Raw genomic sequence first — 143,543 nt, forward strand, 5'->3', positions numbered from 1 at the left:
TGATAATCACATGGGCAAGCACAGGAAGTGTGCTGACAAAGCTGAGGAAGACACACCCTCTGCTCCCCAACAATGAGCAGCAAGGACTTCCTTTATAGATATAATCAATCAAAGATACAGTTCCCACACTCTGCATGTGTCTTCTTTTAGTGCGTTCACCATCTTAGTATGTCTTCCAGAAGTAGAAATGCTAACTGATTCTGTAAACACAATGAGAAATAAAGGTGTAAGGTAACAAATAAAAAAATAAAAAAAAGTGCAACTTTCTGCTAGAATCACAAAAATGTGCGGTATTAGACAGAAAAACAAGCTCCATGACATTCCATGCTCTTCCTTTCCCAGCTCCAGTAGGATCGGCATGCTTGATCAATACACAGCTGTGTTTTGATGGTCCCAATGTTGGAATGGATCTATTTGAAGGCTGATGGTAAAACCTGGAGATCCACTGGTTTAAACCTGACAGTGTTTGCTGCAGGATTCAGTGATGCCTTACTGTATGCAGCCATGACTGGCATCCTGCCACAGGAAACTGTAGCAAACCTCAATGGAAAAAAAAAAAAAAAAACTAAACTAAAACATGTTATTTTAAAATACCTTTGCTGTTTCATACTTGCTGATGCAGCCTATTCTGTATTTCACTTTCTTTTTCACTCATGTTGAAACACATTTTACCATCAGTCAGGAAAAGAAAAGATGTTTTGTTCCCTCCACCAGTCCTGATCAGCACAAGAAATCTTTTCACTGATTAAAGAAGGACTATTCCGAAGACATATAGTAACTCTAGATAGATCAATGAACCCCCATGCCCGCCTTAGAAAGGCTGACTGGTCACATCTTAAGGACGAGTGTGTTTGTAGACTGGTCGTCAGAGGCCTTTTTATATTGAACTGAGACAGCTAAGTCGAGTGAGGAGGCTTTTAAAGGCGGAAGTTTTGCTGAATTATTTCTGAGAATGCATAATACATGATCCTGGGAGATCATGGGGGAAAGTAGAGGGAGCAGGGAGCGAATGAGGAAAAGAAAGGGTTATGAAATCTCTCCAACCTTCTCTTCCAAGAAAACACTGCCTTGGTATACCAGCGAGCATTATAGTCTCACATCTTCCTTTCAGTCCTTCTTTCTGCAAGACTGAAGGACTGACTTTAGTCATTTAAAAACGAGCTGGGCTCCAACGTTCCTCGTATATCTCTACAGCAGGTTATTCCCATCCGCAGACCTGAAATCAAGCTCACAGATGTGTTTTGACTCCAGATTAAGTCACTTATCTCAACCAAGGTCTGTGAAAATATCCATTTAGGAAAAAAAAAAACCATCCTTGAAGAAAATGCTTTACTTCTACAGACTGTTTCACACTCTGCCAAAACACGGTGAGGCTGTGTTTTGTGCAATCAATCTCCTGTGCGTGTGTGTCTCACCCTTTTCCCTTGGTAGCATTTCCTCATCGTTTGCAGTGTTTATAGCAACTCAAATATGAAGTAAGGTCTGCTTTTTGTAAAGACGATGCTTTAGTTCTAATCAAGTCAGCTATATTTAATAATTATGAACAGAGCTCATGCTCTGATGCACATGACTCCTCTTGGACTGACTGATTATGATTTGATTTGCCTTCTCAGATTATGAACGGCATTGCATTCACTCAGCTTACTGGTCACGTTGTGTTTTATAACGCAAGTTAGCTTGACATTAAATGCTACACCCTACATTGCTGTGCTCTTTGTTGGACTGACCTCAGAAATGTCAGCAGGGGCTGTCGCTGTTTTCTGAATGCAAACAAACAGGACGAATTGCATCAGCATCCCCTGTTCTGTCTACATGCTAACTTTCTACAAATCAATAACTCAGATGAGGGAATGGTGCGGGGATTGGAAGAATGAAGGACTATACTTCAAAATTACAGATGAGTGTAAATTCTTGTGTTAGCATTTCTTTTGAGGTGAAAACAAAACAGTATATGAAACATGATTCATTCTTATATGTTGATGCTTTTGAAGTAAATTGGTACCTACTGTTATAGTTGTTCTATATATCATAGTGCCACTGAACACAGCATCTTCAAGGCATGTTGTGTGCAGAGCTTTTACCATCATAAAGGATCCTTCTCACCCATAAGAGGGTGACTTTCTAACATCCGGCAGGAGGTTTTGCAGTGTCAGGATCCACGCTGCATGATTGTGCAACAGCTTCTTGCCTAAAGCTGTTAGAGGACTGAATTTCCTGCTATCCGACACCTTACTTTAGAACAACTCGCTTCCCAAACCCCCCACCACAAAGAGTAGTCAATGACTTTTCCACCACAGGCAGGCAATAGCAACCACAAAGATCACAGGATGGACATCCAAAATAAAAAAAAAAGTCACTATATCCAAACTGGACAAAGTTCCAGGCCACGATATTACTGTATGTTGAAAGGTTTTAACAACATATGATAAGTCTTGTCTCTGCATTTCCCCCAAAACCAGCGCAATCACCTGGGGGAAATGTGGACAACTCTCTTTGATATACAGCACTTAAAGCAGGAGTTGGTCCTGATCATCCAGTTGCTGCTGCTGCACTGACCTTGAAGTGTCACTCTGCACCGCTTCAGGAAGGTTTTGGCACAGTACTCTGTTCTCTATCACTGTCCCCCTGATGATTATGACCTAACTTTCTTTTCCAACTGGACTCCATCATATATTTTTTTCTACTACAAGTGAAAAGAATCAAAGTTATAAGAAAAATGAAGAGAAGTTTCTTTCTGAGAGGGTTGGTCTTTGTAGCAAACAAGACCAACAAACATCGACAACTTAAAGAAACTTAAGAAATTCGACATAAAGAGTTACAAAATGATTAGATAAAGAGGAAAATGTGACTAAACTGGGTTTACCTTTTGTCATCCTTGTTATTATTTTTTAATAAACTGGCTTTCCTGAGCCCCCTCTTGTGGAAAGCATGCAACTTGTCATAAGGCAGAGTTTGTGTCGATGTTACACACTTTTAGGTATGTTACGTAAACAACAATGCTGATCAGACTAAGTATTTGGCAGGTGTCCTGAACATTTATGGCTCTACTCTGAACCCCCTACATGTCTACTTACGCAGTCTTTATAAAAAGGATTGCGCGCGCACCCCAAAGAATCAGCGATTGCGCGCGCAGGAGCCTGCTGGATTTAATTGTGGTCTCCTCGCAAACGCGCCTGTGTGTGTGTGTGTGTGTGTGTGTGTGTGTGTGTGCGTATTGCGACTGCGCTTTCGCCGTCTTGACTCTGTCCCGCGGATGCATGTGAGAGGGGAAGCTGTGCTCTTTGCAAGCACTGCAAAACTGTTGAGGTGCGCGAGGCGATGCGCGCGGCGGAGTGTGCAGACGCAGGCGAGTGGAGTGAGGCAGATTTGTGAAGACAAGGGGGACGAAAGTGCACGCTGACCACGCAGAGAGGACACCAGAGAGATTTGCTTTTAAGTCTGTGTTCCCAGTCTTTGTGAACACACACACACACACACGCCCCCTGAAATCCTCCAACACAGGAGGGTCGCGTGCGTTACTGTCTGCTTCTTATTTAACCAGAACTGTTGAGTGAGATCAGCTCCGCTTCCAACGATGGACCAGCTGAAGCAGTAATCCGCTGAAGAAGACGAGCTGCCCCGGACGCCAGCGAATCCTGCGCGCTTTAAGAAAATGGGTTGTTTTCACGTGAAGGGGGAGCTGGCTTTGCTCTAACACCGGCGGATCATGGCAGGGGTACACTCTTCAGATGCCTTGTCAGGACATGTTTTGGAGTCTTCCCTCAGCGCACCAGCAGGGCAGGGTGCGACCAACGTCGCGGGGATCACCGGCGATGCGGCAGCTCTGCCTCCCACCGCCACGCGGACGTACTTGGAGGTGTCGGCCGCTCAAGGCTACGGGGCTGAGGGAGTTTTTACCAATGGTCGGCACAGGGAACACGGCAGTCCACGGATCGGGAGTGGCAGCCGTGATAATTCCGCGGAGAGAAGTCAGGGAGCTGGAAACGCTCCATGCGGTATCATGAAGGTTGGTGTGATTTGGAGCCCTTATTCACATTGTCAGAGATTTTCAAGGTGACACGAGGGAATTTATTTAAGTGTTTGTGCAGCAGCGAAGCAAATAGCTGTCTTTCAAGTGGAGCTTATGTTCCAGGGCGATCTGGGGATGTCCTGAGTTGTGCAGAGTTCCTGGATACACCCACAAAGAAAATAAAAAGAGAGAATTCCACTGCTTGTTGAAGTTTGGCACAAATAAAAGGTTTCCCCCCCACAATGTAGTAGCATCTGAAAGGCGTGAAAATGTGGCCTATTGAGAGCATCTGTACTTTCAGGTTCCTCTCCTAAAGATACCAAACTCAGATGGGACTCAGTTGGTCCTGAAGCCAACATCAGAGGTGAAACTTGCAGACACTGTAGAGTGTAGTTGTGTTTATTTATGCTTTATGAGGGTTAACAGTTGTGGTTGATATTTTATTTTTATAATGAGGTAATTGGTTTAAAAGTTTTCATCAGCTGAGTTTCTGTGCCAGTTTTTTTTTCTAATAAAAGATTGTTGATAGACTCAAATGAAAATCTGAATCCCTTTCCAAATATATACTTGGTTTTCAAGCTTGGAATTAACTTTTTCCCCTCATTTTAGGTCTGTCCATAATAGATAGTGTGATTAAAATATTTTTAATGGCAACCCAGCCCTAATTAGTGCTTTCATTACTGGAGGTTAATTAACTGGTCTTCCACAAACCAGTATAGGCAAGACAGAGAGTTTTCTCATGATACACATCCATACATATGTGTGTGTGTGTGTGTGTGTGTGTGTGTGTGTGTGTGTGTGTGTGTGTGTGTGTGTTAACCCATATTACCCTTTTAATACAGCAGAATGTCTTGGTTTTGCAACTCGGTGTGCAATCTGTTAAAACAGCAGAATTTCTCGTGGGGTCCTTGATGGAGATAGAAGTGTGTAGGTGGGACATGATGGAGAGTTGCATTCTGTTATGTCAGATCTAGTTTGCATAGCAACTGTTTAAGAGAAAAAATATGAAGCTATCAGACACCTCAGGGAATTCTCTGATTTTTTTTCTGTTCCCTGTAAATGTGGATTAAAATTAGGCATTCTCCCACAAGCATAGAAATCAGCTGCCAAATGCATAGTTAAACCTCACTGAACCAGTACAAGACTGGTTTCATGCTGTCAAACCTGTAGCATCCAAATAAACTGTATGTTTTTCTGCTGGTTTTTAAGTTCCTTGTGTCAGAGTAAAGATTTTTCTAAAAAAAACAGTTATGAACATGTAAAAGCTGAAAAATGTTTAGTATTTTACATATAATGTATGACAGGCTGTCTGTCTTACTAAAATAATCCTTGTGATGCAATTTTACCTTTTAATTTAATTCTGAAAACTATCAATTAGTGTTCTGACATTGAAGTTATGTTTATAAAGCCATATTTTAGCATACACAACATGTCAGATGACATTTTACAATTTCATGGAAAATATTGTGTAATTATTTTAAGTGATGGCAACCCATCTGACAAAAAAAGGTGGAACAAGGGCAAGAAAAAATTGGAAAACTAACTTTCACAAATATAAAAAAAAACCCAAAAACTGGAGGAACATTTTACAACTAACTAGGTAAACAGATCAGTGTGTGAGAATTAGTCTTAACTAGTTGTTAAATTTAATGCAAACAACCGAGTGGGGCTCTCTGGTCCCTCACTGTTTAAGCTTGTTAGTACCAGAACCAAAGCTGCAGAGAGTCATGAATCTGAAAATGTCAACATCTTGCACAAGTTGGAGTGTCCCGTCAGGTGATGAGTTACAGAATGATACATAACTCCTATTGATGCTGATTGAAGCATGTCCTCCAAGTATTTGGTACTAATAGCTAATTCATCATGTGACTAGAGCAAGGCCATCAACCCCCACCTCCCTTGACAGATCACCTGAAATAAATTATTATAACAGGAAAAGCTCTGAGAAAATATGGTATGACTTCTGCGAAGAGTAACAGCAACTAAAAACTGTTGCAAAGCAGCTTTTTCACTGTAGGCTAGCTAACAAATTAGCATCTCTGCCTTTTTATGTAGCAAGTAACAGTAAATTATCTGACTCAAATGGGAAGATAAAGTAGTAGCTGGAATAACTGTAGTGTATCTAATGCAACACCCCAATAAACTCCACTGTTGTTAGGTTGTTTTCTCCCTGTTATCATTACTTTCTCTTTTATCAGCTTTTTTTCCCCTTCCCTCTCGTAGCGGAAAGGAGTATTTCAGTGGTAAAGGGCAAGTTGAATGATCCACGGTCATCTTTGCTTTTCTCTCCTTCTCCTCCAACAGCACACGGGGATTCAGGCTGAAATGCGTAAAGCTAACATGTTTGTCCCCTTTTGGCTACCGTATTTAAAGATGGCAATGCAACATGGCAGCCATCTGTTGGATCCGCCATCCTTTTATTTTGAACATTTTACATGTTTTTTGGGGGAAATTTAGTTGTTTAACTTGAATAACATACAATTATAATGATCTTCAGATTCAAACATAGAGAACTAATTTCGATGGTGACGGTGTTGGTAGAAAAAAAAGACAAAAAAACAAAACAAAATAGAAAATAGTGTTTTTAGGTGGATTTTTTTAATTTCACTTCTTTTCTTTCTCCACACAATTTTACGGACATGAACTTGGCTGATTGGGTGAGTTGGCCTTGATCGACTCTGTAAACACAACAGTTTCTCTATTATTCTTCAGATGCACTTCAGATGGCAGTCACAGCTACTTCAGGGGACATAAAACTATCACCGTACTTCCAGTTTGTTGTCATATTAATTGACATTACATGTCCAAATACTTCATAAGTCCATCTGTTGCTCTTTTTTAACTTGTTTTGTCCAGCATCATAGCAAACAGGATGATGGTCTGGCTGCTGTGTTGTGCAGAACAGATCTGCTTTGGCAAGAGGAGCTTTATGGCTATACGGTTCGACCCCTCTTGATAACAAAGCATTATTCTTGATTTTTCAAATTGTTTATTGAGAAATTTACATTTTAGTGCTGGACTTGACAAGATGGGCGAGGGCAAAAATAAAAGGAGAGAACAAACAGAAGAAAAAAAGAGGGAAGAGGAGAACAAGGAGACAAAGATATGTCAGCTGGAAAGCAACAGCATCAGCTGTTCAATCTAAACAAGAAAGACCAGACAACCAGCTGCTGCACCATTCTCTTCTTCTTGTGCCAGTTTAACTTTTGCATGGCTCCATTTTGTTATTAAAACATGCATTTGCTTAGTGTTGATCTCATGCCTGCTTGGCAAAATGCCTTTGAGCCTTTAACTGATAGATATTGAAAGCAGGACTGTAAAACACTTAAAAAGATGCTCTACATGTTAGTCTGGACAGGGTGCACAATGTTCAAGTGGTGCATGGTGGGAAAATGGGTCAGTCACTTTGTTGAAATGTTTCGTGTACAGCTTCAGCACACCCACTCACTCTTGAACGGCACATTGCGTGTGTGCTTGAGCGGAGGTTCGAAAGGTGAAGGGGGCTGTGGGTCCATGGGAATAGCGAGGCAAATGAGCAATTACAGCACCGCGTTACCTCATTAACTTGGCCCTCAACATGCAAATCTTGGAAGGGAAGAGTTTGCGTGTTTGTCTCTTAAGCCGGCACCCAGCTTTGTTCTCTTGTAATTTCCTCAGCAGGGTGACAGTGTCATGGTGGAGAGACTTCAAAGTAGCTTCAAGGGGAGTTTGTGATGTTATGTAATGCTGGACTGTGGACAGCTGCAAGTCCGGCTCCTTCCTGGCTGCAGGGGGAGAGGGAAGAGACAACTAACACAACTAGTGAAGGAGCAGTCAGGATTATTTCAAGATAATTATCATATAAGCATTTTCTGCATATTGCCCATTATTTTTTATTCACTGCCTTTTTCATCTGCTCTGTTAAAGTGTGTTAAAGGTCGAAAGATAAGATTCCTTCATAAGCAACACTAATGTCGACACTGAATTCCTGATTCATACATCTTTGCGCACTGACACACACTATCAATGTGTAGATCCTCCTCCCAGTTATACACTGTCTTTACCCTGATAACCAGTGCAGTAAGTCTATGGTTTCTATGTGATTAAATGTTATAGAAAGTGAATAAACTCACATGGAGGTATAGAGTTTTGTGTAACATTCCTCTGACACTTGGGTTTATACACTGCACACAGTGTTACGTTTTTATTAGATTGCTTCTGCCTCTTGCCATCATGTCCCTAATGTGAGATTTTTCTGATCCTCTCAAGGAGCAAGGACATCTCCGTACAAGTCTGAACTAATGTCACTGATTACGTGCAGTATCATCGAATCATCTGAGATGATAATGAGAATGCGAATAAAAGCCCGTCTCTTTGTTTATCTCTCTGGTTTTACGTAGAATAAGAACCAGAAATTGAATTTAAGGTAATGTAATATGGCTAGAGATAACGAGAGTTAGGGTAAGATGCGTGTCTGTTTTACGGGATTTCAAAGAGCATAAGTAATTCCCATGTCTCCTGCAGCTGCAAGCCGAGCTGAACGCTTGGATATTTTTGGAAAACAGAGAACTGCACTGCGTGGAATAAGAGACAGCAGAAGATGTGAAGTGGTGATTACAGATGTCTGGAGCTGCTGAATCATCGCTCCCTCACTTGGCTGGTTTTCACAAAACAGCCATCTGGAAAATACAAACATCTCAAGTATATATTTGAATGTACAGTTTAGTATCAATAAGCAGGGAAAAGAAAGAAAGAAGAAAAAAAAAAAGTTTTGTAAAGGCCCCTCACCCAAAAACACTAAGCTGAAGACACATAAGTTGTGTTTGTGGAGCAAAGTTGATTAACATCTCGCTGGAGTGAATTTAATCAAAGAAAAGCTGTGATTTATGCGATTCCTTCTGATTTAAAGGCTTTACTGTACATTAGACACGGAGGAAATGCTTGTCTCTCCGACAGGCTTTCTGTCTTGAAGTCGTCTTTCTTCAAAGATCAGAGCAGAGGAAGGAGTTTAAGTGTTGTGATGTTTTTGAGGTTGGCTTTGAAGTACTTTCTAGAAACAGCAGCAGTGAACAGACGTTCCTTTTTTTGGGGCGATGCATAGATTTTCTTTACCTACAACATCTATTATGTGACAGACTGTTTTCATAGCTTGAAAAACAAGGATGTGGTTTATTTGAGTGCTCCTTTTTTAAGCAGCTCTGTCTCTGTGGTCATCTTTATAGAGAGGGGGAGCTTCCTTGAGTCGCCTTCTAATCCTTCTCCTTAATTCCTTAAGAACAATCACTTGATCTAGAGCTTCAATTACCCATGTGTCAGATTGCACAAACAGTTGATTTGATTCAACACCACGCGGGTGTGTTTGGTATGTCTTATCTTTATTGTCTTTGAGGGACATGCACAGAGGATATGACACTACAGCACATGCAGGCGGCCTTCAATTTGCTTCATTTATCCTCATGGTGGAGAAAAATCTGAGACACTCTGGATAGGACATTGGTCTGATCAGAGGATGTATTAGTTTTGCAGACTGAGCCAGGCCTTTCAGAAGAACTGTTGTACAGATGAGTAATATTCAGATTTGTCAGGCGGGATGTCTGCCAGGTTCATATGTGCCAGAGGAGCACTGGTGTGATGGATGAGAGGGATTATAGGTCTGCTATAGCTGCTTCACCTCGCTTTACTTCTACCTGTTTCTACTACCTGCTTCCTCTTTTTTTTTTTTTTTTTTTTTTTTTTTGCTTTCACTATGCAGTGAAGCCAAAAAAAAATGATGAAACAGTTTGCAATTATGCAGTAGCCACAATAAAAAGTTGCACGCATTGGTTTTTATATTGCTGTGTGAAAACAATGTGAGTTTTGGTTCAGTTTCCCAGCAGTTCTGGCTGTGACAGTGCAAATGATTTTCCCCGCTTACGGGGAAGGAAAACCAGAGGAGACTGTTTCTTTGAGTTTCTCTCATTACACATCTTAATTAAACAGAGGAGAAGATGATGGTAGCAGGTAATACCAGCACCAGTGTCCTTAACGACGTCGCTTTATTTACCCAGACAGTCAATCTGTTGGCTTTGCGCTGCTCAAGGGGGAGAGCTCTGTCTTTACATTCACACAGTTTTATTCATCTCCTCCTCATTCTGCTCAGGGCAAAGTGTGGACTTATCTGTGTGCCTTAGATCAGGACAGGGAGAGAAACTTTAGGAGAAGGAACAGTGTGAAAGATGAATTATAAAAAAAAAACAACAGAGGTCTTCGTAAGCATGCAGAAATGTGCCTCTGTACATACATGTGGTAAATGTGACGGTGTTGACTGTTGAATGGTGAATTCAACATGCACTTCTTGAAAAATGCGACTTAATTATGACTTAAAACCGTTTCCAGATGCTTCCAGAGAGAAAACAGTGATCTGACAGAAAACTAGTAATAAAAGGAGATACAGTGAAGCAGATATTTGCAGGAGGAAGGAAGTGATGCAACTTCTGACCATCTGTGTGGCTCTGTGCTAAATCATGTCAGAGCTGGTGTTAGCACATCATACACACTATTAGCTGTTAAAAAGAGCAGCGTATATACCTAGTCTGAGCTGCCTTTATCAGACGTGTAGGTTGTCTTCAAAGAGCTGCTTTCAGACTTAATTTTCAGGACAAAAATTGTCCTGCAGTGAAAGAATAATAATAAAAAAAAAAGAATTGATTTTGATATTGAGCCACTATAAGGCCTACTTAAAGTGAAGTGCATCGTGCTGGTCTCATTATGATCAAATTTCACTGCAAGATGAACGTAGCTGTCATAGAGAAGCGTAATACCTCATTCAGGCCCACACAGTTAGACTGGTAAAACAGCCACCGCCGCAGTTATCTGTATGGATCTCCATTCTGGCTTCTGGTTGATTGGGTTGTTGGGCGCGCAGTTAGGATGTCAGTAATCTACATCTTTCAAACATTACTTAGCGATGTTTAGCAACGTTGTTTTGAAAGAAACTAAACAAATACATGATTGCCTGGAGGAGCTTCACATTTTCAGCTGTAGCTGCCATGTTTACGCCAGCGGGTGCAGGCCAGACTCTTACTGACATCACTGATAAAATGATTTCTATGTGTCTTTGTAGAGCTGTGCACGGTGCATGTCTGATGTCTGTAAATGCTGTGTGTTTGAACTCCTATGGATATTTTTTTCTTTTAATGCTGCATGCTGTCTTAAATTTTCATCTCCTTAATCAGTATCGGTAGCAACATCCCAATTTTGTCTGCTTGTTGCTTTTGCTTTTGTTTCTTTTCATTAAATTCTGCAACTCTCCTCACTTGAAGACCCACACAAAACCACCATGTTCAGCCTTTTTTTTTTTACGGCTTTTACAATGGCAGGCTTTGTTGTCTATTCATTATTGCTAAAAGATGAATAGCACACTGTGCTTTAAGTTGTTTAAGTTGTTTTCAATCGCTCTTTGTAGTTGGTATAATTAGGTTACAGCATCTTTTTTAAGTAAACAGCTTTCAGTCATGGAAGAGGATAAGGTGTGAAATCTTTATACTTATTTTGCAGAGAAAAAAAAAAATCCTGAATCTAGGCATTATTTGGACTTCAGGTGTCTTTTTATATACAGCAGATCCGTTTTTTTTTTTTTAAATTTTATATCACATGATGAACATTGATGCAAAACTTGTTCAGTAAAACGTTTATATAATACAGCATATTGCTTACTAAGCAGTCATGTAATCAAGTTTCTGGCGGCACACCTCAGAACTACTTATGCACATAGCACTCAGTTGACAAAGTTAAGAAACAGACACCCTACGCTGTCAGTTTTTAATAACATCTTGTAGCTTTTGAGATTTATGGAGGGTGACTGAAGCAGCTCAGCAGCTACGTAACAACTGGGATTATGTCAGTCAGTAGGTTTGTTGTCTTCTGGACGGTTTTGTACTTCTTCCTGCTGTGGTGATGATGACTGTTGGTACACAGGCTTTGCCAAAGTTTTTTTTTTTTTACTCAGGCACAGATGACAAAAAATGAAAGATTCTGTGGCTTTCAGCACAGGAGCTAAATGTGTATATAATTATAAAAACATGTAATACAGGCTGTTTTTTTTTTTTTTTTCTCAAATATTGATCAGTTTAATCATATTGGTTTTGTGTTAAAGTGTCAGAATTTGAAGAAAAATTCATGTTTTTTTTTAAAAAAGGAAAATTATTTTTGATTTCATTCATGCATTTGATATTTTCATTGTTTTCCAAAACTGTCTAATGATTTACCAGTAGTTGCCCTGCAAGCCCACACACTAAAAAAGTCATAACATGGACCCTTATTGATGAGGGATTCTTAAAACTGCAACACCCACACAAGCAGAGATGAAATGTAACCAAATTTACCTCCTCCAGAAAAAGCATTGCCTTCCATATTTCTAGCAATTACGGTAGATCCTTGATCCTTCTCTGGTGTAACAGTGGCCATCTGTCTGGCTTGGTTTGAAGATGCTGAACTGCCTGTGTCTTGTGGCGTGTGTCCTCTCTGATGTTGCCTGTGACCTGGTGTGTATCTTTGTGCAGGTTACAGTTACAGTGCAAGCACAGACATGTGACTCAAGCATTCCACTGAATGCAAATGCACGTGCTCACACACACACACCCACACACACACTGCACTAGCATTTCCTATGCAGTGTTTTTTTTTAAATTACAGAATACATTTGTAAAGAAACAGTTTCTTCTTTCGTATTTCATTAAACTGCCTTTATTTTTAGTTTTTTTTGTGTTTGAAACTGTTTGATTTCTCTGTGTCTGACTGTTCTGTCAATATCACACACTGCATCTGTATTAGGTTGCCATGTGTGTGCAGTAATAGTTGCTGAAAGGGCTTGAGGAATGCAGGAATGGTGATCTCTTGCTATTCCAGCTTTCTGTCTGCACTGCAGCTCTGCTCTGCAGGCCTCAGCCGCTGAAAGCCCTGCGTGTCAGTTAGTATATTTATGTTTTCTCTGAAGTTACACTGAGCATGTGTGAAGGAGGAACAGACTGAGGTAAAAGATTTTCTATTCTTTGCATTGCATGAGTAGAAATATTGAGTCACTGATCCAGACTTTATAGCTTGAAATGCGATACACAGCAGTGTAAATGAGACAGGCAGAGAGGAAAAGGAGAGAATAATAAGACTGAAGACAACAGTGATGGAGTTTATGATGTTACGCTTGGTGAAAAGGAAGTCCAGTTGTCTGATATTAGAACTAAATTCTTGAAGATTTAAGTGAATATCTTATAAAGTTTTGATTTATTATTGAAATAAATTTTTTTTTAAAAAATGACTATTTATTTTTACATTTTGCCAAGTAAATGATCAAACATTAAAGATCACATCAAGTATCATATCCTGTGTAATATACACAGCATGCCATGAACATGAATTTAAAATAAATGTATTTTGCATTAGAGTGTATGCTGGCTAAATGCTCAGATAAATTATATGCTACCACCACCAGCTCATGATAATTTCTCGTCATATATTTCTGCCACAGCTCCAGCAGAACTGCACAGCAAGGAGCAAATACCTTTTTCCCCTCACAGCTTGAGGAAATGTTGATTAATGAAAGGATCAATAAAAGTCACAGAACAGTGACGAATGCCTGTCATAAAATGTCTGGCCTCCCTGTTGTTTCCCCACTTAACCTCTTTCATGTCATATTTTATCCTTGTTTCAGTGAACTTCAATAATCTTTTAATGTCATGCTGGAACAATTGCAAGCCTTTCGAACAGCCAGTCGGTGCATATTGCTCCTGTGCATGACAAAAATAAACTTTGAGGATCATAAAATGTTGTTTCAGGAAACACGATGACAGCTCCATGTTTCCATTTTCTTGCATGTCATTGCAGCTGTGAGCAACTGCAGTTTGAAAATGATCCCGGGTGGTCTGCTCAAGAACATTACTGAACAGAAAAGATGATGCAGAAGATGCTATGATAAAAAAAACAAACAAAAAAAAACAAACAAACAAAAAAAAAAAAAACTGACAGAAAATGCAACCATGTGCAATGAATACATTGTTGATCTCTGAAATGACAATGTTACTTGGTGGCCAACTTTAAAGTCTTTATATGGCATTATCTCCTAAATGTATCAAAGGCAAGAGCGTTTAATAGTTCACAGCTGCAAACATATATACAATGTGTGTTCATTTAGAAGTAAGAGAAATCATTTAAAACTGTAGTATTGCTATGTGCTGTTAATGGGTTAAACATGCTTAATAGCCATTTACTCAGTTCCCAGTGCCAAGATATCGTATCGATGTTGCAACCTTATTTTATGCTATTACATAATGTTGAATTCCTATTAGCCTGGCCAAACCAGGTCAGGCATAGAAAGTGGGTACAAACTCCCAGTACAGAACAATCCAGTTATCAACAGCCTGTGGAAGTTGTGGGAGAGAAGTGCAGTTCCCAGAAAACTTTTTAAAATGAAAACTGGGCGACAAATGAAAGAGCCCTTTCAACAGTCTGAGAAGACGTTTTAGCCGTGTGGTTGGTTGTGTGTCTGTGCGTGCGTGATGGTGAAGGAGGAGCCAATGTAGAGAAACAAGTGAGGGTAACTTTGAGTGCATGATTGATCGTGTATAAAGGTCAGGCACTCATGCAGCAGGAGAGTCAGGTTGAGTAATCAGGAAGAATTAAGGTCAAAGTGTTGGGCTTATGGCGGATGGCTTGCGGGTGCAGAGACATGTGGTTTGCTCACAGCGTGGGATGAAAAATAAACACAAGAATCAATTAAAGGAATTCAGAACTCACCATTGATCACAGCTATGGATATAATCATTTGTGTGAAACACTTATTACTGCTGTGGTTGGAGGGATTTTTAGGAAAAACAGAACAAAATAAGTTTCAGTACTGGAAATGTTGAGATAAAAATAATAAATTCCAAGACTAGGTTTAAAAAAAAAAAAAAAAAGTGTGTTTTTTCACACATTTAAATATCAAGTATTTTATTCTAAGATCTTGCAAAATGATGGAGAAGAGTTTTCTGATTATTTACTTTACTATAAATAGTTCAGCAATAATAAAATAATTATATAGTTATGTAATGAATTGCATGTAAAAATTCTGCATTCAGATTCATACACATGTTTGATCCATGTAAAGCACGGTGTTTTAGGAGTGGATTTGATCACAGACAGATATCTTCTTACCAAGAAAAACACTACTGACTGTTAAAATTTCAACCCCCTCATTTGAATAATTAGAAAAAGGGTAATAAAAACCTTATTTCTTGTCCCAAAGGGGCCCTTAGACACCAAGTCAACAATCAGCTGTCAGCTCCCGGCCTTCTTGCCAATTACATATTTTGCATTAGTGTAAATGTGACAGAGATTACTCCTGTTGGCTGTTCAGCGTGTAAGACTTCTCAAAAACACAAGTTAAAATAAATCTGGCTTCGCTGGAACAATATTGGATACTAGCAACTGAGATAATATTGACCCGACTTTATGCAAACACAGATTTGTTTATGGTTTTTATTTTCCTTCGGCAAAGTTATGTCTTTGTTGTGCGTTCAAGTGCTGTCCTTCTCTTGGATGCTGAAGGCATGAAGTGACAGCATAGGGGTCCCTTTGTTGTCAGTAATTCTTGATCAGTAAGGGAGCCATAAAAAACCCCAAAGCTTGGATGTACCTCATACTAAATGCTGCTTGCTGGGATTTTCTTGCATGTGCATGGCACTGTGTTGGACCAGCATCGAGAATAGCATACTGATCCATGTGAAAACTGCTCTGTTAAATGCTGCTGCACACTAATGGAGAGGAAAGGATGGGAGAGGAGTAGAGTGCAGAAAGGAGCAGGAGTGGAATAGATGAAGAGGAGAATAGGAGGGAGGAGAAAGAGAGGACTCCAAAAGGCACTCTGTGTTCTACAGCTATAGGCCATTAGCACCTTTAGCTGGCAGTAATCCTGACAAGCAAGGACAGAAATCTTCTCCCTACAGTCAAGAGGCAGGAGGGTGCAAAGAGAGGCATGAATGATGGGAGAGAGTAAAGATGTGAATCCACACTTTTTAAATCACATCCTGCTGTGTTGTCCTAAGGTAAACTGAGTTTAGCGATATGACAGTCACTGTTTGGATGTTTTAATGTTTCTTCTGACTGTGTTGGTGGTTCCCATGTAGGGAAATTCATGCACAACACTACACATATGCCCCCAAAATGTGTGTCTGGATTCTATTTCATTCTAAAAGCTGAAACAAACAATTTGTTTAAGCAGTTTCTTTGCATTGCTTTTATTTTATTTTTTTGAAAGGTCCATCCTTCAGTGACTTAAAACAACAGGAACAGGAGCATAATTTTGTCCTGTGTTGAAAAGTTGCTCTTTTAGCAAGTCAACATAGTAATATAGGATCTCAGTACGACTCCCTGTGAGTCGTTTGGGTGAAAAGAACCACAAGATAAAACTAAAGAAAAGCACAGAATTAAACTTTTCTCACATCTACACAATGCAACAGCTGAATGAACTACAAATGAAGAGTCACAGGTATGCTTGAGGCTCGCCTTTGATGTAAATCATTTCAACATTTGACATCTACTGTAACAGTATAAAGCTACTGGGAGAACTGGAGTCAGGTCACTGCATGCTACACTGCTAATAGTATTATGTCTGCACCATCTCTCTGCTTTGATATATTTGTCCTGCACTGCATCTGCAGCACACTTAAATGGTCTCCTGTCCCTTTTCTTTAAAAATAGGTACCACAACTCTAGTCTGCCATGCTAGATGGACTGTCCCTGACCTCCATGCAGCGTTTCGAAAGTCGTGTCAGTGTTGCAATAGTGCAGATGTGTGTCAGCCTAACTGTGTGGAAGCTCATACCATCCCAGGGCCCTGCCTTGGAAGAGTTTTTCCAACAACCTCAATGACTTCACCTCTAGTGATGTGTTAATACTCCCTCAGTCCCAGGACTCTTGATTTCTCAAAGGATGGCACATCAGTGAGATTAGAAACATCCTTGAAGTACTTCTTACACTACCTGACAATAACTGGCAGCAACCCACCAAATACATTTAGTCGTGATGTCTGAATGATGTAAACTCTCAGCTAGACATGAGGAGTGGGTCAATGCCAGACTCTCCTAGTACATTGTGACAGTATATTTAGATAAACCAGGCCACTTTGCCATCCTGTGCCGCTGTCTCATGAGACTCCACTCCATAATGTGGGTGGTCAGGTAACAGTCCAAATAGTCCTACAACTAAATTTTCCCTTTGCGGGATCACAGAGTCAAGACAAGGGCAGTCCAGCCATGTCCAAATCCCACATAATGTTTAAATCCCTCTCAATTTTTGGACTTTTTTATATTTATTCGTTTTGGGCTGCTGCTGGTCTGTGGCCCTGAGGCTGGACACCTGCTAGAGTGTCAAAGTATGGAAATCATACACACTACAGCTTGAATTCTGTCACGTTAAAGCATAAAAACTGTCATAGGCACAGAAATCCAACACGAAAAACCTGCAGATCAGAAGACATGTTAGCACAGATATCACACAGGAGAAGATCCTCCCTCAGAGGACATCAAGAAAGCTTGAGATGCTGAAGTTTATTCTCGACATATGAATGCACTCTGCAGTTAAAGCTAACACACCTTCTGGTTTAAGGAAAAGAAGTGTATATTATAAGAATATGCACGATATACGCGACTATATTTAAATCAGACTTTGATCCCAAATGAATTATTTTATTATCGTGACTCTCAGGTGGAGAAGAGTCAAGTCCCGCATCTGGAATTTGCTCAAAAGGTCCATGATGAGTTATATAGATATAGGAAGTATATTATGTCAGAAAAGTCATTTTCATCAGCCCGGTGTAGGGCTGAGATGAACCTCTGCCTTCGGGAGCTTCTCCTGATAATTAGTAGTCTCATTGTCAATCAGCTGTCAATCAACTAATAAATGGCCAAACTGTTTCAGTTCTTTAGTTCCCTTTTCCTTTGCTTTGTTTTTTGACTTTAAGAACTTGATAAGAAGGAAAACTATTTTGTGACTAATTTTTGTGCCTAGTTCACTTCCTCTTGCCTTCCTGACTCAGGTTTCACATTTTTATTCAGCGCACATGCTTTGCCCTGTTTACCCAACATGTTGAGTGAATCGCCACAGCCAATTAGTAAGCAAAGCAGGAAAAAGTCCCTTGTCTAAACTGACTGTGATAAACCTAAAATACACATGCAAGCATAATGACTAAAGTGTTATTGGTATCATAGTCTTGGATATTTAAGAGTTTAACTAGTTTGCAACTGGATTTGCATGTGAGAATACTTTGTGTCTGTATGTAATATTCCTTTAAAAGCTTTTAGTATGGAGTTTACATTTCATCTTTATCTTCTAATATGTTTATTCCATTACAGTTTCATTGCCAAGTGAAGTTTTGATTCAGCGAAACTGCATGTCGTAAATAATATTAACATAACATACGCACGTCAGTCATCCTCCTCACCTCAGATAATTAATATTCACACTGTATTCACAGACACTTCATGCTGAGATTGACTTTTTTCTGACACAAAAAAACTCCTTCACCTCCTTCATACATGCATGTGGAAAAGTGTGGGAAGCAGACAGATATTTTTTTTTTGCCCGTCTTTTTTTTTTGTATCTCTTGTGGTTGCGAGGGTATGATCTGTGTGTGTGTGTCTATAAGCTATTGTTTACATTGCAGATTCATGCTGCTGACGACAATGCTAACCCCCTTCGTGCAGCCTTGCTCCTACCTGCCACTTACACAACAGACTCCAGAGCCCCACAGAACCCTTAATGTGTTTGTGTGAACAGCCACAAAACACTTGCACCAGCCTGCACAACAGCACAGTGAAGCTGCCGCGATTACGAACAGAGTAGAAATAAAAGGATGAGAAATGGAGACCTGGTCAGAATGCAATAAAAGCAAGACATTAAAAAACAAGAGGAGCTGTTGGGAGGTATTTTAATGGTCCAGTATGAGGTAAAAAAGGGTAAATTGATGAAGAAAAAAAATACAGGCTGAGGTGTTGTCATGGAGAGTGAGCTAGCACCAGCCGGGAGAGGTCAAGTAGAAATGTGCACAATGTGTGGGTTGTTTACAGTAAAGATCGGTGTACTGGATGGTAGAGGAAGACAAATTGAAAGTAGAAGAAGAAGAACTGGGAATGGGATGGAAGCCAAGATGACCAGTTTAATCGTGAGACTGGTCCGGTACCATTTAGATAAGCAGATAAGAGGCTAGTTTGTCAAACGGTGATGCAGGAGGCGCTGGGATGGAGCACAGGTAAAGGCCAAACAGCATATCCCTGGGAGACTTCAGGCTGCATGCACAAGCAAACATCCAGTCATTCGTACACGTGGACTGTTTGCCAATGCCATTAAATGCTTTCCTGTCTGCACAGTCGTTTGTCCTTGTTGGAGGATGAACTACTCCTCCCTCTTCAGCTGCTTGGCCCCTCCCTCACATATCCCAACATATGAGAGGAAGGACGATTTCATTACCCGGGCGCCAATGCTGCATAGGTGATGTAGAACACTGGCTGCCAGCGGTCACGTCTAGCCCGGCCCCTCAACAGTCTCCTTCTCCACTTAAAGTATTGATTTCAGACTGACAGGAGTTGTGATTTCATACGTAAGAGCTGGTGCATTTGTTTGCTCTTACTTGTGTGATACCTCCATTTGTTAGGCCTGTCATGTATGTAAGGCTTTTTACAAGCTCGTGTCAAGTCAATTGCCACATCCTTTATTGATGGAACTGTTGACTGCAAATAAATTGAAATTGAGGCATACACTGTGGAAGTGTATTATTGACTCAGTTAGTGTTATAAAGTATATCTCTGTGGTCCTCAAAATGTAGATCGGCACACACAACCATAGGACACAACCTAGAAGTATCATACACATAATACTCAATAATCCTTAATTCTTTCTGTTTTTAACAAAAAGGTTGTGTCCGCCACAATCCGGCTCGTTCAAATCTTCCCTGATGCTCATTAGGTCACGTCAGCTGATATGTTTACATGATGCATTTTATTCTGACTTGATGTTTGATCGTACCAGGAGCGCTCCATGTAAACAGTGCTATAGTAGCAGTTTCAGATTTTCTCCTTTGAGGTATTAAACAGCAATATTTTTTTAAAGCGACGTAGAAAAAAGGACCATTTTAGTTGTTTTCGTGTCTTGCCCAGTGATATTTTGACTTGCAAACTGGTGAAGTTGTAGACCGAATGTGTCCCTCTGCTTGAAGGATGACCGCTATGTCTCCCGAGTTCCCAAATTTGAAGAAAGAAGAAGACTGAGATGCAAAATTTTGAAACATAACAGTGGCAGATATGCACAAAGGTCATTTTATTATTTAGCATCCGGAGCATTACAATGAGGTAACATTTAGCCAAACAACAATGATCTATTTCCATAATGATCTGATTACAAAGAGCAGCAGCACTGCTGATGTAGGAATTAGAACCAGTCAGACATTTTCTTGATTCTTGGTGGAGGAAATATATAATTTCATAGCTCCTGCCAAACCTCCATTGGGTGTTAATGATTTTGTCAGTTCCCACCCAAAATTTGATTTATTCCTTGAGGGGAGCCGGGCAGTGCACATGACTGATTTAACCAGTGATTTACCATTGTAGCTATCCATCTCATTTCATTCTGCTGATTAATGTGCATCTTTATGAGGCAGGCTGCAGTTTTTCTTCTATTAAAACAACCCAATATTAATGTCCTTGAGCCTCATCGAACCTCAATTTTTTTGTTTTAGTTGGCGTCTCTAACATGGCCTTGGATACAGAAAAAACATGCAGCTCGTGAAGGAAAGTACAATGTTTTTGATTTAGTTTTTTTTTTCTTTTGAAAAGCACAAACTGCTTGTCAGCCCTGCTTTACATGGACTCATCATGCAAGCTCTTTGTTTTAATTTTGACTGTTTTAGGCATCACGGCTTTGTCTGGCCGAGGAGCATGACAGAAAGTGAAAGAGGATGTATATCTGAGAACTGTTTTTCTCTTCACGTTAGAAAGCAGAAGCTGAAAGCTGAGCAATCAGCTCAGAAAAGTGGTGAGCTGGCTGTTTGTGTTTGTGCGTGAGAGAAACGTACAGGGACAAAGCAAGACATGTAACGCCTCACAAGGTTCTCTCTGTACTTCATGCTTTGTTTTGGAGAAATGAAGGATGTTTGGATGTTTGGATGGGGGGAGGGTGCTTCTAACAGACAACTGGATTTAAACTAAAAGGACAAACAATGTCCCAAATGGATGAAAAATGTGAATCTCGTGCTAAACGGACTGACGGCTGATGAATTTTGACCAACTGATGTGATATTTTGCAGGCTTTGCTCGGTCATACTTTATACTTTGTGTGCTTGCATAATGCTGACTCAGCACTCCAAGAGCCCTAAACCAAAGCTTGGAGACTGTAACTGCACCCACAGTGTCTCATTGCTGCTACAGTGTTAAACCAAACACACAAACTTAAATGTATCAGCTGAAATGAAAGACAGCAAACAATAACATTCGGTGTATCTGTTAAATTTATTCCATCTTTTTTGTAACCGCTTTCAAAAATCTATAACCGCTGTAAGGTTTCTGCCTTCTGACGTTATCAGACGTAGCTACTCTGCTGGAAAATACAAAAGAGAACACCCACACACAACCTCACCTCCCTCCTTTCACTCTCATGTCAACATATACATGGATTTCTATTATTTATTATATCTACACCTTTTGGATATATTTAAAAGACCACTTTGCTCTGTTCATTGTTTTCTCATGCACTGGCTGTATACTTTGAGACTGATGTCCTTCACATCACCTCTGCATAGCTCAGGAACTGGATGTACCATACGCTCAGAGTGCTGCGCAGCTCTGTTACACAAGCTGCAAGCCATTTGTAAAGTAAGCCAAAAGCCACTTTTTAATGGGTTCTGCTCATCATTCAAAACTATTTTTCCTTGTAAACTCAAAAAAGTAAATCTAAGGGCGTTAGCTTGTTCTCAGAACAATGACGTTTTTAAAATTTAATATACCAGTACAATTTTTATGCTCTTTCAGTGCTGTGAATGCGAGAATACATGACCCATTTACGGCTTATGTTACTCATTTTAATGTTCCTAACCCTGCCTGGTAATGTTTTCATCTCAGTGAGGCTTCACTCTGCTCAAATAAAGGTTAAATATCTAATGTTTGGAGTATACACAGATTGATGTATCATGTGCCTTTACAGTAAGAGTCTTCTTATTAGCGGTCTGTATGTTTCCTTATCCCCAGACTCCTTGGCCTTTTATGTCAGATCAAAGTGTTCCTTCCTCTGCTGGCCCTTGAATCTGTTGACCTTCTTCGAGTCTAAATGAACAAATAAAAGACATTGCAGAGTTGCTTGGCAACCAGGTCCCTGGATTAACCTCCTTGTACATTTTTGTCTACATTTCAAATTATTTAATTACAGGGGGAATTTGGATTAACACATACACTTGCCACTGTATATTCTATAAGGAGTATAAATATATCAAAGCTTGTCATTAAGCTGCTTTACATTTAGTTGCCAAGTAAGGATTTCATCTGGTTGGTCACCTGGACATGCAGATTTTCCTCCTTGGCAGGACAGGAATCACAAGTAGCCAGCAGATTTGGTTGTTAGAAATGTTTTTTTTGTTCATCTAATCCATGAACACCTTTAAGAAATATGAATGAATGTATTTAATAACTGTTTAATAACAAAAAGCTTTAAAAAAAAAAAGTTGATAGACAGAAATGTAAAGGAGCTGGAAGCATAATTAGCATGCTAGAACTGGACATATATTGTAAATCTGAGAAAACTGTAACTGCTGTTAATTTGTCACCAAGTTGTTGTATTGCCTACGTCAGGGAGTGTCCAAAGTCAGTCCTCGAGGGCCGTTGTCTTGCAGCAGGTGTATTCTCCTTCAACGCACCTGACTCAGATTAAATGGATCTAACCGCCTATAAAATTCTGCACGGTGACATTCATTTGAGGCAGGTGTGCTGGTGCAGGAATACATCGAAAACCTGCAGGATTGTGGCTCTCGAGGACTGCGGCTGGACACCCCTGGCCTACATAATTTTGCTTCTGAGGAACCTTCTACACGGGGCCTAAATGCAGAAAAACAACAAATAATTTTAGCAAACTGTCCTTTCATCCACACAAACCAGGGATTAACCTCTATGAAACCGATCAGGTCTGAAAGCAGGTACCAACGTGGACAGGTTTGAAACCTCTCAAGACAGTGTAACCGCACAACTGGAGGATGTAACGGCAATGTGACGAATACATGCAAAACAAAACAACAGGAATGGCGCCGGCGACCATCTGTTTTGTGGGGCTTTTTCGCTTTGCTGTCCAGCGTAATACAAAGAAGAAGCTTGACTTCTTCGTCCCCTGTGCTTCGTACTGATTCTTCCCCCTTCTTCTTCTAGCTTTAGCTTCCTGAAACACACAGTGAGCTTTTATCTACGTCCACGCTCCATCTTGTTTTAACTGTGGAGTACTACTTTTTAGTCATCGTTACGCCTTCCACAGCCTTGTAGTATGTCCTTCAGCGCTTTCATGGGGATAGTGAAGCCTCTACTAGTTTTTGTAACTTTTTTTTACTCCCAAACCGGCTTTGGCGCAGTGTGGAAATTGCCTGAATTACAAGCAAATTAAATTTCAGTAAAACATGACAAAGTATCCCAGTAATAGAAGTTACAAACTAAAACAGGTTTTTCACAGTTAAGTAACAGTGAAGATCAAAGACAAGCAGTTGGTCTTAGCATGAGTGGGATTTCAGTGGAGTCACAACAAAAAAGGAATATCTTATCACGCTGCTTGCCAAATATTCAGTACCTTCGAGATCATATCAAACAGAGCTGTTTCATTCATGCATTACAAGATGGCAAATTATGGCAGATTTGACCTCTATGACCATATCTTTCGATAACTGTGTTGGTAAAAAATGCTAAAATGAGCCTTGTGCATTTGGTGGGTCTTGTGTCCTCTTACCATTCATTATTTCCCTCTTATCTCTCACAGGCATGTTTGTGGATCAAATAAACTGTTAGATGCAGGATAGCTCCCCCAGAAGAAAGGTCTAATAAATTTCAATCTCTAATTCTCCAGAAATACGATGTTGATTTTAATCTGGGTTGAAATGAAGTCAAATGCATTTTGATTTACCACACTGTCATGAAAAAGGGCTCATAGGGAAAAAAAATCTGTTTGTGATAGACAAGATGCAGAAAGAGCTGCTTAGGGTGTGAGCACTCAGGCTGCATTTCTGAAATCGATGGACTCCGGTGCGAGGATATAGTGCTCCAGTAGTCAGAACCATCAGCAAACATGGCGAAAAAAGAAGAAATGACGTGTAGCGTCTTTGTTTTCCTTGAAAGTGAGCAAATTACTTGCCTCCTTTCCTTAATCTTGCTTTAACATAATGTTTACTCACTGACTACAATCTTATCTGATAATCCAGCAAGTTGCTTTTTTTTCTATTTCCCTCATGTTTGAACAGATTAGTTGCTGAGTACTTGCATTTTGACATGCACGGGTGTAAGTATGCATATTCACAGTTTCTGCCTTTCAGTTGCTCTAGCAGAAAGAGAGCAAAAAGGTAAGAGGCATGCACCGTGACCATGTGGTAAAACTTTCACTGGTATTATTATCACCTTGCTGCAGTGTTACAACACTGTTAAATCCCCTCCTGCACTCCAAGTCTGTACAGTGAGGTAGTTCAATGCTGGCATTGCTGTTGTCCTTAATGCGTGTAGTAAATCAGCCAGGATACTCACAGATGCAGCATGTTAAATCACAATAAGCTCTTTGTGCAGGAAGCAACAAAGACGCTTCCATGTGCAAGGCCCAGTTATTGAGCAGTTTCTGGTAAACAGCTCAGGTGGTGTGGAAAAGAAAAGCTCAAGACAAATGATGATACCATTTAGCTCTGGCAGCGATGGAGCAGACTGCAGATGAGTTGCTTAGACCTTGAAAAGAAATGCCAAAATGACAGATATAAGGTGGGAAAGTTTAAGAGAGAAGAGTAATTGGATGAATGTGGGAGTACTGTGCTGTATCCCCCTTACAGCTGAGTGTTTACAGGGCTTTCCTCAAATAATGCAGTAAAACAGAGATTTTATTTTTTAATTGGTTTTTATTTTAAGTGAAAGTCTGTCAACCCAAAAACTTTCTGTACTGTAAAAGTATAGATTTTTCATGTTCATATGGGAATGCTACTGACTAACTCCAGTCAACATTTACAGCATCTTTCATCACAGGGGGGAAGAATGCGTTTTCCCGTCATGAAATACTGAAGCTGTTACAGGAGCAGAATTAGTCACTGCAATGAGAAATTGTTCCTTAAAATGAAATGAGCTTTGTGTTTTTCTTCTTTTGTATTCCACTCCGGGGGCTTCAACAGCTATTCTGACCCTAGTTCCTTTTTATGTGTCCTTATGACGCCCACACACTCAAGCCTGGTTTTACAGTAGAACCACTCAGCACTGGGATTTCTGGTTTTTTTTTTTGTTTTTTTTTTTTAATTTAAAGGGCAAACAGTTTTTTCTTGTCATAATTAAGCAAATGCCTCCTAAGTGCTTTGTTGTCCTTAGAGAGATGTGGGTAACACTGACTTTTAAGTATGCTTTTAATATGCAGTCCCCATTTTTGATTAGGTGTTTTTATAGTTTTCATTTTTTCTTTAATTTGATATAGGGTTATATATCCTACATCAATATCCTAAAGACTGAAGACAAGTTTATTTGAAAGATGCTGGTTCAGTGAAGTGGGAAGGGAATGTTGTTGTGTTGTGACAGAAGTTGTCTCCCTAGCAATTTTCAGGAAACAGCAGTGATGCCATAGCTGCAGAGGCCAGGAAGATCCTCCCTTAAACACTGATGTGGTTCTGCTGCTGGAAGCTAACACCCGTTTAACTGCTGGCTCGGAGCTTACCAGATTCCTAATGTTACACATGCAGCTGTAAAAGCGACCACATAAAAGACCTCACACAACTAAGTACAAAGATAACCAAACGTTGCTTCCCTCACTCATCAAAGTCATTATAGATGCTTCCCTCCTTTGTAATTTTTGGGGGTGTGTGCAGTTGGGATAGAGACATCACAGAGCTTTTTCTGACTTGGTGAGAAATGCATTGAGGTGTTGGTCATGATGAAGCGCAGTCCATAGAGGATTTCGGGCGTGAGGCAGTCAGCAGATTAAATTGCATATTCCCTTAAACGGCAGTTTTCATACCAAAGAACTCCTGGGGATCCCTTTATATAAGATAATGTGCAATGTGTTGATTGTTTTGGGTCATCTGAATCCCATATGTACTGAGGATAACAACTTTTTTTTTTTTTTTTTTTTTTTTAAAGAAAACAAACAGACAGCATGGAAAATATGTGGGATGTGCATGACAAATTATTTTTACTGGCTATGAGCGATGATACACAGAACAAAACATGGATGAAGATGACATAAACTTCTGTTTTCTGGCCTTACAATGTCCACAACCTTGAGCAGCAACAGCACATCATTGCTGACAGAATATGGTTTAACAAGTTGGCCCTAAATATTTTGGTGAAAATGGGTCAGTTTGTATCAAGTTCTGGATGTGAGTGACTTTTATTGTCACCTTCTCTACTGCTGCTTGGTTCTCTCAGGGAATCCTGATCCCCCCCTTTTCAAAGTAAAGAAGTGAGGCCATGCCTAAAAATAGGAGCTGTGATTCTCCTTGTTCTTCCCTTTGCATGCCAACTGTTTTTATTTTTCTTTCTGATGCAAGAGACACCCAATTCGTCACCCATGTCTTGCCTCAGCTGTTCCATCACTTGTAGCGGGCCACTGAGCCAGAGCAGAACAGATTTTCCTCACTGCAGTCCTGCCAGTCAGGTTTTTCTGGCAAACACAAAGGTCACCTTCATCCACAGCTACTCTGCTAAGTGGGCACATTGAACCACATGCTCCCATGTCCTCTGTCCTACCTTCACTGTGGATTTGCTCACACTCACTTTCCCCTATATCCCACACCATAAACACAAAAAAACATTAAAACAGCTTTTTCATTCCCAGCCTTTTTAAGTACGCGGAGTAACTCCATTTGATGTATTGAGTAGATTAAACAAAACAAATTAAAGCATTTTATTCAAATTATTCACCATTAGTATCATATTCCTCAATGTATTGGATGGATGCTGTGGTTAGTGGAGGTCTTTTTAAAGGAAAAACAAATGAATAATATTCCACCATGCACTTTCTTTTTCTTTCTGTTTGTATGTGAAATATTTACAGATGCAATATTGCAGGTGCAGTATTGAAAATCAAGGCAATTGTTGCAGGAAAACTGCATATTATGGAAACGCTTAAGCCCCAAGGCAAGGTGATGTAGTGTTCTTAGAAAACAAACCCTTATAAAAAGCCAAAACAAACAGCTGTATGATGTTGGTGCGTTTTCTTACAACAAAATGTAGACCTGCACAGCTCTGTTGGACCCAAACTGAAGTTGTAACTAGCTAAATTACTCATTATTGCAATCAGTTCTGCCACACCACCTCACACACACACTTGTGTTTGTACTGCAAATATTGATAGGAATGAATACCGCTAGTCAAACAGGAGACTAAATCCTGCACTAGAAGTTATTTCCTGGTGAAAACATTTGTTTGCAGAAGGGAGATAACTGGAAGGTGTGCAGGTAATTTTATCAAGCTGTTGCTATTCATACTCTTTAGTTTCTTTAACCTTTAATCAGAGACTTTTGCTTAAAAGGAAAGAAAACCAATGCAAGTGCCCCATTAAAACATAATGTACAAGTATCAGCAAAATATCCAGCCTTGGCATGTAGAAAAAAATCAGTGTTTGCAGTTTCTTCGTGTCTGAGGCTGTGCTTTTTAAATAAATGGTCAGGTCGACATAAGTCAGCATGGCATCTCCTTTTGTAAACACGCCCTGCATAGAAAACATACATACTGAAAGGGACCGACACAACTGGAACCAGAAGGAAAATAACAGAGATTTTTCTAAAACTGGAAAAAAAAATCATTTCCACATTTTCCTCTGACTACTGATAATAACAAAATACATCCGCTGCAGCATGATCACCTTTGCAATGAAGATGTGCATCATTATTGTTACTGTTAAGCATTTGTTGAGCTTAGTGTTCTTATTATTATGGTTTTCACAGCAAACATCTTTCCCAGGCGAGGGCCTGGCGTGTTGTTGGGTATCATATTTTACATCCCACACTCTGGTTCAGGTTTCTGCATGACGAGTGCAGGATAGACGTTTCAAGTACTACAGCAGCTTAAAAAAATATGCACAGTTACCTTTTACTGTATAGAAATAAGATCCCATTCTAAAGGCGATGTCAGTTATTCAAGACATGGTGGAAGTGTAAGTCAACCAGTTAACTGTAATGGTGCGAGATTAAAAACTGGAGAGGGTAAGAGTTCTATAAGAAGGTTCATAATTCTGCAGATCAAAGATAACTCTGCCTCTGGAACGGTCCGCGAATCGTTTGCCAGCCTCTTGACGAGACGGAAGGAGCCAAGCCAAGGATCAGGCTCACGGGGATTATTTATAGATTTGAGTGGGCTTCACGGACGCAGGCGTGGAATGTGTCAGAAAGAAAATGCATCATTGATCAAAGCGTGCTTAGAGATGCAGTCCTATTTTTGTCAAATGCAGAGATGGGGACTTGGGAGAAAACAATAGCTTTCATCAAAGGCTCCATGTGTGCAATGTTATAGTGAGCTCGCCTGCTCCTCTACCCACACAGAGTCCTCTGCGCCTCCACAGGTGACTGGACTGCACTGAACACTTGCCAATTTTAGCCTCCATCTCGTCTTTCTCTACTCCAGCGTCTAAATAGCTTCTCAGCTCTGGATGTTTAAAATACATGGATTGTGGGTGTTTGAATGGTGGTCGTGCTGGAAAATCTAGGCAGGTGCTCGAAAATGACACTTGTGTTTGGCAATGATGCATTTTGTGTGGATCTGTAGGTGTGCATGAGGAGGTGTAGAAGGGAAAACAGACCCTTGTGGGTATCAGCTAAAGACCTCACCTAAGAGGAGATGGTGACTAAAACAAAATCACTATCAAGGATAGGAGATGGTGCTGTTTGTTTCTGCTGCAGTCTGTGAACCTCACAAGTCACATCTTTCCAAGGATGAGGCAGGATGCTTCTCTGCTTGTTTCTCCACCTCCCCAATGTCCCACTTGGGGAGTAGATGAGAGGGAAAACTGGCAAGGTGAGATGTAGGGGAGGAAGAGGAGAGTAGAGAAATGTAGCAGAGGTGTCCTGTGCTGCTGCTGCAGCAACATGGGCTCTCTGGTGGCAGGAGGGGGCACTTCTCTCTCCTCTTGCCGCTACTCGCTGCAATGCAGATGGCCGTCAAGGTTATGCCTGTGTGCCCACACTGACAGAGTAAAATACTGAGGATGCCAGGGCAGCGAATCCAGTTTCTAACATTTAAGCTTAAAGGAACTTGTTGTAAAGTCTCAGTCTTATTTATAACCAATTCTGTGCTCAACTTTAGACTTTAATGTTCAGATACAGCACATAAAGCAATATAAACCTACAGAGTGTTTCAATTCATGTCTGAGAGGGATTTATAAAAGCTAGTTTATGTATTTAGCTTTAGCAGATTTGATTGTTTTAATAGTTAGCAGTTTAAATGAACAATTAATTAAAACTTAAATTAAATCTGGTAAATGAATTGAACTACTGTCCTTGTCCCAGTTAACAAGCTCTGCAAAGGGATCAGTTTTATTGACCAAAATATGTCAGGCTTCACTACAACAGGTGGCGGCATGCCCAGTTTAATGCTGCTGGCCTTGAGCTTTTTCCAGTTGATCTATTATATCACAGACCGAAGCGATGGCAAACTCTTAGCTGGCAGTAAATTTGGACCATGCTGAGTGATAAACTGGACCGTCTACAGATCTGCACATTGTGTGTTCACCATGCACTTCATTTTATTTAAAAGGGAAATTAGCCCTGTCTTTTAAGGTTGTTTTCAGTTCTTACTTGTTTCTTGTTGTTTGTTGTATTAGTTTGCTTTGTTACTTCTGGATTGAAGCACATGCAGAGCCCCGATAGGCCAGTTTCAGTCCAATTCATAGTATACAGCAGCGCTTACTTTACTATATGGGTGTGTTTGCCTGAATGTTATAAATTCATCCTAAAACACTTTTAGTCAGACTAGGATTGTTATGTGCATTTTAAAAGTTGCATGTATAGTGTGCTTACAACAACTTGTGAGCACACTGATGGCTTACTGATTGTGTTCACGGACTTGCAGCAGAATCATAATGTTTCAACACTGATTTTCTTTATGGAAAAGAGTTCATTATACAGTACTGCTTCTGGTGCATTCCAGATCTACTGGTGCTCACCTCAGGTCATCCAGAACAAGCTGAATACGGTAAAGCTGTTTTCCATTTTTATGCACTGAATAAAAAGGACTTGCAGTGAACATGCTGTAAGGAGGCTGCGATCAAACTTGGAAATTCAATACCAAATCTTTCAAGTGTCTAAGATATTCTAACACCACGTTTTTCTTCTTTCACATCTCGTAGTTATTTATGTATTTAATGCAGAGCAGCGTGTAATCTATTGGCCTAATGTTATTTTAGGTGCATGGTAAATGCCATGGACATCCATAGCACGGGACTGGCAGGGTGACATTTTGTTGTTTATCAGCTTTCTGCTCATCCAGTTTTCTCTATCTGGGTGTGATAAACATGTCAGTCTCAGCAAAACAGCAGCACTGAGCACCACATGCACCACAAGGTCAGTTCTTTCAGACGGGGGTCTGTTCAAAGTTTCTTTGGAAGTGGATCATGGAAAGGCCATGTTTGGTATGTAGAAAGAAAAAAAAAAAAAAGACCAAATTTCCCACATCCTCTGTCTGTCTTTGTGCCAATGCCCAAAAGAATTCTTCTGGCTTTCCTCTTTTGCTGCGCCTGAAGCTCAGGCAGACTTTTCATTTTGGGCAGGTTCAAAACAGCTGCATCTGTCAGATAATATTAAGAAAGTGATGGATCATTTCCCACAGGGCGGAAACATTAGGCACACCAACAGCATCACCGTAATTGTTTCCGGTTACCAAACCAATCTCTTTATTGGTGCTATATTACAGGATATAAAAAGATAAAGAAGTAAGAATGGTTCAGGAAATAAGAGATATAAAGAATGAGTGACAGAAAAGAGAGAAAGCAAAAACCGAGACTCGCAAGCCCTTGGCGAAAAAAAGTGTGGGATCAAGGACAAGACTTAGGTATCGTCAGCCTATTGTCAAATATTATCCTTTCAGCACCCATCGTCAGAAGTTGGGAAAAGACACATTTAGGTCTAGCTCTCCCACACGATACACATCCTTGGCACAGCTAAGATCCAGTGCCTGGAGCTGAAAACCATTTTAGGAAACGACAAAACACTATGGTAATGAACGTAATGAAAGGAATGCTTTGTGATGAAATAACCCTGTTTAATTAAACTAATACTGACCTCGGGGAAGTGGAGGTATGAAATGTAGTTATAAGCTATCAGATAGACATCAGTGAGCTTGGTAGCGATGCCTGTGAGGGGACTGACACGCAACTTTCACTCAATGAGCATGAAGCTATTTTAGAATATAAAAAGCTGCAACTTTCTTTGACTTGTGGTTTTATTGAAACTGGAAGGTGACACAACCGCCTCATGTTTGATGTGCAAACTCTAAAAGACCACCAAATCTGCTTACTGTCATACATGGTTAAAGTGGTGAGAGCATCTTTCTCCAAACCGAAATCTGTCTGTTTACATGGATTAAATTAAATTGCTTTAGTTTTTTTTTTTTTTTTTAACCAGGAAGTGACTAATCCAAGCTTAATAACAAAGCTATGATTTCTCTGCTAAAAGGAAGCAAAGCAAATAACTCCACAGAGCTTTTTATCCTTTTGTGCATTCAGTAAAAAAATGATAAGATGGGATCCATCAGTTTGTTCCTCCAGAATTTAATTTCTTTTTCTGCTGTCCTCACATCAACATGCAAAGATAATTGGTGGGAGAAAAGAGAAGGTTCTTTGCAAGACCCTTATGACACAACACTGATGGCATCTTAATAAAAAAAGTTCTCCAAAGTGGCTGAAAGTGCAAAGAGAACATGTGTTTTTAGACACATTATTACACTCTGGGACAGTGGACACATACGTTATATGAGGGCACAGTGTGAACAGAAACACTGCATGATAGAAACACTGAATATGAATGAATTAGATGATGATATGGGGTTGAGAAGAGGTGAAAGGACATATCCATATGCAAGGGTTTTTCTATCGTTGTCCTACACATTAACAAAATATTCCCACGCAATCATTCTCATGCAGAGTAGAAAGAGAGACTGACAATGGACGCCTCGTATAGAGACAGATAAGGCTGGAAGCTCAGCCTGTGGAAATGGTGAGCTGAGTGTGACTTGACCTTGGAAAAGACACACTCTGTGTCTGTCTCTCTCTCTTTTTCTCAAGCTTAGCAACAAGTGTGCTCTCATGTACACATGAACACATTTAAACGTACCTGAACGGCACTATTACATAGATTCTGCTGGAAATAATTGGCCCCATTGGAGAAGCAATGCGATGGAAAGCAGCTGGGGAGAAAGAGTGTTGTGTCTTAAAGAACCCACCGAACAGCCTGATGCTGGTGGGCATGTCTGTGTACATTTAAATGGGTGGCGATATGATCTACAAACAAACCCTTAGACATGCTACTCTGAATGTGTCGAGTGGTTTCATGACTGATGCTGACATAACATCGAAGCAGAAAAATGGCACTTTGTCCCTTTTTCTGCGGTTCCATAGTTCAATAACAATGACCTCCTATCTGTGGGCCAGTAATTAGTCAGGCTGGTTGGTGCTCTTTGGCTTTCCCAGTGTTCTCTGGGGGATTTCCATGTATTATCTGAACATGAAAAGAGGGTTAACAGCAGCAAAAAGGCCTTGCATCCAAGGCACAACTAGCATCATCAACAATGATGGATGCCCTGGAGGAAAATGTAAATCCATTTGTGCGATGGGAAAAGCACAACCATGTATACACACTTTATTCAGGGGTTTTACATTCCTTCTTGAAATCATTTAGTCTATTCATACATTTTGTTCATGTTCTACAAAAATCTCTGAAAGATTTACTGAGACTGCTGCTGTGTGAATTTAACCAATCGCCCACATGAGAGATTACTGTGACAAATGGTGACAGGCCTGACTTCTCTCTGCCTCCTATTCTCATTTCTTCATCTGTCTTTTTTATTCTCTCCATCCTTTCATATTTCCTCTATTCAACTCCAAGGTCCTTTACTGCCATGACAGATAACAATACCCCGTAACTAAGGCAAATATGACTTCCATACTTAGCTTTTGATCCTTGTTTTTCTCTTTTCTGCTTATTGGGACTTACTTTTGTTCAGATATGATTAAGTCAGATTTATTGACATTGAAGTTGTGCAGCATTGCCTAAACATCGAAACAAATTAAGCTAACATTAATCTAAATAAAAGAGCTTTCTATATCTGTTTCAACCAGTTTCTCCTCCAGTCTTACATATGCTGTTGTCTTATAAAGTGACTCTCTTTCATTGTTTTTCTTTTGTCAGGGTTCCTTTATTGACAACTATTTCCACATTGTCTTAAAGTCTGTTAGATGCTGAATGACGTCTGCCCCAAGCTCTATGTAGCAAGGCTCAAATGTCAGTTTCAGTAAAGATCTTGCATGTGGGAAGGAGGCGGTACTGTGGTGCTTTGGAGCGTTGATGGGCAGCTTAGGAGGGGATGCTCTGATCTTATCTTCCTTGAGCTGTGAAATCATTTGAGGCAAAAGCCAGGTCTCAGATTTTTGACAATTTAGTGCTTTTGATTGGAACACACCCCCCCCCCCCCCCCCCCCCAAAAAAAAAAAACCCATAAAAAAATAAAGTGAAAAAAATTAAACGAAATTAAAAAATAAATGATACAAAATCACATAATGATGATCATTCTCTTTTGTTAATTTAATTTAGCAGTGACTCTTCCTATTAGTTGTTGCCTTTCTACATTTTTTTCAAAATAAAAGCAGGAAAACCCTTATGAGGCACATGAACATTTAAAAGCAGAAAGTCCTGCTCTGCTTCCAGGCTGGTTAACACAATATAAAGCAGATCACTGGTTAGACGGAGGGAAAAATTTGATTGTAACATTATTGCTGAGTCCAAAACTGAAATGAATTTTAGATCATTTAACAATTCAAACACAGTCTGTGTGTTAGATATCTCGGTGTTTGGCATGCCAGTGTGTGCATGTGCTGTGACTACTTGTCTGTCAGGGTACACATATTTGTATAGACACTGATCTTTTGATTTCCAAGCACACATAAAGGCAAACAGGCCTCACATACTGTGACTCTTGTCCGGGAGAGCATGCTGTCAAGAGGGCACCACTCTGCTGTGTCTTCACTCCCCATTACACATGCCCCCCTGTTGTCTTATTCACTGATTCTCGTTGCGCACACACGAATGACACAGTAGCTCTGTGGGCGAGAGGAACTGAGCCGTGGCTCACTGCTTTCTGCAGACCTGTTTTAGAGTTGAGATATGATAGGAGCGAGTGGCAGGCAGCCAACACAGCCGTGACGAGGAGGTGGGATGGGTTGGAGATTGGGTGGAATGAGGAGGAAGTGGGCCACGTTTGTGGAAGAGGCAGAAAATCCAGGGTCCCACAGGAGGGCATACGTTCAAAAACAGGCTAACCATCAGAGGACTTTTATTGTTTTTATTTTTATTTGACAGTGCGGCTTACACATCTTTTTAGTCTTAAACAGTTACAGCATAATATTTAATGTTTTGTGCTTAAAATGTAACTGATAGCATAGGACTCATAACAGACTGGAGGATTCAAGGAAAACAAAACTGGTGTGTGTACATTTTAAACACAACTAAAATGAGCATTTTTAAAAAGAATTATTATAGATATGATAAATTGCACCCTTTGAATAGCAGAGCAGAGATTAAAATTGTTTGGTATACTTTATTCTGCATGGAATCCAGGTTACCCCTAAGCTGCTGTTGTTTCTATCCCAAGCCTTAGAGCTTGTTGCATTAATTACCTCCCTGGAGTTTAGGTCCTCATGTCCTTAGCTTATTGTGCCCATGTCAGGTTGCAACAACAATGTTGGGGAGGGGAGAGACAGAAAGGAAAATTATTAATGGTTGCCCTTCAGAGGATTTTGTGGAACTCATCTTGCAGCCCAGCCTGACCCTCCATCAGGATGTACTTGCCCTAGCCTGGAGCTGCAAATGTCACCACAGGAAAGGGGAAGGTGTGGCTGATGACCAAAAATTCCCCCACATCACGGTAGAAGCAACAGCATCAGGCCGCCAAGTCAGGGACACTTTAGCACATAAAAACGAACAGAAATCCTGACACGTCTACCAAGAAATGCCCTGGGTGCTGTGAAATAAATGGAGAGAGTGACAGAAAAGGGAAAGAAAACAGCAAGTAGCAACATGAATTAGAACATCTTTGAAATTAAGCTTTTTGCATTGTTATGCAAAAACTGTGTATGTTTATAAAATTAGGATTGCTAACATTTTTGGCCAAGACTTCAATTTAATATATTTTCATGCATCCCATTTAATCGTGATCATAATCACATTATCGTTAACCATCAGAGAAATAAATCTGTCCCCTCTGTCTCCTATTGTATGATTTTGCATCAAATAAAGAAGTTAATAACCAGTTTGGTTTTAATCATTTACAAAGCGATCGCCATCACAAGCACATTAAGTCGGCTTGGCGTTAATTGAAAGACCAGCGGCATGCTGTGGTGTCTGGCTGTCCAGCTAATTGTAACAGCATTATAATGAGAAACTAGATTACTATCACACCCTTTGACCCACTGCAGTTGCAGCACCTCCCTAAAAAAAATACCTTGAAATATTCAGATGAGGCTCTGTGTTCCTTCACAGAGCCACTTTTTCAGTCTGCTTTCAGCCACGCTTATCCCCACTAAACCCACCACTGTGGATGTCCATCTGGCTGATTTTGCAAACAGCTCCTAAAAAGAGCAAAGCAAGGAAGAGACTAACTGACTTTTTGCTCAATTTTAAAGAGTTTAGCGGTTAACTGTGAAGCTGGTGAGATTAAAGAGCATGACATTTTGGTTGTAATTTGAGCTCCTGATTATGGCCTTCAGATTTATCACTTGTTCCTGCTATGATGACTGGGGTGGTGGGGGATGTTATCTTTCTTTTTTTTTAAATGAGAGCACGACAAACAGAGGAGATAAGGTTAATATCCATGCTGTGGTCCGTTTACATCCAATGAGAAGTGGTTAACAAGATCATTTCACTCTCAGTTAACCTCTGTGAAAGACTTGAAATTGTATTCTCCCCTCAGATGAACCAACAGCACGGTCCTTACCTCTTAATCTTGGCAAGGGAACATAGATTACCATATGCTTGTGGGTCTTGGCACTGGTTGTAGCAACAAATGCATGCCAGTATATCTCCAGGGTAAGAAAATACAGGGTTGAATAGCTCTATTTTAGCAGAGCAAGAGAAACCCTTTTGACCTGGGTGGTCCGAGCATCACTGCACCATTGCACACCATCTGGTATAAGATCACTGAGTAAACTACTCAACACATATTTTTGACCGCATGAAACAATTGTCAGTGTATATGTTTGAGTTGGGTTTTTTTTTTTTCATTTCTTCAGAGAAATTACAGATAATGAAATTATATGGACTGTTCAAATTTCGGGAGGAGAGATAGAGGTCGGAAAACAAGGGCAAAACCAGAGAGTGATGATCGTGTCATGTCCTCAGCCCTGCGTCATGGTGCTCATTAATCGGGATGAGTTGCCAGGCGTCATCTGCCTCTGGTCGTCAGGTGGAAGATAGATAGTCTTGAGGTATTTAACTGTAGTTGCACTGTGGCTACAGCTAGACTTTGGTCATGCGAGATCCATCAGACCTCTACAGCCATTCATGGGGGAAAGGGATAAGGCAAGCCCTGCAGTCTTCTGCCCCTTTTTAGTTATACTTATACTAAAAAAGGTTAATAAGACATAAAACGTTGTTTTAAAAAATTTAGAACTGCTTTATTTCAGCGGTGATACTGCAGTGGCTTTGAGTTGAGTATTACAGAATTGTGTTGATTGCATTATTCGTGATTTTTATGTACTGTTCTCTGTGATATGAATTATTTAACAAGCCCAGTTTCCAAGTCCTAAACCAGGCCATTGGAATTCAGGCTATCTTGCAAACCACAGCCCTGTATGGAAATAGGGCAACACTGTCTGCTTTCCGCCAGCGAGGCCAGTAAATGTAAAAGCTGCTGAAGTTCAGCGGTCTCTATGTGTGTGTGTGTGTGTGTGTGTGTGTGTGTGTGTGTGTGTGTGTGTGTGTAGGTTATTTAGTGCATCTCCTTTATTGCTTTCACAAGGTTATTTTTTACTCTGGTTGCTGTAGAGAGATACAACAAACCTTTTTGTGTCGGTGAAACTGGCTGGCAAAGAATGTATTTATGAGATCTTGCCCACAGGATGAATATTTAATCAGTAAATCACATTTGCAGTAAAAAGGTAACATGAAACCAATTTTATAGCCCTTAACTTTGTTTGTAAAATGAGACCTCTGTGACTTGAGCGAAGCCAGAAATCATATCTTCAGTCATATACCCTCTCATTGCAACAAGCAGACCTCATGCAGTATACAGTACTTTACAATTTGTATGAAAGGGAAACTCCAGAAGTTACCGTGGTTACAGTCTGTGCTGAATGATACTCAAGTGCCATTCACTGGCCTTTTTCGTCAGCTCCCACTGGGTCATACATAAGTTTTAATATACAAATGTAACAAGAGTTTTTAGATTCATTTTCACCGGAAGGTAAATGATCTCCTTCATAGGCTTTAACCACAATGTCACATCTGTACTATCAATTATTGTCTCAGCTTTATCACTTTTTGATCAGTTTTTTTGCTCATTGATTGATATATTTAGATAGATGGATTTTGTTTTCTATTGCTTTCTCTTTTTTTGTTATGAGATTGTATTACTTTGTGATTTAGTGGCTTTGTCTGTTTGGTGTGCAGATTTGAACAAAGTTTAGTTTTTTGCTTTCGCTCTTCCACTTTTTGATCAGTTGTAGCCGATTGAATAAAATTTATAGAAACATGGATATTTGTTTTTCTGACAACTTTCTGTTTTTGTTTTTTTCTTGTACCAAAAGCCTTTGGAAGACCTGGGGCCTTCATTTATAAAGCTGTCGCACGCACAAAACCCGGCGTACGCCAATTATAGTCAACTTTTGGGATTGACAAAAACCCGACTTGGTGGTAAAATGTCCCTCCCGCCACGTCAACTCTGACCCTGGTGTACGCACAAAATCTGGAGAAACTGGAAACGGTGACACCAAAGGCAGAAAATAAAACCAAAGAAATGATGTGAAATTTGAGACATTTGTTCAAATTCAAATATAATCTTTCACACAGAATGTTGTGCATTAACAGCATTTACAAAAATTGAGAAAATGCGTATTTTATATTCTTACTTCACCACATAAAATGTCAACCACTAAAATATGTTCTGAAACAAAGCATTTCTACATGTTATAAAAGCCAGATCACACAGTTAATAAGTTGTACAGAAGCTATCATATTAATAAAGGTCTGAATGAATAATTGCAATTAAAATGATGTGGTTGCTCATCAGTAGGCTGATCAGGGTGTTTCCCCCACCTGCAAATGTACAGAACTTAAAGTGATGGTTGGATATAAAATGCACCCCAATCCGTAAAGAATCATCTTCTCATGTTGGAACCAAACACTTATGCTTTACGCAGTGGCTAGAAGAGGTGGAGAATTCTTATTTATTCACAAGTTTATCTTTTAATGTAATTTCTGTCAGGGTGGTTTTTATTTCTTCCCATCTCCTGCACCACCTGCTTGATGACAATGATTGTGTCCTCTGTGAGGACACGCCTGCTGGGGGACACAAGGTGGAATCCCTGGCCTCCCCCTTTCCAAACACATCTCCAGCGCTCCAACCCAGCTGTGACATACAGGAACAGCAATATTTTAACAATAAATAAACTGGACGTCTCATTTGTGAAACAAAGTAGCATTTGGTTCCAGCGTATCTGTGAACTCGTATTTCTTCCCCGAGCCTCTAAAATGTGGTCATGAGCAGCTGTACCCCATTCCTTCCTGGCAAACATACTCCTCCTGTGAACGAAGATGCACTTTCTCCCTACATTTTTATTGTTTGACCACTTTATTTTTACTTTCGGGATAAGTCTAGTCATCTGACAAGATGTGTTGACAGCATCTGTCACCTGCTGAAGCTCCTCTGCCTTTCTGGTGTTGGTGATGTCCATCCCGTGTCCACCAAATAAAATGTTTGAATATTTTACAACCTTATCTATGAGAATTTCTACCTCCCATACCAGAAAATTCCTCCTTTTTGCTTTTTTTCCCTTCTGAGCCATCATGGAAATGAGATTGATTAATATTTATCAGGGGCGTTCGCCTAACCTTTTATAGCCATCATGTGGGCGTGACAAGATGCTCCCTCATGTGCGCAAAATTTAGTCTTGATCTTAATTTATTAAACGAAACAGGCGGGGAATGTGTGTGCGCTGCTTTATAAATTTATACGTTTTTTTGCGCAGCACTATCTGTTTTCTGTACATACACCCCCTGTAGTCATTGTTGCTATGCACAGTTTTATAAATGAGGCCCCTGGCCTGGGACAACAGATGTTCTCAGAATACATACAATTAAATTAAATTAAAAAATAAATATAGTTAGACCATATCAAATTGATGAAATGCTGGAGAAAACAGAGCAGGAAGAAATTTATGCTTCCCATTGAGTGGCAATCATTAACAAAGAACTTTCATATTTTTATATTCAGGAGATTAGAAGGATTAACAAATGAAAGAGATTAATCTTTGTCTATCACTCGCTTGTAGCAGTTAAAAAATATCATTCAGTTTCCCAGGTATCATTTTGTATTCATTATTGTTTTTTAAATTTAGAAACGTAGCCAAGTAAACTTTTTCTGTCCCAACTTTCCCCCACCCTCATCTGTTTGCAGGATGGTTCCAAACAGAGGCAGGTGAGGAAGAAAACTGTGTCCTTCAGCTCAATGCCAAGTGACCGTAAGATCAACAGCACAGCTGCTTGCATGGCCTTTATGATGGAGGGTTGCGAGATGAAGAAGGTGCGCTCCAATTCACGCATGTACAACCGCTACTTCCTGCTTGATCCGGACATGCACTGGCTCCGTTGGGAGCCATCCAAGAAGGATTCGGAGAAGGCCAAACTGGAAATCAAGAGCATTAAGGAGGTCCGTCTGGGAAAGAAAACTCCTGTCCTGCGCAGCAATGGTCTCTCAGATCAGTTCCCTGATGAATGCGCCTTTTCAATCATCTATGGAGATAACTATGAATCCTTGGATTTGGTGGCTAGTACAGCAGATGTTGTCAGCACATGGGTTATGGGTCTAAGATATTTGGTGTCTTATGGTCGCCACACCGTGGACATGGTGGATCCAAGTCAACCAAGCCTGCGAACATCTTGGATTGGCTCAGTGTTTGAGCTGGCAGATATAGAAAAAGACGGACACATAGACCTCTTCAGAGCCACTCAGATAATCAAAGGGCTCAATCCTGGAATGAAAGAGTCTAGGATAGAGCTGAAGTTCAAGGAACTACAGAAAGCTAAAGACCAATATGGAGAAGCAATTAATATGGATACATTTGTGGAGGCCTATTGTGAGCTCTGCACGAGACCAGAAATTTTCTTCCTGCTGGTTCAGTTCTCTAGTAACAAAGAATATCTGGACAGCAAAGATCTGATGCTGTTCGTAGAGGTGGAGCAAGGTGTGGAGGGAGTATCAGAAGAAATGTGCAGGGATATTGTTCAAAAATATGAGCCATCTGCTGAGGGCAGAGAAAGGGGCTACCTCTCTATTGATGGTTTTACTCACTACCTCCTGTCCTCTGAATGCCACATTTTTGACCCCCAGCACAAACGTGTATGCCAAGACATGACCCAGCCTCTCTCCCACTATTACATCAACTCCTCACATAATGCCTCCCTTCTGGATGACCATATCTGGGGTTCATCGGACATCAGCAGCTACATTCGAGCTCTAAGGATGGGATGTCGCAGCATTGAGGTCATAGTATGGGATGGCCCTGACAATGAACCAGTGGTGTATGTTGGTAGTTCTGTGGCCTCACAACTAGCTTTCTCTAAAGTCATGGATATCATCAACCAGTATGCTTTTGAAAGCTCTGAGTATCCCCTGATCCTCTGCTTGGTAACCCACTGCTGTATCCCCCAGCAAAGGGTCATGGCACAACACATGAAGAAGATTCTTGGAGACAAACTGCATGTTGAATCTCCCAACAAAGAGGACAACTACCTACCTTCTCCTGAGAAACTTAAAGGTAAAATCTTGCTAAAAAGTAAAAAACTGCCACCCAGCTGCACTGATGCTGAGGGGGATGTGACAGATGAGGAAGAGGGTCTGGAAATGTCCCGCAGAGTTGGAGGTGATGAGAAGGACCAGCTGAATGGCTTGGGCTGCAAGAGACTGCGACTGTCCAGGGAGCTGTCTGACCTTGTATCTCTCTGCAAGTCAGTACAGTTCAGGGACTTTGAGATCTCTAAGAGGGACCAAAAATATTGGGAGATATGCTCCTTTAATGAGGTTGATGCAAACCGATTTGCCAATGAGTTCCCAGAAGAATTTGTCTGTTATAACAAGCGCTTCCTCTCAAGAGTATACCCCACGCCAATGAGGATTGATGCCAGCAACATGAACCCCCAGGATTTTTGGAAGTGTGGGTGTCAGATTGTGGCCATGAACTACCAGACACCGGGCCTGATGATGGATCTTAACCTAGGCTGGTTCAGACAGAATGGCAACTGTGGATATGTTTTACGACCAGCTATCATGAGGGAGGAAGTGTCCTATTTTAGTGCCAATGCTCGTGACTCCCTGCCAGGAGTGTCTGCACAGCTTCTTCACATCAAGGTCATCAGTGGGCAGAATCTGCCCAAGCCTCGTGGGTCTGCTGCTAAGGGTGATGTAGTGGAGCCCTATATATATGTAGAGATCCATGGCATACCAGCTGACTGTGCTGAGCAAAGAACCAAGACTGTGTCCCAGAATGGAGACAATCCGATTTTCGATGAGAGTTTTGAGTTCCAGATCAATTTACCAGAACTTGCAGTTTTACGCTTTGTGGTTCTGGATGACGACTACATCGGAGATGAGTTCATTGGCCAGTACACCATTCCATTTGAGTGCCTACAGCCAGGCTACAGACACCTCCCCTTGCAGTCTCTAACAGGGGAGTTTCTACCCAATACCACCCTTTTTGTCCATGTAGCCATCACCAACAGGCGGGGTGGTGGAAAGGCACATAAGAGGGGTATATCTGTGAGGAAAGGTCGGAAGGCTCGGGAGTACACCACCACTAAAACTACGGGGATTAAAGTGGTGGACGAGCTCTTCAGGGCTTCCACGCAGCCCCTCAGGGAAGCTACGGACCTCAGAGAAAATGTGCAGGTTAGTACATTCTGACAATTTATTTAAACTGTGATGTTGGTGACCAGTTCAGGGTGTATCCTGCCTCTCTGCTGGGATAGGCTCCAGCTCCCCATGACCTTGATTTAGACTAAGCTTTGTATTTTGTGTTAGTTTAGTCTGACCTTGGATGATGGGGCATTTACAGCATAATAATGAAAGAAAATATAATAGATATTTCTTTGAGTCCAATAAACATAGTACAATTGGGGGTGGCAACATTCTTTCATTCCGAGTTTGCTGTCATACGGTACCTAATCAAGCAAACCCTTTACATAATGTATTATCGTTTGTCAGAGATGGCACTCTATGAAGAATTACAGAAAGAGAGGACAAGGCAGACCACAAAAAAGAAAAGGGGTGGTGTGAATGCCCCCTAAAAGACTGCATTGCTTATCAGTAGTGATATATTGATTGAATCAGATACAAATGTATTAATTAAGAGAAAAAATGCCATAATCCCTCTTATCCTCATGAGCTTAGAGAACTCAACAGGACAAAAAATGGTCCAAGTCAGACTTAACAGTCAGATAAGTCAGATTTAAAGACACCTCTAAAGCTGTTGCACTAGATTAGACATCAACAACTGAAAGAACAATGTCATGAATCCTGTTTCTACTGGAAACTATTACATTTTCAGAATACTAATGAAATCATCAGATGGGAATTAAAGGACTACATGGTTAAACAGAGCTCATTCATGCAGTTGCCATCATCATATTGTAAAACCTTCACCATTATGTGTGTTTACATTTAGCTGTTATAGCTTATGCTTTTGCTTAAACTGAGGAACTGATTCAGATTAAGTGTGTGGTCCTTTGAGGACATAGCAATATACAATATATGTGTTTGTTTATGTACTCAGAGCATGACTATAAGCAGGCGCTTGTGCCCATTGCAGTGTTCCTGATAATAGACTTCATGATAGATTCTAAATGATTTCAGTGTTTCAACATAGGGTAAATGTTTATTTTAAAAAGATCATATTGTGTGCATCGAGAAACATTGTTTAAATACAGTGTTAAGGCAAAAAAAAAGCTAAATCATAAAAAGGAATTCATCCTTGAGATAACAAAAGCCCTCCTATTAAAAGTTCAGACACGAAAAGGCAATTAGATTACTTTCGTCATCCTAAATCTGATTTGTTTATGACTGAACTAATTTCTTCTTTGTATGTGATGGAGACTTGTCATTAATTGCGCTCTATTAGTATTGTAGAAAAAAAGGCAGTAAAGTAAAATTGCTGTCCAATTATGAGGTTTATGAATAGTGTAATCATTAATGAGGGGCATTTACTGCTCAGACAAGAGGACGGGGTTGCTAGGCACTTAGCAAAGGTCTTAAATATTCCTCTACATGAACTAAGATTTGTAACTATGGCATATATTTGGCTAATGACTAACTGCAACACTCTCTGTGCACACTTCATCTTTTTGGTGATAGGTTTGATTGAAAACTTTTCTCAATCCGCAAGTTTTGACAAAGAAAAAAACAGCAAACTTGTTTTTTTCAGCTTTAGTTTTTCATTAATTGACTTTTTTTTTTCTTGTAAAATCTGACATGTTGAGATAGTTCTAGTAACATGTTTCAGCTTGTAAGGCGCTCTTTTCGTTTGTAGATTTGTGTAAGTAAAAGAATGACAAAAAAGGATTAATTCATGTCAGTTGTTCTTATTGGGCCTTCAACATTTTAGAACCCAAGGATTTAGGTTTGAAAAAAGACTGTGCCAAAAACGGACAACTTGTCGACCTTTCCCAAAATGTTTGTACCGAAACTTTTAATTTTGCACTTGGTCTTGAGTCAGGATTTGAAGGTGACTGTGTCTGTGGTGTCTCGGATGTAAAGTGGAGGAGCAGTATCCCTTCTTGTTTGGTTCTTGTCATGGGTTTTATATTGGTAGATAACTTCATATATCTACCTGCCCAAGAAATTATGGTAATAGGTAGTATACCGATTTTATAATTAATTATAATCTCAATTTTCCTGGTTCAATTTGATCCTTTTCATAGCTTAATATCTTTTTGTATGGCCAGAAGGCTTGACAGTATTAAAAATGCATTGCTGACTTGCATAAAAAGACAATCAAATACAAGCTTTTCTCCAGGGGCTGCACATTAGACTTACTAGTTTATGTATCAAGGCCATAAATACATAAACAAAGTCATCCTGTGTTTCCTCGGCATGCAGTAACCTCACCCTAATGGTACCACAAACAAACGACAGACCAAACTTATTAGCAAAGAAGTAATTAAATGTCCTCTGGCTTGCTGTCAAGCATATAGCAGAAATAGGGATTCTCTACTGAGGAGGATCCTTTAAACTTTCTAAAACCCGGCACAGAGAAATACTTTTATGTTAAGAAGTGAAACCAGTCATTCCGATTGTTGTAGAAACATGATCAAATTAAAGCCTTGGAGAAGGTAGAATCAATATTATTTCTTTTGTAAAAAAAAAACAAAAAAAAACAAACTATTAGAAAACCTGATTATTATTACCAATTAAAGATAATATCACATAAACCAGAGATTATAATAATCTTTACCATTATTATAGGTTTCCCTTTTTTGAATCATTTAAAATGTTTCACTCCAGCAGGTCATAATGTCAACCTAAATGCCAATTGCCATCAGTCAGCATTAAAAATGATGAATAAGACTGGAAATATCAGTCAGCTCTGCATATTTGACACAGACTAATTAAACGTCATTACTTCTGTAAAACTCCAACAAACTAACTAAAGCTAAATTTGGAATTAATCACAGTCCTTCCACGTGTCAGAGATAAGACTCTAATCTCTGCCATAATTCATCTTTCATAACAAATGGATTCAGAGTCTAATCTGTGGGTCCGTATGAAAAATGTCGGCAGGTGATTGAATATGAGTGTGTGGTAACCTGATCAAATAACGCTGGCAGCGCTAACCACCCACAAAGCGTCATTTTCCTCAGGTTTGAAATGTAAATTTGTCGTTTTGAAATGAAGATAAAAGTTCATGAAATAAATTAACGTGGTGAAGTTGAGAGGGATGCTAAAACATAAATGAATGGAGGTGTTTGTAGAATAAGGCACATCCCTTTTAAATGTAAAAATAAAGGGCAGCTGTGAAGGCTTTGTAGAGCCAGCTGCGTGGATCATGGTGTCCTGGATCTGTAGGCCCCTGAAGGGGCAGCAAAATGACCAACACTCGGCAAAGCAACAGATCTAAAAGCTTTATAACTCCTGACTTCCCTGTCTGAATGCCAAGAATAGTCTTGTGTACTTATTGCCACTAAACTAAAACTAGACATGAGGGCATACAGCCATAGCTGTGAAGCTGTGCACACACACCCACACACACATAGGCACACATGCTCTTTAGAAATTGCAGTCATTATTTCACCCCACTAAACTCTTTTAAGACTTCTTTTTTTCCTCCAACTGCAAGCTTCCATGAAATCTGCTCTGAATAATGGAAGAAAGCAATGCGGATTTGACTATTATACAGACTGAATCCATGATCGCTGACAAATCAGATAAGATAGGATGCCATGTTTTATATGCAGCTCGAGACAGTAGATTAATTGTTTCTGCAAGAGCTTGGGCGCCCAGTGATCCTTCGAAAGTTTAGAGTTGGACGAGTGATGCGTTCAAGGAGTTTCTGACTTTTTTGGCAAAACGCTTCGATGACATTGTCAACATATTGATGCTGTGTGCCGAAAGCATGAGAGACACGCACAGACAGAAGCAGAAAAAGCAACCGGGAGCTGGCCAAACAGAAACAAAAGCAGTCTTGTAACCAGACACGAAGCTCTCATTTGGGGAATGTTGGAAGAGGAATAAAGTGGGGGAAGGGAGTAATTAAAAACACAAGCCTCTCATTGAGTTTTGTAACACACTGACTTGGAAACAGAATCAAAAAAACATGTATGCATGTGGTCCCTGACACACATGCAAGGAATTATACAAAGCTTGCTAATAACTTCAGCTTAGACCACACTGAGACATAAAGGCATGCAGGCACACATGGTTCATGCACATGCACAGCTCATCACACATGGGGTTTTTAATCCAGAGCCTCAGAGCTGTCCCGCTTCCTCCATTGTAGCATTGTGTAGTAGTGTATGAGGCTTCGCATACAGATGCCGTGCTCCATGGCCACTCTCTTTGTCTACAGGAAGGTTGAGCTTCGCAGTAACAGCACATCCTCTAAGGTATGAGGATTTTTCTGCAGGCCTGGGGTATAGCCCGGGGAGACAGCTGGTTCTCACACCACATAATGCGGTGTGGACTTATTCCCCCGCACTCTCTCAATTGCTTTTTTCTCCCCACCTTCTACATTGTTTCTCAGTAACTCTCTCGCACTGTACCAGAAATGTGCACCTCTAGTATTTCTCATTATGAGCCTCACTTCATGTCCTCATACATCAGCACACACTTTCTTGGCCCCTTTAACCGTCCCTTCATCACTGTACTGATGCATGCTACTACCGTTAGGATTTGGTTGCATAAATTCCCTTGCTGGCAGAAAAATCAAACACTGCGAGAAGCAGTTGTCTTTTCACAAGAGCTTTTGAGACTTTGAAGCAAGACGTGCAACTGTGGGCTAGAAAGCACGCTGGCAGAGGAACTGTGAGGAGTGAAACACAGGGTGAGTTGTGCTTGGAGCACAGTCTAGGAGGAGGATGGATTTAGGTGAACAAACTGTTGCTGAACATGTCTTGAGGTGTAAATGCTTATGTAAGACTCATGATTTAAAAGATGTTAGCCAGAGAGGGAATACAACGGCACGACTTTTTTAGCTGCCTTTTTAGCTTAAATCTGTCCAGCACTTAAAGTTCAGTGCAAGCGCTTACAAAAATGTAGTTGAAAAGAAGTAGAAAAAAAGCTCTGAAATTGATATTCAGGATGTAAATGAAGGACTTTGTACAAAAGGGGGCGCATGAGGTTCAAATGAATGGAGCCAAATAAGATTTGCTCTTGAAATTTGATTTATTAACAGGGCATGTTGAGACTTCATTTTCTCCATTTAATTAGCAGGGATCTTCACTTTTCAGTGGTCCCTTTGTTGCTTTCTGTTTTTGCTTGAACATTTTAAGGTTTGATATTTGCAGTTAGCGCAAAGTTATTTAGCGGAATTACCATGATAACAGGAGAAACTGAGAAAGAAATGATCTAGCGACTGACTACAGTATATATAGCACCTCCTGGCTCTGGTCAGAAGCCGTTGATGAATGAGCATGCTGGCATTATGTGAAGTGCATGGCTTTACCGTCACCAAGACAAACACTTCACTCCTATCTTATCTTGCTATTGGTCAGATGGGAGTATCACAGCTCCTCCTCATTAAATCTCCTCTCTCAAGGTCATCTATAAGAAGAGGCTGCAAAGTTTTCCATTCCATTACCACCAAAATCTCTTTATCTGCCAAGAACAGTATCTCTGCAGAAATGTGCCTTTTGTTTGACAATTATTTTTCTTTAAATTCACTGTTACAGAAACACGTTTACGTGGCAGCCAACAGCAACTCGGAGCAAAATAGCAAAGAAAGATCAATACGGTGCTTTTTCAGTGGTGCTTACCGGAGCATCTAAATAATGTCTGTGTGTTTTTTGCTCTCCAGAATGCCATGGTTTCCTTCAAGGAGCTTTGTGGACTGACTCCTGCAGCCAACATGAAGCAGTGCATCCTGACTGTGTCTACCTGGCTGATGAACAGTGAGCGATCACTGAGGGTAATGGTGGACCTGAGCGAGACTTACCCCACAATGGAAGCTCAGGGTCCTGTGCCTGAGCTATTACGCAAAGTGCTCAACGCCTATGACATGGTAAATAAACTACCAGCACACTCAGGAATGAATGGGTCCCAGATTTTTCTGGTCAGACAAACCGACATGGTAATACTACAGAATAACATTTCTTATTAGTCTAATTTCCTATGATTACACACTCTTTGGAGCATTTTAGATGTTCTTTATGTTAGACATCCTTTTTTATAGCTTATAATATAACTAGAAATCTACCTCGGTAAAGATCAAACATGCGCAGGAAAAATAAACACCAAATAGACTCTAAACCACAAACCAGATAAACAAGTTACTCTATGCTTTTGCCAGATTGCTTTAGATTTGATTCAAGTGTTCAAACATCTGGATGAGACGAGTACACAGCTTCTAAACACAACCCAAACCACCAAAGTGATCTGTCAAAGTGTCAGGCTGCATCTTTTTATCCTGTACATTCCCATCCTTCTCCATTCTCTCTCATCTCTAAGAGAAGCATTGCTTTTTTCACTATTTGACATTGGCATGGCCCAAGAGGGGTGGGAGGATGGTAATTAGTTATCACCTGCTGTTTTTACTCCCATCCTCATCCCCCTTGTGAGGCCTGGTGGGAGCCACTGAAGTGGGTTGACTAGCAGGTTGCAGCATCCATGCTGTTCAGGTCATCTATATTCAAGTTCCCACCAAAAATGTACTCATGGCCTTCATGATGTCGTAGTCTGAGAAACTCTTCTTCAAAATTGTTCATGCTTGTAAGAAATTGTCTTTGCTAGTTGTTCCAGTTTGATCCCAAAAATGTGATAATTATTTGTTTTGTTACTGTGTGTGTTGTAGGTGAGCAGTTTTTGAGATAAAAACAATAGTGTGAGGAGTTAATAAAAGGTTTTATGTAAAAACAATCTTGCAAAAACTCAAGTCAGTTATTTCTTGGGTCACTTTATTTAACAGAAACAAACACAAAGTGATTGATTTGCAAGGTCATACTCTGACCAGCTGCATTATATTTAGAAAATATAAACAAATCAAGTACTCATTACCAGCAACACACTCAGAAAATTGGGAAAGAGGCAAACCGATGCAGATCAGTTTATAAAAGATGTAGTGCACCCCTGAAAGACTCTGCAGTCCTCAGATGAGGTTGTCTGTATTGATTATAAGGGAGTCTTTCCAAGGATGGAGAGGTTTTCACTCATCATTTTGTGCTATTGACCTGTTAGAAAAAAAAAAAAAAAAAAGTTCCTCATTGCAGTAGTGGAAAGTATCCATGACTTGCAAATGTATGAAGATCCCACAGATCCAGAGGTATATATTGGAGAGACATATACTACCATAATGGAAATGTCTTTTCCCCAGATGTCCACATATATTTCAGCAGCAAAAAGCCAGACCTCCTAATGCAGAACTTAAAACACTATAAGCTCCCTGGGAAAATATGTAGCTCATTATGAGAGGGAATATAGGAAAGCGCCTGAAAAGTATCTGAAATCTTGTATTTATCAAGAATTTATACAGATCCCTCTTAGAAACGGTAATGAACTGGTTAAAGTAGAATTAAAAGACTTACAGTGTAATAAAAATGAATCTAGCTATTTCTTTTTTTTTTTTTTTACTAGCATAATGTGGTTTTGTTTAACCTTTCTGCATGCATTGAAATCACTCGGTATCATTATCTTTGCAGATGTCTTGGCTAAAGAGCTCAAACTCACCAACAAATTAAACCTTTAAGTTATTACATTATATACAAACTTCCCAACTTTTTTTTTTTTTTTTTTACCCTATGGTCCTTTTTGATGCTTCCTGTTTGACGGTTGGGCCATCAAACCGTGTGTGTTTTTGTTCTCGAAGATTGGGCTGCTGCCATACTTTGCTGATGAACAGGAGACCCACTGTGGATGTGTGTATGTGTGTGTGTGTGTGTGTGAGGGAGAGCGAGAGAGGAATGGGGAGAGAAACCTTATGACTTCACGGCCGCATGGCTGCCAACACCAGGCCATTTACTCTAGAATATCAGTGTGAAGTCTGTGTCCTCAGTAACCCATATGTGGGTTGGAGCCAGCAGACGTAATGGCCCTGCTCTAAACAAAACATCAATGGAACTCTGTTTCCAGAGGTCAAGCTAGTGGCGCTCTCAGCTAGCCATATGTGTTTATAAATGCACATAGAAGCTGCATATTTTGCATTTTTAGATTTTATCATCAGTTGTCGCTTCAGCTCATTGTGCACGCAGAATTTAGTTCTTTTGTTTATTCATGGACGGTGAAGCACAGCAGAGTACTGTGTCCTTGTATTTAATGTGGAAAAAACATCACTTACCTTGATTTTTAGTGAGTTCATCTCACTGTGTGCCTTCCTGAAGACCAGAGTATAGTGGCGGATCAACGTAAACTCCCATACATGCTATTTCTATGACTCAAGTGTGTGGTTTACTGAGTAGTGCTTGCTTATTCTAGAGATGTAAGATGATAAAGGTTCTGCATGCTTTTCTGACATTTTTAGCTTTAAGTGATGTCTCAACAAGAAAACTGTTGAAATTAAGTTCACTTCCCAAAACTATGCTCAGATCAGTTCTCATAAGAAGAGGAAAACATAGACATTCACATGCACACACTCATTTACACAGTATGACAGTCCACTTCCTGTCTCCCACAGGAGCGTGAAACTTCATTATCCGCCTCCTCAACGCTTTAGCTCTGGTCCAGCTGCTCCTCATCAGCCCTGTTGGATGATGTTAAAGGATCACACTGAAAATAGTCTAGTCAGATGCTAAATTCGAAATGAAAATGCATCTTTACCAGCTTTGTCACCTCGTTGTACCAGTGAATATGTGATCTTAATACAGATATTCACTGTCAGAATGAATTATGTGATCTGTGCACTTATACATTGTACACATGGTGAAAATAAAGAGCAGCAATCATGATAATTCAATATTTGTACAGTTCATTTCTTAGCTATTGAACAACTTTTTCACTAGAAGGATGAAACCAGACAGAGGCCATGTGATTGAGGACAAAGCTGAAGGACAGATACAAAGAAAAAATAGAAACAAATAGTAGCAACAATGTCCCCATGAAATGTCAAAAGTTACTGTAGAATATAATATAAACAAACTCAAAATGGTTAACAAACAATAACAGATGATATAATAACTCTACAAGAGAGGTATGTAAAGGGAAATGCAAAAATCATGTTGTCCAAAAAGTATTGGATTAATGTTCAATGAATCTCCTGTGTTTATTCATGTGCATATATTGAGAGTAGTATTACATCATAAAAATATTAGACTGCTCAGTGATTCTTCTAATCTAGGTCACCATTGTACGTTGTACTGACATAAAACACAAAGAAAATCTACAAACTAGTTTGTGTGCACACAAATTACCTTGAAATGATCTGCTTCCTCTGATTGGGATCCTACAACAGCTAGTGTAATTGTGAAAGCTTTTACGTGGCAACAATGATGCCTTGATTGGACTTAAGCCTAATTATTACTGTGGCTGTGTTCAGTGCAACTTTGAGCTCAACCCAGATCTTTCTAAATAAACCCCAGCTGATGAAATCAGATCAGTTGATGCCTAACAATCTGGAAAAGAAAGAAAAATGTGGAATTTTACTGTGTTTTTATTTTTGTTTTTAGGTTATTTGTTTGTATATACTGTCCAAGGAAGGTCTGTTTTGTTTAGTTTGGCCTCGACTGAAAGCTTTTAGATGATGACATTAATGTCGGACTGATAATTAACTTAAAGTCCTTTTTGTCTTTCAGATGATCCAAACCAGCAAAACACTGATTGAGTCAGCTGATGTCGTGTACTCTAAGCTCACACAAGCACAACGTTCAGGTATGTGACGCCATAAGATGAATGAGGCCTGTTCTCCCAAAGGTTCTAAAAATATGTTGTGTAATGAAGAAAAGCAGAAGATGGCAGATTTTGTTGCTACTGTGAAGAGACAGACTACAATTCAGAGAGAAGATGTGCATCAGCCATAACTCTTACTGGCTCATTTTCTACATTTAAAACCATAAGGAAGCCATAAACTCTCCTTCTGGATGATCAACGCGTTCTCCTCTCTCGCTTAAAGATCCAAAATGAATCACTTGTACAAATGCGCTTCTGCTGCCTTTCACATATTGCATGTTGTGTTCTTCACCCTGAGAAGATGAGTATGGTTTATCTACACCCACAGCATCTCCATCAACATCAACTGCAGCGGCTGCTGTCAATAGAGCGGGCAATCGTCTGTGACGCACAGAGTAGTTATGGGCAGTGGGCAGGTGAAAACCATCACCAAGCCGTGCAGACAAAGGGCTTCAGGGGATAGAGGACAGAGAGCGTAAACATCCTTTGAGAGGGGGAGGAAAAAATGAAAGGGTTTGACAGGCTGTGGAGGAAGTGGGGAGTGGGGGATAGCAGAAGGAAGAGTAAAGGATGGAATTAAAGCAGCGTTTAATCACTGATTTTTTTCTCATTCTACAAAGAAAAGAAGGTGCTTAACGTGAGAGGTCCAGCATTTCAGGAGAGAGGATAAAATCAACCAAATGATCATTAGTAGAGAAATGACTTCAAATCTAGAAATCCTGTGGCTTGTCCTTTCAAGCCTCTTTTACATTCAGCCCTAATTTTTTCTTCATTTGCCATGCTCCTCTACTATGCAGCAAGTGCCACTGCTGAAGAGCTCCTCAAATTGGAGCTCATGGTTTGCATACTGACATCTTCATTTTGCATGTCATATTCTACTGCTAAAGCAACTAAATTCATATGTGTGCCTCCAGACTTATGCCGATTATACATGTTAACATGGGGAATTATATGCATGTCCTCTGTTGTGTATTTTGTGTTTGGTAACTGGGGGCTCACTCAATGGCACATGCCAGCCCAGTATCCTGCCAAGTAAGTCCCTTTACTCCTTATTCCAGTCCCCTATGCCCAGCTTTACTCCCTGGTATCACACGAAGGCTTCGCTCCCTACAGCACAGCAAGCCAATCTGACATTCATGCTGTGCAGTTAGCCAGGGATGTAGGTTAAAGGATGGGGCTTCAGTCACAGAGATGTCCTGTGTATCCAAGGTTTCCCAGCCCGGAGCAAAGCGTCTTCAAAGGCGATGACTGCAGAGTTAAGCAGAACTTAAATCCCATCAGAGTCACAGCGACACTCACAGCAGTGTCTGTGGTTGGATACCTGAGGCTGATGCTTCACTTGCTGCTGCTGTCAGGTGAAAGACCTGCATGTTAGGCCACGATTTCCCTAAATTCATCACACAACTGAGCTCATCTGAAGCAGGTATATATGTTTTAAAATTTGGAGCCTTTACCAAAGGAGCAGGAAGACAATGCTTGGATTCCAAAGTGAAGACATAGAAGTTCATCGATTTGGAGCTACAGTGGTTTTTACTTAAATAAAAAGAATGATAAACATGACTTGCAGGTTGCAGTAAAAAGCCCTGAGGGGCCTCAGCTGCATGCGAAACATAGCACTTACCCCATTGCCCGCTGTTACTCCCCCCAGCCCCCCAGCACTGAAACACACGTCTCAATTCAAGCCACTGCCATTCTCAAATATGGTCCACTTTACATGACTTCCATCTCTGCCTAACAGTGCTTTCAGGCATTTGTTGTCATTTTGATAGCAATAAGTCAGGCAGAAAAACGGAAGGGAAAAATTGAATGCACAAATGGTTTCCTTTTCCCTGACATAATGTGGCATTACAGCAGGCTGACAGAGAAACAGGAGCCCCACGACTGTTCACCAAAACTCACTTACTCTGCCTGTTATGTGTAAGAATATCTATGTAGTACATCCCGCTGCCTCAAGCCAAAATTGGGAAATAGAACTTTTAAACTTTAAATTAAATTTAACCCTGCTTGCCTGAGGAGGGGGGGGGGGAGTAAAGAAGATGGACTGGCTCAAAATACAGAACACGCTGAGTCTAATAGTCTATGTGTCGTTTCACTGTTTCACTTCAGAACAGCCAAGACGTTGCTTTGCTTCTTGCTTATCCATGATCATTCCATGTAAAACATTAAACCCCAAATTCTGACAGGTCTCACGTTAAAATGACAAATAAATATGAGTTCATTCTGCATCTGTTTTAACAATGTGATGAAAATGTTTCCACATAAGAAAAGCACATGATGTAGAAATTGTAATGCTTGCGTCTGCTTCTGTGAGTCAACATTTTTAGAGGTGCTATAATGATCAACATGCATTTATAAACTAATTACTCACTGGTATTTACATAGACACTTCTCACCCACTTCTCCACTCTGTGTGCTTTTCGTCCCATCCATCTGCTTCCTGTCTTTTCCCGTCCATAAACACATCTATATGGCAATATGATCACATTCTCTGTAGCCTGATGGGAAAAAGTAGATCAGTTTTGTGCTGACACGCTGGAAAGCTGGGAGACTTTCCATGGGAGACATGAAAAAAGAATATAGGTGAAAATGTGATGAACAGAGATGCTGAGAACATGAAGATACCTTAGTTTTAAATTCATACGCAAAGCCATTAGATGACCTGCCTGTAAGTGGAGCTGTAATTCAGCCTTCTCTCTCCAAATGGGTTTTCTCACTCGCTTGTCTTTCGTCTTTTTTTTTTTTTTTTTTTTTTTTTTTTTTTACGTCTGTTTCAGTTGATTATAAGCATTTCTTAGCCTCTGGAGACAAAAAAAAAAAAACCAAAAAACAAAGAACATTGTGTTTCATCTAACCCACATCGGTTTGGTGTCGGGAAATGGACAAGAACTGCATGCACACCTCATGAAAAAGCCTAAATGCAGGTGGAGAATCAGAGAGAAGCAAATGAAGCAAGAGGTGGCGGGTTTGCTCAGAGCTGAGGGTTTTATTAAATTAGTTTATGAGACGGGCAGAGAGGTGCTTGTAGAGGACAGGCTGTCAGCATGTCGGAGGGAACATGGGATGGGCCTGTGAGTTTGTCTGCTTCAACTAAGCTTAATGTAGAGCCTGTGATTGGACGCGACACGTTTGCTCCAGGCATTAAAAAGTGTGCTGTGCTCATCAGCTAAATGCTGCTGCGACAAAGCCATAATCACAATGATGGCTGCGATCTGAGATGAGAGCCTTACCCTGAACTTTTACCTCCTACGTTTTTCATTTTATTAAAAGAGCAGGAAACCAGGAACAATAATCTGAGAACAGTTTGAGGTTTTTATAGTTCTTACTGCCTTACAGGCCTATTTTTTTTTTCCCTGTGCTCACTTATGCACAGTCATTGTTGCAGCTAATCAGTTTAATTTGGGCAGTGAAGCTTATGTGTTGATGAGGATGGAGAGGTGCTAGATGATTCCCCCTGGGCACTATTGGTGGCTCGCCATCACACACACACGGATAATGGAAGACCAGGAAAGCAGCTGGGATACACACTCTGGCGCCTCCAGATGCTACCAATGTGTTTTTGCACACGCTGATGCTTTATGTGTTTGCACAGATATCCATTCCGAGTGCAGAGGACCCATCTCCCTATTCTCATAAGTATAGTCTGATTTACAAGCTTCAGATGGGTTTTCTTATGTAAGGGTTTGCACGAGTTGTTTTCCTAAAAAGTATTTACTCTTTTAGAGCATAATGTGTGTCGGTTTCGTAGAATGTAATCATAAAGTGACTTCTGTGCCATAAAGAGGGATAGGACTGTATCCCCTGGGTCTGCTGGGTCAACATTTCCAGGATATCGTCTGGTTAACTAAATGAATTAACTCTGATAAGTGGTGTCACAACACTTGCTATGAACTCAGCAATTAGTCAGACAAAAATGTCCAACTTTGGATGTGTGCATTCAAGCAAAATAGGTGGAGTTAGCTCCAAAAGACCAACTACAATCAAGGATTCAAGGCCTCACAATGAGAACCACATACATTGTATACACATCTGGAAGCACGTGCATCTGCATTTCACTGCCGTCTTGGATGCGCAAAGTGTTAAATAAACAACTTGAAACTTGAAGAAAAAGAACAAACAAGAGGAATTGTATTATTTGTAGATAGTTGGGAGCAACATAACTGCTGCGGGAGCAGCTGAAATAAAGATGGATGAGGATCTGAATATGAAGTTACAGACATATTTCATAAAGATGAGTCACTGCACACTTGCTAATAAGCCTTAGGCCTTAGCAAAAATCTGGCAGGAAATCTTTTCTTGGTCAGTGGTGATTTTAACAAAGGGAAAAATTAGATACTAACACGTAAAAAAATCAATTAAAATAAGCCTCAGAGAAAGCACTCTGACTAGGAGAAATGTAAAAACAAAAGACACCATGTCACTGTTCACAAATCAGTTTGATTTAATCTGGAAGGAGGTGCTTTTAACTTCTCTCTTGAGCCCCGGGGATTTTAAGGGGGTTTGGGGGGATTTATGCTTGAAAGTGACATTCACAAAAAGAACCCATTATTTCTCTTCAATTATAAACCATCTTGGTATCAAAATAAAGCTAAAAATTAGATTTCCTCAGAGGTGAAACATCTCCGCTGATGCCTCTATGTTAAAGTATCAAAGGTAATGAAACAAACAAATGGGACCCACAGTGTCCCTAACAGCCTCGAGGTGCTTCAATCCCTCTTTCTTGATTTGATTTTTGGCAACTCTATTCTCATGAAAATCCAAAGGATGAAGACCGCCTCTTCCTTTTGTCCTCCATGGCTTTGTACAGTCATTGTTTTCCTCATCAGCAACTGGAGAATCCTATGCCTTGTTTGGAAAAATGACACTCAGCCTGTGCTCAGTCTGTATGAGTTGTGTTAAATGAATGAAACACTGATCTGTTCTGAGTCTCACTCTCACCACCTGTCATTTCTTTGTTTTGACCATTTCTTTTCATCACATCCTGTTTAGAGATTCTGTTTGATTCTGTTATTTACTACCTACTCCCTCTATGCTTGCAGCCCATAGCTGTTTTTTTCTTTGTTTTATTTTATTTTTTCTTTGTGCATCAGTAGCACAAGGCTCCTGCTACAGTACTAATTACAACGGCAAAACCTTCCCTGTGTGTGTTTTTGTCTGCACTTGTGTGGCTACTCAGAAGAGATATGTATTTCCCAAATCCTCCTTTCTAAGCACATCTCTCTCTCTCTCTCTCTCTCTCTCTCTCTCTCTGTCTCTCTTCCAACTTGTGAAGCATAACATAAGACCTTGTCTCTCTAGATTGTGCCATAGGGCCACATTCTGTTTTATTGGCTTAAATTTCGCAGCGTTTAAGTGACAGTAAGGAACAGCAGCTCTGTTACTGTTGGGAGAAGGTAAGACTTAATAATTACCAAATTAAATGCTTGAAGAGATTGTATTTCAACAAACTGCCTCCAGCTAATTTCATCTCTCTCTCTCTATCTGGCTGCCATGTCCTGTGACTGCAAACTTTCTTGGCTCAGCTCTGCACCCGCAGAAGCCCATTAACTACAACAGATTATATGATCAAATCTGTCCTAATCCCTGTTAATGAAACTTCCAGGGTCTGAAACAGTTATTCAGCTGAGCCTCTACATCATCTGTGTTTAGAAAATTAAAGAGGAACAGGGATCCTGGCTTCTTTTTTTTTTTTATCTAAGGGGTAGTCTTATTTGCACGGAGGAGGATGTTGGTTGTATTTCATGTGTTTGCATCTAGCAAGGGTCCCCATTAAAAACAGTCTAAAGGTTTCAATCTGAGGGAGACAATACACTGACAAAGCACAACATCCTTTACATTACAAATTATAAGTGCACCATTAAATATTTCTGGTAAATACATGTCACTGTTACCCTTGGAAAATCTCATTTAGGATGACTGGTTCTTGCTTTTAGGATGACTTATAAAAAGAAAAAGAAGAAGAAGAAAGGTTCCTTCTGGTCTGGGGTAGTCTCCTGCTTTCCAAGAAAATCAATTTGAGCTTCTCCGAAAAGCAGTCAGGTGCATGTTCCGTCCACTGCTTATGGGGAAGTGCTGAATGAATGACTGGAGATGAAGGCCCTTTTGTGAATTGTAGCGTTGAGCGATTCATCAGTCAAAGCGGAGGTGGCATAAGGTCGTCTGTCATTCACAAACCAGTTAAGACTTACAGGTAAAGAGGGAGGTTTATTTTCTTACAGCTTGAGGGGATTTGTACTGCCTGAGTTAAATGAAACCTTACCTAATGATGGTTAACTAGAGATTAGCCTGAACTCGTACCACTTTAGTCTTCTTTTATTTTTATGTGTGAGGTTTTAGTGGAATGTTTGTTTTTGATGACTATCCTGCACAGCGTTGCACTCCCAAGGTTGACTGTGACTCTCGAAGACGACATCTTAGCACTCCAGTTCAACTTTTGCCTGTACTGATATACGTTTATGTGTGTTTAGGGCTGGACTTTCATGAGGACCTGCATCGCATCGGAGCCAAGGAGGGTCTAAAGGGCCGCAAACTTCAGAAGGCCATGGAGAGCTATGCTTGGAACATCACTGTGCTTAAAGTGAGTTGTTTCCACTACATCCATAGTTGCATATTAGCCCATTTTTTTCTCGTAAAGGTCAGATTATAACTGACTGATATGGATTTAGGAGCTTATGGTGAAGACTACAACCAGCTGGACAAGCAATCCTAGACAGTGTTGCGGAGATTTAACAACACAATGTCTTAAAAAGCTTCCTCAGCTAATTGTATTTCTCTCTACTCTAATCCCTAAATCTCCTAAGTAATTAGTGTTGCTTCAAGCCTTGTTTTATTCATTTGCTCATTTTACTATCTTGACAAGACATGATAGGATTGTTCACACTTGTTGGTAGATGCACAACACAATGTGTACACACTAGAGCCCATAGTCATGCCCCTAAGATGATGCTCAGCGAAATGATGCTGAACTTTTTTTTTTTCATGCTAGTCTTTTCCTGCCTCATGACACAAGAGATAAGGCTTCCCAAAGCTCCCAACTTATTGCCTTTACTGAATACTGGTGCATCGCAGCAGGCTTGGCTAAATATGGACAGGAGATACAGGATATTGTTATCTCATCTTAACACCTTGGCACATTCACCGCAGACCAAAGAAGGTCCCAAGGTTTAGCTCTATACTTGAATGTCAGGAGATGAAATTATTAAGGTCTAAGCCACTTTTGTGGTCTTTTTTACCAAAGAGAAAATAGAAAAAGTTGAAAATAAAAATACACTTCATTGTTTTCAGTTTGCCCGCGACCCTTAATCAGTCTAAGCAGTTTTGAGAATAAATGAATAAATGAATGAATGTTTTCAGTCTGTCTAACAGCTAAGCAGTAGCCATCCTTTCTTACTGCTTTTGAAATATTTGTATTTAGTCATCATTTAAATTTTGCTTCTTGTATATTTTGGAAGATTAATAACTGCAAAAGATTTGTTATAAAAAATACAAAACTAATTAGGATGCTTATTGTCAGGCCTTGGTAGAAGCCTGCAGGTGTTCCTTCAGGCTGCTTACAGCCCTGTCGACCTTCAACCCAGAGCTCGGACAGCCTGCATGCTGCCTGGGAGGCAAAACCCATGTTTCATGAGCACATGCAGGGTTATATCTGAAGGTGACTCGGAAGCATTCAGAGGAACATTAGGAAGAACGGGATTGTAAAAATCAACACGTCTACTCTTCTCCTGCAAGAATGACTGATTCTGAACAAAAAAAAAAAATTCTAAAGCACATTATTAAAGCAAATATCTGTCAAAACACACACTTCCCACTTGTCGTGTTCTCATCCTTTTCTTCTTTGATGAGCAACACTGAACAGAAATGCATGTTGGCATGCCCATAACTCCTCCTTTCCTCCTCCTTATCTTCATTTGTAATCTCTGTCTCATCCCGAACAATTGGTGAGAGGGAGGGATTTGCCAAGCCTGGCACTTATTTCACCTGTCAAGCTCTCCAGATTCTCAGCAGGCCGGGAAGCGCTCGCTGGTAGAGGTAGGAAAGGAAAAATGGGGGAGTTGAGAGCAAAGAATAAGAGGAGTCACATTCTCTCTGTTTCTCAGTCTCCCACTCCAAGCGTACTTTGACAGCGACGGTAAGATCAAAGCTGTCATGGTGAATGGCAGTATCTGCACACATTTCTGTCACTCATTGCACCTCTGTCAAAAGAAAATCAAAAATCACGGACATGAAAAGTGGCTTTGAAGCTAGCATTGTGCAGATATATTTGAAAATGAGCAAAACGGCCCCCAAAATGATGCATCTTTATGTCGTCTTAATCCTTCGCCACTTTAATTTGTGTTATTAAATTTAATCTAAAATGTATTATTGCATTATTAATCAATAGTTTCATATTTCTTCCACCTGTTGCAACTTTGACCCGATTTGGATTAATGAAATCTTTTCATCGCATGTCATCTGTTTCACTCTTGAGGCAATGCATAACAGATCAGGGGCAAATTAATTGCTTTATTCTTGCCAATATTCTTGTTGCTTATCACTCTCTGTAGATATGAACAATCTGTCCTCTAGATAATACACAGAAAATTCAGGTTATTTCAAAGGAACTGGCTGCTAAACAAGGACTCTGGGCTCAAATTCAATTTGCATATAGTGGTGGGATTAGGTGAGTTTGGCTTTGCCCCCCTATGGATAGTTTGAGGCCAACTGTAGGAGTGAATGCATCCAACTAGAAGTGCCGTCGTGATTTGGCTGTTGCAGCACAGGACAAGCTTCTTGCTGTCTTATTTAATGCCTGGTGAGTCATGACTTATATAATTTCAGGGTTGTTGTTTTTTTTCCCCTCAAACATATGACTTATTCATGCTTGGTTTGTGCGTTGGATTGGCTTGGGTAAAAAGCCACTTGCAGCACATTAACTTCACCAGGGAGTTGAATGTTGGCTGATGTGTGCAGGGCAGCACCTTTACTCCGTCTGCAATATGTCAGGCTGCTGTGTTTGCCGTGTGGCACTGAGAACTTTATCCCTTTTACCATTTACTCTTCAGTCTGGTGCACAACAGGTCAGCTTATGCTGCTTCACGGGGATGTTGGTCCAATGAGCTGTCACAGCAGGTTTGACAGACCGATGCTCGGCGAGGCTGTGGGAGGAAGGTAAAATATGCAGATCCACAGATGAGAAAGCAACTGCTCTCAACTTTTCCTGGGAGCACATGTTGGAGTGGACACTGAAAAACAGGCGGTTGTGGCAGAACAAAGCTGGAGGGAATTAGTAAAGCATTTAAAGGCTGTGTAAATGGAAGTGAGTTTGTCAAAGCGTGACTTCTTCCTCCTTCCCCTTTTTCCCTCCACTTCATACAGCTCTAATAATATATGTAATTCTCTCACACAGAAATAACTGCCTGTGGAGAAAACTCAACCACTTTTCCCCATGACAGCGGAAGGAGGCAGACAGCTATGACCGTAGTCCAGATTTACATGACAGTGCTGTAATGCAAGAGGCCTGTCCTGACCACTTCCTCCACATATGGCAGGAATTCATCTCTGCTGTGCTTAAATAAAGACCAAAACCATAGTGTAACATTATCACCGTATGACAGCACAGTATACCAGCTGAGAGAAGCAGTAAAAAGAGCTGGCAGACAACCAAAAGCACTTCAGTGGGTTTACACTGCCCCCTTCTGGTTTTATTTCATTAATGCATTGCAGGCACAAACTCCAGCTTTTACCTGAGTTATTGCCTTATTACAGCTTTATTTAGCAAGCCAAACATCAGTTTGACTTTATAATCTTTTATAATAAGAAATGTGATGGCTTTGTTTAACTGTGTGGTGTTAACTTCAGTTTTATCATATTAACATTTTATTTGAGGAATAAAAATGACAAAATGCGCATTTTTCTGTTGTATTTTAGGGCCAAGCAGACCTGCTGAAGCATGCAAAGAGCGAGGCTCTGGACACTCTGCGTCAAATCCACTGTGCAGCTCAGTCCTGTGGTCTCAGTAAAAATGGAGCGGCTTCCCCACAGCTTCAGCACCATCCTCATCACCACCACCACCAGCAGCAGCAGCAGCAGCAGCAGCAGCAGCCACCGCAGATGCAGCCTCAAGCCAAGCCCCAACCACAACCTCCACCTCTGTACCAGCCCCAAACCCAGCTCCATTCCCAGACCACACCTCAGGCTTATTTCCATCCTTATTCTCAGCAATATCCTCTCCTGCATCCTCAGCTGGCAACTCTTCCTCCTGTCCAAACTGTGTCAAAACCCCCGGCCTATCCTCAGCCCCCGCCCTTACCCTTACCCCCCGTACACTTTCAGTTACAGAGCCAGCAGCAGAGCGCAGCAGGAGCTCTCGACACCATCCCCGAGAGGGAAAAAGAGATGGTCAGTGACAATCCTGAAGGATTCTGCTGACCCGCAGCCTGTGCCCACAGAGGATCCCACCCAAAGAGAGACAGTGAGAGTCAGATAGAGAAGCAGAGTGGTGTAGATGCAAAGCAGGAGACCAGCAAGGAAAGGGGGACGGAGGAGGTTGCAGAAAGAGTTAAAGAGCTGATAATAGTGAGGAAGACTCGTCGCGTTAGAAGTGAGACGCAAGTCTGAAAGGAGATTTGAGCTTGAGCGGTCAGGGTGAAAACAAACCTAACGCTGCAGTCAAGTGGAAAACTGTGGATACAAAGAGAAATATTCCATTTCAGCCAGAAGGTTCACATCTTGTCTTCTTCCTTGCAAAGAGCAAAAGGATAAGAGCTAGTAACATCGTTCTGAAACGAATTTCTGCATACCGTACACTGATCACTGATTTAAACATCTCTGTCTCTCTGGGCAGCGCTAGTTACATGCCCCCCCCCCCCCTCTCTCTATGTACTCTAGCTCTGTGGGTACAGGCTTTACCTCACACTGGCAACTAATGCCACAAATTTGCCTTTTCATTTCAGAGACACTTTGGCATGCCTTTGGGCTGTATAACTTCCCTTTCACACCCTTTCTCCACCATCTTAGACATTAGGCTAAGTGCAAACCACCACTCCTTTCACTGAAGAGGAAGTCATTTTACTTTTAAGGGCACAAGTTAGTGCAGCTCTACGAGCACACTGTAGGAGTCACAGACGACCATTTCAGCACAAACCAGGACGTTTTAGAGCTAGTATAGTAAAACAATCTGCAGCTGTCAAAGCTTTCAGTCACACCAAATGTATTATTTGCTGCTGTCAGCCTCCATCAGGCCTTGCAGATCTCTAGTGTCTCTCATTAGAGTTTAAGTTCTTCATCATTCCTGGAAACTCCCTACAGGATCTCCTCGTCTCCTCCCCAGGGGGCTGTGTGTATGACGTTATGTGAGTTGATGTTTTGGTCCCCAGGGTGGAGCTGGCCCACATCCTCCAGTGGTGGAGCTCAGCAGCCAGTCCTAACTGGAATATTTGACCGAGCCTGTTAAAGGTGAAAGGTCAAAAGCAACACGGTACTGCTGTCTGTGAAAATAGATGTAAACTGTCTGTAAAATGTATGAAGGGAACATATATTGTAACAAATCTCAGACATTAATGATTGATATTCTAATTGTTGTTAGTTTTATTGATGTTTTTTTTTTTTTTAACATTACTTCCACATTTGCAGTGATTTGACACCTGTTGTTCTGTGGCGCACATCAGGACAACCAGTGCATGTGGGACTGGATTGAAGGATTTCAGGTTGACACCACAACACAAAGGGGTCAAACAATAACCTGATGTGTTCCAGTTTAAAATGAGTGTGGATTCTGTAGGAGCTCATTTAAGTGGCCCATTAAAACTGGCTTCATTGTTTATCCTGTCTTTGCTTGTTTATTTCTCTTCAATAAGTCACAAATCAATATAAAACAAAGGCTTGCTTTACATTGCAGAGATTCATAACTCTGAAATTGTTTTGCAACTATAACTGGGGATTTTTCACACCATGGTAGGCTGTTAACCTTCTTATACAATCATAACTAACTGTAGGATGTATTGCAAGCAACTCCACATGCAACCAATAAAGCTTTTACAGAAGTTTTATTGGTTGCTTTTGATGCACTGGGAAACAAAGTTATCTCTTTTTTTTATCTATAATTATATTTTTATTGATTTAGACTTTTTATTGAATCATGGATGTGTTCTTTAAAAGCAGTGTTTCTCATTGTCCATAAGATGGCATCAAACATTAAGTAATTGGCTGTAAGGATAAACGCAACAGCAGTTAATAACATGGCCTGGAAATTTTAATGTATGTAAATAATCTTTCATTTAAAAAAAACTTAAAGTTACTTGCCTACTCAGAAATATGCTAAAATCCTCAGTTTTCTTGAACAACAGCAAAAAGGTCAGGTTACAAGGAAATGCAGCAACTTTTCTCGATGTGTCAGTTTGGTACCTTTGACATCAAACAACAAAGCTGATATGGCTTCATTAGCATGGCTTTTTTTTACAACTTACTCATTAAAAATGAAAAAGACCATTAGTATTTTGTTCATATATGTAATTGCATATCCACCAAATACATTAGCTAATTGAGTTCAGACCCTCATTATTCATCTAATGGTATGTCTTAATAGACCTTTGGTAAGCGGCCACAAAGACATACCTGTGGTTTGTGACATGCCCATGGAGATACCTGGGAGATGATCTGCAACAGGAGTCTAATTAATGGTCCAAAGTAAACGTCAAATGAGCAAGCATCAGAAGCATAACAAAGAAGGGTTTTGTCTAATGCTTGGAGCTGTCCTGCATGACGTCCAGAGGATTGACGATGTGGACAACCTAGAACGATATAAAAGGTACATGTTCCCCCCGTCGAGAGATAAGAGTCACACAAGCCAAAAGATGACGTGGTACCCAATCAACTTCCAAAAAGCTGCTGGGATGGACACATCCAATAGGGTAAGTTGGCTCCTTCTCTTTATTTCTTTTTGATATACATTTTCAACTCCTCATTTCCAAAGTTCAGATAAAAAAAAATGTATTTGCTGTATTTATTATACATTTACTGTCTACATTTTTTGCGTGATTGCGCGAGTCCAAAGCTGCACGGCTCAGTTGAAAATCTGTGGCTCTTAAAAAGGTCATTTTGTACAAATAGTTTCATATATTTAGGGGGATCATAATACAGACCTTGCAATTTACCAAATATATCAGCTGAATGTTCAATATCTGTAATTTTTTCTGTTATTTAGGAAATATTTTAGTACACAACTTAAGTTGTGCATTTCCTTTTTCTATATACTCACACACTGATACAGTTATAAATTATTACACTGAACGAGATTTTAAATCTTTTAAGTTTAAATTATATTTTTATTTTCCATCTTTCAGCACTGAAAATTACACCTTATACAATGTTTATCTGTAAGTTGGATAGCAGCATATTCAAGCCATATAGATCGCAGATGTATTTGTTCAAGTTGCTTTTGTAGATTTTTGGGTCAAAATGTTGTGTTCTAAAGCTAATTTCTCACTAAGCAGAAAGCCCTGGCGCTCGTCTTAATCTTGCTGCTGTCTCAACTGGATTGTGATGCTCAAAGTGTGCCTGAGTGCTGCAGACAACCATCGCGCTCCTGTCGCCTCTATGTGTTACTGTGCCGCTCTGATAAGAGCTTTGGGGGGACCCTTACAGGAGATGCATCTGCTGGCATCCTCACTCTGGGTAAACGAAACAAGGATGAGCATCGTTTGCAGAACAAACTCCAACAGCTCCTTCATGGCTCCAGGAACCAAGCAGCGGGTATCCTGACAGTGGGGAAGAGGACTGAAGAGAGAGCTGGGGAGCAGTACATAGACTGGTTTGCTCAGTCAAGACCTACTGTAGTGACACCATTGCATGTTTGAGACTGAGTAATACTGGGACAAAGATGGGAGAAAAAGCAAACCAAAAGGAAAAACATTATTACAGAAAAGACATATTTTCTCATGTAGAAATAATTTTGTGGCGGTCTTGGCGCTTTGTCCCTAAATGTAGCATCAGCTGGAAGAAAATTTCAGATGTAATAAAAAACAATTTAAAGCTGACAATGTGTTTCAAGTTATAAATGAATTTGTTTGATTACTATAGAACAAGTTTTCGTATATACTTTTACTGTAAAAAATCTGGCAATTATTAATCTTCTGATATCTTTCACTTATGATATGCATTAAAGCCAGAGCTGTATTAATCAGAAATCTGACATATTCATATAAATACATGACTCACTGTGTAAACAGAAGGGCTCTGACTGAATCTGATTTGCACACAAAAGCAATATCCATTGCTATGGCAACTTAAAAGCACAGGATTGTGCTTGTAGAATCTTTTCAAGGAAAATAATTACTTGATATAGAAGAGTGCAGCCATTAGCATTGGCACCTCATAGTTGAAAACAGGTTAAACTGGTGATCTGAACTGTCTGTACATCTTTGTGCACAGCCTGAGTCCTGTGGCATCCAAAAATGTCTTATGTAAAAGAGAATTGTCAGAATCTTTGTTACATATATGAGCAATTTAGCAAATTACAGAATAACTGCACTTACAGCTTTATTGAAAACCCGCTTTTCTTTAAATAACTGTCTTTTATTTTAAAACTCTGAAAAAATAATCTCTACAAGAAGGACACATTTTGTGCCATTTCTCTAAAGACAATCATATTATAGTTTAATATGACTTCAGTAAAACTCTAAATGCAAATATGCAAATTAGCAGCACATCTCTCTGCATCCTTCCTTATCTTCCTTATTCCTTAAACTTCGCTGCTTTCTGCCATTTGATGCAAATGGATAGGTATGCTGTATATGAATTTCTGTCTTTTTTTTTGTTCTGGTCCAAAATAGAAATTCTCACCAATGACATCGACTGTTTTACAGTTCTTCACATAAACGCATAATATTAAATATAAAAACATTAAACATATATTATCATATTAACAAGGGAAAAAAATAGAAAATGACAAGAAATACAAAATACCAGGAATTCTTTAGCTTGGTCATATCAGGATAAATTACCTTTTTATAATATTTCCTCTGTTGCTTGACAGTTTAAAATGAGTGACCTAAATGCCTAAACATCACCAACCCATCCAATGAAGCCAGCTGGTGTCACTTAGTGACAGAAAGGGATGCATGTTTTACATCAAAGTATCTGGTTAAGGGACCACAGTAAACAAAGAATTTGCATAAAAATGTATTTTATGACCTAAATGACTTATCATAAATCTTACCAAACCTAATAGGACAACAAAACAAATGCCAGGCCTTAATCTGAAAAAGGAAGCCCTTTGAGGATGTAAGGCGACACAACCTTCCATCAGTACCAAAGCCTGCAACACAAAATCAAAACAATCCACACATCAAATAATCAAAATATACCCACAAAGGTCCTTCAGGAGTGGGTCGTCACAGAGGTGAGTTAGCCGTGGGTATGCTGTATGATGCTCAATATTAGGGACATGACGATATGCTTTTGTCCCGATTCAATTCGATTCCAATTTTTTGGGTGTCGATTCTATTTAAATTGCAAATCTTGATTTCAGTTTGGAAAAATAACAAAGTAACCAGACCATCATTCTGCTGCTATAATGTCCAAGAAGACAAGTAAAAAGATCAATAAAAACAACAAAAATGACCATTTTTTAAATATATGATTGTTTTTATTTATTTGAAAAATATATAGATTTTTTTAACAAAAAAAAATTTATTTTAAAATTGTGAATAACAAAGTCCCGATATTGAATTTTTTTATTTGATTTTCCCCACCCCTACTCAATATACTGTAATTGTGAACCCTATAACATATATTACAAGGAAACAACACAAAATAAGGAGAAGAGTTTTGTTTTAAAGGAGTGGTTCTGACTGGGGATTAATTTTTGAAGTCTGTGAGAAACATTTGACACTGCAAAATAAAACGATAGAACCTAAATGACACTTTTAAGAAGGACTGCTGCTCACCAGGGTGGCACATACTGATTCTTCAAAGTATTTTATCTCCACCAACATGAGCCCTGCATTGCTCACCGTGACTAGAAAGAAAAAGAAAGAGAGATGTATGGCTAAGCAATGATGTAATGCAAAAAGAATATTTAAATGTTCATTTTTGGGCTGAATGTGTGTGGGTGTTGTTTCATATATTGAGAAATAGAATAGTGCCTCAAATTGCAGGTGATTCCTTAGGTGGTAAATTATTTTCGTCTCAACAAATGAGTCACTTAAATTTCCCTAAACCAGCAAATGAACCTCATCCAGTGCTGTATTCTGTTTATCTTGGAGTCTGTGTCTGACAAACTAATTAATTCTTTTTAAATACTCCAAATATGTCTCACAGTGGGGTATCCAAAGCAACCAAGCTGAATACTGAATAAACAGCCAAGGCAACAAGAAATGCATGCAATAGCTCCCAATGAAGAGTTTAATAAAAAATAAATAAATAAATTTTAAAAAAATCGAGCCATAAAAAGTGAGACAAGGAAGAGCAGACAGAGCAAGAAAGTCATTTCTAATAACTTCTCCAGGGAACGAGAAGTAGGAGGAAGCAGGCTTTGTGTGTTAGAGAGAAAGTGAGAGGTATCTAATGAATTCGCACTGTGTGGAAAGGGGGCTGGTTCAGGCCTTTGTATGAGAGAGGGCGGGAGAAAAAGAGGTAGGGGACTGAGATATGGCAGGAACCATGGTGAGTAGAGTTACACAGACTGAGGAGCAGTTGAGACTTTGCAGAGGGATGCGCGACTGAACCTGACGACTCCAGACTCAGAGAGAAGCTTCAGAGAACTCCAAACATCTTTTCCTGAAGAAGAAAATACATTTCAGCAAGAAGCTCGTCTGGAGCTACATCTACAGAGCAAATATGTGCAGAATATAGTAAGGAGCAAGCGAAAGTAAAGCCTTTTGGTCTTCTTACTGGTGCCTCTCAGCGAATGGTAACGAACTGCTGGAAAGTGACTCTTCTTTTCAAAATCTAGTACAGGATGCCTGTGATGAAGGGCCTTCTTGCTCCACAAAATACCTTCTTGGACAGCATTGCCAACCACTTTGATGGTACCCGTAAGTATTTTGAGGGAGAGGAATTTACCATGTGGATGAAGTAAAAATGTTGTTAATAGTATTTATAGCTGAGAATAGCATAGAAGGCATGGAAATATCTACAAATATCTATGTTCAAGTTACGCTCTTAAGTACCTTCCTGGGTTTCATGAGAATATGGAAACTTTCAGATTATTTTCTCATTTTGTCCTTTTCAGTATTTCCTAACTTTTTATCAAAGGTACACATACAATATGTTTACGTTACAGGTGAATAGCTGTGTCTCAGCTGTGAAAACATCAACCTTCGCTGTTAAGCCTGGTTTGATTTTAGCCTGCGCTGAGAGATGCGTGTTGAGCAGTAAGATTAAATATTTAGTATTCCTGGTGTATATTCGGCATATTACACCATAATTGAGTTTTCTACTCTTCGAATTAATTGATTAATTGTATGGTGCAAAAATGTGTGCAGTCTGTTGTGGTGTGATCCAGTATGACATCCAGGGTATTAAGCAAATAAAGTGATGTGAACTGTAAGATTACATGTAAAGATGACATTAAGTTGGCTTTGCCTGCATTAGTGTGGCTGGTTGCTATGGCTTTGGTCTGTGTTTTTAATAGCATTCCAGTTTTCTATGGGAAAAAAACAGAAATCAAGGCCACTACTTTTCTTTTTATCCACAGATTTGCTCAGATTTGTGCAAGAGCGTTTACCTGCAACAAACCTCCTAAAACAGGTGCACTCGAGTGCAAGCTGAACCCAAATCTTCATGCTTGAATATTAAAGTGAACCAGATCAAGATGTACAAGGTGTCACAGCTATGACAAGCAAAATGTAACAAATAGAACACAAAGTGTTTGTTTTCATCAGTAATGATGAGCTCCATCTTGAATAAATAAGTAAAATATAAGAACGTAGAGATACCGATACTTCACATTTCTTATTTCAAAGTGAAAATGTCTGTAGTTGAATTGCATTAAGTGTAATGCAGAGATGCATGAGCAGCAGGCTATTCAACATGTGCACGATCTGCACAGACTGTGTTTGGACTGAATGCAAGGAATGGAGACCTAAATGTATCAGAAAGATGTAATGTTAGAATATGAGCAGGTTTCTTGAGCTTAGCTTTGTAAATAGGCATATATGAACACAATTATTTAAGTGGAATACCATGGATCTCATAATACACTTTATAAATGGGATTATAGTTGGACTACAATGAATTGATTGAACCGGGCAGTATTTTTAAAGGTATCTAATGTTTAATTGAATTGGTGCTATTCAAATCAAATGGAACTGAAGAGAATTATATTTTTCAGCAACACTGCAAAGTAAAATATCTGATTTTTTATTTTTTATCTGATTTCTTTGAAGAGAGCATTTTAGTTTTATTCCTCAGATTTCTTCCCAAGGAAAGAGCTTCCTGACTAGAAGGTGAAATAAAAATGAAAAAATTCATATTAAAACTGAACAGAAGTTGTTTTTTTTATGTTTTATAGTTTTTATAATTTAAAATAATAGTTTAAGACATTTGTTGAAATATTATGGAACTATTCAGTTTCTTTGGTGATCACTACATTCATAAAAAAAGATAAATATTAAAACTCCATAGTATACTATTCCCTTCAAAAAGGTTTTTAAGTCATGCTTGTCCTCATGGTCGGTGCACGAGGCCCAAAAGTGAGAAAATTCTAACCCCTCTCTTGCTTGCGTGCTTCATTTTTAAGTGCATGTGTTCTTGAATGGTTGATTCTGAGATGTTTTCCTCTGTGACCTCATGAGGGAATATAACCAATCAGGAAGTGGATACTGCAATTGACCCGTCCTAATTAGCTGAACTTGCCCTCTAAAATTACAGAGCAGGTGCCAGCAAAACCTGCATCATCTCCCAGAGTGGGGTGTGAACAGACTCCGAGCATCAACACTTAAAGGTTCAGACACAGAAATGGTGCCTTCTTAGCAGAATGATTTTTGGAATTGCTAAAATAAAGAACAAAGGTTGAATGTGGGGTAATTAACTATGAAAACAATGCATTTCGACCTCAGACGGCCATAGGAAATTGTTCAAATAATAACAAATGACTGAATTCTTCCTGCTCTGAGCATTCATATGCCAGACTGAATGATCAGGGTCTTTTTTATATTTTGTTCTGTTTATTTTGCACACTAAATTGAAAAGCATATTTTCAATATGATAAAATACATGTAAAGCAATTTTAAAAAACATTCAAATAGCTTTGCTCTTTTAATAATTATGTGATGCTGCCTCATCCCTCAGCCAGTCACACAAGTACAAAATCCCTCTTACAGAGGCAGATGTCAAAATATTGTTGATGTCAGTTTGCGGTTGCAACCCTTATGCAATGTGAATATGCAAATTCTGATGTTTTGATGGAGTTGCATGTAAATTTGCGGAATCTTGGGAATAAATCCATTTTTAACTCAATTGTATTAATTCAGGTTTAACATTTTGCCATTTCAGTGAAAAAGAAAATAAGTTGTTTGTATGATTTAATTGTAGTTTCTATCAAAATCAACATCACTTGTCACTCTCTAAAAAAATTGAAAAGTGCACCTGATTCCTTGCTGCAGTTGCATGTGAACACACCCAATCAGCCCTCAACCTGTGCTTTTTTTTGTATCACAGTTAAATCTATAGAATAGATCAGCAGAAGGTGTTTGCTTTTATGCTTCAGCAATAATAATATACTTGGATCCCACAAGGTGTGTATTGCTTGTAATATAAGTCTGTTCATTTGAGGGATACTTCAGATTTATTCCAAAGGAGTTGAACCTCAAGAAACAACCTCAAGAAAATCTGCCCAGAACATATCGAAAAACGTGACAGACAAAGACGCTATTGCTATCTCCCTATCACACACAAGCATGCACACACACACATTTATAAATCCTCCATTATTAGATACATTGTTTGTTGTTAGACCAACCTGAGAACTGACAGTCTCAATTGGAATAAAAGCCTTTCTATGAACCTTTTAAAGACACACTGTAAAGGAGAATGGCGATAATATCCACATGATCCTGATATGAAGGCAGGAAGATTGATTAAAATGAATTATGCAGAGGAATAGAGCCTATCAAATATCAGCTGAGGTCCTGCTCAGTCAACCTTTTTGAAAACAGGAAAATACGTAAATTATTCATCATTTCCTTCGCCACTTCAAAGTATAATCAGTAAATGCAAACTGCAAACAGAATAAAACCAAATTTTTTAGGTTGTGTCTTTAAGATGTACCAGAATTTCTGTCTTAGTGGCCTGAATGGTCAAAGACTCATCATGGACCGTTTCTTCTACTGCGCTCTTTCTTTTTATTTCTCTCATGTGCCAGATAACCTAAAAATTGAGTAACTTAAAATTGAAGAAAAGGAAGACAATTTTCTGGCAAACAAACTTGCTTTTATGATTTGACATGTCTTGATGTCCATTAAGCTGCGGTTTCATTGGGACCACATTGTTCCTATGAATAAAACAAAGCCAACAGACAGAGGGGGAGCTTGAGCTCAGAGACATGGCTTCACAACTTTTGTTTGCGAAGATTAAAACAGAGGAATTTAGCTTATTTGTATTACTGTTTATAACATGGGTTTAGGTGAACAGGTAGTTGAAGAATAACTTTATAAGATTAAGGATTCAAAGAGTTTTCATCCAATAATTATAAGAGCCAGCATCCCTTGAAAGCCAAGGATGTGTGCATGGTTTAACTTGTCATGTGCACACTTACTTTCATGGGAAGCTAAATTAAGATCTTTCCACACTTGTGTTACCATGGCAATTTGTGCAGAAAATAAATAAAACATATCTCAGGGCTTCAGTTCACATCTTGGGAAAAAATGTTTTTGAGATAAGGATTTAACTAATAAAACATATGTTCTGCTCTAAAAGCTGCATTGTGATTCTTACTAAACAGATTTAACTATTGCTGCCTGCTGTTTAAATAGTATATAAAATAAGTTATCAGATTAGATTGTATCTGCCGATACTTTTTGCACAGGGACAATACAAAACTCCTCTTTCCTTCTGAGCAGGTGCTCAGTGTTGTCCTTGTACTTATAGCATCATTATGATGTTTGCCATATGGGGAACAAAAAGAAATAACTTTTTTGAATTGAATTTGCTTGCATATAAAAAGACACTGACTGAGCAAATGAAACAGGACACCTGTGTGGAGCCGATCTGTTTGTGTAGATATTGAAAGGTTGCACCAGTGAAAGCCATCTGTGGCCAGTGAGACATCTGCCTGCTGTTTTCCCTTTACAATAGGTCCAAGAGTAAAAAAAAAAAAAAAAAAACCTAAGCCTTTATTTTCACTGGTAACTCTGCAGCTCAAAAGGCCCTGAATACATTAAATAAGTGGATAACAAGACCTGTTATTTTTTATAAGGCAAGACAAGTTTATTTATAGACCAAATTTCATGAACAAAACAATTCAGAGCTTTATGTGAAACAAAAACATTACAGCTGGGTGCAGTAGAAGCATTGAAAAATACACTGAAAACTAACTTTAGAAAGGAATAAAAGACATTTCACAGAAAAGAAATAGCTTAAATACAATAATTTTTGATGCAAGAAATTAAAGTTGCCATGTCAGTATGAATAATTATATTAAAAGGCTGAAGCAAACAAGAGTTTTAATCAGCATTATTAAAGCATTATAAATATGAATGCGAAAAAAAACTGCAACAGTAGTTCTTTAAAAGATTAAACAATGTATTATAATAACTATTAATAATGTCAATAATCATCAAGTCTTTGTTATGCATGGCTGTTAGCAACTGTGACCTTCTGTACTGTTCAGTGTTACAAGATCTGAAGAAGCCTCTCACTGAACACACTCCACTGACTCCTCACTGTGTTGAGAGAATGTGAAGACTGGTTGCACTGTTCTGCATGTTAGTACATGTTTGATTCTGTACATCTGGGGTGAATTTTATCATCATGGCAGCCTTTAACAGCCTTCCAGATTATCTCCTTAAACCCTGTATGCTTGTTTATGTTCGTTCAGTTTTTCTAGGTTTGACCAGTCTTTCGTTTTCCTAAATTTAGTTTTGCTGAGCTTTTAGATGATAGTCATCTGGTTACATGGATTCATAATATGTGTATTCCAATATAAGCATTGCACAGCAATTACTGCTAACACTGACATGATGCGGTTGTCCATGGTGGCAACAGTGATGAAGGGGTTGAGGCAGGGATCCTCAATCCTGGTCCTTCAGGGTTGGTTTCCTGCAGGTTTTCCAAGTGTCCCTGCTGAAACACACCTGATTCAAATCAATGTGTATTTAGCAGACATGTGCAGAGCTAGTTTAAGTCTGAGTCAGGGGTATTTCAGCAGGGAAAACCTGCAGGACACAGGCCCTCGAGGACCAAGGTGTACAGCAGGGATCTCCAAATGAGCTTTCCTTTTGAGACATACCTGATTCAAATCAAAGTGGTCTCCGCAGCTTGTTGTCAAATTCAGCACAAGTCTGTTAATGACCAATTCATTTGAATCATGTATGCTGCTGCAGGGGAACATCCAATACCTATAGGATGCCTGACCTGGAGGACCAGATTTGGAGATCCCTGGTGTATAGAACTGCAGTGATTCAGTTGAGGGATGATTAACACATGAATACATTTTGCTTTGGGTCGCACCTGTATGGCTAAGAAATAGCAGGAGTTGTTATGTGCTTCTTTTGTACTACGTTATTCAGATTTGCAGTGATGCTTGTTGAAAATAACTCAAGAAATTGTCTGCATTTTCTTTCAGACTTCCAGTGTCTATTATTGCTTGTTGAACTGTCTGTTCTTTCTCTTTGTCAAACTCACACCAACGCTCTTCGTCTTTTTATATTTCCATCACAGACAGTAACTTTCTCCTGGGAAATGCAAAGGGTCGCTATGGCTACCCGATCGTCTACTGCTCTGATGGATTTTGTGAGCTGACTGGCTTTGTTCGGACTGAGGTGATGCAGAGGACGTGCACCTGCAACTTTCTTCATGGGCCTGAAACCAGTGACAATGTAATCCAGCAGGTGCAGAAAGCTCTGGAAGGGCAACAGGAGTACCAAGAAGAAGTCTGTTTTTATAAGAAAAATGGTGAGGATGAATAAAAACACTCGGCTTTTGCTTGAGGTTTTTGAACATTAAAACTAATTCAGTCATCAATTTAGTTAAAAGAACTGTCTGACAGTCTTGTTTCTTTGGAATAATGTCGGTGCCTTTAGGGAATCGGCTTTGGTGCCTCCTGGATATTGTCCCAATTAAAAACGAGGAAGGCGAAGTGGTGCTGTTCCTGCTGTCCTTTAAAGATGTCAGTGAATCATATGAGAACACACACCAATACTCTCCAGGAGATGGTGAGCTACGGCTGTGTACAAGTCCACACATCCATTCATTCATTAATTTTCCTAACCGCTAAATCCAATTCGGGGCAGCGGGGGAAGCTGGAGCCTAACCCAGCAGTCTTTGGGCGAAAGGCGCGGTACACCCTGGACAGCTCACCAGTCCATTGCAGGGCCGCACAGAGACAAACAGCCACTCACACTCACTCCTATGGCAATTTAGAGTAACCAATTAACCTTACATGCATGTCTTTGGATGGTGGGAGGAAGTCGGAGTAGTCCACACATTCATTTATGTTAACCCTGAAATGTTCTGCTGTCTTATTTAAGAAGATTAAACTGAACCTTTATATTTATTTATTTATTTATTTTGCTTGTAGGAATGTCAGAGGTTCCAAATGAAAGCAGAAAAAGCAACCAATCACATTTTACCAGATTACAAGAAAGAGGAAGGACTATTCTGCACCACCTGGACAACTTGTTCACAAAGAGGGGCAAAAAGAAACTGACCAACGTGAGTGTAAACCTCTGAGCTGAAGTTCATTCATCTGAATATAAACTCCTGCTGAGATCATTTTCTGCCTTTCATCCTTTAGCAGCTAAAATCTTCTGTAAACACAGGTGCTATTTGACTGGTGGTTTGCTGCAGTTGTGGCAATCAGGGGGCAATTTGCATGTGACAGGAAACTGGCAGAGGCTGAAAAAATACATGCAAACTCCCAATATGATAGTTTCATTTTTAAAGCTGTTTTCATATTTCCAAAGTCTAAAATTTGATGCCTTGTGATATTTTCAGAGTATGTTCCAGAAACCTTCCCTACCCGAGTACAAAGTGGCTGCTGTAAAGAAGTCACGTTTCATCCTGCTGCACTACAGCATCTCCAAGGCCATGTGGGACTGGCTTATTCTGCTGGCGACCTTCTACGTCGCTGTCACCGTGCCTTTCAATGTCTGCTTTGTCAGCCATAATGAGGGCAATGATCATCATTCACTTGTCAGCCGTAGCACGGCAGGGAGTGACATAGCCGTGGAAATGCTCTTCATGCTTGGTATGACATATTCAGACTTCGTGATGTAAAAATGTTGTAATCAGGGCTGTGCTTTTCTAAATAAATCTACTGTAAAATGTACAACTTTCTTTACACAGGAGGAGGATAACATCGAACTTCATGTAGCAACTTAATTACTAGCTTGTGCCACTTCATTTTAAAGTCACATCTGCAACATTAATTACATGCTGCGCATCAGTTCACCTCTATGTGGAAGCATCTTGAACAGGATTATGTTGAGACAATGATAGTAAGTTTAAATTTGGAACAACTGTATTTCCCCATGCAGCTGTTTCCTTGGCAATGACTAACACATTGCCGCCTCCTACCAGCTCTCGCCCACTCGGGGCGTCTGTGTTGCCCCAGGCTATGAATCATAATTAGTTTTCTCTCACTTTGTCCCAATTTTCTTTCAACAAAAGTGGTGTTGAATATTCATTCGTCAGACAAGTGGCTGCGTTACAGGAAGTTTTTATAGGGACAAGCGCACCTGCTCTCACGTGCTGCTCCTTGATGTTATTTTTGTGGCGAGTTACTATGACTACAATGAGAATGGATGACTAAAAGTTTCTAATTGTTTATGTGTTTTATGTAGCATTTGGAATACCATTTCCATTATGTATAACTTTACTGTTCTTTTCCAGATATAATCCTGAATTTCCGCACTACATATGTGAGTCAGTCGGGTCAAGTGGTGTATGACGCCAGATCCATTTGTCTGCATTACTGCACGACCTGGTTCTTTGTGGATCTGATCGCAGCATTGCCCTTTGACCTCCTCTATGCATTCAACGTCACAGTGGTAAGTCTGTCATTATAGCTTGAAGACAAATAGCTCTCTTTTGGCTGTATTTCCTCAGGGCTTTAAGTCCAAGAATGCAAATGTTGCTGTACAACACTTCAGTGCAAAGCTTGGAGATTATTATCTAAATTTTCAAAATACAATAAAACTAAACTCAAACATTTTTGATTTTGCTCCAACAGTTTGTCACTTTAAACCTGTATGAGGTGCTTTACTATGGAGATTGTGCAAATAGCAAAGATTACAGTTTATAACTATAGAATAAGAAAGCAATCTTAAATAAACCATAAAAAGTACAAAAAAAAAGTCATGCATGTTGCTTGCACTCCTTTTCCAGACATCGCTTGTACACCTGTTGAAGACGGTCCGCCTGCTGCGTTTGCTGCGCCTGTTGCAGAAGCTGGATCGTTACTCCCAGTACAGCGCCGTGGTCCTCACGCTGCTCATGTCAGTGTTTGCTCTACTGGCTCACTGGATGGCATGTGTCTGGTATGTCATTGGACGCAAGGAGATAGAAAGCAGTGACCCCGTCATCTGGGAAATAGGTGAGCACATTGTGTTGGTTTTTTTTAACATCTTCCAAACAATTAGTCAAATATATTTAGCTCTTTTTCTGCTTTTGCAGAGACAGTTGTAGTGCTTTTCAGGCGGCAAATTTCTAGTTATGCTTGAGTGCCTTAATCCCTAAACAGCACTTCAACCTCTGTCTTTTCTTCTTAGTCAAGAGGAAGTCTAGGTCATCGAGTAATTCTGTTATATCTCCAGTGTGCATTAGGTTAGTCAGATCACATACAGTTTTATCACTTACCAAAGGAGGAATGGCCCTCTGTTGAAGCTGGTTAAACAAGATAGAATAAAAAGAATAAATGTGTTGACGTTCTAGATTTAGTTTAGTCACCTGAGAGCACCACATTAATCTAAGACGACCATCATCTGACCTCATCCACCAGGCTGGCTACAGGAGCTAGGAAAGCGTCTTGACACACCGTACATCAACAACACCATGGGGGGTCCCTCCATGCCCAGTGCCTATGTTGCCTCTCTCTACTTCACCCTAAGCAGCCTTACCAGTGTTGGCTTTGGAAATGTATGCGCCAATACAGATGCGGAGAAGATCTTCTCCATTTGCATCATGCTCATGGGTGGTGAGTTAAAATGGCGATGACGGAAATTTCACACATTGTGTAAATAATCTGAGATTATCACAACGTTGCTCCTTCCCCTCCAGCCCTCATGCATGCAGTGGTCTTTGGCAATGTAACAGCCATCATCCAGCGTATGTACTCCCGCCGTTCGCTCTACCACACCCGCATGAAGGATCTCAAGGACTTCATCCGTGTGCATCGGCTACCTCAGCAGCTAAAGCAGAGGATGTTGGAAAACTTTCAAGCCACCTGGTCGGTCAACAATGGCATCAATGCCAATGAGGTGGGTGAAAGGATGCATTTCAAATAATCAAATACACACCTGATCAGCATTTAAAGAGCTGGGATTGTTGAATGCAGTGATGTCCTTCAAAAGACAAGTTACTTCATGTCTTTTCTGTCTGAATGTATCTGACTTTCGGAACGTGGTCCTTTAAATGTGGGACATCTTGAACTCTCTTGAGTCTTATTCCATTTCCTTAAGTAGACGCCTCTGTGTTGCAAATAGAATTTCAATGACAACGCCAGAGTCTATCTTGGAGGTGGTCCTGGTAATTACAAGGGTTGGAGCTGAAATAGAGAGAATACTCATCAACACCCTTACACTCACCTCTAAAGATAATTAATTCCCTGCTAAAAGCAACAACACAGCCACTGGTTTCTGTGAACATGTGGTTGTTAACACAGTCAGGCTTTTGCTGAGCAGTTTGACACCTTGTGTGACTGCATCAACCTTCAAAACCTCAGTTTGGTCTTTCAGTTACACTGACGGGTTATAGATAATTCGATGTTTTGGATTTTAAATTGCAGTAGTAGCAATCAATTTCTTTTCCTGTTATTTCATTTGGAATCCAATGTCCAGTATCAATAAGTGAGTCTAATTTCAAGTAAAGAGAAAGCAGCCGGATAAGAAAATCGAAGAAAAATGAAAAGTTTATGAAGCTTTAATGGTAAAAAAAAAGGTGGACCAAGGCAGCCTTGTAGGCACCTGTGCAATCTGTCCACTTTTCAGCTCTTGTCTGGTCATCTTCACCACATGTTAACAAAAAAGCACCACCTCTGGTGCCATTGAACTACAATGTGATGATTGAAATATCTAATAATAAACTGTTGGTTTGTGATGCACTGTAGCATAAACAATCAAATCACCAATTCTTATTTTTTTCCCCTTATACTCTCTTAGCTGTTGCATGACTTCCCAGATGAACTGCGAGCAGACATCGCTATGCATCTGAACAAAGACATCCTGCAGCTGCCTGTATTTGAGCGAGCCAGCAGAGGGTGTCTTCGTTCCCTCTCCCTGCATATCAAGACTTCCTTATGTGCACCAGGTGAATACCTCATCCGACACGGAGATGCCCTACAAGCAAATTATTTTGTCTGTTCAGGTTCCCTTGAGGTTCTGAAAGATGGAGTGGTCCTTGCCATCCTGGGTAAGTGTTCAGAAACTGTCACACATTTTGACCCATTTATTCAAGTCTTTATCACCTCATTGTAATGCCTCTGTTTGTCTGAAAATCCATGCAGGCAAAGGTGACCTTATAGGAGCTGACCTTCCAGAGCATGACCAAGTAATCAAGACGAATGCAGATGTGAAGGCGCTGACCTACTGTGACTTGCAATACATCAGTGTTAAGGCTTTGAGGGAGGTACTTGGGCTTTACCCAGAATACAGCAGTCGATTCAGCTCTGACATTCACCACAATCTCACCTACAACTTGAGAGAGGGCAGTGAAGCTGATGTAAGACATATAAAAACGCTGTACCTGCTGAATAAATCATAAATGTAGCACACATACCACCTACCAAATGAGTATAATCACTTGTTAATGCTGATTTCCATACCTTTAGGGGTTAAGAAGATTTCTATGGACTCCAAGGCATTCTAAGGTGTGTGTGTGTGCTTGGCTACAATTACCATGGTCTAAATGCCCCCAATGTGTCCGATGATCTGCGTTTAGATTAAGAGGTGTCAAATTTGGTTTTGAAAATTGAAAAATATGGCAAAAACATTTTTAATAAAGTCTATTGGTATAAAAGTAAAAATGGAGGGAAAAACAACACACTGTTGAGTGTTGTTTTAATAATGGGGGGGAAAGGGTTTCCCAGCAAAACATTATAATAAAAGAAAAAAATAGAATATTTACCTGTACTTGGTTTGAATATTATGGATATTCTGCATATTATCATTAGGTCAGGTAGTAAATTGTGACCTAAACTGTGAGGCACAGGGTATGAAAAAGATTAACTGTGTTTTTCCCAAAGCTAACAAACCTCAACTCCAAGCCTTCCTTTCAAAACTATATCGGTTAAACATCTACAGAAAAAAATGAAACATACAGCCCCTCAACAAGCACCACTAAGTTGTCAACTATGTTTCCCCAGGGTCAGGATGCCATGGACCACAAGCTACCCTTCATCATTGAGGCAAATGATGCTGAACAAGCAGACAACATGAAATACTCCCAGCATGTGAGAGTGCCTCTGATACACGGTTTAGGCAGTCCTGTCCATCAACCCTGCGTCAGCACCTTAGGGGAGGAGGCCCAGCACATCACTGCTCTCCACCTCTGTCGATCACCTGTTCAGGGAGGTAGAGGTCGCAGCCCCTCTCCCCAGCCTTTCATCCGGGAGGAACTCTCTCTCTCTCCTTTGCACAGTCTCACTAATGACTCAGGTCTCAATCAACAGCCTGTCAAATTACTCCTGCCATCCTTACCTTGTGTTAGTCCACTAAACCTGAGCCCCAGGTAACCCTTTTACCCCACTTTTGCACTTATGTGCTGTTTGAGCTCATTTAGAATAATGTAACATCTATTTGTTTCTCTGCCAGGGTCGTGGATGGAATTGAGGACAATGGTCACACCTTTCATTTCAATGTAGAGCAAAGCGAGACAAAGACTCATGTGCCAGGTAAACTCTCTGCAGGAAGCGCACTGAATGGAAAAAATCATTGGACTTAAACTGAAAGAAGTAACATCTTAAAAAAAACACATATGCTAAAGAAATGCTTAAGTAAATTAGCAAATGAAAATGTCTACTTTTAATTTTGGGTTTGGCATCTTCCACATGTAACGTATACAACCCCCAACCATCTGCATTTATCTTTCTTATACTTTGTTAGACCAATCCAAGGTGAGTGCTAACCTGCTTTTGGAGACAGAAGAAGTGAGGCAGAACATCAGCAAACTGAACAAAGAGGTACAGTCTAATAAAAGCTGTACATATGCAAATAAAACTTTTCCCTTTTATGAATACGTTGATGTAGTGAACACTGCTCACTTACTGATTACATGTGTGTAATTGTAAGAGAAAAGAACATGACTTTTTTTCATTAGAGAAAAAAAAATTCTCATGTATGTGGTCAGAATTAGTTGAGCTGTGGATCTTCATCCTAAAGGTGTCGCTTCCGGCTAACAATCCTGTCTCTGTTTATTGTAGCTATGCACAACGTAGTGTTCATATACTGCTAATTTCTTTTTTTCAAAACAACTTCATAGAAAATTCCCAGATGCACTTATTTTATGTAGCAACATCTCAAAAGTTCAAATTTGGCTTACAGATTTAATGAACATAAACTTTTCCTATTCAGCTCATTATACAGTGTAAATAATTAGCAATAAATGAACGTTTAGGCATTTAGCATTTTTTTTATTTATTCTATGGAACATATTAAAAGCTAACCCATTCGAGCTTTAAAATAATCAGTTTTGATCAATAAAATGTATGTTTTAAATAAAGTCAATGCCCAGAAAGGACTTTAAGTGTTGTTAATTTTTCTTTTCTTTTTTCTTTTTTAGGTTACCAGTTTGAATGAAGAAGTGTCCAGTTTGGCAAAGGAGCTCCATGGCATAATGCAGTCCCTGCAATCTCATATAACCATTCATCATGCTGCTCCTAGTGTGACATGTTCTAGCATCTGGCAGCCTAATGTCCCTTTAAATACATCCACTGAACTGCATCTCAATCATGAAACAATTAGCCATCCTGCTAGAAATGCATGGGGGTGCAGAGGAATGCCCTCCAGTGGCAGGGGTCCCACATTGCTGCACTCGTCATGCCCTGTGTCAACCTGTTTGCACATATGCTGCTCTGACAGAGAAGGAGCCGAAGCTCAAAGGCTACAGAGCTCGTACAGCACATTTCAAACAACTAAAGCAACTCCAAGCACCCCTTGCATGGCCCGTCCTCATACCCAAGGAAGCGCTTCCCTCCTGGGCATCAGCCCAGCCTTCAATAGCTTCCCAGTTATTAGTCAGGCCCTGCAGATGGTCTACAATGCATCTGTTCCCACAAAGCATAGCACTCAACCTCTATGCTCTACTGTAAATTGTGGTCACTCCCATGTCACACAAAATCTGGTCAGGTCCCAGACACCTGTTCGTTTCCCCATCACTCCTACTGGTCAGCCACAGTGTCACACAGCCAGCTCTTTGACACCTGCAGAAGTCTTCAATTCAATGTGCACAGGGCATAATCAAGGCCAACAAAGCTTTACCAACGGTCCAAGACAAAGTGCCCCTGTGGGATCCAGCCCTCTCCCCTATTCTCAGAACCATGCATGCTCTCTGCTGGAGCAGGTATCAAACAGAGACTGTAGAAATTCTCTCTTCAAAGACGAGACGGATAACATTGAATCTCATAGTGCAAACAGTAATTTGAGCATGGAGGAATTACCACACTAATGACTGCAAGATCAGGTTATTTTTACTGTATAAACATAACAGTTTTCCATATTGTTTGAGACTTGTGATGTAAAGTCTGATCCATTCATTTTCTGAACCCGCTTTATCCAAGTAAGGGTCACGGTGGGGCTGGAGCCTATCCCAGCCTTCGGGCCAGAGGCAGAGTACACCCTGGACATCTCGCCAGTGTATCGCAGGGCCAATACAAACAGATGAACAACCATTCACACTAACACCATAGGCAATTTAGAGTAACCAATTAACCTTAACATGCATGCGGTGGGAGGAAGCTGGAGTATACGGAGAGAACCCACGCATACATGGGGAGAACATGCAAACTCCACATAGAAAGACCACCATTTGAGCCCCCGCCCACAGCCGAGAACCAGTGACCTTCTTGCTGTGAGGCCACAGTGCTAACCAAAATGGCACTGTGCAGTCTCATTTCGAAATGTAGAGTCTAAATTATAAATTGCTCTTAACCTAATTGCACAGGGACCATTGCTGTTTTCATGGAAAATTACTTTAAAGGTATGCAGTGCCACTTAGTGGTGTCAGAAACTAAATGCATTTTATATTGAGCAAAAAAAAAAAAAAAAAAAAAACAAACAAAAAAAAAAAACTATTGATGTCTTTTATTGATATTTCATTATTTATTTGTTTCGAACAATATTGGTTGTTTTTTCCACATTAAAGTTTTCAAAATGAATACATGGGTAGATCCTTTCTTATTATGGGATGAGGTGTGATTGAGAAAGACATTGCTAATGTCAAACTGAATCGTAGCAACAAATAATAATAATAATAATAATAATAATAATAATAATAATAATAAAAATAATAATGATAATAATAATAATAATAATAATAATATTAATAATATTAATATTGATAATAATAATAATAATAATAATAATAATAATGATAAAAATAAAATAAGCAGTATATAAATCTGTAATGACAACTAAAAATACATAAAAGAAATTAATTTTGAAAAAATGAAAGCATATCTTTTAGCAGTTCTGATTTTAGAATAGTTATCAAACATTAAGCAGCATAAAATTACGTTGAAATCCATATAAATTCTTTTTTTTTTCCCAATAAATTACTGGGACTAATATTTTTAAATTTTGAAATAAATCCCAGAAAAGGATTTGCGCTGCTCAATAGGTGACGTTTGTAGACTGCAGCAGTCATTGGTCAGACAGCCACTGACAAAAAGTGGGAGGTTCCCGGAAAAAAAAATCAGCAACCGGAAGGGAAGGCCAGAGCCAAAGAAGAAGAAGAAGAAGAAGAAGAAGAAGAAGAAGAAGACAGACGCAGCTGATGAGACCAGCAAAAGAAGGAAAAGTAAAGTAAGTCGAAAAACTAGAATTTACTTATTATTAGAGTTATAAAAAACAAACAAACAACAAGTTGAATATGTGGTGGACTTTTTTTTAGTCGAAGACCTGTTATCCCTTTCTGGCCAAATTTTACTCAACCGACCAGTCAAGTCGAAGCTCAACCTGAATGTCCATTAGATTGGTTCGAGTGTGGCTCCGAGCTTTTAGCCCCGAGAAACCGCATATTCACACACTACTCCTGAAATAGTGCCACAAACCTTGTTGAGACATATGTCATTGGTTTATGGTAGTAGCAAATAGGTGATGGGGTATCCGACTTTCTCATATGTTAAACAGCTGACGAGGTTCTGCCATGGAAAGTTGTCTAATGACGTTTTTCACACTGGGCTATTGGCTGCTAACAAAGCTAACACTGTCAGTCAAGTTTTCCTTTCAATAGCACAGCGTTAATTTTATCAGTCTTTAAAGACTTGCATGCTAGCACTAATGCTAGGCTGGGCGGTAAGGTTAATAGTTAATTTTAGATTGTCAGGCAAATCTTTGGTGTTAAAAGTGATCCACGTATGGTAATGTTACAGCTGTATATCTTGAGCCAACAGAGATGCAATATTATTCTGTTGTCTGGTTTATCTTTGTGAAGGAGTGAACCTATCCCCCTCTCTCAGAAATGTGAATTAGACAATGCAAGTGATAACCAGAAAGGGCTACTTATGTTTTCAAATGAATTATTAAAAATAAATGACACAAAACTGTTTCTCAGCTGCGGTAACAATTTTGTACATGCCAACGTCATGTGGGTTGAAGGCAACAAGCTCCCTTTTATACGGCAGGTTAAGAACTTAGTAATCTGTTTTATTTCTAAACTATGACTATCACATCAAAGATGCAAAGACAGCTTATTTTATTCAAAGAGGTTCTGAAAGGAAAAATTGAGCAGTCGTTCAGCAGCCATGTAATAGTTGTGTAATCTTTTTTTTTTTTTTTTTTTTTGTCTGTCGTGTAGTGTTTTTATTTTTATTTTTTGTTTGTTTTTTATTTATTAAAAAATAAACACTGAGGCTTTCTTTGAAGCTCCTTGATTGTGAGTAGGCTTTAGATTTTTTAGACAGGTTAAAGCACACATTATTTAACTTATGGCTACACTGGGTATAAAAGTACTACTACTGCTGAGTTGTTTTTTTTTTTTTCTGCTGTTGCATTTTTGCAGTTTTGCACGTTGCATCATTAAGGTTATATGTCTGCATGAGTTTCTACTTAGGCTATATTTAACGGCAATCACATATGTGTGTACCTTCATAGTTCCTGTTTATGGCTTAATAAGATGAGCAGAGATTGGACCTTTGACACAGGGGGATTTACAGTTACCACAGCTTGCTTGAGCTCTTATGTTTACAGTGTATGGACTTTGACATTAAAGTAGTCCACCTATCTTGACAAGCCGGTGTTGACGAAAGAATGTGTGGGATTTTATTCTCCATTGGTATGACATTTTTGTTTTTGGTTTAACATTTTTTATGTTTTTGAATTGTTCCATGTTTTAGGTTTTAAGAGTTTAAGACATTGGCATTGGACTGGAATCAACTACTCTAATATCTACATCTGTATTAAGGAATACAGCTCACACTGACACCTTGATGTGTAAGACATCCACTTTGAAGCAATTTTTAATTTAAAAAAACAAAACAAAAAACAAACAAACAAAAAAACAAAACAAATGTAGAACCAGTGTTCACACTCTCATTTATAAACTAAGAATTTGGGGAGAAATTATTACTTCCAACACCAAAAGTTGTATTTTGTACCAGAGCAACATATTCCTCATTGGTTATTGTTAGAGTCATTGGTCTTTTAGAAATTATATACTGTATCACAAGGTGCTGGTTGGGCCTCAGGCCAACTATATGGCTCTAGCTTTGGTCACTGAGCTTTTCACACATAAGTCACAAGAGAAGGAAGTGCCTGTGATTTCCTTTTGGCCCTCCAAAGTGATAAAGATGAGTATATGGTAATTGTTTTTCCTCTGTTATATCATCACTTTCCCCTTTGAACCTTATCAAGGTACTCCTTTTGAGAAACTAAAACTTGAATAGCATCTTGGATCAGAAGGGTTTCGGTTTTATTTCTGATCTTCGTGATATACTATTGTTAGCTTTGTCAGTCCTGTAGTGGTCTGGAACACATGCTACTTTTAGGTGACATCAGCAAAAAGAAAATGGGGCTATAACTCTGCATATCAGATACCGCCAGTTGTTTGTGGACCCCACCCTTTCAATTAAGTAAACAGTACATGTCTTTGCTTGCTTTCTTGAAACTGGTATAGCGACATGTTGTTAAACTGTTAACCCTATAATAGGAGGTACCCTCTAAACAGCCGTAAAGCCATTTAAAATTAATGTTTGTTTTTTTTAGTATTCATAGTCTTTTTCTAAAGAAAACTTAGCAGTTTGTTTATATTTTGCATTTTGCAGATTAAGAGAAAAATCTAAACTATCAAACATCAGATCCATACCAGTTAAAAAATGACAATACACCCTAATGCTGCTACAATTTAAACATATTCATATTCAAGGGAAGTTAACGTTTTCCTCAACTTTTAGGAAAATGTTTGACCAAACGTTTGCAGGGCTACATGTTCTTAGGAAAATATGTATTACCATTATAGAATATAGCCATAACAATGCAGCATGTAATTTATAAAAAACATTAAATTGTGGTGTTAATCATGGGTGTATTTATGAAGGTTACATTTCACTTCTGCACTTGTGCATCCTGATAAGTTGTAAAATGGGCACAAAAGCAGAACTTCATCTAAGTGCATTGCAGCTATTGGTGCTTGTCCTGTTTCTTGTCATATGTAGCTGTGTAATTTTGATATGGCAAGAGTTATTTCAGTAATAATAAATGAGAGATTTTTCAGCCCTAAACAATGATCTGCTCCTTATAAGTTAATGTTACATTGCTGTATTTGAATGTCAGTAATGTCACAGCTGTAATTTCCCAACCATGACATATTTGTTGCAGCAGAACATATATGATATAATTTAACTATGAGAAAGAACATTTTGTACTTTTATTCAGCAGCAGAATGAGCTACAAGAGTATTTAATTTATGCAAAGATTAATATCATTAAGTATTAGAAGCGTTACAATTCCTCCTGCTTTCTTGGATATCATGCTGGCTGCAGAGCAGACAGGAGGCAGTGATGAATATTTCACAGCCACTCTTGCCTGCACCTTCTTCCTGCCTTTTCTCCTCCCCCTTTCTGTGACCCGTGCCCCACTGTCTGTCTGACCCACTTCTTGTGGAGGTTTTGAGAGCCCGTTAGGGATACCATCAAAGCATGTGTCACAGGCTACTTAAGATGTGTGATGCAGGTCTGTCTGTGATAAACTGCCTCGATCTGTAATGTCAAAAAGCTGCTTCACCTATTGATGTCCTGTGTTAATGCTGCTGCTTTGGCCTTAGTCCAACAGTCATTAAATTATTAATCAGAAATGTGGATTGTATGTAATTCAAGTAAACATTTTCTTGTTAATACATGTAGTTTTAGTTTATTTAATAGCAAAACAGGCATTATTAGAGGACATCTAAGCTAGTTTGCTTTTCTGAAAAATCTCTTTTGGTGTTTTATTATGAATTAAGAAGAATAGTATTTTTTGGGTCGGCTAAAGTTTAATTTCATTTCAGTAATTGTTCCACACAACATAATTATGTTATCCATGTATCTCATCTAAACTACAGTTTAATTTTCTCAGCATTTATATTTTTATCCTTAGCTTTTTTTCCCTGTAATTTAGTACTTTTTATTTGCCCATGAAACATAATTTTTCTATGAAAAAAAACACAAAAATAAATAAAAGAGAATTTGTTAAAGGAAACCATTGCTTCCTTTAGTGAGGAATTTTAACAGGTGAAGTCAGCTCAGCTGTTTGCAGCCAGATAAGTACACACTGACTGTTCTTTGTCCAAGTGGAGACTTCATCCCTTCTGTAGCTTTGCATTGCTGTGAGAGGTAATGAGACTGCTTGTCTGTTAGTTCAAAACTCCCGTCTGACATTAAGTGCACTGTTGTCTGTGCTAGAGTAAGTGTGTGTGTCTTTCCCTTCAATAAATCAATAAAAGTAAACAGATCTGGAAACGTGGTAAAGGTTAATTTGATAAATGTATGTAGCATGGTTGCTACTCTGTCAAATAAAACATGCAAGCTCTGAATATTTCATGGTCATAGCCGTGATCTTGAGTCACATGCTAGAGATTAAGCTCAGCTCAGCAGTGAGTTGAGAACAAGCCCTGCACAACCAAACTATCGACAGTGATGTCTTCCCTTTATTTTTCCTTATTTTGAGCATTTCTTCTCCTTCTCCATACATGGTCTGCCCTCCTGTGTGTCTCAAGTATTTATTGTGCTTCTTCACTAAACTGTCCCTGTGGCAGTACTGAATTGAATGTGCTCAGCAGTAAAATGTATTCTGCAATCTTCACTTCCTGCTTTGAGCTGAGTTGTTTCCTGTCCATTTAACCAAGCAGAAGCTGGTTGACCTCATGTGTATCCGTCAACTGGGAAAAAAAACAGATGAGCCAAAGTTTCAGATACCTTTTAACTGGTCTGCATGAAGACGAGTTGGTGGAGTGATATTTTGTTAACATGTAAAACTTGCAGCATAACTTTGTGACAAACTGGAGAAAACATTTGTAAAAGTTTTACTTTCCTAAGTCGTCATCTTCTTCAATTTGTCAAGTGCCTTAGTCAAAATATGATTTTTGTTTTTTAATCCTCTCTGGTTTATAAAAAGAAAACATGATCACTAGAAGTTCTTCTGTTTAATTTTAACTTGTGGTTTATGTTCACCTTGAATTATTTTTTATCTTGTTAGTATCGTTGCATGGAAACAACCACAAAGATCATGCACTGAAACTATCACCAGACAATAGACAGATATGAGTTGGTAACTCGATGTTTCACACATTGTGTGTCTGGGCAAAGCAGAATGCTAATTTCTGTTCACATTTGTTATAAAATTATCAGAATGTAATAGATTTTTTAAAGTGATTATATAAAGAAAAACGTATTTTATTGGTATGATGTGATAATGGCTTCAATATGATTACGAGCATAAGCAAAGATCTCAACATGCAGATAAGATCAAACTTGCCCTCACTGTGATTAAATTCAGTATTATCCACAGGAGAAGATCATTCCTACATTTTCAAAGATGAATGATGTTTAAAGTTTTTATTAAAATGTTTATTTAGAATTTCAAATTTATTTATTTATTCATTCATTCATTCTGGTTTTCCAAACAGTGAAAGTACTTTGGTAACATGAGGCAAAAATGCTTTGTTTTTTACCCCTGGGTTTGTTAAATTAAAACCTACTCAAACATTAAGGGTTGTATGTATGTTAGGAAAATAAGAGTATAAAAGTTTTCAGAACTTATGAAGATGTCTTTTGTTTAGGAAGTGAGTACACAATACTTCAAAATAACATTTGTTTGTACATTTGTTATGGAGTGAGTCTGAAATCTCCCTTCACTTAGAGCTTTTTTTTTTACAGCCCCTTTGGCAGCTTTGGGGTCTTAAATCTTCATGAGAATGATCATGTGAGCATCATCTTTCTTTTTTAACCAGCTAAACAGAAAGTGTTTAAGTATCTTTTCTGGTTTATTTTTGTGTTCAAGCTTTGTTAAATCCTTTCCTGAGGTCCAGAGTTCTGGGAAAATGTTTTATGTTTTTATTTTAATCTTTCTTTTGGTTAGTCTACTAAATCCCTCAGGCAGGAAATCTATCATCATTTCAAACATTGCTATACTAACAACATTTTATTAAGAAAGATATGCCACATGTGTTGTTTTCTGTTTTTGGAATTTTTGCCATCCAGTCAAAATCTGGAATCCTCAAATGGAAGGATTTTTCTTTTCTTAGTCAGCAAACCATTCAGGTTTATTTTATCAAACTGACTTTTGGTCATTATGCGACTAATTACCCTGTTTTGCTCGAGAAAGGCCAGATTAATGGCGTGATTAAGACTCCTGTAAGGTTTACTTATTTCTATCAACAATATGTGGATCTCAATCATAGGATCAATCAGAGATCCTGATGTTTACTATCTGTTAAATAAAGGGTTTGGTATGATTGGATAGACGGATCCACTCGGGCTGTTGGTGAATATGATTTGTTAATATTAAAAGAAATAGGAAGTACTATACTCTTGGTGGAACAGCAACTTGTCCACATTGTACCCCACTTCTGGACTGATTGCAGATTGTTGTTCCTTTGATCTTAAACCAGATTTAGCAGGTGTAGAAAAGGTGGATGAATGTACTTTTGGTCCCTTTTTTGACATTGCAACAATGTTGTTGTATCCCTCATATCTGGCTTGGTGCAATCCTGGTTTGCAGGTTTGCAGGACCGTTGTCTTGACCTCACAGCTTGGTTTTCAGCACAAACCCACAAAGCCTTGTGAATTCTTTCCTGAATATTTAAAATCATTGTTTGTTGAGATGAACTAATTTCTGGTTTTTCTTTAGTTTTTATTTTGAGGGCAATTTGTATGTGTATTTATGCTTGCGTGTGTAAAATCCTGCATCTAAAATGTATCTTTTTTAATTTTTAAGTATCTTAAAATTATTCTGATCATCTCCTCTAAAATTGAAATACTCATTTGCTTCATCATAAAACACTTGAAAAGCATTTTGTTGTACAGGATCACACTTTTCTATTTGTTAGCAGTATTGGAACATTAGTATTGTATACTTTTAGTAAAGCACAAGTACTGTGGAGTGTGTGGCACCCTCAGCATGTCAATTAACATGGCCTCTCACATTCAGTACAGTGTGTGGGAGCAAAACAAGTCCCTGTTTCAGTTAAAACACTAAATGTTCTCCTGCAGGACTAGTTTATGCTAAACAAGATTAGAAATGAACTCTTAAACTCAGGTTGAAGGTGGGTATAATGCAAGTTTTGGTGCCAACAACTTTGATTTTAAGGTGTTTGACATTTGTGAATTGACAAAATCTCCCATGCTAATAAATTGTTACAGTTAAACAACATTATCTGATTCATGTTTATACACATCAACAGGAGAAGAGATAATTTGTGTTTTGGAAGCCTGTTGTGGTTTTTACTCCATGTTGGTTCTACAGACATGCTGTTTTCTGTTTGGAGTGGAACTTAAGTTAATGTGTTGTGTTTTTCAGCTCCCACTGGTGAGGCCTTTTCTTCCTCCTGCACATCTACCTGCCTGACCTGATCTTGCCATACAACCCAGTTTCCCCAGCCTTCTGTGCCAAGCCTCAAGTCAGCCATACAACTTCCTCCCTGATAAAAGTCTTATTTCTCAAAATTTTCAACGTGGTAATATGGCAGGGCGAGGTGGACCAGCACGGACCAACGGCGTTGCCGCAAGCAACAAGATCTGTCAGTTTAAGCTAGTCCTGCTGGGAGAATCAGCAGTGGGAAAGTCCAGCTTGGTGCTGCGGTTTGTCAAAGGCCAATTCCACGAGTACCAAGAGAGCACCATCGGAGGTAAGACTTTCTGCATTCATCTCCATTTTTTGTTGCTCTGTCTTCAACTTGAATGTTTTCATGTCTTTATATAAAATATTATACACTGTGTGTGCTGTCAAACTGTAATGGTGTACAGAAATCAATATCTGATATTTTTACTAATTCTTTCTGGTTGTTGGGTTGCTCTCCTTTCATACAGTATAGATGAAGTTCTTGTAATTTCAGTCTCATTATGAATGGTGATATAAATTCATCCATTTAAAAATATTTTGTGCTTGCACAAAAAAACAACTTTTTCTTAGTGCTGAAGCAGAACAAAACCGTGTCCTTACCAGCAGAGAGGAACTGTTTACTTGCAGGTCTTTACTGTTTCTCTGTTGTCACTGTTTGCATGAGAAGGAAGTGGTATAACCAGTTCTTTGCTCATACTCTGACTCAAAAGAGCCTCCAGGCTGCTCACACACAGCAGACAGCCTTCAGGATTTTGTGGGAAATGGTCAAATGACATGCAGTATTATAGACTCAAATATAGACAGCTTACTTTTTCTTTTATTTGAAGCAGACTGAGGCTGCTAGGAAGAAAAGGGAATTGTGGCAACAATAGAAGATTTCTTGGACCTGTTGATTTCTGAAGCTGATCTACAAAATATTGTTTCAGAGGAAACATATCATAGTTTTTCTTTTCATCTCATTTTTAAATTGAAGGGAGTCTTAGCAAGTTGGCTCTCCACATCATAGCAACTTCAGCCCAGAGCATTATGGAGTTAAACATTTTAATGGGAATGTAAAATGTAAATCATCAGTCCTCTGGAACTGCTGACTATTCAGACAGAGCCAGTGTCGTCCCCCCCTCCCCCTTCTTCATCCCTCACATTTTTCCCACTGGAATTCCTTTGCCTCAGCATTCAATGTTAAACACACATTTCATTCCTGCTTAAGACAACATACTCCTTTTTTAGTAACTACAAAGACTTTGTTGTCTTGGACAGAAATGAGCTCTTTATCTTTTGTGAACATGTTCAGATTGGCAAATGTTAAGAGTCTACCAGGAAATCCAATGCAAACTTGAAAAGAACTGATTAAAATGAAAGCAGTAAAAATGTGTCTGAACCTGTTTGAGGGTCTATTTGTTTTGATGCTTTTTAGTGACTCATTAAATTTGATCTGCTATGACATGTCCTATAACTGATGTGTTTCTAAAATGTTGCTCTGCTTGATTAAAAATAGTTGGAGTTCTTTTTAAAGTGCATTTCATGTATCCAACCCATTACTGTCAGTAATTATTTTCTATTCCTGGTTTATAGTACACATTGATAATTAGTATTTGCTCAGTTTGGAATTGCAACATTAAGGCTCATCTGTTATCACTCATGTGTTTCCTGGCAAGTAAGTCATTTATACGACCTTAGTTTTTATCTTTTTTTTTTTTTTTTTTTTTTTTTTAAATTACCAGTAAATTGAGTTTTGTAGCAACTGTTCTCTTAATCATGATGTATTAAAGTTGGACTAACTCTGTCCTATTTGTCACGCCTCAGGTTGTTTGTGAGTAATACCGACTCTGGATGTAGAGACAGGATACACGCCAAACACTAAAAACGAGTCAGCACTTTTGCATTTTGCTGAATTTGTAGTTGGTTGGTCAAAGATTACAAAGCTTTAAAGGCTGTGCTATGCAAGAGGGAGCTCAGCTTCCTCCATCATGTGACAGTTGGGTGATTAAAGTGAGATGAATGTAGTTGTTCAGTCAGTTATAATCTATTGAACTTTCCAAGTGTACTTCTAATGGCTTTTCTCTTTGTACAGATTCTGACATGTTGTTGATATTCCCAAAAAATTAAATGTATGGTTTTGCCTTATTGTAGCTACATAGTTATCATTACATTATGAATTTTAAAATCAAAAGCCCCATCCCCAGAGATAACATTGCAATTCCTTGCTTTCTGTGTTCTCTTTATGAGCCTCATGTGGTTAACTTATTTAAAATGTGCTTTATTTTCAGCTGCCTTCCTCACACAGACTGTATGTTTGGATGATACAACAGTGAAGTTTGAGATTTGGGACACTGCAGGGCAAGAACGGTATCACAGCTTGGCACCTATGTACTACAGAGGAGCCCAGGCTGCCATTGTGGTCTTTGATATCACCAACACAGTAAGTTACATGAACTCTAGCAGGCAGTGTTAATCAGAAAACAACAATCATGTCATCTTTTTGCTAACCCTTGTCTTCCAACTGCAGGTTGATTGTGTAATGGCAGCAGTTGAACTTTGCTCGTTTTTTAACAGTCAGATGTAGCATTTACATATTACATCAGTGATTTGAATGTTCAACATGGTGTCTTATGATTGTGGATTTTTTTTTTTAATTTATTTTTTTTTTAAAAAGGATACATTCACACGTGCAAAGAACTGGGTGAAGGAGCTCCAGCGACAAGCCAGTCCCAACATTGTTATTGCACTGGCAGGAAACAAAGCCGATCTGGCCAATAAGAGAGCTGTAGATTTTCAGGTAAATGCAAAGATTGTTAGATGTAGCTTAAAACTCTTTATTTGAATTGTTAAAAGAATAAATATACACTGTCAACTTGCCCTTACGTATATCTTGTATTTTTGTCTTTAGGAAGCACAAGCATATGCAGATGACAACAGTTTGCTCTTTATGGAAACTTCTGCCAAGACTGCTATGAATGTCAATGAAATTTTTATGGCTATTGGTAAGAGTTCCCTGTTTTATTGGACAGGTGGTTGGAAAATCATGAAAAATGCTTAGTATAGTTTTCCAGAACTCATGGGCTGACTTCTTGTAGTACTTCAGTTGCAAGACTTGAAGAAAAAGAGGGCATTTTGCTTTAAATGTGATGGAGGGACAACAAAAACATTCCTCACACTTTAATCCCAGATTAATCAACTTCTTGTGTCAAATGAGTATTTGCTGATTCACTTCATCTTATATTGGAACACACTAAATGAACAAATGTGACGATTGATATGTGGATTCTTTCAAAACCTGTTTGTAGGTTTAGATAAAATTATTAAATTGTTTAAAGTAAATAAATATAGTCAGATACTTTATTCTTTTACATTTTAATGTTGAACCATCAGGCAGAAATAATTGTTTTCTTTTTTTTTTTTTTTTTTCCTTTTGTTGTTTTGAAACAGCCAAGAAGCTTCCGAAGAATGAGCCTCAGGGCGGAGCAGGTGCAGGGGTGCGAGCCAGAGGTGGCGTGGACCTGCAGGAAGCAGCACCACAGGGCCGAAGTGGCCAGTGCTGTGGTGGCGGGAACTAACTCACACAATGAATCAGCAGATCCAACTGATTTACAGCTCCGATCAATCAGACCAGATATTAGCCAGCTATCAAACATCCCATTGGTCAAACCCAGCCATGGTCGGACCAGCTATCCTATCAGCACTGGCCTGAAAACTGCCACATCCCACTGATGGTTCTAACTAATGAACCAAGAAATTAACCTACAGGCTTATTTACAGAATCATGTTTGAAACCCTGGACCTGCCAATCCATGACCTCTCTTTTGATGATGGACATTTGACATCACCCTGGAGGAAAATAAAAAACAATCCCATCCATGGAAGGATAAGCGATCAGTCATTACCACTGGCTCCTAATAAAGCCACATAGGTCACTCCTCTGTGTTTGTGTAGAGGAAAATAAAATAATGCAACGGAAAGGAAAATAAACCGGTTTACTGACCCCATCCTTTCTGAGCTACCCCTCGCTTTCCAAATGCTCCTCAAAGGTTTCCATCACAATTATTCGCCACAGATTATTCAAAGGGGGATGCAACACCTTTCACTTTGTCTTGTTCCCTGTTAACTTCCTGAATAAGGTGAGGGGAAGGTTTCCCCCAGGAGAGCAGGAATGGACCGATTTCTTTATTGATAGAGCTGTGTAGATTGAATGACTTAAGTTAATATCACTATATTTTGACTGGTCAGTATGATTTTAAAACCTAGACTGGAAGGTTTTATGATCACCATTATGTTATCAAACCACATGAAATAAATAGTGCTTTACTAACATTGTCTCCCATACATAATTTTAGCATTAATGTAAGGTTTTTGAATAATCATTGTAAAAAATAGCAAATACATGAAAGCAAGATTTGTTTTCTTGACCAAAATCACAACTGAATTGAAAACATATCGCTGTATTTGTAACAGACTCAAGTTTATAATCAATCTGTAGTTATTGTCAGAATATTTTCCCACTCTACATATTTTGTCAACTTTAATTATGTTTTCTTTTGGGGGTTGTATGTTTCTTTTTTGTTGTTTGTTTTTTTTTTTTTCCTGGACATGTATGGTATTAAATGCACTGGTTCTGTCTCATCATCTTTGTGAATTGAGATGTTGTCTGCAGCTTGATTTAATTCTCTCCTCATTGTCTCGTTACTTTCACTGTTTGTACCTGGGAGGGATTAGTTTTCAGCAGGCTTGCCATCCTGTTATGGCATCAACAACTAGCACAACAGAACTTGCACAACAGGACTTGCACAGCAGTTGCTGCTGTTAAGTCAGTGGGATAATGGGAAGGGCTTATGGGTAAAGAAGGAAAATGTAATTTTTGTGAATAAACAAGAGAAAGATATCTTTTTTTTTTTTTTTTTTGTATGGTTGTTTTAATCATTTCTCTGTCTTCAACTCTTGGCATCTTTTTCTTTAAATGGGTCCAGCTGCTTTTCTTTTTTCAAACATATTTAATGTCAGATTGGAGGAAAGAGAAGCTGTAATTCCCCAGATCTACATAGCTTCATAAAATCTACTTGGCAATACTCAACAAATAGGCACATTTTTTGTTTAGTTCGGATTAAAAACATTTACAGTCTACATGACCTTGGCTCAAACATGGAAAAGTTCATATGAGTTATTGGAACATTATCTGGCTTATTTTTACTCTATATATATTTGATAGAAATAGAATGTGTTCCTTATAATCATGGTTTGATGTGAAGCTTACTACTTGAAATATATCAGAATTGCCTTAAAATAAGACAAACCAACCACCAGAAAGTGTGTTGCTATTAAAATCAATGGCAAATTTAAACCAAGTAATATCTTAGATGACAAAAGTATATCTAAAGCAGCCACTCGACTTTTGACATACAGGCATGTTCGATTAACTGTGTTGCTCATGAGCCATTATCTGCCATTACTGTGCGTAAGCCTGTTAGTCATGCACACAGGGGCACCGCCAGGAATTTTGGGCCCTATGAAAGACAATGGCATAGACCCCACCACTTGATTGCAAATTTTAGATTTTTGTTTTTGCTTCAAGCTGACAAAAAGAACAGCTTTTTATGGGAATAAAAAAGATCTAGGGCTGTGTTTAACTCTTTATGGGGCAAGTGACTATTTTTGATCACTTTGTTTCCTTTCATATTTAGCATAAAACTTTTTTTGTGTGTTAATGTAACAACAGAATGGAGGTCTTGGTTCATACCAGGACAATTTTACATTAAAATTTCTAATTTGAAGGTATTTTATTGAGTACCCTTTAAAGAGTGAAATCACAGTGCATACGTCTAACTAGGTTATTTTAATATAAATGGTTTATCAGTTTATATTATTGCTATATTTTATTACAGCTTTTGAAAAAAGTATTTTTAATGAAAGTTTAATGATTTTCTTATATGGTTTGTACATCTTTTTGGGCCCCGATCAAGTCATGCGCCTCTGCATGGCCACTTTGAGCCGGGTATGGTGCAGCAGGGAATCTGCAGGGGAGCGGCGGCCCTCGAGGACCGACTTTAGACACCCCTGCTGGACAAACAGAGAAGGGAAGGGGGAAGGAGGAAAGAAAAGAAAAACGACAATTTTTACAGTTACCGTGTTAAGCCACTAGAGGTCAGCGAGCTATCAATATTATAACGCTCGCCTTGCAACTGAAACCATGGAAACGGTTACCACAAGAATAGCAACTTGGGGCGTGTGTTTTATAGTGGTGGCCTTAATTTGGACATTAAAGCAAGTGTTCTATAATTTGATTTGTTGTTCAACGTAATTTACTTCCAGATTAAAATTATAAATTGTGTTTTAGTCTGTTTTGACCACATTTTGACGCGGCAGATCTTCCGCTACCTGCAATTTCACGCTAGTAAGTCTTAAATCCGTTTTTCTGGCAGTCCTTGAACGCAGCACATGAGCAAAACGGCAGCGGAGGAAGTCAGTAGCAGCAGCGTGGATATGTCGGACCCGGCGGCAAAGGCCTTACAACCCCGGCTTCTACAAGCCCAGTCGGGTGGGTCAGTGGGGGCTGGTTCCGCTGCGACAGGCTCCGGGCCAGGGAATAGCGACCCGGTCAGACCAGGACTTAGTCAGCAACAACGTGCAAGCCAGAAGAAAGCTCAAGTCCGAGCTTTCCCACGGGCGAAAAAGCTTGAGAAACTTGGCGTTTTCTCCGCATGCAAGGTAGCTAACAAAGCTAGCCAAAGTTAACAACAACAAAGCACTCTTCAGACAGAAATAACATTAGTAGCTGTTACAAACACAAACTAATAATACATAACCTGACGTGGTTATTAACTTTTGTAGCTAGCTAACTCGTAAGTTCAAAGATTACTTCTCACAAATGTGTAAGATGCACATCTCCTCAGTTAGCTTCATTGAAAAGCCACTGATTCACACAAAAATCACAGAGTAGTTGCTGTTTACGTTGCTCATTTGTGTTATGTTAACCCTTAGGCTAATGACACATGTAAGTGCAATGGATGGAAAAACCCGAATCCTCCATCAGCAACTCGTATGGACCTGCAACAGCAAGCAGCCAGCCTGAGCGAGCCCTGCCGCAGCTGTGGACATGCCCTGGGTACAAACTAACTAACTTCCACATATATATTCACCCTACCCCTCTCAGAACAGCAAAACAATGCCTGGTATACGTCTTATTAAGTTTCTAATTTACACCCATCTGCATGCTATGTGTTGGACACACATGTGGATGCAGTGATTTGATTCGTAACAGTGTAAAAACAGGAGGGGTATTTGTAATTAATAAGGTATTAAGGGAAGATAGCTGTAAAGAAGCCCATTTTAGGAGGGGGTTTTGGGAATAAATAGCAATGGTTGGGTCTTATTGTAAAGGTGTGTATATATAGTTTTCTGTCAAGAGATCTTGAGCTCACTCAGAATCATCCATTTTCAGGATGAGTTCCTGTAATGGAATACATTTCTTTTATCATCTGTTAAATGTTGAAGCAACTGTGGTTGTGGGCATTTGAAATTCTTTAGAAATTTGTTTGTATCTTCATCCCATCTGTTCCCAAACACAATGGTGTTTCCCTACCGCAATTATTGGTTCCCACTCAGATGTCCACAGTTGTGAGATTGGATGTAGATTTTTTTTTTTCCCAATAATGCCAAATGAATTCAGTGAAGTACAACTGAGCTACAGTCAGTAGACTGGTAGAAATGTTTGCAAATTGTACATGAGCGTCTAAATGCCTTTATTTGATTAGAATAACATATTTTTCAAGAAGTATTTAGCAGAAATTACGAGTAAACAAACTGAATTAATGTTTTGTTTGTATATCTGATGCTCATCATATATAAAATATGAAAAATGTTGTTTCCACCTGTTGTTCCTACTTAGCTTCGGTGCTTTGTTTACAGCTGATCATGTGTCTCATCTTGAAAATGTGTCTGAGGATGAGATTAACCGGCTGTTGGGGATGGTGGTTGATGTGGAGAACCTTTTTATGTCTGTACACAAAGAGGAGGACACAGATACTAAACAAGTGTACTTCTACCTTTTTAAGGTGGGTAAAAGTTCCATCTTGACTCATTGTGATAATTACGTTTTGTGAGCCAGGGAAATGTGATCTTGTGTTTTGTTTCTCTCCTTTTTCCTTAAGTTGCTGAGAAAATGCATCCTGCAGATGACCCAGCCAGTCGTAGAGGGGTCCCTTGAAAGTCCACCATTTGAAAAGCCCAACATTGAGCAGGTGAACGTGGAAATTATTCCCAGTGTCAAGCAGCATCCAAGCTTCTCACCACAAATGTTTTTGAACAATTTTTCTAATTTTGTCTCCTTTCCTGCAGGGGGTTTTAAATTTTGTTCAATATAAATTTAGCCACCTTGCTCCAAAGGAGAGGCAGACCATGTTTGAACTATCAAAGATGTTTCTTTTATGTCTAAATTACTGGAAGCTTGAGACACCAACACAGTACCGTCAGCGTACCCAGAAAGATGATGGAACTGCATACAAGGTGGACTACACCAGGTGTGTGTGTGCGTGGGTTTTTTTTTTTTTAAGCAGGTACATGCAGGTTAGATTTCTGTGTTCTGAGATAACAGCAATGTTTCTCCCTATAACTGCCAGGTGGTTATGCTACTGCCACGTCCCACAGAGTAACGACAGTCTGCCACGCTATGAGACCACTCAGGTGTTTGGCCGAAATTTACTCAAGTCCATCTTTACCGTTACACGGCGTCAGCTCCTGGAGAAGTTCAGAGTGGAGAAGGATAAGCTGCTGCCAGAAAAACGGACGCTTATCCTCACACACTTTCCCAAGTAAGAGCTCAACTTGTAAAATTAAATTTTATTATAACGGCCTGATGGTTAGCAGATAGAGTGGGCTCTAGATGGGAATTAAGCTGGCTCAGTTTGGACCTACTTGTATCAAGCTGTTTGCTCATAGCAGGGTGGAGTTGATGGGACATGGATCTGACTGTGATCATCCCTGCATCTCTATTGATGCCCTGTCATGAACGGACTTTGTTGTAGGGGATGTGATTACAGTCTTCCAGATCGAAATGGGAAAAAGGCTAATCAGTCTTAAGTATTCATTTTGGTTTTTTTGGAGAATGTTTGTTACATTTATGTGTTTTTTTCAGGTTCTTATCAATGCTGGAGGAGGAAATCTATGGTGAGAACTCACCTATATGGGAGGCAGATTTCACCATGCCTGCTTCTGACGGGACACAGCTGGGACATCAGACAGGTGAGGCCGGTTGCACTAAAATACATTATGCCAGGATACATCATACAAGTTAAAAACAAAAAAAAAAATTAAATGAAAGTTAAAAAAAATGTATAAGAATGTGAGCCAAATAGTTCTTTACTACTTCTGAATGTGTAATGGAGGCAGAATATCCAGATTAAAGTCAAGTATTGATGAGTATTTACAGTTTATGGAACGGCCTTGGTTTGTTATTATTATATAGACCTAAGAGTTGATAGTGGACACATCTTGTTTTTGCTGTTTTTACAGTTGTGTACAGTTGTACAGTTGTTATCTGAAGCGCATTGTCATTGCAGTGATCAGCCCTGCTTCAGCGTCTGGCTCCCCTGCACTGCCCAAGTGTCTGATCAGCAGCTCTTCTCTGGGTGCCGTGGAAACTGGGGGTGTGGAGCCCGGCACAGGTCCGCATTGCCTCCTCTGGTTCCTCATCTTTAGCAAGGCATTGTGTCATATGTTGTGAGCTGTTTGGTGGAGGAGTGTGTAAAGCACTCACAAGACTTGCAATTATATACTTTAAATGACTGGCCATCCTTTCATCCATCCATTTTTGGCTGCTTATCCGGGGTCGGGTCGTGGGGACACCAGCCTAAGCAGGGAAGCAAATGTGCTCATTGAAATTTAGAAATGCAAAAATTATTCTTGAACAAGCAATAATCCATTTAACTTCTACGGCTGTCATAATTAGAAAAAACAAGTTGACAATTAAATATTGGAAAAATAATCGCAATGAGTGAGATTTATGTTACCATATTGAATTGATTATAGACAAACTATAGACATGGGTGTTTGATCAGAACATTTATTTACTTATTACTTTACTAAAGAACACTTTTTACAATCTTTTCCATTGCATCAATCATTGATGCATCTGTCCGTTCTGCAGAGTCCCTGTCTACTTATAAGAGCAAGCTGAAAACTCAGCACTTCAAGGAGCACTTCAACACTTAGTATAGCTATATTTTTGGAAAGTTGGAGAACTTAGCCCAGTTCTTTGCAACAAATGTTATGATATTAATTCTTTGTATTGTAACATAGGTGACATTATATGGTGGAAAGGGAGTAAACAAAACAAAAAACAAAACAAAACACAAAAAAAGCCTGTAGCACTTCATGCAAGGATCTGCATCCAAGTGGACAGTCCACCAGCATCTTCCTACGTTGTCCTCTACTGTTTGATTTTGTGCTTGTGTTGTTCTCAGTCATATGTAAGTCACTTTGGATAAAAGCGTCTGCTAAATGACTGTAGAATAGAATAGAAGAATTGAAATATAGCATATATGACATTTCTACTGGTTTAATCCAGCTCCATTCATAAACGTAAACGTGAAAAATTTTCCTGTTTGTTCAGGCGAAAAGCGTAAACTTCCAGAAGCGTTGACACTCGAGGATGCCAAGCGGATCCGTGTGATGGGAGATATTCCGATGGAACTGGTCAATGAAGTCATGATGACGATCACTGACCCTGCCGCCATGCTTGGACCAGAGGTTAGTCTGTTTTAGTCTGGTTTAAAAATAAATATATCTACCTAAAATAGCATCTGACTGTTGAGAATAGTGGGAGAATGTTTTATCAGTATTCTGTCCTGCATCAAAAAGCTCTGCAGTAGCTGTGCTGTGACTGAACATTTAGCCCAATGGGAATAATTGTGCTGTGGCTCTTGGTAATAAACTGAGCATGTATAAATAAAGGTCTAAGGAACTTGTAATGACACAAATATTACCTCTGAATGACACAGAGGTGATATTTATATCACTAATCACCTCAGAATAACAAAGCCAGCATTGGCTTGGGTCACGTCTTTTAATTAGTAACACTGACAGTTTATTTCTGACACTAGACTAATCTGCTGACGCCTAACGCTGCTCGCGATGAGACTGCCAGGCTGGAGGAGAGACGGGGCATCATCGAATTCCACGTCATTGGAAATTCACTTTCTCAGAAGTCCAACAAGAAGATCCTGATGTGGCTTGTCGGCCTTCAGAATGTCTTTTCTCATCAGTTACCTCGTATGCCCAAAGAGTACATCACACGCCTGGTGTTTGACCCGTAAGCGAATGCATTCGCTTTGACTGTCGAGTGTCCTGCGCCTTGTGCTGATATCTTTCATTTTCACAGGAAGCACAAAACCCTAGCACTTATTAAAGATGGTCGCGTCATTGGAGGCATCTGTTTTAGGATGTTTCCCACTCAGGGCTTCACAGAGATCGTCTTCTGCGCCGTCACATCCAACGAGCAAGTTAAGGTACGTCACAGCCATCCATACGAAGTTTTTAAGTCTGTCTGCTTCAGCGTTGTTAAAGAGTGCCTCTGTTTTTATCATAACATAAACCGTGGGCCGCCTGACTGAACTTGCTGCTTTTGTAAAAATAAAAACATTTTTCAAATTGTCATCTTTTTGGTCTCGTCAATACCAGGGCTATGGCACCCACCTCATGAACCACCTAAAGGAGTACCACATCAAACACAACATCCTTTATTTCCTCACTTATGCTGACGAGTACGCTATCGGCTACTTCAAGAAGCAGGTACTGCAGATGAGCTGTGCATTATCTGTGCCTCTGACCTCCTTTGCCTTCTTTAAAGAAGTTACCACCCCCCCCCCCCCCCCCCCCCCCTCTGTTTGCAGGGGTTTTCCAAAGACATCAAAGTGCCAAAGAGCCGATACCTGGGATACATCAAAGACTACGAGGGAGCAACCCTGATGGAGTGCGAGCTGAACCCAAGAATCCCTTACACTGAGCTTTCTCATATCATTAAGAGACAGAAGGAGGTAAATGATGAGGATGGGAAATGTCCTTGTTTCTTTTCCTTTGTAATGCTTTTAATTAAACATCATTCTGATTTTGACGTGACAGATTATTAAAAAGCTGATTGAGAGGAAACAGAGTCAGATCAGAAAGGTTTACCCAGGTCTCACCTGCTTCAAAGAGGGCGTGCGACAGATCCCAGTGGAGAGCATCCCAGGCATTAGTAAGTATTTTGTGTGTACACACATTGAACATTTGAAATAAAGGCAGCACTTCAGTATCTCTGATGAGACTTTTTAACCTTCCAGGAGAGACGGGCTGGAAACCCAGTAACAAGGACAAAGGGTAAACACGTTTTTCTCATGACACATTTGTGGGTTTTTCAGCTACAGAATTAACTGCATGGGGATTCAAGTCAGTCTTTTTTAATTCAGTATGCTGAACACTAAAAAACTAGAATATGTAAACATTTTTTATTCTACATATATAAGCATTTTTTTTTAGACCACATGCATGTGTTCACAGATTCAGTTTGTTGTATGCATGCATGGTATCCCTCTTTCTGTAGATATGACTTCAAAACAACACAGTTATCCTTATGGAGGAACTATTATATAGGTAGTATGCATCCAAAAAGGGCCAATTGTTCTGTTAATAACCTTTCTGACAGAAGCTGAACTTCTGACGGGTTGCAATCTTTCAGTCTTTCTTTACGTTGTAAATTTAATGACAACAAAAAAAAAAAATTCAGGAAAAAAAACAATTTGTTGATTTAAATAAAAGAAATGCTTCTCAGGTTTGAAAAAGGAGGGAATAAGAAGAAGTGGCACAGCTAGTTATTAGCTAAAGAGTGGCAGGTGACAAATCTTTGTCTTCTCCAGGAATTAACCTGGTTCTTTGACTGCATTCCACTGTTTACAGATTCAGATGAGTGTTGTTCACATATCAAAGGAGAAAACTCAAATTAGTGCCTGACTTCTTTAATTAAATGGCAATTATTCATTTGTCCCTCATTACTGAGTCGATGTATGATAATAAGTCTGATAGCTAATAACAATGTTATGTCCCCCTCTTGGCATACTGGCCTCCTGACCTCAGAGAAGCAGTTTTTCAATTAATTATTCTGCTGCATTTTAACAAATTCTCTACACTGAAAGAAGTAATGTTCTTGGCCAAGCTAATAATATTTATTGCTACTAATTCGTCAATGTTCAGCATTTTGTCATCTGACTACAGTTGTGTTTGTGGTCATTAACAGTCCTAAAATTTGTTTCAGTTTTTTAACATTTACATTATTTACAGGAAAGAGGTGAAGGATCCTGATGTGCTGTACAACATGCTAAAGAACCTCCTGGCCCAGATAAAGGTAAGGGTCACCCACGAATGTAGAGCACAAGAAGAATGAACACTTTAAGTAATCCAGACTGTGTTGTGCTTCTTCAACAGACTCATCCTGATGCATGGCCCTTCATGGAGCCAGTTAAAAAATCTGAAGCTCCAGATTACTACGAGATCATCCGCTTTCCTATCGGTGAGTTAGCGTCCCTTTGATGCAACATCCGCTTCGCCAGTTCTTCACACTTCCACCTTTTGTTTTTTATTATTATTTTCTATACAGACCTCAAGACCATGACAGAGAGACTAAAGAATAGATATTATGTGACCAAGAAGCTTTTTATTGCGGATCTACAGAGGATCATCACCAACTGTCGCGAGTACAACCCACCAGACAGCGAGTACTGCAAGTGCGCCAACACCTTGGAGAAGTTCTTCTACTTCAAGCTGAAAGATGGAGGCTTGATTGAAAAATGAGCAGAGCGGTGATGCAGAGGATGGAGAAAATGTTGTTAGTTGTCCTCTGAATTAATATTACACAAATAACCTTGAAACAAAAAAAAAAGATCTGCTTGACTTTATCTTGTGACGTTTTCTGTTTCCAATACTCTTCATTAGAAATGCTTCATTGAGTGTACCAAAGTTAAAGGTCCAAGGTCTACAACTGTTTCTTCCTCTCATTTGTAAAACTATTGGTCCAGCTTAATCAGTTTTAATGGTGATTGTTTATTACTGTTGGTTTTCTTGAGGTTTAAAACATGTCAGGAGTCAGTTTACACAGAATTACACTGCAGGAAACTGGACCTCGGGACCTAAAGCCATGTTGCCTTCTGTTTCTGACAGACACTTGAACATCCCAGCCAAAATTATGGACGTGAAGATAAATGTTGAAGACAAGTGTGTTTTTGAGAGCTGAGAAGTTCAGGTTCACTTGGTGAGAAGTTAGTTTAACAAACGAGTTCAAGTTTGAGGTGAAAGAAAACTGTTTTGACATTTTTTTTTTCGGGGGGGGGGAGGTTGCTCATAAAAGTGAGGCGTTTTTTTTTCTGTTGTTTTTGGAAGGTTTTTTTTTTTTTTTTTTTTTTTTTTTTTTTTTTTTTTAAACTTTTGATTGAGAAAACAGGATATTTTAATTTTGTTTATGTTGTCATTTGTCACATTATTTACTCCAAACAGAATGAATGAAACCTGACTATCATGCATACTGGTCGACACTGGCTGCAGTTTGAAGCACTGCTTGTGATGGAATAGGTGTCAGATGTTTCCAGCTCCTCTGTGCCAAAACAGCTTCCCAATAATAACTTTAAAAGAATATTTTTTCTGTTTAAAATGTACTTATTTATACAAAAAAAAGAAAAGAAAATCTAAAACTCTTCATGGAGCGTTCCACTGGCAAGGTTTTATTCCAGACCATTAACGCTGAGTCACATTTAGGGTAGCTTTGGGCTGACACTGATTAGTTCTGTAGTATCGTCACCTCTTTTACATGTAATAACAAGTCTTAGTGAGTTTCATTCAGACACAGGTTTCATAGCGGTTCCATGTTCAGCGGATAGATGAGGACAGTGGGCAGAAGCTGACCAGTCATGTTTACAATCTGGATTTTTGGCATCGTACCTGTACACAAGCTGAAATGGATGTTAATGCATGACAAACACTTTATAATTTGTATTCTTTTTTTAATAATAGCTAAACTTGTTGGACATGACTGGTGTGTTCAGTGTCAAACAAAGTGCTTCCTGAAATGTGATCATGTGTTTCAGAGGAGTAATTTTCTAATCCTGATTTGTCAAGTTTGTTGAATGTTTGATTGACACCGTTTTGTGTGTGTGAATATCTTTATTTTGTACTTGAATGGTGACAAGCTATGACTTGTTGAAGTGGTGCCAGTTGTACATTATTCAGGGTCAGTAATTTAGTCCACCATAAATCCACATGCTGCATTTCAGGTTTTTTATAAAAGGTCAGTCTGAGTATTCCAGCTGTTAGGTTTCAGTAGAAATGCCATTTATTGTAAAGCTGTTTGTCAGTAAAGTTCAGTTTTTATTTCCCCGGCTGCTGCTTCTCTTTAAGACACGCATGATCTCCAGCCTCCTGAGACACTGATTCAATCAACAGTTGCACTGAGGATAATAATCCCTCACTTTGCCAGTCAGAGGTAAACTCAACCACAGAATTTGTGACTGAATAAAAGCAACACTAATAAATAACCTGGTTTGAGTCAAATGATCTGCAGCAGAACATTATAAAAATCTGCTGTATTTTAGTCTTGGTTGCACAACTGAGTGAACTTTTGAGTCTGTCCTCCGAGGAAGAGTCTCTGGGTGCCGGCCGGACAGGGGCTGCAAACTGGGCCTATTTTTATACATTGCTCTTATCTTAAGACAGACAGGAAGGTGGGGTGGTTTGGGGTATCCTTATCAGAGTGGCATCCACTGCAGCTAATTGAGCCTGCCTCCAATGATCTTGATAAGCTGATTTTTTTCTTATTGATGTCAGTTTCATTAAACCAACTATCTTAATGTCACTATTACCATTATTATCATCAATATCTGAATTATTTGCATCATTGCTTAATTGTCTTCTCCCATTTTGCATCTTAAGCCTTGTATGTGTGTGGATCATTTATAATGCATTTATTTCTTTCACTTTTTCTCTCATTTACTTACATTCACTGACTTAAATTTCCCTTTCTGCGTGTTAATTTCAAACATTTGACAACATGCTAGTTCCTGTTCCCTCGGAAGGGGCATCAATTCTCAAAAAAGGCTTACGCGTGCTTTGTACACAAATCCTTATTCACACATTTAGAGGAAAAGTGTCTTTTAGAAATTATTTTTCCTGCTCAACTTTGAGTTTCAGAATGATGGCTCTCACTGGCACCACCAGGTAAGGGGTAGGGGTGTATCAATACATCCATCTAAATTGATCATTAGGTCAATGAGACAATGACAATGATCCAAAATTCAAAAAGTGATTTAAATAACCATCAATTGAATGCACTTATATCTGGAAAATGGCTGTATTATGAATTCCACTGGTTGTGGTTGTTTTCCATTTTTTTCTAGTCTGTTGAAAGAATAGATTTTTTTTCTATTTAAATTGCTTAAGTTAAATTCTATAGTTCAGGAATAAAACGTGAAATTATGTTTTAGTTGCATTTTGTAATGAATTGGAATGATTGTATCGGATCATCTATAGTTAATTTATGTGGCATTTCAGGCCCTGGTTTAGACTCATTTGTTAACCTAATATGCAAGGTTTTATATCTTTGAATGAAGCTTGAGTCCCGTGATACAAAATTTGTTATAACGTGATTATTCACTAAACCCTTCTCTGTCTTATACAAGGCTTATAGTTTTCTTTGGATATTCTTTGACTGCAAAAGCTTCAAACGTTAGGTGACCCTTTGATATTACATTTTAAGATTTGCTTCCTAATCCAGCTGAAACAAACCCAAAACTAAAAAGTAACTCAATAAACCAGGGGCAGAATAATTTGCGTAACTTTCACACAGTAATGGGGATGTTTTGGAAATGGCTGTAAGTTTTGTCTTCCACGGAAAAGCCTGAGAAAACAAAGGACTTAAGCAGGAAACACTAAAAAAAAAAAAAAAAAATACACCAGGAGTTTTTAACACACAAAAACCTGACCTTTAAGCCACAAAGGTAAAAAAATACAAAACTAGGATTTATACATATAAGAAATTTGATTAATTTAGCAGTGGGCAAAGCATTGTAATTTTTTTTGTTTTTGTTTTTAGGGTGAGTGTTTATGTTTCCCTTGTCACTGCAAACTGAAAGCTCAGTGTTGCATGTCTAGACACTCCCTCAGCAGGGCCACATTTCTGAGATCAGATGACTTTACTTTCATTTTCCAGTTTTAACGTCACACATCGGATCAAAACACAGTTTAAAAGCCCACTGCTTGTTCTGGGCAATGTTAGAGGAGGAGGAAAGTCCAGCTGATCTGTGTGACAGTTGACTGGTAAGTTTAAAGGACTTGTTTCCTTTCTAAAACACAAACATAACATGAAACTGCTCATTCACCCTACAAACATTTCTTACAGAATGCTTGTCTGTTTTATTTCAGCAGCCTTCTCTATGATAGCTGTTCTGTTTGGTCAAGCTGATGCTTACAGCTGCTGTGTACAAATTAATGTCTGTTTATCCTGTTTAATACATGATGTTATTACTAAACAGCTTAAAGGTACAGGATGGCAGATTTTGGGCTGTATGCATACCAGGAAGAAGTGGTTGAAAGGGCGCTGAAGGGAGAAAACATAATTATCTGGCTTCCAACCGGCGGTGGGAAGACTCGAGCTGCAGTGTATGTGGCCAAAAGACACCTGGAGACCAAAGCACGCGCTAAAGTGGTGGTCCTAGTAAACAAGGTGAACAGAAACACAAGAAATTATAAAATGAAGGTAACAATTACTGTTATTTTTTTCTAACCAGTAAGAGGGTTGACTGAGTAGAGTTTTCTTTACTGAAGGTTCACCTTGTCGACCAGCATTACAGCAAAGAGTTTGAGCCTCACCTGGGTGGTTCTTATAACATTGGGAAGGTCAGTGGAGAGTGTGAGGAGAAGGATTTCTTTGGGATAGTGGTGAATAGCAAAGATGTGATCATCTGCACAGCACAGATCTTGTATAATGCTCTGATTAATGAGGAGGAATCAAAACATGTTGAGCTCTCAGGTGAGTAAAAGTCATTTTGAACATTCCTGACTTTGTTTGGGGCGAGGCCAACAGACCAATAAAACTTCCCGGTTCTGTTCAGATATTACTCTACTGATAATCGATGAGTGTCACCACACCCACAAAGAGTCGGTTTACAACAAAATCATGAGATGCTACGTGGAGAAAAAGCTGAAAGGAGAAAGACCATTACCACAGATCCTGGGTCTCACAGCCTCACCAGGAACAGGCGGTGCAGAGATACTTGAATCTGCTGTGGACCATGTCCTGGAGGTTGGTCTAGTTTTCTGTTTGGGATCATTCATTCTTTATTACTAACAACTAGTACCACCACACTGTCTTTTCTTGACTGTTATTTTTCCTCCTTCTATTAGATTTGTGCCAACCTGGACGCAGCTATCGTTTCAACTAAAAACTCTGTCAGTGAGCTGAAGGAAAAGGTACATAAACCCGACAAGACTTTTGACATTGTAAACAAAAGACCTGAAGTAAGTAAATGTCTGTTTGTTTTTATTACAACAAATACAGCTTTTTTTTCTTCTATAAAATATAGCTATTTTCAAATGCAAGTTATGAAAAGTGATGCTGTCTCAGTCATAATTATATCGCAAGGCAAACATTCTTTTCCTGTTAGGATCCATTTGGAGATCATCTGAAGCGGATGATGACGCAAATCCATCAGCACATGCACCTTCCTACAGATGTCAAGCTAAAAGAGTTTGGAACCCAAGAATATGAGACAGATGTGGTCAACTTGGAGAAGCAAGGTAAGAACTTTGTACTCCGTTTATCTACAGTTGAAGTATATTTATATGTTACTGGTCTTCCATCGTCTTCAGTGTAGTAGTAGATGCATTAAAGAACCTTCAGCAGGTCTGTTCCCACGACTGCAAGCAATATCACTCCATGAATGTCCAGCTCATCTGATCTTCCCGGAAACAGTGACTGAATGTGGTTACTTACCAGAAGGAGACCATAACTTATTGATTGCACAGAGAACAACAGAACTGACATAACAAATGTGGATTTTGTTCAAACATGTCCGCTGATGTTTGTAAGAGGATTCCTGAGTATTCACAGGATTTGTTCAAACTTTAAAAAGAAATCTTATTCATAATCGCATTATTGCTCGTTTTTTTTGAGGATGTTCTTTTGTGATGGGATGATGAACATATTTGTCTCTGAGAGATGGTTTGAATATAAATAATCAAATATTTAAAGAAAACAATGTCTATGATTTGTGTATGTGTTGAACCAGGCGTTAGAGAGAGCAACAGAATGCTGGCACAATGTGCACTCCACCTGAGACAGTACAATGATGCCCTGCTCATTAATGACACTCTACAAATGATGGATGCGTATCACTCCCTGGAGGAATACTACAATTCAAAGTCTGGCACAGCCATTAATGGAACAGATAATTTTCTCCTGGGGCTTTTCCAAGGTGGGAATCCTGCCGTACTATCATTAGCTGCACGAGTTTGAGCCCTGTTTTATACGACAAAAACGCTTTTTTAAAATTCTTTGTGGGAAGATGACAGTCAGTGTTTCTCTTACACAGAGAACCAGATGGAGCTGAGGAGACTTGCAACGGATCCTACATTTGAAAACCCAAAGATGGCCATGCTTGAGAGCATTCTGCTGAAACAGTTTGGTCCAGGACTCCAGTCGAGGGGAATCCTTTTTTGTAGAACCAGGAAAAGCACTCACTCTCTAAATGATTGGGTCCTCAAAAACGGAGCCTTGCAGGCAGCCGGCATCAAGGCAGCCATGCTTACTGGTGCTGGCAATGGTATCACACACATGACACAGGTGAGTTGATACAATGTCCACCATTCACATTAAGTTATTTCCACTAAGTTATCACTCCCATACAGCCATTTGTCTCTTCCTTTAATCTTTACATGCCTTTATCTTTATATTTTGTCATAGCATGAGCAGGCAGACACAATCCGTAACTTCCGCCGGGGAACACTAAACCTCCTGATCTCCACCAGTGTGGCTGAAGAAGGCCTTGACATCCCTGAATGCAACCTGGTAGTGCGCTATGGCCTGCTTACAAATGAGATTGCCCAGCAGCAGGCCAGTGGTCGTGCCCGAGCAAAGAACAGCCAGTATTCAGTGGTTGCTCAAGCAGGCGGACGGGAGGTCCGTCGAGAGCACATCAATGAATATCTGGAGGAGCTGACAGGAAAAGCCATTGCGAAAGTCCAAAGCATGAGCCACCAAGAGTTTCTGCGTAAGGTGAGGATATTCAAAGCACCCTTTATACTCATTGGTTAGCGTACCTTTAATTAATTCTTCTTTATTTCCAGATAAATGAGCTGCAAACACAGGCCATCCTCACCAACAAAGTCTTAGAGGACCGGAGAGCAGAGAAGAGGAGTCGCTACGCTGCTTCTGAGATCCAGCTTCTATGTCGAAGCTGTTTAAAAGCAGTTGCCTCTGGCAGTGATATTAAAGTTATTGGGGACATGCACATCAACGTCAACTCAGACTTTAAGTGCGTTGTTCTTGTTTGGCGGTAAGATATTGAAAAAGTATATCTGTTTTTTCTAACGAGGGCTTTTATGTGTTCAAAGGCAACACTACAAAGTTGGTGAACTGATGACAATATCAAAGAGATTTGAGAACTGGGAGCCTGGGTGTACAATCAGCTGTATTGACTGTAGTAAGGTACAGTGGGCACTTTTAATATAATATGTATCAACAGAGCCGATAATGTTCATTTTGAATTCTGATTGTTATTTCTGTGTAAATTCACAGAAGTGGGGACATGAGATCAAATACAGAAAGTTAGTCATCCTGCCCAATCTAGGCATTAAGAACTTTGCCCTCCAGGTGCCTCCAAATAAGAATATGACAGTGAAGCAGTGGAAGGACGTTCCATTCACCGTTGAGGACTTCAGCTTTGAAGAGTACTACCAAGAGTACCTCCCTGATGACTTTGACTGAGAAGCAGAAACTCTGTGCTGGTTTCTGTCTTCATAACTCCTTATTTTGTATTTTAATGACAATTTTAAAGTCAACGCCTCAAACATGAAGATTTATATATATATATATATATATATATATATATATATATATATATATATATATATATATATATATATATATATATATATATATATATATATATATATATATATATATATATATATGTATGTATATTATAATTTTGTGGAAAATTCACTCGATTCCCAGTAGACCTTAATTGTGCTAGTGGGCTGGTGAGATTGCGTGCTTAAGCCCTTGACTCATCTGTCATGCTTGAAGTTACCATGGCAGTTTTGTTTATGCCCAAGGTCCCCACTGCAGCGCACATTTGATACATATTTCCTCAGCTTCATCTTAAGTAAAGCAGAAAGTGATCTCTGTTGTAAAATTTCCTTCAACTGTCATGAGCATCCATCACGTCATCCAGATAACAGCACATAAATTCCCTTTTAGCCATTTTAAGATGCTTTTTAGTAAAAGTTACAAAAAAAAAAAAAAAAAAAAAACAACTTTGGGAAAGATGTACTTGTACAAACTATTTGTTTTTTGTTGGTGAAGATATTTCTGTGGATTTATATTGTTTACAACCTAAACTGGAAGCTGAAATAAGTTAACGGGTGAGAATATTTCTGCATTTGTCTATATTTCTTTGTATTTTCATCTATTTTTGATACCCTAATAAATGTACTGGACAAAGTGAGGATAAAAGCTTTAACTCACATTTCTTAAACTGAGAGTAGCAAGTTGTTGATGCCCACAGAGCCTGTGTCTGTCCTCATCTTCATATCATAGCTTTATTCTTCTCTGCCATCTTTTCCCAATTATAACCAAATTAAAATAAAATATAAAACTAGAAAAATTTACTGTTATTACATAACAGCAAGTGTGAATGCAATAATGTGTAATTACTGATGTAAAGCAGATGACTGCCCTTCCTGAGCCGGGTTCTGCTGGAGGTTTTCTTCCTGTTAAAAAAAGAGTTTTTTCCTTCCCACTGTCGCCTCGTGCATGCTCAGGATGGGGGATTGGATCGAAGTCATGATTTGATGCAATCAGTTGGTTTCTATTATAGACTATGTATGAATTGACTTGAAATGATGTGTATGTAAAGTGCCCTGTGACAATATTGTTGTGAAGTGGCACTATACAAATAAAGCTAAATTGAATTGAATTAAATTAATGTAAAAAAGCTGAAGATGTCACTGAAATAAGTGTCAGCACATTGTGGCAGCTAGCAGATGTGCAGCATTCTTTCCAATCTGATAAAGTATAAAAGAAATCCAAAGAAAAGAAATTTGAAGTGATGAAAACTGCAGAGAGAGCGAGGAATAATTTCTTGAACCTACAACATCCAGCATGAAGGCCATTCTTGGGTGAAGTAGCACAACAGACATAGAAGTTTGAAACCATGGTTTTCTGAGCATAAGTGTAACCATTAGGAGAAGAAGCATTGCTATTTTACATGATGCAGTACCAGATCCTTTCATTAAGTTACTACATCACCAGAAGACTTAACAGCACCCTAGCAGTAGCGATAACTTTCTTTTTTGCCATTGACACCATAGACTGAAAAGCACGCAGTTTCTTTTCATTTCTAGAGTTCCATCTAATGCCGATATAAGGGAGCACTTTTCATTTTTGGTGCTTTTGATAGGTACTATTAAGTAGAGGATCATGGCTGCAGCCTGGAGAATGAGGCGGGGTCGATTTAAATGCTCAACTTGTCGATTGGATTAACCCCAATCCTAACTCTAACCCTAACCCCACAACCATTTGACATCCATCTCCGCTCATTGGACATCCAACCGCATCCATTTGACATTCAATCACGCCCACTGGATGTCTAACCCTGCCCAATATCCAGCTCCACCTCATTCTCCAGGCTGCAGCCGGGGGTTATTGGTATTAAGAGGTACTGAGCTGACTTGGGGCTGCACGGTGGCATGGTGGTTAGCACTGTGGCCTCACAGCAAGAAAGTTGCTGGTTCAATCCTTGGCTTTGGCAAGGTGTGGCATTTCTGTGATGGAGTTTGCATGTTCTCCCCATGTATGTGTGGGTACTCTCTGGGTACTCTGGCTTCCTCCCACCATCCAAAGACCTGCATGTCTTTGGATGCAGGTCACAGGTGTGTGAGTGGTTGTTTGTCTCTGTGTGGCCCTGTGATGGACTGGCAAGCTGTCCAGGGTGTGCCTTGCCTTTTGCCCAAAGACCCGCAACCCTGAATTGGATAAAGCAGTTAGGAAAATGAATGAATGAGCTGACTTGATATAACAGACCCTTTTATTTAAAATAAATTACAAAAAGTCTTAGCTGATACTAACCATGCTGATTTAGTTAGTAACAAACAGACGTTTGGGCAAACAGACTTGTGTGGGCTGTAGACTCCACACAGAAAGGCCACTTTCCAAAACAGACCATACAGCTGGGAGAAATGTGTGAAGTCAAGTAATTTGACACAGTGTGAATGGAAGCAGCTTCAATAAAAAGTAAAGTTCCACCATGAATATATGTAAAGCTTAATATTTTGCAAAAACTGACCAATGGCTGAGCAGAATATCTGTTTGATACAATCACAAGACTGAATTGAATGTTTAACAAAAATCTGAATAAATGACAAAAATGAAAAGATGGAAAGACCAAAAGCCATAGCACATTTCTCTCAAATGAGCAGCAGAGTTTGATATTTGAATGAATAAAGTGCCATAAAAAGTGAAAGGGAGTAGTGTACCAAAGTTTTTCAGAAAAGAAAATGGGGTCAGGACCGCAATGTACTGGACACTAAGAAACTGGCTGAACCAGCTAAAAAAAGTTTGACTTGATAATTGGTTTCAGATGAAACTATAAATATAAAGTCAGTAGTAAAATGTTGTGTTTTGTTGTTGTTATTATTTAACACAATCATGTAAAATTTTTGCTGTCTTTTATTTGTCCAACAGTAATGACGTTGCATTTTGCACTGTCCTATTGGAGCATATTTCACCTTCTTTGAGTGCAACTTAGGATTTGTGATGTACACAGCTGAAGCCAATTAATAGCTAGAGATACTTAAAGACCTTCGAACAATCCTCATAGCAACAGACGGTAGAACATCAAATAGCTCAATGTTCAGTGCTGGATGACAACCTGGGCCTTGGACACCTGATGTAACAAGATTACCCCCCCATTTCTTTTTAAGAAAAATTGCAAAAAGTCTGAGTTGATACTGATTGTGCTGATTTAGAAAGTAACAAATAAAAGCTGCTAGTTAAAGAACACAGCTGGGAGCAATCATCTAACTTGACACATTGTGAGCAGACACAGCTTTAATTAAAGTAAAGCTCCACCATGAATTTATGTAAAACTTGTTAGTGTTTAAGCAGTACACAGTAGAGATACATTTAATAACACTTCTATTTGTACACAGCTGTGGTGAAACTCTGTCAAGCAAGCAACAGAGTTAAAGTTGTCAGTATTAATAGGGATGCAATGTACCGGACACTGGAAACTGATGCAGACTTCTAAACCCTGTTGAAGCACTTTGCAGCTCATTATGCAAAAACTGACCAATGGCTGAGCTGAATTATTTTTAGTGTCCAATCCACATTTGGTTTGAAGGCTTGTCATCCAATCACAAGTTACTTTTACAAAACACTAAATATTTTAAAAACTACAAAAGTTTGTCATAACAAAAGTCATAGCATAATTCTCTTAAATGTACCGAAGAGATTAATATTTGAATGGCTGAGGTGGCACAAATAGTTAAAAAGGAGTTAAGTGCCAGAAGAGAAAAACAGGAAAACAATAGTGTGAAAGCGATGAATTCACACCATTCTCCCTGCACTGGACTTTCAATTCAGTTTGACTTTTATCATCTGCCCGTTCTTGTCGTTCTTAAACTTTTGGAGCCTTGACGCCCAGATATATCAAACAACCCCTAATTGGTTGTTTGATATACTACATAGGTCATCTTGCAACTATCCTTCAAAACTAGAAAACTGTCAGAATCTTCATAAATGAGGAGGAAAGTAGTTTTTGGTGATTCACCACTGTGACAAGGTACCAACATGCCTCAAATCAGCTTCTCTCATGGAATAAGGCTAAATTCAGATTTTTAACATTACATGTGTACAAACATTGTTGTTTATGTGTTAGTGTGTTAAATAATAAACTAATTTCACAGATTTATCTGAGTTCATTCTTTAATTCCAAAAGCTCTGCTAAAAATCCCAAATTTACTTAATAAATGTGCACTGTATATATTATATATATTATATATGTATATATGTGTATATATATATATATATATATATATATATATATATATATATATATATATATATATATATATATATATATATATATATATATATATATATATACACATATGTATGTATTAACTAAAGTAACATTTGTAGATCTGAATGAATGAAATATTTTTAATAATTACTTTGTTCTTTCCATAGTTTAATGTGCTGATAACAAAATCACACAAAAATTATCAATGAAAATCAAATGTATCAACCCATGGAGGTCTGGATTTGGAGTTATACTTAAAATTAAAGTGGAAAAACATACTACAGGCTGATCCAACTTTGATGTAATGTCCTTTTAAGAAGTCAAAATGAGGCTCAGTGGTATGTTTGGCCTTGGCGTGCCTGTATGACCTCACTACAATGCCTGGGCATACTCCTGATGAGGCGGCGGAAGTTCTCCTGAGGGATCTCCTCCCAGATCTGAACTAAAGCATCCGCCAACTCCTGCATAGTCTGTGGTGCAACTTGCCGTTGGTGGATAGAGCGAGACATGATGTCCCAGATGTGCTCAAATGGATTCAGGTCTGGGAAATGGGCAGGCCAGTCCATAACATCAATGCCTTCGTGTTGCAGGAACTGCTGACACACTCCAGCCACATGAGATCTAGCATAGTCTTGCATAGAATGAACCCAGGGTCAACCGCACCAGCATATGGTCCCACAAGAGGTCTGAGGATCTCATCTCGGTACCTAATGGCAGTCAGGCTACTTCTGGCGAGCACATGGAGGTCTGTGCGCCCTCCAAAGAAATGCCACCCCACACCATTACTGACCCACGGCCAAACTGGTCATGCTGGAGGATGTTGCAGGCAGCAGAACGTTCTCCACAGTGTCTCCAGACTCTGTCATGTCTGTCACATGTGCTCAGTGTAAACCTGCTTTCCTCTGTGAAGAGCACAGGGTGCCAGTGGCGAATTTGCCAATCTCTGTCAAATGCCAAAAGTCCTGCAAGGTGCTGGGCTGTAAGCACAACCCCCACCTGTGGACGTCGGGCCCTCATACCACACTCATGGAGTCTGTTTCTGACTGTTTGAGCAGACACATGCACATTTGTGGCCTGCTGGAGCTCATTTTGCAGGGCTCTGGCAGTGCTCCTCCTTGCACAAAGGAGGAGGTAGCGGTCCTGCTGCTGGGTTGCCCTCCTACAGTCTCCCCCACATCTCCTGAAGTACTGTCCTGTCTGCTGGTAGCGCCTCCATGCTCTGGGCATTACACTGACAGACACAGCAAACCTTCTTGCCACAGCTCGCATTGATGTGCCATCCTGGATGAGCTGCACTACCTGAGCCACTTGTGTGGGCTGTAGACTCCGTCTCATGCTACCACTAGAGTGAAAACACGGCCAGCATTCAAAAGTGACCAAAATTCTGCCATAAAGCATTGGAACTGAAATGTGGTCTGTGGTCCCCACCTGCAGAACCGCTCCTTTATTGGGAGTGTCTTGCCAATTGCCTTTAATTTCAAACTTTTGTCAATTCCATTTACATAACAGCATGTGAAATTGATTGTCAGTCAGTTCCATTTCACAGAAGTGTGGTTGACTTGGAGTTACATTGTGTTGTTTAGGTGTTCCCTTTATTGTTTTTGAGCAGTGTATATACTTCTTACAGAGGAGTAAGTTAGTTTTCATCCACAGTCATGGGCTAGTTAAAAGAGTAACAACAGAGTGCAAGGTGACATTCACAAAGTCTCCCAAAACAACACCCCCCTTGCCCCCAGCACCCACCCAACCACAAACACACCCCCCCCCCAAACCAGCCTTCCTGATCAGTTTGTTCAGTCTGTTGGTGTCACATGCTGCAATGCTGCCCCCCCCCCCCCCAAAAAAAAAGTAAAGCAATGCATTATTTCTACACAGTAGAGGAGATTTTTTGGCCTGGCTGTAAGTTTCATTTTCCCGAATGAAACCTGAGAAAAGGAAGGGCCAAACTGGGGCAGATGCAAAAACTCTGTAAGTATTTGCATCTGCCCAAAGCATTTAGCCTTCAAGCCAAAAATGTAAAAAATATTGCTTTTGGATTAATAAATAGATGGGATTTCATCAATAAATTAGTGGACAACATTAAAGACCTTTTATAGGGTGAGCGTTCATGTTTCCCTTGTCACTGCAAACTGAAAGCTCAGTGTTGCATGTCTAGACACTCCCTCAGCAGGGCCACATTTCTGAGATCAGATGACTTTACTTTCATTTTCCAGTTTTAACGTCACACATCGGATCAAAACACAGTTTAAAAGCCCACTGCTTGTTCTGGGCAATGTTAGAGGAGGAGGAAAGTCCAGCTGATCTGTGTGACAATTGACTGGTAAGTTTAAAGGACTTGTTTCCTTTCTAAAACACAAACATAACATGAAACTGCTCATTCACCCTACAAACATTTCTTACAGAATGCTTGTCTGTTTTATTTCAGCAGCCTTCTCTATGATAGCTGTTCTGTTTGGTCAAGCTGATGCTTACAGCTGCTGTGTACAAATTAATGTCTGTTTATCCTGTTTAATACATGATGTTATTACTAAACAGCTTAAAGGTACAGGATGGCAGATTTTGGGCTGTATGCATACCAGGAAGAAGTGGTTGAAAGGGCGCTGAAGGGAGAAAACATAATTATCTGGCTTCCAACCGGCGGTGGGAAGACTCGAGCTGCAGTGTATGTGGCCAAAAGACACCTGGAGACCAAAGCACGCGCTAAAGTGGTGGTCCTAGTAAACAAGGTGAACAGAAACACAAGAAATTATAAAATGAAGGTAACAATTACTGTTATTTTTTTCTAACCAGTAAGAGGGTTGACTGAGTAGAGTTTTCTTTACTGAAGGTTCACCTTGTCGACCAGCATTACAGCAAAGAGTTTGAGCCTCACCTGGGTGGTTCTTATAACATTGGGAAGGTCAGTGGAGAGTGTGAGGAGAAGGATTTCTTTGGGATAGTGGTGAATAGCAAAGATGTGATCATCTGCACAGCACAGATCTTGTATAATGCTCTGATTAATGAGGAGGAATCAAAACATGTTGAGCTCTCAGGTGAGTAAAAGTCATTTTGAACATTCCTGACTTTGTTTGGGGCGAGGCCAACAGACCAATAAAACTTCCCGGTTCTGTTCAGATATTACTCTACTGATAATCGATGAGTGTCACCACACCCACAAAGAGTCGGTTTACAACAAAATCATGAGATGCTACGTGGAGAAAAAGCTGAAAGGAGAAAGACCATTACCACAGATCCTGGGTCTCACAGCCTCACCAGGAACAGGCGGTGCAAAGATACTTGAATCTGCTGTGGACCATGTCCTGGAGGCAAGTTTATACTTCTGTTTGTGATTTTAGTTTCATCACACTATCTACTGTCACAACTCTGCATTGTCTTGATTGTTATTTTTATGTCCAATTAGATTTGTGCGAACTTGGACTCGGCTATTGTCTCAACTAAAAACTATGCCCCTGAACTGAAGGAAAACACACCCAAACCCATCAAGACCTTTGACATTGTAGAGAAAAGGCCTGCGGTAGGCAGCTGTTTCTGTTTTTAATACAAAAAATGCATCATTTGTAAAATTTCAAGAGGTTTTCATAATTACATGGCAATGCTAACACACTATTAGGATCCATTTGGAGATCATCTGAAGTGGATGATGGAGCTGATCCATGGATACATGGACCTTCCAAAAGATGTCAGGCTGAGAGAGTGTGGCACACAGGATTATGAGGCAGATGTGGTTGTACTGGAGCAGCAAGGTAAGAACTGTTTCTTTTTCTTTGTTTTTTTTCCAATGTTTTATCAGATGGCGACTATATTAACCACATGGTGGCGTCGATTCACATAATCGAAACAATGTTATGATTTGTGTATGTGTTGAACCAGGCGTTAGAGAGAGCAACAGAATGCTGGCACAATGTGCACTCCACCTGAGACAGTACAATGACGCCCTGCTCATCAATGACACTCTGCGAATGATGGATGCGTATCGCTCCCTGGAGGAATACTACAATTTAAAGTCTGGCACAGCCATTGATGGAACAGACTGGTTTCTGCTGGGGCTTTTCCAAGGTGGGAATCTGCCAGTTCTTATTATTAGATAAAAAAGTTTGATCCATGTCTTAGTCTACAATAATGTTTTTTAATTCTTTGTGGGAAGATGACAGTCAGTGTTTCTCTTACACAGAGAACCAGATGGAGCTGAGGAGACTTGCAACGGATCCTACATTTGAAAACCCAAAGATGGCCATGCTTGAGAGCATTCTGCTGAAACAGTTTGGTCCAGGACTCCAGTCGAGGGGAATCCTTTTTTGTAGAACCAGGAAAAGCACTCACTCTCTAAATGATTGGGTCCTCAAAAACGGAGCCTTGCAGGCAGCCGGCATCAAGGCAGCCATGCTTACTGGTGCTGGCAATGGCATCACACACATGACACAGGTGAGTTGATACAATGTCCACCATTCACATTAAGTTATTTCCACTAAGTTATCACTCCCATGCAGCCATTTGTCTCTTCCTTTAATCTTTACATGCCTTTATCTTTATATTTTGTCATAGCATGAGCAGGCAGACACAATCCGTAACTTCCGCCGGGGAACACTAAACCTCCTGATCTCCACCAGTGTGGCTGAAGAAGGCCTTGACATCCCTGAATGCAACCTGGTAGTGCGCTATGGCCTGCTTACAAATGAGATTGCCCAGCAGCAGGCCAGTGGTCGTGCCCGAGCAAAGAACAGCCAGTATTCAGTGGTTGCTCAAGCAGGCGGACGGGAGGTCTGTCGAGAGCACATCAATGAATATCTGGAGGAGCTGACAGGAAAAGCCATTGCGAAAGTCCAAAGCATGAGCCACCAAGAGTTTCTGCGTAAGGTGAGGATATTCAAAGCACCCTTTATACTCATTGGTTAGCGTACCTTTAATTAATTCTTCTTTATTTCCAGATAAACGAGCTGCAAACACAGGCCATCCTCACCAACAAAGTCTTAGAGATCCGCAAAAAAGAGAAGAGGAGTTGCTGCGCTGCTTTCGATGTCCAGCTTGTGTGTCGAAACTGTTTTAAAACAGTGGCCTCTGGCAGTGACATTAAACTTCTTGACAAAATGCACTATGTCAACATCAATCCAGGGTTCCGGTAAGTTGGTCTCTTTGTCAACAGAGTTGTTGGATAAGTGTTGTCATGTGTTGATGGCTTGTATGCATTCAAAGGCAACACTACAAAGTTGGTGGACAGGTGGTGCTGCCAAGGAATTTTGAGGACTGGGAGCCTGGGCAAACAATCAGCTGCAACAATGGCAACTGCGACAAGGTACAGTTGACGCTCTGCTACATGATTCTATGTACCAACAGCTGGTGATGTTCATGTTGGAATCTGAGTGTCCATTTTGTGTATATCCACAGAACTGGGGATTTGAGATGAAATACAAAAAGATTGTTACCCTGCCAAATGTCGCCATTAAGAACTTTGCCATCCAGGTGGCTCCAAACGACAGAATGACAGTGAAGAAATGGAAGGATGTTCCATTCACCGTGGAGGACTTCAGCTTTGAAGAGTACTACCAAGAGTACCTCCCTGATGCATTTGACTAAGAAGCAGAATCTCTGCACTGGTTTCTGTCTTCATATATGTTTTGTTCTTTCCAGTCAGTTTCAGTTTCATAAGGTCCATCCACTGGTGTTCTTTGGGAGCAACTTTAATATAAACACACTCCTGCTAAATCTTATTTGTGCTGGTGGGCCAGTGAGATAACAGCATGTCTAATTCCTTGACTCATTGATATTGCTTGAAGTTACCATGGCAGCTTTGTTTATGCCCAAGGTCCATGCTGCTTTACATGTTTGATATGCATTTCCTCAGCTTCATCTTAAGAAAAGCACCAAGGCAAATCAGAAAATAAAGTCTGCTGTGAAATTAGCCTTAACTATCATGAATATGTGCTATAGCATTCAGATAACTCAGGAGGAAGAGCAGTCAGCTTGTAACTGGGAAGTTGGGAGTTCAATTCCAGGCTTCCCCTGACTATGTGCCAAAGTGTCCTTGGGCAAGACACTGAACCCTAACTTGCCTATCGTGGTATGATGCGTCTGCTAAATGACTATAGAATAGAATAACTGCTCATGAACTCTCTTGTAGCCATTTTAAGATGCTTTTTAATTAAGAAATCATTTGAATGTAGATTTTGTATAATCAACTATTTGTGTGGTGATATTTCTCTTTGTCTACACTATGTATTATCTAAATCTACAGCTCGTAAAAAGGCAATTTTATTAAACATTCCTCATGATTAGCAGCTTACTTGAATTCCATTTTTTGTCCACCAGGTGGCAGTGGTAGATAACTAATAACATGCCATATGGCGCATCTGTTTTTAATACCTCCACCTAATGCAACGGATAAAACAGGATATAAGTTTCTAATGATTATTCTTTAACTGAGAACAACAAGCCATTGATGACCATAGATCCTGAAGCAACCAAAGTGATTCCAAACCCCAATGATGTGCGATGAACATGGAGATCAGGACAAATACATGATATTGTTATGCATTTTAACAAAGCGCTTAGGTACTTCTTTTTTAAACAATTAAGTTAAAAATGTTAAGACGGTCAAATTTCATGAAGGGAAAAGGAAATGAGGGAACAAGTAGGAAAAAATCTGAAAGCCTGCAAAATGCAAAAATGTCACGGCAGAAGACATCCTGAATATTGCAAAATAAATGTTTTGACTGCTGCAGCTCTGTTTCTGCATCACTGGGTCACTGTCTAGTAATGCGTTTTAGTTTGGATAATTTAACTCTATAATAGTCTGCAGTGAGAATATGATTTATCATACTTGCAAATGACAACAAAATGGCTTAAAAGAAAATTTGACTGCCATCTAACCTCACTGTTTTTCTGAATACTCACAATTTAACTCACAGAGGGCAGATTTTGGCAGTTAATCATAGTGTTTATGCATAGCAGCTCTGTTTATATCCACCAGTCAGGTTTATTACAAAACGACACAGATTCTGAAATAATGAGCAATTTCCAAAACAAACATGAATTACAAAATTAAAGCAACTGACAGGAAAACCATTAATTTTAGGCAAGCAGCCACGCTGAATAAAATAGCTTTTTGCGCCATAAAATGTCTTTCTCCGGGAACGACATGATGAGGTCAGCCTCACGGTGTCACATGTGCCATAATCCTTTCAGATATGGCAAGAGTGGGAGTCAGTGGTGCTGCCACGACATAATCACACTAAAAACATGCTCTGTTATGCTGTCACTCCTGAATCAGATACAGTCTGGCAGAGAGGAGATGTGCAGTATGAATTACTCTGATCAAGCGCAGACTCTGTAATCAGCACTGATTACTGCTCTTTAATCTGAGCTCAACACCCTGTGCATCTTAATTGCAATTAGCTGTCTTCTGAAATTGGAGCAGCTTGAAGTACATGTGCAACTGATGATGGTCTCTCTGTAGCTATGTGTTTGTATGAATTCAGATGATGTTCCTAACACAACACACTCTTGTAAATGAGAACTAGGGCACATATAGCCCTATATAAGCACATCTGTATGCAAAAGCAGGACAGAACCTTTTCTCATGTTTTGAAAAAGCATTAGCAGAGAGCATGACTGGGCTTATTTAATCAAGATTAGATGGATACGCCCGACTGTTAAAAGTTTCTGTGTTGTAGTTTAGAGCTGTAGTTTAAAGTGTCGTTTGGGTTCATTACAAGATTTTGCTCCTTTTTTTTTTTTCTTCTTTACTAGTGAGAATTCCAAACAAAAGATTCAGTCTTCTTCAGTCATTTTTACTGATTTTTGCTAATATGATTACATGTGTTTTGATTTGACTAGCAAGAAAACAATCATGTGTGCATATTCTTATATTTGATGTCAGCGTAAAGCTAATTGTGATAAAGTTTTAAAAAATATATCTGTCTCATTGCAGCTTACACTTACTTCTTTCTTCTTTATTAATTTGTAGATAATAAAGAATGCATCTTAAACCATGCCAAAAAATAAGTTTCAAGCTAACAAGCTAACAATGGCTTTTTCTGATTTTGAATTCTGTAAATAGTGTGTTACGTTTTTTCTTTTTCTTCTTATTTTTGTTTGATATGATGCCATTAAGTTACCCCTTCAATTTATGTTTTATATCAGACAAACTTTGGATATGACCTTTGTTTGGATATGACATTTGTTATCTAAGTAATTTCTCATGACAGGAGCTAGCTAAGTGACCTAGCCACTTCTGCACATTGAGAGGCCTGCTAGAGGATAAAGTGGCTTACCTAACTTTTCATGATAAAATAAATAAAGAAGCATTCTGTGGACGATATAAATGACAGCTCAAACAAACACAAAAATAAATCTTGTAAACGAGTAAATAAGATTTAGTTCAAATTGTAGCAATTAGCTGAAGATGCTCACTTGATGTGGACAAATTAGCTCTCCTGTGAACCACCAGGAATATCTACAAAATGTTAACTTCTGTAGTCTTAGCATTCTTAGCAGATGATTTGAGCTTAAGTCAATTTATGGGCAAAAAACATATTTTAACAGCAATGGCTGTAGCTTTAGCCCTTCAACAGGCAGAGGCAATTATTTATTTATTTATTTTCTATTTATGAGCATAGAAAGGCACCTAGTCAATCACAGAACCAACACAGTGATGAACAATCATTCATACTCAATCAGTCCTAGAGAGAATCTAGTGACCAATTTACCTCAAATGGATGTCTTTGGACCATGGATTGAAGCCAGAATACAAATATCATCCACTGTGAATTATAGTTTAGAATCTGTTTATAATCTACCATGTTTCACATGTTTCACCAAAGTTGTGGCTATTTACATTTTAATTTTCCTCTTCTATGTTATTTATTCTGTTTTTAGTTTTAACTGTGGTTTTGGTCAATGTTGTTGTTTTTATAGTATGTTCTAAACAAAGTTGCATTGCAACAGTCTTTGTTTCATTACACATATGCGCCTTGTCCAGTGACTGTTGTAATCTCATGAACACCAGCTAAATATTTCTTGTCAAGCTGCCTGAAGAGTTGTGACCAATCATGGCAAATAAGATCAGAATTTGGCCTGGACTGTCTGTTCTCCAATAGATAATTAGCAATAGATCTTTTGTGCCATGAAAGTTTTAGTTTGTAGAAATGTTAAGGTAGTTGTCAAGTTTTAAACTACCATTCATGTGAATACAGGAAGTAGTTACTCATCTGTCCATCCATCCATCCATCCATTCATATTCTTAACCACTTAGTCCAATTAGAGACATGGGGAGCTGGAATCTATCCCAGCAATCACTGGGCAACAGGCAGGTACAACCTGAACATGTTGCCAGTCCATCACAGGGCCAAGCAGTTACTCAGCAGAGCATTTTATTGCATAAGTTGAACCATGTTACTTGTGCTAATGTTATCTTCCCCTGTTGATGGGTTGTTAATGTTTTCCATATGTTTAATTATATTATGTACAAAATAATTATAGTGCCCCCTATAACAATAATAGAGATCAACTTCAAAGTCCATCACTTGGACATTTTCCCTGCTGCAGAGAGAAGTCACAGTTGTTCGGCCATATGTCACACTGGTCTTTCACAAAGCATCACACTCATGCTGACAGCAGTTTTGAGGACACCATTGTTTTCTTCTTTTGTAGTTGCTGCCCATGCTCACTCCAGACTGCACACTTAGACAGAACGCTGACAGCAAGTCATGCTGTCTGCTGTGAGGTTGTCGGCCTCCTTGTCAAGGCGACAGGACTTCACTGTCCCTATTCTCCTGGCAACACCAGAGTATCAGGTTGCCTTCAGTGGCAAGCAAAGTGGTGACATTTGCATTGTCCTTCTGTATGTTTACATGTGTTGTCTTGGCCTTATTTATAGTTCAAAGTGCTTATCCAGTGTCTGCCCGCACAGTGTGAATGTCAGCTTCCGCAGGTCAACTGTGTATGGGTCCAGCGAAATCATTCACCTTTATTGTAGAGCGACTCAAATGCAATGGAGGTTAAAAAAAATTTAGCTGGCTACTGTATTTACCATCTTCAGGTCCAATAATGTCTGGTGCCCAACAGAGCAACCTTCAAATATTTCAGATTTCACAGTGCAGGATTCTCAGTACATGCTCATTTTCATTCATCTGATGCTTCAAAACATACTTCTGTGTTCATTTGTGGAGACATGAGACCAATTATTGAACATGGAGGGTGCATCTTTGTTGTTGCTCATGTGCTTTGATTGAGGATACGGCTCTGCGAAGTGGGCTGGGATTCTGGTGTGAGAGCCTCAGTCATGAGGTAACCAGCCTATTTCATGCTTTATTATAGAGCAGATAAAAAGGGTGCTTGTCTCTTCTGTGTGCCATTTTGTTCCTTTGCTTTTGTTTACTCCTTGCCTCCTTTTTCCTTCCCTTTCCTTCTCTCAAATAAAACTGTGTGCTTGATTATTAGAAAGTCAGAAAGGAACCCCTTTTTGGGGATCCCAAGACACATGTAATTCAGGGATTTCACAAACCAAAGTAATTCTTCTAGAAATAACACAATAACATCCACAGCACAAACATTGATGTTCTAATGAAAATGTTTGAGTTTTTAAGCATTTGTATAACTGCAGTGCATCAGCTCGGGGTACATGAGGCATTTGTGCAGATCTGCTGCTGCTTTGAACCAAACTAAATGTATTGTTCTGTCCCCCTTCCTCCATTTCTGCCAGTGACTGCAGTTGGTGACACACTAATCCCTGTTATTAATCCATGTTGAGTCTTATTCAGGCTGTTGAGGATTATTGTGAATCATGAACTCGGATGACAGCCCACTGCTTTTTATTTACCCTTCTCCATTCTGATCTCTGGAGGATGACTGTGTGGTTCCGCTGGAACGTACTCAAGAATGTATGTTTTTGTTAAATAAAAAAGAAGGCTGTTTGGAGGTGTCTATTTGTGTGTGTGTGTGTGTGTTCAGACAGATTTAATTGTTGCTCTACGTAAAGCTTCTGGTTCTGGAAGCTTTCATGGACAGAAATAGATAGACATTTAGTGTAAGAGGAACTGTAACAGCATTTCAGTAAAACAGACTGTCTCCGAGGTTGCTGCTGAAAGTATTGATTATGCCATGAAAACATCTTGAGTATGACCAGTCAAATCTCACGTAAGCAAAGTCTTCTGCACCCACTCACATGACAATAACTTATGTAAAGCAAATGCACCTTGTGACAAATGGACGGATATTCATTTAAATAAATCATGGTGAAAGAAATGGTGCAAAATAAAGGATATTACAATGGAAGAAAGACAGAAAAAAAGCAAAATACAAGTGAACGATAAACACATATACAGCGTGTGGAAATGTGAGAGCTTGAAAGAACTGCGATGGAAGTCCACAGATGAGGAAAACCACCATATGAAAGTGAAGCCATTTATCATGTGTAACCTTGCCAGGAATCAGGACAGAGTCTAAGAAATCTGATGTGATGGAAACAGAAACACAGCACTGACAGAGGGTTGCCTGATAACCGTGTTCCAGCCAAGTAGCCTAGTCAAACCCTTGTTTCTGTGTATCAGTGTAGCCAGAGATAAACACAGGGCTCATCTGGCATAAAAAGATTTCTACAGATTTATGTGTGTCTGGCATAGCGAGGTATTGATCCCTCCTCCTTATCTGAGATGGTTCAAGAAAATGGGATGTTTCTGCAAAGCTCACAATGGTTTACTTACATTTTATGTTCTGAATAGGCTGTTCTCATTTCCAAAGAGACATACTCTAACTGGAGGAAAAAATATTGTTTTAGTGGTAAAGAGAGTCAACAAGTCAACAATGTCAAGACATTGAATAATAGGGAGAAATATCTAAATTTGATCAGTTTAAGTTAAACTTTTTTAAAAACACAAGCAAAATGAACCAGCTTTGTTTCAAAATAGTAAAAGAAACCTTTATATTACTTACACAGCAACTGTTGTGTTTGCCTGTCATATTGACCTTTGAAACATATTTAGGACCACTTTATAGGTTGACTTTTTAAAATGTCATCTCTTGGTCACTAGCATGTAATATTTTAATCAACTCGTGCAGCCAAAACAGCTGAAGCCAGTCAGTAACAATGGCATTAAATAGGAGAGAGGCTGCTCATGTGTCAAGCCTAGCAGCTCAGTCCATTGGATAGTGTCTCCACTGCTCATTAGCATGTTTTAGCTGGCAGCTAGGAAGTTGTGGTTGGCAGCTTAGTGACTGAGACTAACATGTCAGCTTAGAGCACCATATTCAGTCCTTCATAGTGGATACACTGAAATTGAGCAAAGAATATTAGATGGATAATATAGTTGCCTAGTATCTTTATGATGCCATGTAAATTAATCCAAATGTCAGTAATGCATCCTTAATATCCCCAAATGTCTAAACATACAAGCTAATTTGGAGTTTACATCCTGGTTCTTATCTGAGCTCTCTCAGCCAATCAAAGTCAGTCTGTTTTGTTTTCCTTTTCCTTTTGTTTGTTTGTTTGGTCACATTGTGATTTTCTGCTTAAGCCAAAGTGCTGATGTCCATTTGCTGGTGTGTGATACGGAGGCTTAAAGCCTTATGCAGCAGTACCATGATGTTCCAGGCTGTATGCTGTAGAGCGGCTACAACTCCTGTTATGTACATAACAAATGTCAGGTTTGCTTTCAAAATCAGTCCGAGGAGCAAATATCACAAGGCTGTAAACTTACGTAGTGTATCTTTAAAACACAAAATCAACATAGAATCCTAAATGTTGCTTTTAAGATGTCAGGTAGCAGCCAAAACTGGCATTACTTTATTTATTTACCTGTTTACCAAACATTGTAAGAAGACAAAACAAACAAACAAACAAAAAAGGCATTTGTAAAAAGTGATTCTACCACATAGCAGATTCCAGATCAAATCTGTTTTTTGGAACATTTTCAGCATTGTCTGAAGCACATGCAGAAGAACGTCAGAATTCAGGGACAGTAAAAGGTGCAATCTTTACAGTAGTGTATTTATACATTTCTGACAAACATTTGAGATTCATCGAACTGCCCACAGTCTTTTTTGTTGTTTCAATCAAGAATACAAATAATAAAGGAGACATATGACATATGTATATTATATATATACATATGTATATGTCCGATGTCTCAATGTAGCAATTGTTTTTCTTCCTCTTAAAAAAAAAAAAAAAAAAAAAAGACTTTCTAAACATAGATCCGAGCAATTATGTATTAGTTCAGGTACTTCATCGAGTTTTAAATTCAGACTAATGCACAGTTTACTAGCTAATCATTGGGTTTCATTTTTATTCATAATATACTCAGTCCAAATGTTCAGAAACAAACAAGATCAGCTTGTACCACCAACACAAGCACAGAATAAGTCTTACAAAGTTTAGCCATGGTCATTAACACCATCATCTCCAGTGATTTTACCAATGACAAAAACAACAGCAACAACAGGAAAATAGTAAACAGAGCCACTGATCAGAGAGCTGGAGGTCATGGGCTGCAGCGTTGCCTAATCGAGGCACTACATTAACTGGAGGCGAGGTTTGACAGATCCAATTAGAACGAGCTCCACCTCTACTCGAGCCCTGCCCTCAATGAAAGCCTCAGCATAAGTAGCCATATAGCAGCATGTCACCCATAGTTTCATCTTCACTTTAACCTCTTTACTTTCTCTGCTATTCCTTTGGTTATCTGCATAAGTAGATCCAGCAGCATCGCCAAAGCACTTGTTTGTTTTGTGTTGTTTCCTCAGCTTTTCTTGGCTTTGACTGTCCTCATCAAAATAATTATGCACTATTCATAAACATTATATTACCATCAAATGCGTGTTTTCATGCCAAATATTTTATGCCGCCACCACACCCCCACACCCCCTTTTTTTTTCCATCCCTCAGAACGTCTATTTCTGTCTTTGGTGAAGCTGCATTTCTTGCGTTTATCCACAAATGTCCAAATGATAGGTTCTGCGTCTAAGAAGAAAAGGGAATCATGCTTCACAAGATGGAGCTTCTGACTCCTGCCAGTAGAGGAAACAAAGCAGGCTCATTTTTAAAGTCTTTTTAGTGTTCAGCTGCGGCCTGCTTTCTTTGTGTTCCCTTCACTCTTCTTCCAGTCCTCCCTCTCAATTATTCCCGAGAAACAACACACTTGTCAATCTTTTGCTTTTCAATAGCTAATGGTCTAGCTATCCTCCTCTGCCCAACAGTTAAGCCAATTAATTCGATCAAGCTGTTTGAAAGTCATTTTCAGTCGCAGCAGGAGGACGTCGTCAGACTGACAGCGCTGACTCAATATATCCATTGTTAAGAGAGGAGCAACACTGAGCAACCAAGGTAATTAGCCCGAATGGATCAAGGAGTAATTTTATATCTGTACAGTGCAATTATGTTTTGTGTGCATCATTTACTTGTTTTTTTGTTTTTTTTCTTATTTGGTATGACAGAATTTGCTTACATCTGTGGGAACACATATATTCCATGATTCATACAACATATGTTGTATGAAAACACAACATATATTTAGGCTAATTTAGTGCAAAACAAGGGTTAAGTTATGGCACAAAGCAGTAGGCCTTATGCTAGAAAAACAATATTTTCAGGTTACAGCATGGCCTTAATACTGACGTGTCACTGTGATGCCACATTCTTGACTTTGTTGCCTTTTTGTAAATTCCTCCTGCTTTTTAGCTTTGAGATGGCCAGAATGTGCCACCTCAAGCCTCTCTTGACTTCCTCAATAAAGGAACCCAGGAGAAAATGGAGCTTCTGTCAGAAGTGCATTGTAAGATAATGAGTTGTCCAAAGGCTGCTGGATGAGAATTGTGTGTGAATAATTTTTCTTCCTTTTTCTGCTGCTGTGAGCTATCAGTGCCCCCAATCCAGGCCTTTGATGTGGCGCTCTATTGTCTTGCAGAGCTGCAGGAAATTGAAAGAGAAGATCAGGAAAGTATTAGTGAAGGGGAGAAGTGACGTGCAGTCCATCAGGGTTTTCTGGGACACAGCACACGGAAATGAACTAGCCTTGCATGACCTGGGGGGAGGCTCATTCTCACAGTCGGAGAAAAAAGCAGACAGATTTGTTTAAAAAACGAAAAACACACAAGATCAAATAATGGATTTTATTACTTTTATATAAGGACTCATTGCTAAAGTACAGGTTTAATATTTGTGGAAAATCTTTTCCACTAAATATGTCTCACAGCTGCATCCAAGTTTGTATTTTAATTCTGAGGAAATGCTGAACATTTGCAGAACACTCACTCGGCTTCAAACGAAAGATTTGTTTGTTGGGATGAAATTTTTAATGAAACTCAAATTTGACTTTATAACTTTGAGTATTAAAGAGGTTATAAAAGCTTTCTTTCTTTAACATCATAAGTATTTTCATACAATCATGCATGTTGTATGTGATGGGGTGGAAAGACCAATAAAGTGGCAAGCTTGTTCGCTGCTCACTGGCAGCTTGCTGTCCTGTGAGTTTAATCACCAATAATTCATTTATGCTCTTTTCTTGGTGTTGCTGATGATTTTGTTGTTGTATTTCATAATTTGTTTTTTGTTCCAGATTGTCTGTTTTTTCCTCGGTTCTCCCATGATGGCCATTTTTGTTTCTCTTGAAGACATAGCGAAAGGTTTTCTGCTTCCTTACAGGTGTAACAGATGGTTGTCTGGTGTTTTCTGTTTAGATTGAACAGCTGATGCTGATGCTCTCTGTCTGGTGTATCTTTGTCTCCTTTTTCTTCTCTTCACTCTTTTTTTCTTCTCTTTACTGTTGCCTTTCTTTGTCTCCAACCATATATATATATATATATATATATATATATATATATATATATATATATATATATATATATATATATATATATATATATATATATGTATGTATATATATATATATATATATATATATATATATATATATATATATATATATATATATATATATATATATATATGTATGTATATATATATATATATATATATATATATATATATATATATGCATTCAATGAACATGGAAACATACATTTTGTCACCATGTTGCTAAATTGCGATTATAGTTTGAACAGGCTTTTCAAAATTGTGGTTTTACAAAGTGGTTTTAAGGAAGGTTAACAAATCCATTTTTCTGTTTTGTAAGGTCTGGAAAGGGAAATTAGCATATTTCAACAGCACTAGTGCATATTTTGTGAATACATTAAAATATTCCAACACTTTTTCAAGACTTGGTTAATATAGTGTTTTCATTCAGGAGAGTAGGTGCAGTCCTCACATTGATGCAACATTCTTTGTCTGGTAAATTTCATTAGGCTTATGTTGAGTGGAAGGAATGTAATAAGCCCTTTTCAAATATTATTTCTCCACAAAGCAAAATTTGGTCAAAATGAATGGACGGTATTTGGAGATAGGACTTAACTAACAAATGTGTGTATTTGTTGGCAGTGATGTGTGTGTTTGCTCATGCCCACAAACACAAAAAGATCTGTCAAATAAAATATTTCATCAAAGCATATTGTATTTTATATCATAAATGCCATTCATTGTCCTCTTCAACATATTCCCTCCATTTTCAAGTCTCATAAATACAGTTTGTAGGCGAGCTGTGTCATTATCAGGTGAGATCTGGCTGGTTTAAGTCTACAATCCATAAACGTTTTCACTTTAGATGTAAATACAAGGGTTTCACATCACAATGCAAAACACTGGTTACACTGTAGAAAAGAAGACTAGGCTGCTAAAAAAAAAAAAAAAAAAAGGAAAAAGTAAACAAATGATGCCCATTCGGAGAGCAAGATACCATGATTAACTTATGCCAGAATGATGGGAAGATAGAAACAAAAGCTCATGATCTAAACCGTCGGTCCTCAAGGGCCGCTGTCCTGCAGGTTTCTGATGTATGCCTGTTCCAATACACCTGGCTTACATTAAATAAGTCCAACAGCCAATGAAATTCTGCCCAATGATGGATTTATTTGAGTCAGGTGTTTTGAAGCAGGGATGCATGGAAAACCTGCAGGACTGTGGCTCTCTAAACGATGTCTTGATCTAAACTATGTCTCCATCAAACAAGATGGAGGGAGTGTGAATCTATGCTACTGCTGAGTTTTGCAACAAATCACACAACTAAACTATGATTTTGCCTGATTAAACATGGCTGCGGGAATAAGAGGAAACAAAACAATGTTTACATCCTGGGAGAAGAGGTGCAAGTTCAAGTACATCGTAGTTCACCTAGACAACAGACTGGACTGGAAATGCAACACGGCGGCCATCCACAAGAAGGGACAGAGAAGACTCTACTTCTTCAGGAAGGTGAGACCATTCAGTCTCTCCACCAAGGTGTTGCATATCTTCTATAAGTCTGTTGTGTAAAGTGCAACGAGCTTTGCACACATCTTCTAGAACGGCATCAGAACCATAAGCTCTGATGGAGAAGCTGGTTTCTCTGCTGGGAGTAACTCTGGAGCAACTGGAGCTGATTGTGCAGAAAAGAACAAAGCACAAGTTACTGAAAATATTATCAATATTTCACAACAAAGAAACAACGGTGTTTTCAGTGTGAGGCTTCATCAAGTCTGACCTAAAACAGAAAGGTAGTCATTCCTGCCAGCAGCCATCACCTTCAGGTAGGCTACAAGGCAAAATGTTCTAATTAATTATTATTGCTTTTGTTGAGGAAAAAAACTACCTCAACATTTTAAATGCCTTTTTACTTCATTTATTTAATGAAAGATCTTTTTCTAATTTTAAAACTAGCCATCTCGGTGCTTGAGTTTAGCCAAATGATGACATAATGCTACAATGCAATCCCCTTTTGTAGACATTTGCTCTCTGTAGGGAATACTATTATCATTTTGCCTGCAAATGTGTATATTTGTCATCTAGTTTATGCAGAATGTGACACTGATGTGTTCCTGAGCAGTAGGTTCATTACATGCTTCGCCATGATATTATGTCGTATGTGACAGGTTGTCAATGTAACTAGGTCACCAGTTTCAGCCATGTTTTAACAGATGATAGAAGCAGGATGGGTTCTGGACTTTATCGTTCCAAACTTTGCTTTCACTTTCAGTCAAATCTTGCAAACTGATTAAACTATTTTGTGACGGATAACAAAACACACAGCAAAAACCAAAGGAAGAGATTATTATGTTACATGTTTACATTTATCTTTTTACAAACTGAAAACAAAGCAAAAGCCAGGAAAACAAGGTGAAAAAGGAATTTTGATTTGTTGACTAAAGCTAAAAGCCTTGTATCCAAATATATAACAGTGTAATTTCAAAGCTGTTTTGGTGATGTACACAGATAGAATTCATTCAAAATGAATACAGATCTATGTGCATATAGCTGATTTTTCCCTCCATGTGCACCAGTATTGTTTTTTAATGTAGCAAGAGGTAAATGTGCACAGAAAAAACAACAGCAGCACTTGCTCTTTATAGTTCACCCCCCCATTGTAGTGTTCAGGTATTAGAAGAGGAGGTGGGACGTGTGATGTGTAACGCTGCAGGTCAGACGCAGGAAAGTGGGTTTGCTCTGGCGGGAAATGGCTATTTGCGTATAGCTGAAAATGGAGTGTGCCTCTGACATTTTCATAGCCCTGCAGGCAAGTGTAACCTTCAGAGGAAAACAGAACGATTAAAGAAATGGGAGGTGGAGATAGAAAGTGAGAGGCAGAGCAAGAGGTGGGGCAGAAATTGAGGGACTTGATCACATGGGAGTGCTATAAGGACTTGAACCTGACTTTAGGAGTAGGGGAAGTGAGAAGGAAGTAAAGATCAACAGAAACAGACAAAAAAGTATTTGGGGGTCATAAAGACGTATTAAAAGAGAATACATGGATTTACAGTTAGAAAATGTAGGCAATAATAGAATTTTATGCACTAATATAGATTTTAAAAAGTGCATTTCCTGTTTAATCTTTTTGTAAGTGCTTTTTACACCATGATGTTGCAAAAATCAAGTCTTTATTATTACTTTATTGAAATAGCTGTGAAGTCATCCTGGTGTATGTCATGAGGACTTTGCATGTTTGCTGACGTAACACAAGTCATCACAATACGTGCCATGATAATGTTCACCGTAAAATTTTCTCTTCACTGTTATTTATATGTAGATGAATAAACAACTGAAGGCAACCAGGGTCAGTGACAGACTGACTAAAACTGTAAGACAATCTAAAACTGGAGTAGAAGACAAGAAAAGGAAATGGAAAGAAATGGTTGCTAAATATTTGGATGTGATCTTAAAATTAGTTGAAATATTTTACATGTTGCCACACTGAATCTGAGACTGATGTTGGAGATTGCACTACCTTAACTGATGTTCAATATTTTTTATAAATAACCCAAAAGTGTCTAAAATGTTATACTACAGTCTTTCAAGGTCATTTTCTACAATTCATTATTTCTAGAAGTAAAAATAATAAATACTTGCAAAATTACTTACATATTGATTAAATGACCAGATAGCTACAAGAGTTGCTGAATAACACAAAAAATATAAAACACATTTTAGTTTTTCATTATCTTTCATGAAAAAGATTAACAGCTTATTTATAATCCAAGAAAAAGATCAACTCTCTTAAAAAATAAATAAGTAAATGAATAAACAAACAAATATATAAACAAATAAATAAATAAATAAAACTACCAGGTAGATTTTTTGTTTGACCTATCAACAGCTTTATGAAAAACCAAACAATTCCACAGAAACAGTGGGATGTCATGTGGATTTGGATGGGATACTGTTATTTTTCGTTCAAGAAGACTTTAAAAAAAAATAAAAACAAAACTGCAGGGTTTTTGCCTGTCTGCCATAGAATGGCTTCAAAAGTAAACATGCAAACATTATGGAGTTTCCACTTCAATAGACCTCTGTGACCCAAAGCTAAACCACATGCAAGATGAGAAAAAGATTCAAAGCTCATGCCGGAGGCAGCGGAGCCTCAAATCAGAACATATCAGAAAATCAATGTGATGTACACAATGATTTCTAAATGACTGCAGATAATATCAGTAGATGAAGCTAATGGACCTGCGTAATAATCGGCATCCTCATTTCTCTCATATTACTATTGCAGACATAACAAAAGTGCTAGAATATTATTTTTCTTCAATTTAAACATTTTCTCACAATACAGACTCATTTGCTAAATTAATTTGCTGAAGAGAAAAATTTAGACAGTTTATGACTTTTCATTCTGATACGTGTCTCTCTGTGAAGAAGTGAGGGGCAGGGTCATGAGCTGTGACTCTCTCATTTCTTTGAATAAGATGAGTGATGCTGATATGGGTGAGGATCAGATATTAAAATGTTCTTATGACTCAAGTCTTTATTAATTTTATTCCAGCACTTCTCATTCAGCATGCCTCCAAGGCAACAAGGATTAAAAACATTCACACGATGATAATTTGAATCATTTACATCTGTAAAGGCTTGGATTTTTTTTATATAAAGTTCTAGCTGCAGATTTAATCTTGAAATATAAATGAAGAAGGACTGCTTTTATTGTTAGAATTAAAGTTTCATTAGATAGACCTACTGATGCAGTGAAAAGAGCTTTAGATGCCATATTGGTCCCTATTAAGGATCAAATGTCTAATTTTTTTCTCCTCTCAGCGCCAAAGAAGGATCAGAAGAAGTGTGAGAGGGACTCTTACGTGTTAATCTGGCAGGAAATCATCTACAAAGACTGTGCAAGAATTGAAAATAAAACAAAAAAGGAAAACATTTCTGTAGAGAAAATGTTTTGTTTTTTCCATTTCGACAGATTTCATCTTCATTTGAATTATTCAATGAAGATTTCTTAGTTTCTCGATTACAGTTTCTTAGAGGCTGTATACAGAAACATGCACATACAAGGTGTGCATGGCCAGGGGGGGAGCTGCTTTGCATGCTGATAGTCTTTCGACTCAGAGGCAGACTACTCTGTTAAAAGATGTTGGAACAGATATTTCTACTTATTAATATGTATAGCTTTTGCTTCTGTGTGCTCCCAGTGGAGTAAGAATCTGACAGAGTGTGGCTGTGGAGTGAGAGCTGGGAGGCTTTGTTCCTCTGTTGGTGCTGTGTCTCCCTCGTGGGGAAAAAAACGCTATGAAAGTCACAGCAGCACCAGAGGTTAATTGCTATGTTGTAAATCACAGAAGACACTTTGACAATGTGTGCTGTTAGCATATGGCTGCAGTTAGAGGTTATGGCAAAAGAGTCCTGCGGTTAGATGAGTTTGTCTTTCAGCACCCCATTATCGATGTGACTTTGATTAGTCATATTCAGGTGAATAAAACATGATTAGGACACGAAAGGAAAGGAAAAGGGGAATTTTATGTAATAAGTTAAATCAATGCAATGATACAAAAATGCAAGTTCAAACTTTAAAGAACATATCGACACAGACAAAATGCATTTTCAATTTCAGATTTATTTGTATTAAGATAGTAAATTTATTTTGTTTTTAAATATAAAAATGAAAAATCTACTCTCTGCCAGCCTAAAAGAGCCATTATTCGCCATTTATTAGCAACATGTGTGGGTTTAAAACTCACTTAGATGCATTTTATTCATTAATTTTCTCATCCACTCTAAATTCTGTTTAATGCACTTATAAGTTAAGAAAAGTTCCTCAGCAGGTAATGAATGACACTAGAGATAAATATTGTTTAAATAACATAAACCAAATTTATACTTGAGAAGTTATTTTGCTGAAAAGTGCTGCTCATTATGACTACAGCACAGTAAGTATGTTTTATTTTTATTGCGTTTTACTCAGTGAAGACTCAAGTGCTTCGAAGGATAAAAGCAAAGGGACATCATACGATTATTATACAAGATAAATAATTATTAAAAGAAACAACATTTTATGAAATACAGCACCAAAACAATAATGTAAACTATCAGGCTCATTTAATTATTGGTCGAAACAGATGTGTTTTAACTGCTTTTAAACAGTGTCAGCAGAAGAAGCTGTTCTTGACTCCCACAGTTTTGGGGAAACGGACTGGACGTTTTGACCACGTTGGATTTTGAGCCTGACCGTTGGACATAAAGGAGATTCAGCAGATCGCAGTGACCTCACAGGATGGTAGAAAGAGAGGAGATCAGCTGGATGAGCCAAGTCCCCAAAGCAGTCAAGTCTCTGCTGTATCCGCTTTGTTTCAAAATGCAAAACATGAAACTTTATAGACAACAACACGAAACACAATTATATGCATCCAAGAATTCACATTCAGGCCAATTTTTCTTTGCATAAACTTTGAGCTTCTCAGTTGCATGTGTCCATCAGAACACACAGTTCCTCAGAAATACCCATACAAGCCAATTATTTTAGTGCAAGCTTGCACTGCAGTGAGTCGCAACTACTGTTACAGACTAAACAAGCTAACTATTACCTAAGTTGTAAAGTTGCTACAACTTTTTGGGATATTTTCACATATTAAGTCCTTTGAAAGTAAAATAAATTAGCATTATGCTATCAGTTAAGAACAGCAGAAACACATGAGCATGTAAAGGTTCATGGGACAGATCGTTTTACCTTCATACATCTCTAAACACTGGTTGTGTCACCTGAATGCACATGCATCTATTACTGCTTGTGAGCAAGGGCTGACAAACCTACAATCATGCCCTAAAGCTCAGAGAAATAAGTAATATTAAAGAATTTTGAGTAAATGCATCTGAAGTGCAGTTCCTGATGAGACTTCTCTGTGTAGGTGGCACTGAAGAGCCGACACTCCAGCTAGGAGAGATGTTTCACACTTCAACAGACTTAATTAGTCTAATCTTCCGTGTACCTATGACCTCAGTGGAAATGCAAAAGACTCAGGGCTGAAAGAATCTTTTAGCTCTTTAAAAAAAATCCTATATGAGATAATGATAAAGATCTGAGCTCATTTGACCAAAATGCACATTTAGACACGTTTTTGCCTATGGCGTTTTAAACCTTCCTCAGGCTATTTAGCTACAATAGAAGGCCAACATGATCAGTGCTATAGTAATTTGACCAGATCTTTGCAACCAGAAGTGACATTAAAGGTAACAGTCAGCAGACTTTGCCCATTGTGAAGAAAAAGAACAAATAAAGCACAAATGCAATTGTTTGTGAGAATTAGAATAACCTCACAAGAAACAAAATATCCTGTAAGGTGGTGTTTAATGCATAACCATATAATATCAGTGTTAAAATAATCCCTTATTTCAAAGATATACACCTTTGACTGTGCACACACACACTTTTCAGCCTGCTTAGGACTACACAATGTGTCAGAGGCAAATCTTATGGATGGTGAACTGTTGATTTTAAATGCAGCCACTCATGACTTTCCTTTCAGCAGCGTTTAACCTAACATTTCTGTTCCTCTATTCTGCCGTAGATATGCCACTGTGGCTGCACTCCACTAAAGTTAATCAGCAGCCTGAAGTGACATTGTTCGTGACTCGACTCGTTCTCGTCCATCAAAGGCTCCTTTTTAAGATAGGTTTTAAAGTTCACATTGGATGGACACAGCTTGCCACTTTGGTTGCTGTGGAAACCAGGTTGACGCATGGACAGATTGTTGAGAACAGTGTGAGGGGGAGTTTGAGAGGATGTCAAGATTTATGGATTGTGCTCCTCAGTCGCACAGACTTGTCATCCAGCTCTTTAACTTCCTAGAGGGGGAACATGTGTACAGTGTGTTTGGATGCAGATATAAGACATAGCTTAGCTCAAAGCCATGAATAGGGAGTAGAAATAGTTCGACCTTTTTGGAGGAGAGGGCTGTATGATTGCATAACTTACCTTTTTCAGATCTAAACTAGCCATAAAATGTGATATAAAATGTAAAGGTTCAGAACATATTATTAGACAGAACCTGAAGAAAGGTTGATATGAAATGAAACTCCAGTCAGGAGGTCGATATTTTAATAATAGTGGATCTAAAGCAACTTGTAAGTTAGGAGCAACATAAAAGCTAAAGGATAGTAAGGCACCTTGTCATATTTATAATGCATAGTTAGTAAAAGAACAAGAAAAGACAAAGCAACGTTGACTTGGCCATATTAGTGGTTTAGAGATGTTGTTGGAAGAGATTCTTGAATGATAACAAGCAGCCCTGATGGCATCAAGAACCTGAAAACAACAAAAAGAATTTGGTCTGAGACTCAATTCTTCATACCTGTAAATGTTCATTAGAGTGTTCAGGGGCAATAAGTTTTATGAGCGAGATGAGAGAAGATGTTAAGGAACAAGAACTCTTCTGACATTTAACAAAGGAAGCTACACCTGGAGCTGCTTCAGACAGACAGTCAAGCTGTTTTGCTGTTATTTAGTGAATGGCATTAATGGATGACTCACTAAAAAGGGGCTAATTTGAAAATAGACCAACCCCACCCATGTAAATACGAAGAAACAGACTTTAAATAGGTACCCAGAAACTATTTATGAAAGGGTTAACTTACCTATCTTCCTGTGTGTTTAATTTAATGAGAAATGAGAAATAATCATGATTTTTTTCACCTGAGTGGAAGATATATTCAAATTGCTTGTTTAACTTTTTGTTTAAGAAAAAACTGGCTCAATTCAGTACTTGTTGGTTCATACCTCAGTTTTTAAATCACAAACCTTTGCTTCATGGCGACCACCAGACAAAGGTCACAGTGTTTACTCACCTCTTTACTTACCAGTGCAAGCGGTCTATAATCAACACTGTCAGCACTGAAAGGGCAAGTTGCATCAACCATGTGGTTTGAAGCCTCATGTGAGGCCTTTCCAAGCAGGTTTAATGGGGTGCAGGGTTTGGACAGTGACCAAACAGATATCTCTTAGGGCTCTGAATGTGGTTTACATCCTGCCATTTAGTCATTACGAGCGACTCAGCGGGCAGACAGAGAGGATTCAATCTGGGTCTTAAAAGTAAAATTAGCAAAAATTAAACAGTGCATGTTAGAAATTGTTTGGGCAGATTTCTTTCTCCACAGGTTGTACACACTATGCATATGATGACATCACTTTCGAACATTAGTCAGAAGTCATAAATGGTAATGGCTGCTGTTGGTAGGTAGTGACATGGTGGTGTTGTGTTTCATTCTCTGTCTTCCACATGTTCTCGACTGCGAGTTATTTTTATGGTCACCGCATGTGCCAAATAATTTGTATGAAGACTGACATATCTATTGCTCATAATAAGGAATGCCTAGAATATCCATCCCCTCACTGGTGACAGCCTGCTCTTAGGATTAACATCAGCCACCCTTGTCTCTGTGAAGGAGTCCAGCACTCTTTCATCAGAGGAATTGCCTTCCTGTTAGTCGTGTCAGATTTAAATCAGTGAGTCAATAGTTATGTGGAATTTACAGGAACAAATGGACTACAAAAATGACCTGAAACTGGTATTTAATTCATGTAAAACTCAAATGTTTTACTTGGATGACAAGAACAAGCTCAGCATTGTTGCGTGTGTGTTAGTCTTGCGGTAACCATTCAGGAGTCTGAGAAAACATTAAAATCAGCCAGCATGAACACCACTGAGTAAACTATCTGTCCTATTAAATCACTCCAAAACTGGCCAAAGGTTTAGTTTGTTCTGATTTATTTTTGAACATTGAACAAGTCATGTATTCACTTTGAAGAATGTGTACAAGATTATGCAAGGTCATATATTATACTGCCATGGACACGTTTGGTTTGCACCCTCAAGAAAATCCACAGCAGCACCTTAGTAATGTTGTTATATGAAAGTTTATTTGATCGGTTTCTGTGCCAGTTGTGTTTATTTTTATTTGTAAAGTAACATGACAGGAAAGCTAATGGTATACTGCATACATATTGAAAGGTAATGAAATTGGTTTTTGGTTAATTATTTCTTATCAAATCACTTAATAGGAAAAAATGTTTCTTCCCAATAATGATTTTTTTTTCTCCCTTTAAAACGGTGTCAAATTTGTAAGGAAGATGTGTTTGTGACACGAGCAGAACAATTTAATATGTGGGTTTCACCCATGAAACTGGTATTTAATCCATGTCATCATGAATTAAATACCAGAAAACTTACTAAATATCCTGTGTCCAATTCCAAAAAGCTTTTGACTTTTGATTTGAGGTAAGAATGGAGCTAGAAGAGAGGCTGCATCCAAAATCTGACTGGACACCCAAGCACCATCTCAAGTGATAGACAGGTCACCAAAGGAGGAGGATAGAAACTCCTTCCAGACAGCATGGATCACCAGTGTCACCACACCAGTATGAAGTTTGCTAATTAGTCCTTTTTTTTTTTCTAAATATTAATATTTGGCTGGACATGCCTTGAACAGATTTGTTCCCTGTGCAAGTACAACTACTAATGCAATATCTTGCAGACAGACATGACCTAAAGTTAGCCTGAAACCACGCAGCAATCTAGTTATATGGCACCACCTGGTTAGTTTTAGAGAATTAGTGAAAAGCCATTTCACATTTAGTTGTAAATAGTTTTCTTGGGCACTACTGGGACTATACAT

General features: G+C 39.1%; 6 protein-coding genes across 6 annotated transcripts; all 6 read left to right on the forward strand.

Moving 5' to 3' along the window:
• Nucleotides 1-3,342: 3,342 nt before the first annotated feature.
• On the forward strand, nucleotides 3,343-63,889 carry LOC306765283 (inactive phospholipase C-like protein 2). Its single transcript, XM_079252690.1, has 6 exons — nucleotides 3,343-4,006; nucleotides 40,063-42,549; nucleotides 48,167-48,370; nucleotides 52,089-52,164; nucleotides 58,647-58,756; nucleotides 62,086-63,889. The coding sequence occupies exons 1-6, from the start codon at nucleotides 3,707-3,709 to the stop codon at nucleotides 62,584-62,586; spliced, it is 3,678 nt and encodes a 1,225-aa protein (XP_079108816.1). The 5' UTR covers nucleotides 3,343-3,706; the 3' UTR covers nucleotides 62,587-63,889.
• Nucleotides 63,890-69,115: 5,226 nt separating this feature from the next.
• Nucleotides 69,116-83,196, forward strand: kcnh4a (potassium voltage-gated channel, subfamily H (eag-related), member 4a; the record flags this gene model as incomplete). Its single annotated transcript, XM_079253111.1, has 15 exons — nucleotides 69,116-69,191; nucleotides 75,037-75,270; nucleotides 75,399-75,530; nucleotides 75,896-76,029; nucleotides 76,312-76,564; nucleotides 77,209-77,366; nucleotides 77,704-77,911; nucleotides 78,317-78,511; nucleotides 78,595-78,794; nucleotides 79,695-79,944; nucleotides 80,039-80,253; nucleotides 80,897-81,261; nucleotides 81,345-81,424; nucleotides 81,636-81,712; nucleotides 82,312-83,196. The coding sequence occupies 15 exons, from the start codon at nucleotides 69,116-69,118 to the stop codon at nucleotides 83,194-83,196; spliced, it is 3,462 nt and encodes a 1,153-aa protein (XP_079109237.1).
• Nucleotides 83,197-84,475: 1,279 nt separating this feature from the next.
• On the forward strand, nucleotides 84,476-96,605 carry rab5c (RAB5C, member RAS oncogene family). The gene is made up of 6 exons (XM_079252343.1): nucleotides 84,476-84,551; nucleotides 91,740-92,067; nucleotides 94,049-94,200; nucleotides 94,435-94,557; nucleotides 94,669-94,762; nucleotides 95,208-96,605. The coding sequence occupies exons 2-6, from the start codon at nucleotides 91,902-91,904 to the stop codon at nucleotides 95,333-95,335; spliced, it is 663 nt and encodes a 220-aa protein (XP_079108469.1). The 5' UTR covers nucleotides 84,476-84,551; nucleotides 91,740-91,901; the 3' UTR covers nucleotides 95,336-96,605.
• Nucleotides 96,606-98,252: 1,647 nt separating this feature from the next.
• Nucleotides 98,253-105,984, forward strand: kat2a (K(lysine) acetyltransferase 2A; the record flags this gene model as incomplete). The annotated part of the gene is made up of 18 exons (XM_079253638.1): nucleotides 98,253-98,477; nucleotides 98,751-98,874; nucleotides 99,678-99,823; nucleotides 99,920-100,009; nucleotides 100,107-100,288; nucleotides 100,388-100,579; nucleotides 100,903-101,009; nucleotides 101,327-101,431; nucleotides 102,379-102,515; nucleotides 102,869-103,077; nucleotides 103,147-103,273; nucleotides 103,446-103,556; nucleotides 103,658-103,801; nucleotides 103,887-104,001; nucleotides 104,087-104,123; nucleotides 105,081-105,144; nucleotides 105,225-105,309; nucleotides 105,397-105,984. 18 exons carry the CDS (start codon nucleotides 98,253-98,255, stop codon nucleotides 105,588-105,590), a joined length of 2,394 nt encoding a protein of 797 aa, XP_079109764.1. The 3' UTR covers nucleotides 105,591-105,984.
• A 3,079-nt stretch (nucleotides 105,985-109,063) lies between these two features.
• On the forward strand, nucleotides 109,064-112,767 carry LOC306765629 (ATP-dependent RNA helicase DHX58-like; the record flags this gene model as incomplete). Its single annotated transcript, XM_079253112.1, has 12 exons — nucleotides 109,064-109,100; nucleotides 109,316-109,506; nucleotides 109,608-109,812; nucleotides 109,895-110,085; nucleotides 110,187-110,300; nucleotides 110,447-110,579; nucleotides 111,071-111,256; nucleotides 111,374-111,624; nucleotides 111,745-112,056; nucleotides 112,128-112,336; nucleotides 112,395-112,488; nucleotides 112,579-112,767. Exons 2-12 carry the CDS (start codon nucleotides 109,330-109,332, stop codon nucleotides 112,765-112,767), a joined length of 2,061 nt encoding a protein of 686 aa, XP_079109238.1. The 5' UTR covers nucleotides 109,064-109,100; nucleotides 109,316-109,329.
• A 6,554-nt stretch (nucleotides 112,768-119,321) lies between these two features.
• On the forward strand, nucleotides 119,322-122,656 carry LOC306764965 (ATP-dependent RNA helicase DHX58-like; the record flags this gene model as incomplete). The annotated part of the gene is made up of 12 exons (XM_079252275.1): nucleotides 119,322-119,405; nucleotides 119,621-119,811; nucleotides 119,913-120,117; nucleotides 120,200-120,390; nucleotides 120,486-120,599; nucleotides 120,696-120,828; nucleotides 120,956-121,141; nucleotides 121,257-121,507; nucleotides 121,628-121,939; nucleotides 122,011-122,201; nucleotides 122,276-122,375; nucleotides 122,468-122,656. Exons 2-12 carry the CDS (start codon nucleotides 119,635-119,637, stop codon nucleotides 122,654-122,656), a joined length of 2,049 nt encoding a protein of 682 aa, XP_079108401.1. The 5' UTR covers nucleotides 119,322-119,405; nucleotides 119,621-119,634.
• Between the last annotated feature and the right edge of the window lie 20,887 nt (nucleotides 122,657-143,543).

Source organism: Telmatherina bonti (genome assembly GCF_933228915.1).
Source record: "Telmatherina bonti genome assembly, chromosome: 14".
Lineage (NCBI taxonomy): Eukaryota > Metazoa > Chordata > Actinopteri > Atheriniformes > Telmatherinidae > Telmatherina > Telmatherina bonti.

Bases quoted from the DNA above. Each gene is read 5' to 3' on its own strand.
- LOC306765283 (XM_079252690.1), top strand. From the start codon at position 3,707: ATGGCAGGGGTACACTCTTCAGATGCCTTGTCAGGACATGTTTTGGAG. The intron at 4,007-40,062 runs GTTGGTGTGATT...ATCTGTTTGCAG, and splicing joins CTCCATGCGGTATCATGAAG to GATGGTTCCAAACAGAGGCA. The intron at 48,371-52,088 runs GTAAATAAACTA...TTTGTCTTTCAG, and splicing joins TGCTCAACGCCTATGACATG to ATGATCCAAACCAGCAAAAC.
- rab5c (XM_079252343.1), top strand. From the start codon at position 91,902: ATGGCAGGGCGAGGTGGACCAGCACGGACCAACGGCGTTGCCGCAAGC. The intron at 92,068-94,048 runs GTAAGACTTTCT...CTTTATTTTCAG, and splicing joins CCAAGAGAGCACCATCGGAG to CTGCCTTCCTCACACAGACT. The intron at 94,558-94,668 runs GTAAATGCAAAG...TTTTGTCTTTAG, and splicing joins AGAGAGCTGTAGATTTTCAG to GAAGCACAAGCATATGCAGA.